Here is a 125,996-nt window from a genome sequence, read left to right as displayed (position 1 = left end):
ATATATGAGAAAGTGACTCAGCATTACTTGTGGTTTTTATAAGAATTAAGTATTTAATTAGTGTTAGACTTTTGTCAAATTCAGTGTATGTCACGGATAATGCACAATCTTCTGATTTCAAACAAAACTAAAAAGGGCAGGTTGTGGGAGTTTGGGGGGTGTTTTGGTTTTTTGACTGGTAAGTCAAATTGAAGTGCAGGGGTTAATAAATTAAATCCAGAGCTGATAATTTAGTTTCTATAATTTGCATTTAGTGGTGCATTTCTGAGGAGAGTTCACAAAACTATACTAATTAGTCTTTGCTGTATAAGAATTAATATTCAGTATTTTTATATTACTGGTTCCCAAACAGTTTAGCTTACTGTCACGGATCACAACGCACTCACGTATCAGAATGGAAAAACTTTAGTCTGTAGGGTTATGTCATCACCAACCATCACTTAGGAACACCAAGCTATGTAATGAGATTTGATAGGAAACGGACGTAATTACGTGGATGGGAAAAAAATAATTATCCATTTTATTCCTTTAACTCTAGGTTGGGGAATATGTGCATATATAACAACATACACAATGAGATCTGACTAAACTATATTTGAGAATATTTATCCCAGCTGAAGATGTACAGCGTGCAACAGAGGATAAATGTCATGCATGCAGAATAATGGGAAAAGAAAGGGAGGGCAGAGGACAGAGTATCCTCTGGGCTCTGTTCACAAAATCAACTTCTTCGGCATGAGTTGTCAAAATGATACAGTATTCACAAGGTAAAATGCTAACAGTATTCACAAGACATTTCAGGCTTTCTGATTACATCCATACAGCTTCTGACTTCCCTGGGGTCTTTTGAGCTTTATAGTATACCGGCATAGATCTGTAAAGCCTGTTACAGTCCAGGTTCTGACTCCTCCAATCTACCAACCCATAGCACAGACTGCTCCTCCTGGTAGATTGTGCTGGTCTGGAACTGCATATCTGAATAGTTAACTGCTTGACCTTGAAGGCTGACTGTTTGTCAGATACTTCAATTAACACCCTGTTCTAATGTGGTGGTGGTCAGACTCCTGAATAATTTTGGCCTTGGTAAACTTGCATAGACATCTGTATGTTAGTAATATTAGTAAAGAAAACTCACATTTCTGAGATCGTGGTTGTGAAGATTGTATCCAGAAGGCTTTAATGTATTTGGAACAGATTGCCCAGAGAGGTTCTGGAGTTTCCGTCCTTGGAGATGTTCAAAACCCAATTAGACACGTACCTGAGCAACCTGCTTTAACTGACTGTGCTATGAGCAGGGGAGCAGCTGGACTAGATGATCTCCAGATTCTGTGATTTGTTTTTCAGAAAATGAAGATTTTGGAGAAGAGAGACATCGGTGTCAAAAAAGCTATGCTATTCTGCCCCTAGTAAATTTTGTCTCTCAATTGGAGGCAAGTCCTACTGTTAATGTGTGAATATCTTAAGTATCATAGAATGACTCTCATTTTAATCTTCAGCAGTGCACCTGAACACTTTGCCCTGACACAATTATTAAAATACAAATACTTTCCATGAAGAAAGGCTTCAGCATAAGTAATAGGTATTAGCATTGTGTTAGGTGAGGGGAAGAGCTACTCCAACTGTTAGTAAGCTTTAACATATGCATTGGTGTTTGCATAAATTCTGAACAGCTGTTTCACATGCTCTTTCAGTAAAGAAAAGGTTTTCCCAGAATTTCTAACTAACTTTAAGATAGTTTAATAACAGAATTCAAGCCCTCCAAACCTTTTCCAGATTTCTAATCTAGCTTAAAAGCACTTTTAAAAACTGACTGGAATCTGAGGCAAGTTTCCTGAGTGTAGCCAGGTGAAAATGCCTGGGCAGAACATTCTCAGAAGGCATGCACATGTGCTGAGATTGAAGTGTCAGCACAGGATGAGACAGGACGCTGGCGTCCCAACGCATGCAGAGCTGGGAGCTAGTAACGGCTGTGGCTCTGGGATCCTGCACCTACTGCAAAACTTACATTGTGCCAGGGTCAAAAGATGAATATTGAAAAGATTGAGTCATTCCACTTCTTGTCTCTCTCAAAAAGTCCAAATAATGTTACTGCACACAAAATAATGTTACTGCCCTCCTGTTTTTAGGAAAACATTTATCTCAAATTATTGCTAGAATAGTAGACTTTAACTATCTGAAATGGCCAGTTCATGTTTCTTAGCCATTTTTCTCACTTACAAGCTTTGTAAATGTTCTAAAAACTTTGGCCCTTTCCGTGTTTTTAGAAAACTTTTAGAAAGTACCTGAACTGTACTGTTTTTGTCGGGTATCTGGCTGATGTGTGCTAGCTTACCTCCATCCAATTTTGAAATGTTAACTCTGGCTTTTCAGCTTACTTAAGAATACGCTGATCAAAAGTCTTTCCTGCACTGTCCTTCATCATTTTACATTCTACACCGCTTTTCTCTCCAGTAATCTACTGGTCTTCCCAAAAGGTGCTTGACTATATGCTCAAGTCTCTCATCCTTCTGGACCTTTTGTCTCTTTGTTTTCTTCTCTGCTCTCATCATATGTTTAGCTTGATATTTCTGATCTGACTCAAACTTCTATGAGCATGACACCAGTTCTGACCACTGGCAATATGGTCTTCCTATATTTATTAATTCTAGATCTCTTATTTCTAAGCTAAGCCTTGAGGCTAACAGTAGTGTTAGTAAAGTAGAATGTAATAGAATTTTTAGTAGAATTTTTTCCTCCAAGGCAAACAAAAAAACCTTAAAGCAATGTTGTACTCGGTCTCTCCTTCCAGCAGGGTGGGAAGCAGGCTGAGGGAAGGTGGAAGAGGATACATTGGTTGTAGTTCTCCACACTATCGCTCCCCAACTTTGCAGCAGTATCTTTTGGGCAGGAGCAAAGGTCACATAGGCAGCAGAGTTATGATTGTCAGTCATTGGAGCTGTTAGACTTGCTCTAACTTCACACCTGTAGCCACCTGGGGAGGCTGGTAGCTGATGAATGTGCTATCCATGTGTACTTTGCCTTCTTAAATGACTGCCTGCCTTATCATTGCCTAAAGCTAGCCCTGTCTGGACATGTGGCATGTATGTATCTGCTGAAACTCCTTCACCCCAACAGTTATCTCAATTCTCTCTTCAACTTCTCTTACTTTAAAATACTTATTTACATTTAGAGGCAAAAGCAAGATGAGAATGTTTGTGGATTTGTATTGTAACAGTATGTTAAGGACAGTTACTACTAAGAAAAATTTTGAAAGTAGGCTCAACCATTGGGCTTTATATTTCTAGATCATTTGAGCTGATTTTGGATCTTTCAAACTAACTTTTACAATGCAGACTGTCCAGTGCATGTATTTGTAATTGATTATATCTGCTGAAGCAATGTCTAGAAGCCACCTTTAATATACTCCCAAGCTTTAGGTTTCAATTGTCTTCTATCACCTCAAGTGCAAAGCTATCTGCACTTGGTAACTGATTTTTACGAGGCCCTGAAATCTCGATTTGCATTTTTTCATTCGCTTCCTAAACACCTGCACTTGCCAATCTACTTTAAATCCTTTAAGAATCCCACAGAAGCCTTACTCTTCATGGCACAGACAACCACTAGGTAGCACAGCTGAGTCTTTTGCAGGCCTCCTGGACAGCACATCATACATGCTTGCTCTTGAATTCCAAGTGGCATGCTATAAATCAGTAATGGTACGTATTACTATCATTTATCCACAAATGAACCTTTAACAAATGCAAGCTTTCTTACCACACTGTAGGTCAACTGACTGCTCTGTGCGAGATGTCAAAGTGATATCGGACTGTAAACAGTTAAACTGCAGCCTGCTATGTGTATGGATCTCTTCTTGGGTTATGTGCCTTGTTAAAATGGGCTTTGTGTGATTAATGATTATATTGTAGAAAAGATCTTTAAGCACGGCCAGTTCAAAATAGTGTGTGTGGCAACTGAACATAAAAGTATTTAAGTGAAACTGCTCCCATGTGTTGCCAAGGTCATTTAGGAAAGGTTGACATCATGAGTGATTCATGTCTGCAAAAGCAGAGCAACTGACATGCCATCAGACAACATCACTTGAGATGAAAGTCTTGGCAGTCAGACCATTTAGTGAGCCCACTTCCAGGACGTGGTGAAGCTTTGACATCTATTATGCAGCCTAAGGAGAATTCCAGTTTGTATATTTACATGGATGATCAGATGGCCCCTCATCATCAGTAATCCATCTTGCAAATAATTTTTTTTTGTCCATTTCTGCTATGTGGTGTAGCTGGGGCCTAACTACAGTACCTCTGATTTGGAAGAGCAGCTCTCCATGCAGTATCTGACTAGTTGCTGACGTGTTTGGTTAGTCACCTACCAGACTTTAATAAAGTTCTGAAACGTGGCTGGTAACAACATACTAATATTACTATTCAGTGAGTTCTGTTTCCTTTTTTGGACAGTGGCTTCTCAATAACCTATAACAACAGGTTAGAGAAGATCGTGAAAGATTGTCACTTGAATCTTCATTTGTTACAGAAGTGGAGAAAGCTAGTCAAGAGGAGGTGGGTATCACCAGGTGCTGCTCGGTTTCAGTGGACATAACTAGAATACAGAGGTATTTAAAGGCCCAAGTGATTGCTAGAGGTCTTTCCTTCCTGTCATTGCTACCTTCACAATACCTGAAATACAAGTCTTACATTTTTCTGTTTCTGATGCTGACTATTAGATTACAGTTAACAGTGACTTGTTTGCGATGTTAAATGGACAAATCCAAACTGAAGCAAAGATTTTTCTCAAATGTTTTCTTTGGTGTCGTTCTCTAAATTTACTATATATTGGAATATTGTAATTTGTAGTAGTCATAGATATTAAACATTCAAGAAAATTGCTTAAAAATTTAACTGTGCTTGCACATGATGTGATGAATCCAAACAATTGCTGAGCGGACAATCTTGGTTTCTTCCAAAACCTTCAGCTTGCTGAAGACTTGCATCTTGTAGCTCTGTCAATGAGCAAGTAGCAGTTTATTGGTCAGCTTGATAACACTGTGGAACCTGTCTTAAAATGGCTTATTCACAGTCTTCAGGTGAAATAGCTCCTGGTGAGGTATTTATTGAATGGCTGAGGCTGAACATCTCTGTTGAGATGAGTTGTGTGAGATCGGGTCAGTTTTTCCGAGCCTTTGATGGACTAGAATGAGAAAGGGGACAGAGCTTAGTGAACCAGCACATCACTCCAGGAATGGCTAAAATATCAGCTCCCCTATTGATGCTAAAGCAGAATATTGTGTTCAAGCAAAATTTCCATTCAGATGATTCTGCTCCTCTCCTATCACCAAATACATCCCAGAAAGTCGATCTTTTTCTTATTCTCAGTCACTTGTTTGCTTATATAGAGTGGTTTCCTGAGCAGCAAATGTACACGCTGGGGATCGTTCTTACGCTATTTGCCACCTGTAGCTTTAGAAAGATACTAACTTTGTGGGTGTTTATACAAGTGTCTCCTCCATATGCGTACTGCTTTAGACTCTTATTGACAGAGTCATGACCAGCTCTTTAGGAGGCCTGTTATAAGCTTGAATCTTTGTCAACAAACAGCAGCCAGCAACATGATCGATACCACTTGTAGTCTTATAGGTTCCTGCAGTGAGACTTGAAGCCTCCTGATGCTTTTAGTTTGTCTAGCTGCTATAACAGCAGTGACAGTGTTACATTTCATCAGGAATCCCAACAATGAAATTGCACTCTTGTGCCAAGATGTACAGACTATGACAGAGTTTTCTACCAATCATCCCTTTAGGAACTAGGAGAAAAAACTTGCCAAAAACCTCTCCTAAACAATGTTTCAAGAAAGAGAAAAATGTTTATCAAGTTTCCAGACAATCATATCACATAATTCTTTAGTTACCGGGTTAGAGGGCAATATATCTTCAGCTTGAGGTTCCAGCAGAGAAAATTGATCCATTCCCTTGGAAATGTTAAGGTCTGATAAGACGGGGCCCTGAGCTCATGTTCTTTCTTTACACTAGTTTCTTTTTTTCTTTTCTCAGAACTTCCATCGTAATCCCATTCTGTTACCATTTAATATTTTCGTTATTTAAGTGCATTACTAAGCACTACCTAAACAGCTTTAGATGCTGCAAGACCAATCTAGCCCAGAAAGCTGAAACATAACACAAGGCCAGGTGAGAAACCCTCACCTGCTTTGTATGCTGCCAAAGCTCCTAAATATCTTGTTTATTCTTCATAAATTGGATTACTACATAACCACCTGATAAGAGTCACAGTAAATGTGTGACCCTCCTGCGTGTCATGTTCCTATGGCCTTATTGTGCTCTATTTTTAGCTCATTTTCAGACTTTAGTTGTCCCAATTCTGCTTTTCCTCTTTGTTCTGTCCAGTACACCCATTCCAGCTGCTATCTTATACCTCTTCCAGGTCATATCAGGCCTCCGAGTTTGTCATTGCTCAATTAATAAACCATATGATAATATTTTTGTAATTTGCATGGAGAAGCCCTGCTGGGCTTTCCCCCTACATTACTCCCTCTGCTGTAAGAGACGCACACGATTTAGCATCACTTAGTCACACATGAATAAGACTCTTCCAATGCAGTGAAAAAAGAATGTCATTGAAAAGCCAGTTATAAAAACAGCCTTAATTTTCCTTAAGTGCAGTAGGAGCTGTATATCTTTAATTTATCTCTGGTTCAGATCTCTAGCCAGTAGAACTTGTTATTTAGCTGCTGTTATTGTGCAATACATTTCAAGTGAATATTTTTTTCAAGTAAAATTGTGTAACTGGATAATGCTTTTAGATATAGAAGTGTAGATTTCAATGTATGAATTGGAGAAATATCAAACACACTGAAGATTTCCAAAATTATGTTTTAACCCGTAAGTGGTTATCGTTAACATTTGCCTAGTATGAATAAAGTTATTTATGTGGCATGTAATTTAGGAAATTGAGTAGGCAGAAAGCTGGTGGATACCTTCTTAGATTAAAAAAAAAAATTTTTCCATTAAAAGCTCACACACATTTGTCATAGCAACCTTGAAGGTGGCCATGTTAAGGAAAATAAATAGCGCTTGCATGATGTTCACTGTAATAACATGTCTCATGAGCTAGTTCAGTGCTCCTTTTTATTACCTTATTTTCATTGCTCATTCACTGTGTTGGAGCTCTGTTTTGTGGTTTAATCATTATTACATCACTTTCCCTTCTTCATTTAAAGCTGCTGCCCTTTTCCTGTCATTCCATGCCATCTCCTTCCTATGCGCACGTATCTCTCCTAATTTACTTCATTTCTTAATAGTTCTCTACTCACTAGTTCCCAATAAAGACTAATGATTGGATAATTTTTGTTTCAATCTAACTGGGAGGTTAGAAACGTAGAGAACACTTTAGCATTAGAAAAAAAACCCATGCAGGATTAATAGAAGAAGGGCAATACAGTTAACAAAGTATGACAACATGGAATGCACAGGAAGGTTAATCAAGGTGCAGCAGTCACATCTGTGTGAAGCAAAACAACAGAAATTCTGAATTTTATAGCTAATGCTGACTGAATTTCATAAGTCCTGGTCAGACAGCACAACACTTTGGCCAAATCTTGGGTTTGAAGTAGCAAAAAAGGTCCTCTGTTCCACTCTTTCCTTTATGGCTGAAGAAACATAGGTAAAAAGGTGCACGACAGCATGCTTGCAGAATGCTGCACCAGAGATTTCCAGAGGACAAAAAATTGTTATTCTGTGGATCTTCCCAGTCAGTCTCAATGCACGTGGGGCTAAAATTCCCTGGGAGAGGCCTCCTGCCAAATCAGGACTGAAAAAGAACAATGTTATAGGACTGGCATCCTATTTTCCTCCTTTTACCCTTTAATAACTGAGATAATGAGACCTGCCATATTACTCTTCAGCAACGTATGTGAACTGTATGAACAGAAAAAATGAAGATTGTCTGTTGTTCCTTTTCTCTAGGAAAAAAATTGAAGTTCATCCTGTGGGTAGCTATTTTTATCTGCTAATGGCATATGTGTTATCCTCATCTGAGAGAAGAAACTCAAACGACTCAGAGAAAAATAAAAATGTTACTATTCAAAAACCTGTCTGGGCTCCATTCACTACATTTCCATGTAGCTTGATAAAAAGGGCATGTTCAAAAAGGTTTCATACTGTCCATCCTCTGATGTTCTGTCATATGCTCTCCAATACACTGTTTGTAAATATATGAAGAAACTATCCTTGTCGTGTCCAAAATACATTTCGTAATCTCTATCCATAGTGCATAGTAGTGTATTCATGCAAAGACTATATTCAGGTAATGTAGAGTCTTCCAAATTTTAATGAACAGAATGTAGCACAGCAGACAGGCTAAGAAGACACCAAATTTAATGATACATTAAGTATATTTGCTTCATATTTTCTTAAGAAAACCCAGAACAAACAAAAAAACTCACAAAGCAAGCCCTCTCCCCCCAAAAAAACAAAAAAGAAAATATGCACAGAAAATATGCTTATTTTCAGAAGCCTTTCCCAGCTAGTGATACTTCACTTTCAATGATTACTGAAGACATGGGTGAAGTATACCTAAGGCAGCAAAACTGTTCTCATTTAACTGTCGGTACAGAAATGTTTTATCTTTATTATTGTAATGGGTTGTGAGACCCTTCTCTCTGTTTTCACTAATCTTTTCACAGCTGCTATTCACACCAACATGGTCCCGTCCTGCTGCACAATGCTCATCCAACAGAAAAATGAGGAGGAAATGCCATTAGTCAAACTCATTTCCAAAGGTCTATTTGCATGAGGAAGGACTTGCTTGCAAGAGTACAGATTGAAGGACTGGGTCAAATTCTGGTATAGCATGACAGTTTCATTAAAAATACTTGATTTCTTATTTCAAATGAAAAGGAAACCAAAATAAGTTACTTGCTGAGTTCCAGTCCAAAAACAAACTGGAAATGGAGCAAAAAAAATCTTTGTTCACACTTTTCCAACAGTACAATGGGACAATTCATTTTTACAGCTGGGTTTATTTGAGTATATTTACCCCAACCTTCTCATACAATGGTATTCTGAAGAAAATAATAGATTAGTCAAGAATTGGTGGGCTAATGCAGTTTTGTCTTTGTTTTATTACATTAATTATGTTTACTTGATTGTCTGCCATATTTACCTCAGACCACAGGATTAACTGAATGTCCTTCATATTAATTCCCTCATCAAATAATTACTATTGCTTTTTCCATGCAGAATTGCTACATACAACATTTACTTTAATTTCCTCTGAATATTGAATAAAAAGTGTATTCATTATAGAACGTATTTACTCTCAGAGTCATGAAGTCGTGAACTCATTTTAAGGACGGAGGAAAAGAAGCAAACATAAAATGACTATGGGCAAGACATGCTGTCTGCCTCAACCGTCAGTTTAATGTCTATCACAGAGAAATGTATTTTCCAAGGCCAGTTGTGGCATAAGTATTTTTAACTTGCCACTGCTTGTACTGGTTTAAAGCTGGAGTAACTCAGTAAAGTTAGAGAGTAGAAACCTGGAAGAATTCCACTAAGTGAGAAAAGAATCTGGCTACTAGCACATAAAGCTAACGCTGTTAATCTTCCTCTTGGTTCCAGAGTTGGTCATTGCTTTATAAATGTTTACCACAGTTGTAGGGTCTAGGAAGACACTTTAATCTTCTTAATTGAAAACATATATTTTCTCCTCCTGAAAAGTGTCTGATTGTATCAAATGTATTAACCGCCTTCCCTTTCCTCAACTGTAATATCTCTGTACTTCCTAATCTTTCCAAGTGTTTCTTTCCGCAATACTTCCAGCAAGTAAGGATGTGATTTTATGGACAGTGAACCTGAATCTCACAGAGACTGTGGGCTAATTTCAGAGCAGGGATTTTTTCCTAAACCAAAGTCTGTCTGTAGGCACTTACATACGCGTTCAGCTCCCATATTTACTCAACACTGAAGGCACATAACGTCATTCAATAACTAATATTTCATTTGTGAAGTTAGATTATCATCTGTTGGACAGACATGCTGTTGCACTAAGTTGCAACCATACCGAATAGCTAGCTGCTATGCAACTCTTGGGTTCTGCCAGGAGTCACAAAACACATTCCTCCTTTTCTTTTTTTTTTAATCCGTGAGTTTTGATCTACTACATCAATTTGGAGTATAAATTCTCCAATAAAACAGACATAGAAAGTGCTCCCAACTGTTCAGCATGTCTGAGTCCTCCCTTGGCTGTGAGACTCAGGCTCGGACCCTAACTGAGATAATGTGAACCTGCACCCTCAACATCTTGGTGATTGCTCCACCTGCCAGCTGTTGTGAGGATTTCATTTTCTACAAAATAAATATTTGCTGAACCAAAAAGGCAAATTTTTGAAGCATGCACATAGGCAGTAGAGGACTAGTTTCTAGAAACTTCTTTGTGTTAGGTGTCTAACCAATTTATTCACAATGAACAGTCTTCAAGAAGAGGGCTTCTTTGAGAAAACCTTAGCCTGTTGGCTACACAGTAGAGATTTGAATTTGGATTTCCCACAATGCAAATGAATGTACAAAACAATGGAATAGTGAGTTGAAGTATGCCATCTCCAACTCTCTTTTCTCAGCTTTTGAAAAAAAGGACTTGAAAGGTACTTGATTCCCAAGAATAGTGAGACAGAGATCCTTGCCTGCTCTTTGATATATCTCACTGGACAAATGTGGTGTCTTCCTATTAGATCACTCATTCTTATGAATTCCCCCACAGGCATCTAATTCCTTGCATGTTTTAGAGAGTGATGTCTGGCCACTTGCATTAGGGTTTGCATTGCAGATGGTGTCTAGAAAGATAAAACCTAGACGTGCCAAACCTAGCTGAAGGCTCAAGCACCACCACTAACTTGTATGCAAGACGCCTGGCAGAGCTGGAGATTGAACTCTGCTCTGCCATGATATCCTAATTTTCCCCTATTGTCCACCCTATATTTATTCTTGAAAGACAGGAGTTTCTCTATGGAATTGCCAACTAAAAAGGAAGAGATTTTTTTCTTCTATTAGTATTTTTTCACCAACTTTATTTTATCTTTATCTTTAGAAAGACAGCAAAGATCACCAATATGTTAACCGTGTGTGAGAAAGGAGTGCTGAGAAGATCCAGTGATACACACTGCTCTGTATCACTTCCAGTAAAGTAAGGAGGAGCTTTCCATTGACAGCATGGGATTTCCAGTGGGACATTGTCAACCTGTATACCTTGCACATGCTGTGATTTTTAACTGTTTCCAGAGAGCTCCATGTCTTGCAAGATACTGAACTCTTTATCTTAGTAAAGCCAGTACGAAAAAGAATACTTAAAGGTTCAGGCATGTCTCAACACTATTTTTGTGTTCATATTTATGGTTAGAATTTTTCTAGGTAGTCTGGTGTCTGAAGGGATGTCTATATTCTAAACAATAAAACAAAGATAAGCAAAAACTCCTATGAGGGAACTCTTAAATAAATGTCCTTAATTCCAAAAAGTTTATAGGCATCTCCTAATGATGGAAACAAATAAAGAGGAAAGATAGTCTGTGAGGATCAGCATCTGGGTCTCAAGTTCTCACATAAAAGGAAAAAAAGTAAGTTTATTGCTAAAATGGGTTTTTTTGAAAGACTATCAAGGAACATCATTCTTAAATAAGGATCTAAATGGGTTAATGCATATGGCTGCAGGTATGGGGGTTTCAAAGAAAACTAGTTAAGCTGTGAAGCAAGCGTGTTTCTAGTTTATTACTGCTTGCCAGTTTATAAACTGGCACAGAAGCCAGAAAATTTACTGAAGCAAAAACCTTCTAAGAACACCTCCTCCTAAGAAGGAGGAGACTGAAAGAAATTAAGGGGCAAAAAAGTGTATTTTAACTCAATATAACTGAAATTAAATTTAAATTTCTATATTTTTTCTCCCTAAAAGTTGAAGAATTCCATTCCATTCAAGGGAATGATACGTAATCATCATTTTGTATAAAAACACTCTGTGCACGTACGTTGGATATGTAGATAGTATACAGAGCACCATCTACTGACATACAAGAGTACGAAACGTTCTTGCTTCCCGAATCTTTTTTTTTTGTCTCTTACTGCCTGTGTTTTCAGCTTTGTTATGTTCCTCAGTCTGTCCTTCATTTAGCTGTGCTTCAACTGTAATTCACACTATAGCATGTAAAAGGGCTAGGAGGCAAATAAAATATGTTGGGAAATAATCAGGCTAAGGAACTGCTCCTCCTGTGTCTCCAGCCAGCATATGCTTTATTCTGAATGTGATGATTTCTATGAGTAATCACTTCATGCACATAGTATAAAAATGCCTACTTCAAAGAAAAATCTTCTTGCATTGGCAGAGAGTAAAACATCCATCTGTGGAGGCCATAATATCTCATTCCTTTTCTTGTTCTGCATGATTTACACCAAAACCCAACTTGGCTGCATTAATCTCGTATAACAGTAGTCTTAACTTTGCTTACTTGTGGGAAGAAACAATAGTAAGTAATATATTAGAGGGATCACTGTATCTGCGTCTCCTGTCAAGCTCAGTTTTAAGGTTTTAGAATAACATTTGAGAACTGTTGATTAAGTACTGCTGTCTTTACTTCCCTCAGAAAAGAGGAAGTGGTATAGCCCCCGGTTCCTATTCCTCTGGCTTCATCCAGAGGAAACTGAGGTTGAAACTTCGAGGTTGTTCTCAGCAGTTTTGCTGCGGTCATTCTCCAGACATGAGCGTGTATCCCTGAAGTGGCTCAGATAACAATAGTTTGCTGATGTGAGACAGTGAGTGGTATGGGAGCTGCACAGAGCTCTGTGGGCTAAAGGGCTAAATACTTCTAATGTGGATTTTTCTTCAGTTTTAGAGAAATTAGAAACCACTCCCCAGAATGTAGATATGAATGATAAAAACACTTTGGAAGTAAACATGCAGTTTGAGTCTTCCTTATTTCTCTGTTCATGAGTATATTAAATAAAAAAATATCAAAAAGCCAATAGAGAAAGATATCTAGATAATTTTCTTTATCTGTATAGTTTCGCCACTAGTTACCTTGTCTATGAATTAGAAGCAGCAAAGAGTGAACAGGAGAAGAGTATTTACAGAGTAGCTGAAGGATTTGTGGGAGTAGTCACGCATGGATTATGTCAGTGTCTTAGTTTCATCTTCATAACACCCTCTTCGCAGTTACAGAGCCCCCAACTCTTTAAGGAGCAACCATATGGTTAGGCAGAGGGGAACTGTTGCTGTACAGATTATTTGTTTTTTTCTATGCTCTCAGACAGCGATCTCCCTGGGGATAAGCCAGGCTTAGGCTGTTGCATAACTTTGTTATATTTCCTAAGCAATTTTTGCAAGACCTTTTTCAAGGGCTTGCACAATTGTACTTTTCTTAGTTTATAATCTTATCTTTTTGCTTCTGTCTTAACAACTGCTGTGAAGGTACGCTATTGGCAAACATCTATCACTTAAAAAGGCACTTCTTGATAGCACATCTGATATTTTAAAGGGCTATATTAACATTAAGAGGACACATGCAAATCTTGCCAGAGTCTTTCTGAAAGAATTGAAACAATTCTGAGTTTCCTGCATATTCCCAAAAGATATCTAAAAAAAAATCCTTTGCGGATAGTCCTTCTGAGGTCATCCCAGCAAGACTGTGTTGAGGTCATCTGAACTTCACGCAATGCAGAGATTTGGGGGAAGGGAGAGGGGACTATTCTTAATGAAGGTACTAACAGCTATTTTTATATGTTACTACTGAGCTCAGAAAAATATCATAAGCCTTCTAAGAGCATCAGCCATGATGTTACCATTTGGAATCAGATCCCAGAAAAAGGAAAGAGTAAGCAATAAATATGCTGGAAGGTCAGAGGAAGAATTTGGCACTATTAGAATGGAATGGGTCTAAGCATTTTTCCTGATGGGGAAAAATAGCTATTAGAAAAATGATTGTTGCTATTTATGAACATCAGGTTGCTAAGTGACATCATGTGATATTCACTGCTTCATCGGCCACCCACAGTTCTCAAGGAACAGCAATAGAATGGGTGAAAGCGGGTGAAAGAAAATCAAAAGGCTGAATTACTTTTTAAAAAAGGCCTATAGTTTAAAACCAAACAAAATAAGCTTTCTAAAAATAGGTTATGTCTTTTTCTAGCAGACTCCATTAGAAATAGGTTAAGAGCTTTTCACAAAAGCAATACAAAGGTGAATCATCTGAAAGAGAAAGCCTAAGAACTAAAATATATCTGCAACCCCAAATATAAAGGTTAGTCATTTGCTTTTGCATGTATGTATATATGTGTGTGTGTGCGCGTGTGTGTGCGTGTGTGTGTGTGTGTATTAACTTTTTTGACATATAAAAGAGAGGAAGACTATGCACCAAAGCCCACATCATACAATTCTGAGCTGCTTCTAATGTTGTCAAACTTCAATCATTTAAGCGCAAATATTTCATCCTCCTTTCATTTACTTGATTTTGTATTACTTCAGCCATGTCAGCTCAGCTGCTTCATGCAGCTTAGATTATTTAAGCAGCCACCTTTAGCATTTTCTGAGTTTCCCAGTAAGCACTTGAAATTTGTCAGGGAAACAAGGATGGGGACAAGATTGAGGTGGAGAGGAGAAAGACTCTGCATTAAAAACCCAAGGAAAGCATGCACGAGGAACTGATGGGCTTGAATAAAGAAACAGAGAAGCTGGAAAAGAGACAACAGACTGAATAATTCATTTTTCTTCTGTTCTTTCAACAGAACACTTCTAATGACATAGGTTGGAGGCCAGAATCAAAATCATCACCACGTTGTGTTTTGGATATTCCTTTCACACAGGACTTGACATTTTTTTCATTGGGGCGTTCCATCTCTTCCAGCATGTGCCTGCCCTTCTGAGGCTGTTCCTAAGGTCTGGGGCATTAAGAAAGCATGCTAAGTCTTTCTAGTATTGTTCTAGCCGTGAATATTTATTAATTTTCTTAATCCATTCTTTATCAGCTCTCTCATTATGACTTCTCTTTGATATCTTCTGGAATGCTTTACTCTGGACCACAAGCATTCATCTTAATTTTATTGATTCTTTGCTTTAACCTTTAATACTAAGATTTAATATGACAAAAACAAATCAATATATTTTAGATGTCCCTTCTCCCACCCTCTCAGCATCTCCTGTTGCCCCTTTCATCTCCAGAGTCATTCAGTCACAACAGAAAAAAACCAAATTGTTTTCTCTCAGCAGTATTAGCTATGGCAATTTTTTTTAATTTTTAATAAGTATAAGTACAAAAGGTTATTCATTTGATTTCTCTTGTCCAGAGAAAATCTTGTAGGGTACTGAATTAATTTTCTCTGTTCTCACATACAACAATTAGAAAGGAGAGGTAATTTGGCAATTGTGAGTTCTGAGATAAACATGTTAGCCAGGTAGTTGGGGAAATGCTGTTTGGGTTTGGTTTTTTTTCTCCTAACACAATCATCAGTAAATCACCATTATTGATATAGCTTTATTAACTTTCACGGTTAGTATGCACAGAGGTGTAGTAGTAGCCTATTTAAACTCCCAGAATCACAGGATTACGCTGATTTACATTCAGGTCACACTTTGATTTGGAGCATAATTCCCTCCCCGGAAGTAAATTCTGTTACAGAATGCAAAATGTAGGGCTCTAATCCTGCCTATTTCAGCCTTGGCATGACCAGCCTCACTGAAAACTGTGTGTGTAGAACTACTGAGATCTTTAAATTTAAAATGTGTCTGCAGTAGGCTTTAGAAGGGAAAAAGCTAGAATTTTATTTTATGTACATTTATTTGTTTGCATTTTCATTTGTGCTGTTTAAAAAAAAAAAAACACAACAAGAAGACAAATATGCCCTCAGTTCATGTTCCCATGCTAACAGAGTAGCTTTTTTGTCCATGGCAAACACACCTTCCAGACAGGGAGTTGCTTTCGGACTTTAGTGGTTCACTCCCTTCCTGTTTGAGACCAATTACGTCTCATTTGCAATACCATTAGTCAAGGAAGTGGCTATCCTGAGGTCACTTCTTAGCCCACCCTTCCTAAATGGCACTGGGATGCCTTTCTTCCATGTCACTGGGCCTTGAGGTTGGCCCTCTTTGTGGTGTAGTCTCTTCCAAACGTACGAGCAATGTAAACCTTTCAGGACTGGCCACAACTGGTACAAGTTAAAAGCCTCCAAAATAATTTGAAGCTGTGGTTTGAAAAATGATGCTGGCTATTTATTAAAACAGCAGGCATGATCATACCCAGCCAACTTGCTGGTTTAACAGATGGAAGCTTGTTAAAAATCTTTATTCCAATATGTTAAGAACCCAGTTTTGCTACAATTTGTGAAATATGACTTGTGAGTCAAGCCCCAGTGGAACGGATGTCTCATACTTTGAAACTCTCAGCTTTACATTCAGGACCTGACATTTGCCATTTTATAGTGTTTTGATTTTTTTTTTTTTAGAAGGAAACAATTCCCACCATTAATATCTATCTCACGTTTCTTGTCTTTTATTTTGACTAGGATAGAAATTTTGCTACTTAATGTTTTATCAGTTGAGGAGCGTATGATGACTATTACTATTTCTCAATTTCATTAAGTCTTAGTCTACCATCTTTAGTATCCAGATAACAGTTTGTTTTCCACACCTGATGCACAGAGAGTTTTGAGTGATTTCCCAAGGTTACACCATGTATGTGAATAGCAGAGCAGCCATTTTGTCTTACTACATCCAAAAGGATCCTCCTCTTTGATTTCTGTTCTGCTCATCAGAAAGAAGCTAATAGGAAAAAAGTACAGAAAATTCACTCTAATGTGGCAAACCTATGGAATAAAGAAACAGGTAGTGAGACAAAGTGACAGTCACGAGCTGAAAGAGTGAACTTTCACAAATCTATAGGCTTAGTTTCTCTATGCAGGCAACGTAAAGACTGTGTTGCCCTAGCGCGTGTGCTTTCCTGGAAAACTCTGTAATCTCCTAGCGCTACTGACGTCGGTTGTGGCGACTTGGTAGCAGGTTTCTGACCTCAGAGAATCCCTCTCAGGTGACTCATGCATCCAGTCACATACCTTCTTCATTTAAATCTTCAGCATATTTTAATTAAATGTGTGCTTGCATAAGAGCTGTCATAAGACTTCTATGCTCTTGCTTTCTTCCAAAGAAAACAGGATAAGCATCAAACAAGTACCAATGAATATGTCATATATATATGAGCATAAAAGCTTCAAATAAAATTTTTTTTGTGCATTTATGAAGCGATTAATTTTCAGCCAGAAAATCTAAAAGCAAAAACACTTTGGGCTTGGTTTTTCATTCATTATTCTAGTTTTCTGCTAAGATGAATAAAGTTACTTTTCAGTGAAACCAATGAAACAGAACAGAGAAAGACTGCAATACATGCAGCTCCTCACAGTGAAGCTCCACCACTTAACTTCTACGAAATAATGTCAGTGTAAATCATAATGTGATGAATGCTTCACTGAAATGATTCATGCCATATGGTCTGAAGAGCAAAATGGGCATAGTTTATTTTTAAAAGAATGAGAAATATGAACTTGGAATATTCATTGCTTTGTCCTGCCAGGCTGAGCGTTTGCTACAGCAGGGGCTAGACGTACTGCAGGTCTGGTTTTTTTTTTTTTTTGCTCACTTTTAGTAGCATATGTTGCAGTAGTTGGAGGCTTTAGTCTCATTCATAATGGAATAACAGCCACAAAATTATGACCGCTACTCAGCCTTCTCCTCTCTGCAAACAAAGATTCAATGTACACCTAGAGACTAAATCATCTTCACACCTCCTCTTAAAAAAAAAGTATGAGAAATTTCAGAAGTAAATGCTCCTCACAATGTAACGACTATCCTGGCAGTGGAGAGAAAATAAAATTCAGTCCAGTGACATAGAGGGGAAGGGTGCTGTCAACTTCCTGAGCTACTCAGCTTTCCCCTTTGTACGGTTGCACCTTAGCAAGAAGGAGCAACACCTTTCTTGCTATGTTGTAATATATAAATACATTCAGTGTAAGAGTCCACTTAAAGAAAAAAAATCTAGGAATATATGTTAGGTTCTTTCAGTAGTCCTCAGTTTTCTCTTGTAATGCAGCACTAGAAAAAACAGAAGCTAAGGGACAAACATGGATGCCAGGGCTGCAAGTAATTATACTTTTTTGTAGCAGTCATGCCAAAAGGTAAAAACACATCTTGCTGTATTATTTAAGCCCCACTCCTACTCCTCTTAAAATAAATGACAAAAATCTCAGTAACTTCAACTACGCGCTGTTAAGTTAATAGCATTACAGAGCTAGACTCTGCTTTACTGATTTTATTCCAACTTGTGGATAATGAAGAACCACTGCTTCCTCAGACAACTACTGGAGAAGGACGAATAGTCAAGACTGCAATCGGTGGACAACGTGTTTGCCAGGCTTGTGCTGCTCTCACTAGAGGGGTATGTGGAGTTGATGACTGCCTACTTCTGACCTTTCCTCCACTGTCTTTGCAGAGACATGTGCCTCAAGGAAACAGTTTGAGAGCAGTTCTTTTACTCCTTCCATTTTCAAAAAATTGAAACTTTTGTTCTGCAGAATTTATCATTCTGCATAATTTCAAGAAAGAATTCATTGTGGATTGAGAACTTGCATGCCATTACTTCATGTGACTTGGTTTGGTCTGGGTGAAGTTAGAAAGGTGATGTCTAACTCAGATGTTTATAACAGGAGGCCAGTTTCAAGCTAAATAGGGTCGTTCTAGTTACGGAAGAGGCAAAATTGTTGTAGCTAGTATAAATCTGGACAGTTTCAGTGAAGTTAGTAGACTATCATTCACAGCTACTTCACTTGCAACATTGACGTAATTTATTTATAGACCAATTTTAACTAGCAGTCTGGTTCCAAAATGATCTAACGAAGTTGATATAGCCCAGGGTGGGTACCTTCAAATCATCCTTAGAGAGAATAAAGAGTTCATGGAAGGGTTAACATCAATTTTAAAAATCATTTTTAAATTGACAAGTTACACTTGTTCAAATGTCAGCAAGTTTAAAGAACAGTATCTCGGGTCTTTTTAGCAGGTCAGAAGAATGGCTAGTACTTGTTTACAGATAGAAGCTGGAAGCCGAACAGGTTTACCCTATATCACTTTAGATGCAAAAATTCTGTGTAAAGAAGTTATTTTATTTTAGCATTTAAACTTGCTATTGATCCATTTGAAACAAGCTACTTGCATTGACTTAAACATGCATAAAATGCTGTCTTTTCTCAATCATTTTTAAACTGTGCATGTACAGTAAGTATAGCACTGCATGTAGGCAAGCTTGTGTTAGAGGAAAACATTTATAAGCACTTTAGGTAGTTTATTCAACTTCTCTACTCCTATGGTCCCCTCTAGTGGTCAGTAATTGTCTGCTAAACCTTTCTTTACACTATGAATTATTTGTACATGTTTTGTATTTAAATAGAGACTGTCTCCTCCGTATTTGAATACAAGAAATCTGATTTTTATCCTGAGATGCATATTAAAAGAAGAAAACAACTGAATCTTTGGAAATGTGCAGTTATTATACCTGTAGACAGTTTTACCTTCTTTATTAGGAACAGATACATTGTACATACAAAGTACAACCAAAAGCGTGCTTTGTTGGCACTGCAGACAAGGAGGTGACTTCTCTTACTTTCAGCTTAAGCAGGACCCTTTCCCCCGCTCCCCATTGGGCAATATGAGATTGCCTGATGCCTCCTTGCAAGCTTGCAAGTGGGAACACGTCAACAATTTCGAATCACGTAACAATGGTTGGTCACATTCTTATCAGTAGATTGGTAAGTGGTTGAGATTAGCCTTAGATTAACTTTAGCAGAGAACTGAGTCATGTATTTTGTTTTTCAGTAAAGATTACATGAACTTGTAGTTGTAGAGATTTCATATGAATTGGCAGAAGACCTAAATCCAAAATTCCTTTCTCCTTGCTTCCAACTTTTTTTTCAACTCATACTTTCCGATGTATTTAAAAGAGGTGTAGATAGCTACAGCTGCTTGCTCTTTTAGGATGCCATTTTGTAACAGCTTGAACCGATCTAAGTCAGTCCTGATCCAGTCCTGCCTTCATTTTCTAACCGTGTCTGTGCATTTCTATTTCTTCCTTATGCCAACACTGGGACTTAGACCTGAGTCCTCAGTGAGATGGCTACCTGGCAGACTGAGGCAGAAAAGAGAGCCTGACAAAAACCTCGTTCTTGTTCTGAAGCTCAGTCACAGACAGTGAGATGCAGGTGAGTTTCGGAAAGAGACTGCTGAGCAACTGGCACTGATGTACATCATATGGTTGACATAAGCCTATCAGACATTAAGACGCTCCTCTGCTAGTGATGGCCATAAATAGTCTTTCTAACTTAGATATCTGTCTGCATTTGTGGGAGGGTCTCATGGCTGTCTTGATTCCCATTTTTTATAGAGTTCAGTCCTTAAACACATTCAGTAAAGCCATGCCTTTTGCTGATTAGAAATAATTCAAAATAGTTGGGAGTCATGGAGATTTCATTCACTGGAAATATCTGTGCCGTAAATACTTCCATCTGATTGCATTTCTTTGTAGGTCTTCATCACAGATTCATCTGCTGGATTTTCTGAAGGCCCATGTGAGGCCACTGGTAAAAAAACAAATTTTCCCTTCTGGCTGATGGGAAAGATAGGAGCCTATTGCTGTAGTGTTTTAGAGGAATTTGGGGGATGTTTCACCAGACGTGGCTGTGAGCAAGCCTGTAATGGGGACAGTTTTTGAGCAAATGGAAAATATCTGGCTTTTAGTTTAAATTTAGGTCTCTCTCTAAATTTATGTCAGTACAACACAGCCCACCTATTCCAGATGCCTTCCATAACGTAATAACATAATCATGGATTTTAAGAATATTGAAAGCTGCTCTATTGTAAGGCCGATACTGTAGGCCAATCTGCCACCAAGAGAGAAGTTCAGGGGTGAAGGAAAGCCTTGTTGGCTACCTCTCTGCCCCCCTGCAGCTGTGCAGGACAGGTTAAGGCTTTTAGAAAGGGATTTTAAGAAGCAAGTGAACTGCGCAAGGTGATCCCTGAACTAGCTGAAGCCTAACGTGTCAGTCTGGAAGCAGCGTGAGTACGGACAGCGGGCTCCACCAACCGAACGCGTCTTGCTTAGCTCCAAAGAACGGCTATCAACACGCCGTTCCTCATCCCCAGCAGACCCACGCACTTGATGGAGAAACCGTGCTGCTAGCAACGAGACGGCAGGAGCGTCCGTACAGGGTGGCCTGAGGCACGTTATCAGCTACTTGTGGTAAGCAGCAGGCCGGCGGTCTTGCTTAGCAATGCAGCAATGACCTGCCGCGCCTCCAGCAGAATTTCACAGGCCAGGAAACGCACAGACACGTCCCAGAATCGCTGCAAAGGTCCGAACTGGAAAAACTCCTTTTCCCAATCCAGTTCCAGAGAAGGCGCCGGTTTGGGTGGAGGGAGGCTGCGAGCGGCAGCACTGCCTCTCCGGACACGAGTCCCCCCCAGAGACACCGGCCACGACCGCAGCGCGCCCAACCCAACCCAGAGGCCGTGGTCGGTGGCGCGGTGGTGTCTCTCCAGAGGACTCGTTATGGATGGGGGATAGATAGGGGACGGGTGAGGCAGCATGCGTCTCTCTGAAGCTGCTGCAACTGGCGGTGCTGTAGGGCCGAATCCAGAAAACGGCAACACAAGTTGCTGCAGCGCCAGGAAACAGCGGAGGGAGAGCGTGGAAGGGTTTGGGAATCCTCTAGCCATGGAGGCAGGCGAGGGCGGGGGCACAGAGCAGGTTACAGGCCAGTGGCGCGGGCGGCCCTGCCGCCTCCCAGGCCCGGCCGGGCTGGGGGGGCGCCGCTGGCTCGGTGCGGGGCCGGCGGGGCGGGAACGCAGCGGCGGGGAGCGGGTTGCGGGGGGCCGCTTTGAGGCGGACACAGCGCGGCGCTGCGGGCGGCACTGTGCCGCGGCGGCGGCGGCATGAAGGAGCTGGCGCCGGGCCCGAAAATGGAGTGCGACATCTTGGACGCGCTGGAGGCCGTGGGGTGAGCGGGGCCGCGGCGGGGCCGTGCCGCGGCGGGCGAGGGGAGGCCGAGGCCGCCGCTGGCCCGGCCCGGCCCGGCCCGGCCGCCGCGGCGCTCGGGGGCCTGCGCGGCGCTGGGGAGAGCGGGCCGGGGGGGCGGCGGGGGCCGGTGCTAGGCCTCTCCCCGCGGGTAGGGTGGGCCCTGCCTCCGGCTTCCTCTGCCTCAGTGGTGTTTTTATAGGCGTCGGAGTAGCTGCATGCGCATTTCTGGCGTTAGAGAGAACTGAAAAGGGCTTGTTGTTAATGCCGCTGGAGCGGCCCCTGGCAGGCTGGGGCCGTCCGGGGGGGCTGGGAGAACGGCGGCCGCTCAGCGCCCGGCGGCCCTGGTCCGGCCGGGTCGCCTGGGCCGCCGCGCAGAGGCGGCTCCCGGAGAGCCCTGCCCGAGGCCGGGCGAGCAGGCCCCGAGCCGGCCGGGCGTGCCTGGCTTCGGGCTGCGTCTAGCTGTCCGCGCTCGCCCAAGGCCGCGGAGGTAACAGCTGCTGCAGCGGATGGCATTGCCTTGGGTTTTGTACAGGTGAAACCTGTGTTCAGGGTTGAGAATAACAGAAGCAATAGAGCAGAAATAGTGTGAGGTCTAGTTAAATTTTCAGTTATCTTTTATTGCCAAGATTCTAGGGCAAAATGTTGCAAAGAAAACTGTCTGACTGTATACTTGAATTAATACTTGATTTCTGATCAGTTTAGCATGGGCTGAAACCTAAGCTGTGTATTTACTGTTTTCACATACCTGTGATCTGTGAAAATGCCATCTCCCGTTCTCTGACAGCCCGCTTGGTTTGTTTATAAATCATCTCTAATTTTCTAGTATGTTTTTAAAAAAATCCAAATTACGTATTCATTGACAAAAGTAGCTTGCAAAGATCTATTTGTCTCAGTGTAGTTACTAATCAGCTTACATTAAAATGATTAGAAAATGTACATGTTAGGCTTGTTTCTTATTGCTAATGTTTATCTCTGCATATAGATACAGAGGTCCCTTGCTGGAGGAGGAAGCCCTGAACAAAGCAGCAGAAAATGGATTGTCTTCACCGGAATTTTTTGAGCTCTGTGTTTGGTTAGGTTCCCAAATAAAGCCACTTTGTAATATGGAAGAGAGCATCACTTCAACAGATGGTATATGAATGTTAATGTATTGAAACTATTTAGTGTGTGCTCAGTGGATTCAGACTCCTACCGGTCAGCTCATATTAAAGAATAGCGTTGAAGTTTGGAAGTAGGATAGCTGAAAGAAAGCCAACCTGAGACTGATGCTATCATGTCTATGGTTCTTGCATCATGGTTTTGTTTTGTGAAGGTTCTTTCCAAAAAAACACTTGCTTTTCATTTTTCTAGAACTGTTTAAATATATAGAAAGTACTTGCATGCATCCTATAAGTGGCTGTAGTATGTGACCGTGTATTGATGGTCTACATTTCAGTAAAGTATCTCTGCCTAGTATTTGGTGCTAGTTAATCCAATGCAGTGTTCCATTCAGACAGGTGACTTGCTCATTAGTGCTACCTGTGAAGTGCAGGAACTTGGATGAGATTTTATATGATTTGAATATATTTCACTTATTTTTTCCATTTATTTGTTCACAATGAAGTAGTAAAACAAAAAACAGCCATTGAAAGTAAAGATGGATGTGTGCATGGGGTTTGATTATTTTGACCCCTCTAACTTGTTCATCTGAAAATTAATTATATCGATCCACTCTTTTGTGACATAGAACTGTTCTCTTGACAGTGGTATTCTGAAGAAGGATGTGGTTCCTCTTGTGCTACGTGTGAACTTCTGGTTCATTCCAGATATTTGCATTCATTTTTTCAGTGGTTGCTGTAGTATCCCCTTCTTGTTTAAAGCATGAGTACATTGTTGCCTCAGCTATTACAATAAATGTCGGTATGTAGAACTTGATCTTTAAGTCAAAGGAAAATGTTATGAGGGTGATAGGTGGTAAATGTGTGCCTGGGCAACTTAAATGCTTGCAACTTAAATGTATAAATGAAGAAGAATTAGGCCACAGTTTGATCTTTGTAAAAAAGCCATTAATTTGCATTTATTTATTTCCATAGGTGACAGAGATGTAGAGAGCTTCCAGCTTGAGATTAGTGGCTTTTTGAAAGAAATGGCTTGTCCATATTCATCACTTATATCTGGAGACATTAAGGACAGATTAAGAGAGAAGGAAGATTGTCTTAAACTCCTCTGTAAGTTATGACCGTTTTTCCCGTTTGTGTTATTAGAAATTACATGCATGCTCTATCCTTATTTTGTAATTTACGTTAAGTAATTATTTATGCTTATTTAAGTAAGCATCTCTAGTGTGCTATCACTGCAGCCTAGCTGAGCATTCCTCAGATCAGTTGGGGAGAAATGGAAGAGGCAAAACTAAAATTCCTTTCTGATGGATGCTTCAATCTGCTGAGCCTCCTGATTTCCCTCTGCATCCAATTCCAGCTCCGTTGAAGTTAAGACCGTGCTTCCCTTGTTTCTGAGAAGTTTCCTGTGAACTTAAAACAAAATGGTACATGTCTTGAAGATGTTGAAAGCAGGACTGGGAGAAGTGAAGTATAGGTTTAAGCTGGACCTGGACGAAGGAGCACCAGTTGAGACTGAGTATGGAGAGAGAAAGAGAGAGATAGTGAGTGTATTCAGGGGTGGTGGTGAGAAGCACTTGAGATTAGACAACAAATGCCTGGGCTAGCAGCAGGAACCTCTGTGATAATGTGGAACTAGATCTGTCAAGGAACTAAGGGGCTGGAGAAGCACTAGGTAAGGGAGTAGGTTAAGTGGATGGGCACAAGGTGTGGACTGAAGATAGGAAGGTAGACGAGAGTCAGTTCAGACAAAGAATGGGGAACTGAAACTGACCTATCGAGGAGAGGACTGAGAAAGCGTTTCCCTTTTATTATGGTCTTACTGTTTGTATTATGAGCATATGAGCACAAAAATGTTCAAATTTCAGTAGATCTGCCATTATGGCACTTTTCTCTCTAGTGTTTCTAAGTACAGAACTTCAAGCTTTGAAGATATTGCACAGCAAGCAAATTAAAGGCTCTCACTTGGAAAAGCACAATGAAATTTATCAGGAAGTACAAGCTATTTGTGATGCGCTGGGCCTTCCAAAGTCGTCATCTTCTGATATTCCTCCCTTGTTAACCAATGTGGAACTGAAGGTACAGATTTTTGTGTTCTTTCTGTACTTAACCTGATATCTCTATAAGCATTAGTCTTAGAGTTAAGGACCCAGCAGACTTAGTTTCATCCCATGTTAAAGGAATAGGACTAGTTGTGCCATTGCAGGACAAGAAGAAAAGACCTGACATCCAAAGTACATCAAAGTTGCTTGGTTACAGACTGACAGGGATTCACTGTCCTTTTAACTTTTATTGTTGAATTCTTTAGGAGCAAATGATATTTTACACTATTTAGATACAGATTTTGCAGACTGGTGTGCAGGTAACTGTTTACTACAGGAAAAAATACAAAATAAGTCTGTTCAAAGTTCTCTCCCTTATAATCTTCATCCATCAGTTACTCATTTGTTAAGGCTCATGAGTACTAGTTGTATTCCTTCGCTTATTGCCATTAAGATGGGATTCTCCAATATCTGCTGGCATGTTCAGGGCTAGTAGCCCAAAGATATTGTCTGCTCCTTTGTGCTGCGCAGCGCTCGGGGGCCTGTTCCCAGAAGTCCTTTCTAATATCTTGGGTTTTATTTTCTCTTTTCTATTTCTGTTCTATTAAGTAGTTTCCAGTGCTTCTCCTTGCGAACATTTGGGTAAAACCGTTCTTTGCTCGGGGCTGCAGCTAGTTCCTAGTTTGGGAAATTAATTTCAACTCTGAAAACGAAGCCTGCTCATTATGGAAGTGCTCACCTCTCTGCATAGTCTGTATAGTATTCCTGTGTTGAATCCAGTGCATTTAAATCCTCAAATGCTAATGTGTTCCTGCATATTTCCCTGCTTCAGGGGTCTGATGGACCTGTCAGATGGGTGAAGTAAGCAAATCCAAGTATACGTAGATGCACAAAAGTAATCAGGGCTAGCTAGTAGTTTTGCTTATTCGTTGTGTCTTTTTTTGTTCTCCTTTCTGCTTCTCAAAATGAAGAAGATGCAAGGGCTCCATGGTCAACCAGCAGACCTCAGTTACTTAAAAAAAAAATCACTGTGAAAGTGTTTAAGCAGGTAGATACTATATGTTTCTAACTTTGTCCAAATATATAGATTACACAAGTAATCTACACTAGGTGTTAAAATGGAAAGTAAGAACCGAAAAGAAAAAGCATTAAAAGATCTCCTCTTTACTAGGAATAGACAAGTAGAGGTCACCTAGAAGTGAGAACTACATCGCAACTGTTGTTTTTACTAGAGAATTGGAGTATATGTAAATTAAGGGGTAGAATTTGAAAATGCCTTTCGTTAAACTAATAGTTAATTTTGTTGGGAATGCTATGGGAAGATAAAGGTTGGATTATCCCTGTTTTACAATTGTGTAGCTTTGTGGAGTATATGTTGATCTAGTCCTTATCGTTTGAATGTATCATTTCCTTATTGGTCAATATAGCTCTTAGACCTATTTTTAATGCCTTTTGAATCAATGTGAAACAAAAGGTTTCAAAATTTAATTATCACCAATAGTAAATTTTAAGATATAACAGTTAGCAGGATACTGGAATTAGAGTACATACGAAAAATGTGCAGTGTAATAATGGAAAAAAAAATCAGAACAGTTCTTACCATTACTAAAAACTGTGACATGGTAATTCGTAATGCAAGAAGCTATTTTCAGGGCCGGTTTGGGTTATTTGTTTGGTTTTTGGCTGAAACAGTATCTACAGCTTCCTGATGACAGCTTAAAACTTGGTATTGCTTTGAGTCCAAGTTATACCATAAAAGGAAGGTCATTTAAAATAGTTATTGGAGAGATGGTAGATAAGCAGGGTTCTTTTTATAGTTCAGCTTACTATTACAGGTGGGTCTGCAAATAACATGAAAAAAATGTATGAAATGAGCTATCGTCGCTGAAGTTTTACGCAGAAGGAAGTTAAGAGTTCAAAGGGATTGCTTTCCTGTAGTGAAGAGGGCTTTGCTTTTAAGTTGAACGGGGTGGTACCTTCTCCAAACACGCATTGAGTCTATGAAGTTTTCTGTGAATTATTATATTCCTTATATCTGCTGCCTTTTGTAAAGTTCAAGATTTTCTTTCAAACAAGCTCACGTGCCTGCATTGGTACGTAGGATCTTACTGTTATGGTTTACCATACTTTGCTTTCATAAAGTGCTGAAGTCAGCAGAGCAGAATCTCTAAAGCATGTTCTTTTTTGTGAATGTGAGAGAGCTGTTTTGCAATGTTTTCAAGATCTGTCAATTCTGCAGTGAGTGTACTCACTTCGGACTGTGGAAAAGTGGCAAAACTAGTTCATTCATCTCTGTGCCACTGAGAGTTAATGCAGTTTGTTGTCTGCATGTTCAGTGCTTACAAACTGAGGATTTTCTTCCTACCTCTCAAGAGATTTTGTAGAATTTCTTCTGTATGTTCCGTTGTCCTTTATCCATTACTTTCATATGGAACAGGTTCAGAGTTCATTTTGACATATTACAAAGTTATTCAGGTACATTTACAGCTATAGCCGCATTAGAGTGGTGATGCCACCAGCTGAAAAAATGTTCAAGAAACCAATGAAATAGTGCATGTTACTTTTTTAGATTCTTAGAAGAATTCACTTAAAATGATTGATTTCATTTCCCAAATATCTTGTTGCTTCTAACTGATTAGGTTCTATGTAAAGTTGCGCTGTTGACTTTTAGTATTATACTATATCATTTGTAATAGAAACTTACGTACTAATCTAGCATTTTTATTGAGTTTGCAAAAGTATCTGTGTTTCAACATGTCTACTCTTTGTCTCTGTCTAGCATCTTCAACATTGTCAGTAGCTGTGGGAATAGTTCTGAGAATAGTTTGGCTATGCAGCAGCAGTCTACCAAAGGGACAGATCACACATTGTATCTTGGTATGGCACATTAGAACGTTGATTGTGTTTTTAATAATTTGTCAGATTTTATTTAAAAGACTAGTATAAAATCAAGATTACTTTCTTAATTCAACTAAAACTATAAGTTTTACAGTAGGTCAGACTTTGAATATGCATCATAGTAACTACCTGTTAAATTTTTATCTCCTCTGATGAACTGGAGTAGTGGTTATCAACTATATAAGAAAGTGGGAGGGATGAACTGATACCATTACAGCCTCCTACCGCTAAATATAATTTATTTTATATTGTAGCACTGAAAAAGTAATAGTCATTTTTGAGTTGTTTTGAAGATACTGTTCTCCTCTAAACTGTGCTTATGAAGTGTAACTTTGGGAAGCAAACAGAAATTTAGTACCAAAAAATCTGTAACTTGCAAATGAACACTGATGAAAGATTCGGAAAAATCCATACCGGTGTTGTGCTTTGTAGCTCTTACTCGCATGTAGCTTTTTGCAGTCAAGATAGTGTGAATTTCACACTTGGTTACAGAGAAAGTAGCTTTCAAATACTATTAATATTATTTGAAAGACTTCTTAGGAATTTTTGCCCAAGTATTGCTTTGCATTCTCTTTTCTACAATGCAAACAGTAGTCCCATAATAGTAGACAATGAAAGGAAACTGTACACCTAAAAAATTAAGTTAAAATTAAGCTAAAATAGGGTTGAACTAAACTATGAGAAGGCTACTATTAAAACAAATATTTGGGGCTATTTTCTAGGATTTGTTCAAATTTAAATTAGCATGTTGTCTTTAACTGTTGGTGTTCAGTAGTTTTACAGCCTTAACGGTACCTGTACATGAGGTAAGTGTGAATGTGGCTGTCTGTGGGGAACAAGACAAAAGAGCTGTCCTGTTCACAGTCTGTGTGCCTAAGTATCTAAGGGCATAACAGAATTAAAGGTCATGCAAAAATGTCTTTTAAAGTTGGATAAATATTCAAATTAAAATCCGCTTCAGGTGAATGGAGGAGAGGCAGAGAATGGATTAAGATATTTTGCCTTCAGGATTTCAAAAGATCTTTCTGCAAATGTGCATCGCACCTTATGACTAAGGACAATGTTCCTTCCTTAAAGCATTGACAGTTTAATTAATATAATGACTCCTCTTGCAGGGTCAGTTTTTTTTTCAAAATCCGAGAAACCCTGAAGATGCATGCATGTATTATATTTCTCTGAGCAAATGGCTAAACATAAAAATCACTATTCTATTTCGAGAGAGGGTAAAGATATATGGAATGTGAAACTGAATTATGAGTTAAAGATTAAAGGATTTTTTTAAGGAGTGTGGACTTATAAAACAGATGAGAAATGACATATGCAATAAGTAAATATATGTTTTATTTGGTAAAAATAGATTAAGTCTGTATTTTCATGCAGCTTATTTTGGAGCTAAATGCAAATATTTTTGTCTTAAAGAAAAAAACCCAATAACTAATTTGTTTTCTAAACTGTTTGTAGAAAGTGTATGAACTTCCAAAGCAGTCATGTAAGTGTTTAATATTATCAGCATAACTGATAACACAAACGTTTGCTTTTCCACTTAGCTTTTAATTAGTTAGCTTGTTTTTTACAACTGGCCGTGTAAGGACTTTAGAGCGACTTTGCTGTTACATATTTTTTTAACCTATATTTCTTTTTTTTCTTTAAATATCCATATATTTTCACTTACCTAGGCATTACTTTTACTGTTTTTCCCACCTTCACATACAACTTCTTCCTAATTTTTGGGAGGAAACTCTGTTTTATCTCCTTAATCTAGCACAATTGTCATGGCTAGAAATGTGAGTTATAGTGTCAGTTCTTGTATCAGTGGTACTCTTGTTTCCTGGCAGACAGGATGTACACCAAAGCTCTTGTGCTCATAGCCCTGTCAGTCAAGAAGGCCGGACATTGTATTCTGCAGTGGTATTCTGCTGTAAGTTCTCAGCTTATTGTACCATTATACTTGCAGGATATGCCCCCAGAGTCCTACTGATGCAAAAGAGGGAGTAAAGCGTTAATGGAGATGCAATTATCTGGATATGACTTTGCAGTCATATCCAGACTTCACAAGCGTGAACCTGGGCCAGTTCATCAGTGAAAGGATTCTTCCTTAAATGTTGCTTGATTAATAAAGATTTTAATCCAGAGATAAGTTTAACTTAAGGAAAAATAGTTTGCAGAAATTTGGGGCAGTCAGCCAGCCAGTAGAGCATTCTCTCATTTAGTTCTTCCTGTTTCCTCTGACTGTGGGCCAATGTTTTTTTGTTTTGTTTTGTCAAGTGTCATATAAAGCATAGTGTTTTCTAGGCATCAAAGTTACTATCCTGTTATTTAGCTTCTCCTAAATGTAACATATATGATATATGATAATATATGATATCTTTGCCTTTTCATTGGAGAAACTTCATTTCTTTCTCTGATGATGTTAGATTTATTTTTTTTCCAACTGAGTAAGTCTCTGCTTCTCTTCCTTTATCATTCTCTCTAAAATTGCTTTCATTTTCATTTTACGGTAGTAAGGAGTACACGGTGCAGACCTAGCTATCTTAATTGTGATCAAATTGTGCCTGCAAAATGTTTTGTTTTTATATGTGGAGCCCAGTGTTGTATCTCTTAGCTGCTCTTGCTCCAGCAAACCTGCAGTAATTCTGATCTCTAGATCACATTCAGCAAGATTGCTTTCCAAGTTTCCTCTTTCATTATGTAGCTATAAATCAAATTGCAAGGTGCATGGGTTTTTTTGTTTTGTTTTTATTTGTTTGTTTTCTTCCAGAAATCAGGCTCGTTTTGTTAGATTTTCTTCCTTCCAGCTCATTAGATCCTTCGAGGTTGTATTTTTAACCTTAGTTTGGTATGTGGGTGGACACTTTCTGCCCAATATAATTTTTAGCTCATCTGCTGTTTATTCCTTCTTCTGCACTAACTATTTACTGAATTCCTCATCTCTAGTGCTGATCTTCTTACATTGTTGATTAACTTTAGTTTATGACTCTTCAGGCATTTTTTTAAAATTCAGACATAGTGTGTGCTTAAATACATTTGAATTTTGAGGTAACTATGAGAAGCATCATGAACGTGCTTTACTAAAATCAAAGAAAGTTGACTAGATTAGAAGTTAAACAAATCAGATTGTGTTATGCTCTACTAATCTGACTATGTAAGGATTATATGTGGGCAACTTTTGTCGTAGGCAACGCTGGAGGGCTTTTTGTAAGCAAAAGAAAGGTTGCAAAGAAATAAGAATAATCAGAGAAAGAAGAATGTAGGGATCAGTAGGGGACATAGAAGGGTCTAAACTTCTACCCTTATTGTAGCCCCTTTTTCATGTGGATGGAGTGTAATAGCACAGGGAGTATTACAGTACTAGATGGTCACTTTTGACAAGTTACTAGACGGTCTTTCAGGTGGAGTAAAAACCACTGTATTTTGACATAATGTGTTCAAGATACGGTTGGCTTCAAATGGTTTTGCTGTGGTAACTGTGTTTTTAATTTGCCACATGCTTCCCAGAGGTGATCCACCTTGTTTTTCACACAAAATTAGAGACCGGGTTCTCTTCTTGGCATATGCAAAAAAGGAAAAGGAAATAATTAAAAAAATGAAATATGAGAGTCCATTTATCAAATACTCCTATTCAAGTACCTTTTTTAATGGACTAAGTAGGTGCTGTAGAATTTGATTTCGGTGTCCAGGGTTTTCACAGAGATCACTGCAGACTATTTACAAAATACATAATGCTGTGACAACTCTGACAGGATGAGCTAAGATAATACTGGAAGAGTGACCTTTGGACCACGTCTTTATGGTAAATCCTAAAGTAAATGCCTGTGTGCTTACATGAAGTCTTATCCCTTGTGAATGTAACTAATGGCTCTCTAGCTACAGGTTTTACTGTAGCTCATGCACTACCTTAATCCTTTCTCGTGACATGTAAATGAAAATTAACTGCAGTTTTAATCTTGTTTGACTTGATGCCCTGTGATTCTGTGCAAAAGCAAATGAAGATATAGTTCTTCTCCCAATCAGACTTTGTTCATAACTTGCAGGAACAGTAATATACATGTACCACCTAAAAAATCAGTGGGCCTGAAAGTCGCATAGGAATGCTATGGACATTCATAGTAATGTTTGTAGAAGAGCTGAACTGAACAAGAGTGATGAAGGAAGTTCCTTCAAGCACAGGAGGTAGAAGCTTGTTGTAATGAAAGAGAAGGATGCAGTGGAGTTTGGAAGGCAGAAAGAGCGAGCCTACTTCATCCACAAATAGTGAGGGGGAGAAACTAATGGAAGAAGTATAAGCAAGGCTGATTTGGAGTGAGTACACAAGTCTTGAACATGATGTTAAAAGAAACCTGCTATAGGGTTAAAAGGAAACTGGTGGGAAAGAATGACCTCATACCTATAATATCTCCTGCCTTCCTTACTATCACCCATCATTAGTTTTCTGTAGCCAAGTCTGTCTATCTTTTTTTTGGCAGTGAAACTCCTAGCTTTCAATCCAGTTACGATTGCAGCAAATTGTGCTGAAATAAGTGTAAATATCATTTGTTTTCTGAGAAGTAGTATGTGGTTTTTTTCTTTTTTTCTCTTTTTTTTTTTTTTTGTTTTTCAGATAAGGGACATTCTCAAAGTTCAAAATTACCATGTGGGGAAATCGCTGCTAACAAAACCTCTGAATTCTGATCAAGTGGTAAGAAAACGTCTCTCCATTTTATTGATTTTTTTTTTTTTTTTATTGGCCCCTATTTTATATAGTTTTAGTGGTTGCCTAGGGACAGCCATCTTAGTTGCTGAACAGGGTTAACTTTCACTTGACTAGTATGTCTTTACAGAACTGAATATTTATGCTTTTTATTTTAATGCTGCAGGAAAGATTGGAAAAAATCAATGATGCTCTTCGAAGTGAGTATGAATGTCGCCGTCGTATGTTAATGAAGAGGCTAGATGTAACAGTGCAGTCTTTTGGCTGGTCTGATAGAGCAAAGGTAAGCTTGCTGTATTTTTTGCTTCCTGTAGGTGGGAGCCTGTCACAATTCTCCAGGTCGTCTTACCGAACATACATAGCATGTAAAAATATTTCCATTACAGCTATCTTCTTTCCAGCCAGTTTTTTTTATCCTGGGTTCTAACATCCACGTCCTAGGTATTGAGGAAAAGGAAGGATTTGACTAGTTGGCACAGTCATCAATCTTTCAAGTTGTCAAGCTTCACAAGTATAAATGTTAAGCCTTCTCTGTTTGGGTTTTTCATTTGATAGTTTAAGTTTACCCCTCTCCCTCTTTCTTTGTGCCTTACTCACCTGCCTCCAATCAAGGAAAGTAGAAAGAAACTTTAGCGTTTTTCTTGCAGATGAAAGAAGACGACAAACACTAGGCCATAACATAGACTGAGTGCAACGAATGACTGCCAACAAAGTCAGTGAAACTATTAACAGTGACTACTACTTATCTTAGGTTCAAAGCTACTGAGTAAACAAACGGTCAGTTGAACAGGCCACTTGAATAGCAGCTTTTGTGAGGAAAAAACACATAATTATTTGTAATGCTTCAGATACTAAAACTTTAAAAATGCTAAAACTTTTAAATCACTATTGTGAATTTGTTTACTGGTGTCATTTTAAATGTAATTTCTTTTGTACTGTTTTGTGGCACTCTCTATATTTTTTTAAGAAGTGTCTGATTAACCAGTCTGATGTATATGAGCTAGAAATGTATATTGTTTCTATCTTACCAAGTGGGGAAATACAGTACTAAAAGTTGATAATTTGATAAATACATATGTGGAAAGCTGAAGGCAGATATTTTTGCTGCATAAACTGCAAGATCAACTGTCCTTCCAACAGAAGGCTTGTGTAGAAAGCTTAAGATATGCAAGTCTTAAAGCTTTGAAAACTTACTGAAAGTACGGGTTGTTAAAAGTCTTTCTAGTGTCACAACTGGTATTGACAATCTGTTTCACGAGGCTCACTAAAAGTCACTAGAAGATGCGAGTCTAGACTCTGCTGCACAGCTTTTAAAGTATATTCGGATACAAACCAAAAATGGTTCAATATTTAATCTTTGCTGCTACTCTGAAAGCTTTTATATTGTAAGACGGGAAAAGAGAGGGAAGTTAACTTGCAGATGCCAGGAGATTTCCCTCCATGTATTATTTTCTTACAACTGTATCAATACAACTATGAATTTTCAAATTTAAAGCGTGCTTTGAAGATGTATTTGATGTTAATTCATGATTCTAGCTTAAATGAACTAAAATCTTGAGTTACTTGATATTATTCCATTCAAAAGAAATTAAAAATTATGAATACGCTTGCACAATAGAACAATGGTTTAAACAGGTTTTTATGATGCTAAAGTGGTAAGATAATTTATTTTCTGTCTTAAAAAGATTTCTGCGAAACAGTGTACTGTTACTAAAATATCTGTTATGTATGAATTTAAAATTATGTATTTTTTACTCCTTTTTGCTTATTTTTATTGTAACATATTTGTTTGTAACTTCTCCAAGCAGGATTTTGGGATTGAAATGATTTTGAGGCGGAAATAATTTTACTTTTTTAAGCCAAGAGGCATATTGTCCCTTTATAAGTTTATTTGCTTTTTTTGTTTGTTTTTCATTAAATAGGTATTGGTCACTGACTCTTTAGTTTGGATAGTGGGTTTTTTACTTGTTCAGTCCCGCAAAGGGGTAGGCTTTGCAGGTTTAAATGGATATGCAAATAGTGTAGCAACTGCCTAGCAAAACAGTGATGGCAAGAGACAGCACCTATTATCTTATCCATGCAAGGTCAAATACTTATTTACTCTGACGATCATTCTAGATGTTCCTAGAAAGTGGGGGTTTTTTGTCTTTTATTAAACAAACAATGCATCAAAGTGAGTTCAGAAAAATATATTATTTTCCCCTTTTCAGTCTCACATTTTCATGGCTTGCGTAAGTATTTTGCTGCATTGATTCCTCCCCCTCCTCCCACCCCACCAATTGACCTTTCTTTGAAGCTGTTCTATTTTCTTCATGCTTTGTAGTGATCTATTAACTATTGCTATTTAGAGTTCTTGAGAGAACAGCTCAGACTCAAGTTGTTAGTCCTGAGACTCCTTGGAAAGCATCAAAGAATCTGTTTGATTACAGTGAATATGTGAGTTTCTGTTATAATAGTGCTAGGCTGCAGCATCAATTCAACATCAGCAGCAGCCTTTTTTGTGCAGTAGCTCAGGTGGTATGACAAGAATTGGTAACAACTTGCAGCATATTTTGTAAGGTAACTTAGATTTTCAGACATTACCCTGTGTTCAAATTGCAACTTACTGAGACCAATGCATGACTTCTAGTGTGTTTGTATGTGGTATGCCTAGCAAGTAGGTTATGTTTGGTTTTTTTTGTTTGCTTGTTTGTTTTATCATTTAGGTAAAAACAGATGACATAGCACGAATCTATCAACCCAAACGTTATGCGTTGTCTCCAAAGTCAACTATTACATTAGCTCACCTTCTTGCTGCTCGAGAAGATTTATCAAAGATCATAAGAACAAGTAGTGGATCAACGCGGAAAAATACAGTCTGTGCTATCAACAAGGTATGTTTTTTACTTTCTGTAATGTGATAAAGGAATATGGGAGTTTGCAGACCTATCAAAAGTAATTCTTGAATTACACTTCTCTCTTTGCTTAGTATTTTCATTCCTTTTTGCGAGATGGTTCTACCTGATATTTAAAGAAAGGTAAATTTGCAGCATTCTGGTAGACATTGCAACAACTTTTGTTTTTATCTTGTTAAACAGTCTGCCGTGCAACAGGATAAAACAGTAGTTCTAGATGAGAAGAGCAGTGGAAGAAGGCAGAGTTCAGAGGACTTTTTTTTCTCTTTCTACAGAGCTATTCTGTTCAAACAGCAGTTTCAGAAAGCAGGACTAACCTAGCCAACCCCCAGGAATAATAAATGCTTAATCTCTTGGCAGCTTGGTGTCCCCCTCTGCTTTTTCATAGCAGAATCTGATGACCTCTAATCCTTCCTCCAGATGGGTCAAATATACCATTCACAGATAAGATGAAGATAAGAATGACCCTATTGTTTTGTGATCCTTACTATCATAGCAAAGGGATTCCATTCAGCATAAAATTAAGTGGAAGTAGTTCTTCCCTTTGCTTAGTCAACATAAAAACAGAAGAACCTGAGGCCTCTTCTCTTTCCTTAGAGCTGCTAGATGTCAATGAGAGTATACTCTGCAAAAATAGAGGAAATGAGAAAGAAGTTGTGCTTCACGGTCACCTCACAAGTTGGTTTATACTCCATGGTAGGACTAGTGGACAATTACAGTACTTAGCACATTTGATTCATTGTTAATTTTTTCTGTTTATGTTACAAACTTGGGCCCTAAACTGACAAAAACCTTCATGAATATTTATTTGTGTTTGTGTGTATGACCTCTTGAGTTCAGTGTAACTACACACGGCTGAGGCTGAGGATACGTGTAAGCCTTTCTGGTATCAGTGCCTCAGCTTCCAGTTGCTAGGATTATGTTGTTCATAAAAACATCATAGCTGTTATTGTTATGCTGAGCATACGAATGATTAAGTAAATCATAAGTATTTTTGTTGTAAACCAGAATCTTTGCTTTATCAATATGTTATAAATCACAAAAGTTTCTGCGGAAGTGACATTCTTGCTGCAAAATAAAATTATTTGGATTGGCTACAGTAATAAATCAACATTGTACTCCTTTCTTATGCATGATAAAAGCTGAAGCTTGTGAGTAATGATGAGTTTCATCATTCAGATGGTGACTAAGTCTGCTGTTATTAAGCCTTTATTTACAGACTTTCTAAGTTTTTTGTGCCCCCTTTCAGATGTCCTTTTAATATGTTTTGTTCCCAAAGTTACTGAAATTTCTTAATTACTGTAGAATCTCGGAGAATGTTTTTTCTTGGGAGGACTTTAAGTGCAGTGCCTGGGAATGAGCTAAGTTACATTCGTCATACAGAAAATTTAAGAAACCTGAAAGCAACCACAAAAAACCCTACTTGGATACTTCTTTGTTCTTCAGTTTTAAGTTTTGTTTAACTTTGTCCAGTACAGTAATGTCTACTGAACTCAAAGATACTTTTTTACTTGAAAGCGTTGCTGCGTATTATATGTTTTGTCTGTTCCAGCTCAGTATCCAGCTCTGCTCAGTATCAGTCATTTCTAATGTAAGGCAAACTGGCATTCATCCTAGAGATACACATCAGTTTGCTGGTTTATGTTTTCTGCTACCTGATTAGGTTTGAACTTCCTTCTGAAATTTAGGTAGAATCATGATGGATTATATATATATTGTTTTATTATAATACTAATTATACTTTGTATGCATGTAGTTTTCTTCAAAAAGATTTCAGAAAAGTGTATGAGGTATCTAGCTGCAGTTATTTCAGTTTTACAGATGGAAAATGGGATCGGTTTTAGTTCTCCTGTCATGTAACATGTTACTAGGAATCCTTCTGTCAAAGTCAACATCGATAGGAGTACATTTCCTGTAAAGAGTAGGTAGTGTGTCTTTGTCTGCAGAAGAATGCTGTCCCCTCAAGTTGTTGGTGTTGTTTTTTTTTTTTTTTAATTACACATTACATATTTTCCTGTGCAGGTTCTGATGGGGAGAGTACCTGACCGTGGAGGCAGACCTACAGAGATAGAACCACCTCCTCCTGAAATGCCTCCTTGGCAAAAAAGACAAGAAGGTGGTGGAAGAGGTGGCTGGGGAGGTGGTGGTGGCGGCGGGAGGGGTGGCTGGGGGGGTGGAGGGGGTAGAGGGGGAGGAGGAGGTGGAGGAGGTGGTGGTGGTTTCAGAGGTGGTGGAAGAGGTGGAGGTAGCTTCCAAGGTGGTGGAGGGGGTTATGGTGGCAGAGGTGGTTATGGTGGCAGAGGGGGTTATGGTGATCCATATAGTGGAAGAGGAGGGGGAGGATACCGAAGATACTAAAAAATACTGTAAATACTGACGCAGTAACTGGCAAAACATAGTGGTGGTGTTTACTGGTATCAGGAATTTAGGTTTGTTAAATTTGGTTTAGATTACAATTAAGTATGACCATATAAATCATTGCATTAGACCAACTGGTGTTGTCACTGAATTCTTGTAGTTAACTGAACAAAACTTTTATACTAAAATACGATGACTGAAGTCCTTGTTTTTCACACTGCTCGTGGTTTTTTTTAATGTCATTTTATTTAAAATAAGCCTCAGAAAACTGAATAAAACCATTTTTTAAAAAAAAACCCCTACTGTTTAATGCTCAGGCCTCTCTAATTATTGCATATAGCACCACTCTGCCCCAGTTCCCCTCAAAAGCTATTTTGGGGCGGGGGGGGGGGGGGAAGCCCAAGAACCTGATGAAAACATTTTTAAAGGACTCTAGAATGCTGCTTTGGGCTTTTCTCTTTGTTTAATGTTCCATGTGGGACATGTAAAAGAATTATGATATCAAATGTTAAAATACTGAAAGCTTTGATCAGAATAATTCAATTAGGTTCCATGTTCTTCCAGAATTTCACATACAAGTAACATACTGAATTCACACTCTGCAGAAACTAACAAAATCAGTTTTGTTTGTGTGTTCATAAATCTACCAGGCACTATTTGAAGGTCAGAGTATGTACCATAAAATCAGATTCATGGTGAGATTTGATGGTATTTATTTCATTTTACCTGTTTTCCATTTTCTTGGTGTTTCAAAAACATTATTTTAAGATAATTTTAAGCAGAAAACTTTTGCAGCTATTGCATGTGATAGATAAGTTACATATTTTTTAATGTGTTTAGGCTGATGCAGAAGTTAAAGAATAAGCTGCCTTTACTGAGCTTCTTGAGGATTTTTTTTTTCCTGCTGTTTAGGGAATTGCCATCTGATAAAGCAGCTTATGCAACAGTTGCCTTTGCCCCTTGACTTCTCTGGAAAAAGTGCAAATGCAACTTTGAGAGTCTTCTCTTTTATTCTGCCAACCAGTCTGATAACCTAAAACTCGTTCCTGATATGGTATGGTTGCCTCCACTTTTATAGACAGTGCTCCTCTAGAAGAAGAGGACCTAGGTGAGGACTTAGATTTCATATACTTATAGCTGTAAATATTCATAGGCAAGATTTAGATTCAGAGCTGTCAGCTATAAAAGACCCTTTCTATTGTCGAGCCTCTTCAGAGCTCCTCCCTGGCTGTCAGGCTGCTGCTGAAGGCAGAGGCAGCTGTGAGCAGGGAGATGATGACCACATATGTACTCCTGATGGCATTCCTCAGGGTCAGGCTACTGCAAAGAGATTCAGGAAGCCATCTGATAGACCTAGGAGTGTCTGTTGATTACAGTGCGCAGCAGCCTTGAAGGCTTAATTGTAGGTTGAACTCCAGGATTTGTCTGCTTTTTGTTTTTGTGTTTTCACAGTTAGGAGTTCTTTCTTCACTAATTTCCCATTAGTGTCCGTATTGATATGCTTTAACAATCTTATTTCACGTTTAGGGACATGTGAATCATCATGTGAATTTATGCATAAATTTGAAGCTCTTTTGAAAATCAAATGGTGATCATCTCCTTCAAAAGCCTGTGACACACTTTATTAATTACTTATAATCGCCTTTTCATTTGAACTTTCAATCTAGAAATTCAAAAGTTTCTCTCCTGTTTTATTTCCCTTCTGATCATAGTGCACTTGAGAATGCTGCTTAGGAGGGGATAGATATGGCCATAACCATAATTTAGGATCCGAAAGTCATGACAGGCTCAGTGAGACTACTGGCCTTGGAGCTAAAACAAGTTGGTGGGCAAGGGAATGACAAGAACAGTTTTCAGTCATAGCTGTAATAGTAAATTAGTTATTAATTTAAGATAGTCCTATTAGTTATTAATTTAAAATGCTCCAGTGTTTCAATTATATTTCTGTATCTTATGTAGAAGATGGAAGTTTAAACAGGTTGGAGTTTTGTGGAAGATTTCCTTTTTTAATTTTTAGGATTTTTTTTTAGTATTAATTTTTCAGATTTTCTTAAATAATTCCAAAATGTGAAGCCAGTAGCAGAAAGGCAGAGTAAGCACTACCACATTTCAGAGAAGTATCCTCTTCTCAGTTTTCTGTTGTCGCAATGTATGTTATTAATTTATCAAAAGATGCAATAATAGTATGAAAATAATTGATTTAACCTGTTCTCAAATGTTTGTATTTTTCAGTCTTGAAAAAGTATTTTCAAAATTGTTGTAAGTAAAAAATTTTCATGTATATGTTTGTGAGCATTTTTGTGTTTATTCACATTTAGCCAACATCTGTCTGAATATTGTCTTGTTTGATCAAAATTGGAAAAAAGATTTTTTCAGGATTTAAGAGAGAGACTTTTACTAACAGATGTAAACACTGAGGAATAAAGTACTGTATTTGAAGTTATTTTCATCACATGTGTAGTGTGATTCAGATCCACTATAATGTATTGCTCCTGTGCTTTTAAGGAAGAATTCCTGCTGGTGATTGATTTGCAAAAGTGATAAAACTTAATTTCATGATAATGAAAATAATAACAGATATATTTTGACTAAAATGGAGAAGGCAAAGGCATTAGATAACAATACAGGAAAACGTCACCAGAGAGCGCATGTCACAAACGTACCCTGATTCCTTTGTCTGGGATTACAAAGGAACGTGTCTCATTTGAAGAACATTCAATTAAATTTTATCTCAGTAAAAAAACTTAGGTGTCTACATGATGATTTCTTTTGTCTTTATGAAAACTAAACAAATATTGTCCAACTACTTCTGAAGTTCTCCTTTTTAAATTTCTGTAATTCTGAAGCAAAACAATTTACATGTTCTGTATGTGCAAGATTCCAGGGAAGATTTGCCCATATACATAGGATTATGTTTTCAGTAGGTATTCTGCAGTCCTTTTCTTCTTCCCTTCCCCACCCTCCCCTCCATATTGTAAAACAATTGAATGCTCATTTTCTCTATATGAAAACATCTTTGAGATAGAGTATTTTGAGTAAGAAAGCCCAGTTTTTGGGGTGATACAGTACTGGCTGTGCATAGCCAGCAGGTAGTAGACGTTACAGATGCCCTGTCTACGCTTAGCTATCCTGCTGAAATCCTTGCAGAATTAGTGTTCTTAACAAAAAGGAGAAATTGGGCTAATGAAGAACTGTGCTTTCTAATACCTGGAATAGTAAGTGGCAAAAACATGCTTATGCTTTCTGGACCCACTGCAATATTGAAAGAATAATCTGCCAACACCTAGCTTCCTCAGTTTCCTCGGACAATGTCCTAAGGCTCATAGGCGGTAAAGGTAGACTACAGACTCTCATGTTAGATTAGCCCTGCAGAAATGTCTCGGAGGATAGAATCAAGGACAATGAATGTAGGTTGTTTTAGATTTTTTTTGAGATACAAACTTGAGAGGCATGAAGTGCAATTTTAATATTTTTTCTATTATAAATATTAAACCAAAAACTTACACTATATATAAAATCTTTACAATCTGTACACTTTTTCAATCTTCTTTAACAGCCTTAAAACAAAAATTCTACAGGTTGCCATTAACATAGATCAATTGCAACAAAATAACAGATTGCTTCTAGAACAGAGACAAGGGTAACTTTCTGATAGTTCCAAAAACATATGTAAGCTACTTTTAAAGGTAGCTTTTTAATCTATTAACAGTAGTCCTGCCTTGTTAATTCTGGTATCACTCAGTCAACTTATATCTTCAAAGGATCAGAATGCAAACTCAGAAAAAGACAGTAATTTGGTTTGTGGGGGAGGGCAAGAGGGCACACTGGGGTTTTTCTTCCTGTATGCACAGCTGGGTCAGGGAAGGAAAAAAGGTAGATGCTTTTCATTTTTACTAGCCATGACAAGATACATTTTAAAGGGTGCTAAATATCAGCAATGTATGCTAAGGTGATTTTTAAATAGCACTTGGTACTTTATCTTTTTTCTGAGTATAAACATCACGTCACGATGATTACAGATGCAGGTGACTTTTTCAGGAACTCTGTGAGTGTGTGTGTGTGTGTCAGTTTCAGTGCTATGCCTGTGCAGTCAGTTTCTGTTATTAACTTGGGCCTTTCATGCAGCAAAAAGGGAAATTCCGAAAGTAATGAGGGAGTATCACCACTAAATTTGGCAGGGCTCTGGGCAAATGAAGAACCTGAAGAGAGCTCTGACATTTTCTATTTTCAATTTTACAGACTTCTTTGAAGTAGGAAGTTTTCAGCATACGTGAAGCACCCACAGGCTTGTTGTGTGAGAGGCTCCTGCAAACAGATCCCTTTCAAATCAGTCAGATGATTGCAGATTCCCTTGTGGCCTCTTGCTGTTTCTAAGTTAGCATTTAAGACTGTACAAATCTGTAGTCAAAACTGAATTTTGAGTATTAAGTTAAAAGGGCCAGTCTTACTTCTGCTTCTTATCAATTTTGTCAGTATTGTAGGGTTTCCGACCCTAACACAGTAGCCTGTAGGCCAGCTGCTGACGTTAGGGGATTTTCTTTGCAAGTATGGGTTTGTTCATGATTGATTGATTTTCACAATAGCACTGCTGAAGTATTTTCCAAATACATGAAAATATATTCAACATCTATCTTGTTCATTTTAATTGCTGTAAAAATATACCTTTATTTGCTAAATACCTACTAGAAATACTCCTTGGTATATAGCTCCTTTCATAGAGAACAAAAATAAGTGCTTACAGAGTATGGGCAAAGCAAGTTTGCAAACGTGACCCAAGAGCCATTTTGATTACTTCATTGATCACAAAGTACAATTTTACATTAACTGTTAAAAATTCAGGTTTAGTGTATGAGGAACAAAAGCTGCTGTTCTATCGCGTGCCTCTCAATTCTTTACATACCATACATATTTACAGTAAGGTAACAGAAAAGCAGACAGTACTACTGTCTCTCTCCATTTGGTTTTACTTAATCACGGAGATGCAAGCATGACTGAAGTTCAGATCAAGAATTTGAAATCACCAAATTTGGTATGGATGGAATATTCATCTGTACCACTTTAAACCCAAGTACACATGCTATTATAATAGGTCAACTAAAAATCAACTTTATTGTGGACTTTGTTCTTGTAAAGTAACTTCAGAGTTTTAAAGAAAGAGCATTAGTATACTTTATGAATAAATTTCTCCAAGTCATAAGTCTGTGATGTTTAAATATCTGTGATGACAAATCCTTATTTGATAAATGCAGGCAAATTTTATACAACTGTAAGTAAGTTTAAGAATTTTCTTGGAATACAAGTGGAATTTTCAAGTTGGCTATGTCATCTCCTAACAGTATGTACGTTTTGTAGCTTTAAGAAAACTAAGTTACCTCACTAGCACCATTTACTGTACAAAATTTACACATGTAAAAGGATACTTAGCTTGACTATTTACCTAAAGTGCATGCAAGTTCTAAAAGAGAGAGAGGAAATGGAGAAAACCTGGTCAGCACTGGAAGATGTTAGAAGTTCTAGGATACAGTCACTGTTGCATTGGGATTACTGTACACTTTCCTTCATAACATGGCCTTTAAGGTTCTACTCAGAAGATGCTATAACAGTGATGTCATTTTTACGTAAGACAAAATAGGTGGCCTTGTTCCACATCTAAAGTACATGGTCAACAAGCGATCCCTTAAGCCCAATAAGTAAGGGTAAGTAAGTGGCCCAAGCTATAGCAAGGAACACAAAAATAGAAGCAGTATTCAATGTAAACTCTCTGTACTCTTATGTATTTTACTTTCACAAAGGTAAACATTTGAGCAGCAGTACTTCTAAGCTCTGAAAGAGTTTAAAAAAATTGTCAGTTTATCCTAAAAAAAAAAAAAAAAACACCCCTATGAATCAAATAATCAAGTAGCATTAGGTTAACTGCTCATTTTAGTATTCCTCTTAAACTGTGGCAGTAGTATACTTCATGATTCTAATTGATTTCAACTAAAAGGAAAAGTAATTGTATCTCTCTTAATGGAATATTTCTGCAGTTTTATTTAAATGCTTAGCTTTATCAAAAGTTTGTTTCTACAAACCTGAAATTGGGCCAAATTTGAGTTGACAAGGCCCTTATGAATAGCTGCTCTGTCAGAATACTTGCAGAGTAAGATGTGCTGCTTGCAGTCAAGTCACTGGCAAATCCATGTCATCCTCATTATGAACTTCAGGAACAGTGTAACTCCTTCTTAAAAGCAGTTCCAGAAGATACCGCTTTCACTGCTCAGAAGACACTCCTTTGACTTTTTAAGGTAATCAATCAAATGCATTTATACATTGGGGAGCATATTTTTTTAATAGGGAAATAAAAGCAGCTTTATCACATCCCCTCCTTCAGTCTTACATTCTTCCATAGCAAACTTCCCGTTGTGTCTGCTAGGTACAGTCTCGTATGTTGTCCACGACATGATTTCTTCTCTGGATTTTGAGAGATTCAATTGTTTTATGTGCCTGTTCAAGCTGGATCTTTAAAGCGTTATTGTCTGCCTTTAGACTATTTAGTTCCTAAAGAAAAAAATAGACAATGGTATTGGATTTTTAAATTAGTTTCAGGACTGTCTGCTTCTGTGTTTCAGCTGACTGGCATAAATCACATGTTTTGAGGGGTTTTTTTGGGGGGGTGGGTGAGACAATATGTAACTTCATTAAGTAGTTACTGAGCACAGAAACAATAAACGGCATGCTAAATGCAACTGTATACATGTATACCAGTTAGTTTTCTCTTTTCATCTGTCAGGAATGTATTTGACTATTTATTTGATTTATTAACCATTTTCTCCCTACAGAAGTTGTGTTTTTTTTTTTTTTCAGTGTGATGTGCAGGTAATACAAATATACAGGTAGGTAGAAATAAATAATTTTTTTTCCCCACAAATGACAGCCTCTCAAGGCAGACAGATTTTTCTTCTTAGTCCCAACAGTATAGTAGCTGAGCTCTTTCCTCCATTTTTTCACTGCAGGCATTGCCATTAGCCAAAATTCACTTTATGTTAACTCTTCTGATGTCTGTAGCACTGAGCTGTTCATCATGTCTAGGGTTTTAATCATTCTTTTTGAACACACCCCCTCATACCTGGGACAGGAGGCAGCTGATTTCTACTAAAGCATTAGATAGTGACTTGAATCTAGTTTTAACTCCAAGAGTTATCACAGGCCTGTCGCATCATTTTGTCAGGGTTTTTTTTTTTTTTTTTGCGCTCAGTAGGGACACTTGCATTTGTTTTCCTACACCTTTAATCTATATTTAGGGCTTGAGTTACCTCAGAGAGTTGGAGGGGTTTGTTTTGTGTTGTTTTTTAATTTCATTGTAATATAAATTGGTGTGGTGCTTAACAGTGGAAAAAACCAGTTATTTATTTTAGTGTCTTCACTGTAACTGACCTGTCGCCTTTGTGTATGTCCTTAAAACTTTCTAGCAGCTGGTATGTGAAAGTCATCTCCACAACCTGCATGTGTTCACCCTCCACTGTTCCCACAACAGCCAGTAACTTAGGGCAACAAGACTTTACTGCTCTATTAATGCAGAAATTACTGTACAGTAATCTAGGACATGAATTTATAACATCAGCTGCTGTGCAGAAATTGAGGTCAGAATCTGGTGAGGGAGAAAGGACAACAGGCAAATCATGGGACTCATGTGGAAGGACATTCCAAAGAACCAGTTCTTACAGGTACTTCCTCACTTCAGGCCCTTGTTTATATGGATTGTACTACTGACTGAAAGAGGAGTGATCTGTGCTGGAGGATTCTTGCTAATTGTGTTAAAGAACCTCTCTCTGTCTTATTTAACCAGTTGTCTTCCATATATGTCACTTTTTGCATGTGTTGCTGTTTTGCACTGTCTTGACTCGGGGGCATTGACAGAGAAGTTGGCCTATACAGTAGAATAGGATCACAGTCGTGGTTTTAATTCAGGGATCTCCTCTGGTCTGTTAGGTAATGCTGCCTGAATTGATTTGCTGAGAAAGCAATTCATATATGGCAGGTTATTACTAGTAGATTGAGGGAGTGGATGCTGTAGTTGACAAGTTTCAGCATTTTATTTCTTCCTTTCACGGCACCTTTTTCTGCTAGCATACTGCACTGAAGATACAGCACCTGGTGGAATTCAAGTTAAAGAGCTCGCTTCATTAACAGCAAGGACACTTTGAAAGTGATGTTCATTCAAAGATCAGGATGTTTATACAAGAACAGGTTTTCAGACTGTTTTCATGTTAGGGACATCTCAGACTGAGTACAGTTTTGAAAAAAAATTCACCTCTGTTTATCTGATAACCACATCTGGATTTACCCACCAGTTGCAGGACTTACGTAAGCTCTTGATATTGTGATACTAGCCTGGAAAGGTGCTTTCAGCCACAGCTGGACTGATGCAGGTGAGCTCTAGCAAGAAGCATCATGTCTATGCACAAAGCAAAATTGCTTGGTGACTTAGTTATCCAAAACAAAAAAGGAAGGGGGAGGGGATTACCAGTTGATCAATGAGAGCAGTGCCCCTATTCACCCAACCCAGCATATTCTGTCATACAGGGGAGCAGAGGACAACAAAAGCATCAATTCCTGAAGTTGAAACTAATTCAGAACTATGAAAATGACAGCAGGAAATTTTTCTTCTGGGTAACTGGTAGGTTCTGTGAGACACATTTTCAAGACCAAGACCCTGAAGGACAATGACAAAAACGTGGAGACCGTACACAAAACAATCTGATTTTAGTGAAGCATCATTTTTATTCCTCCTTCTCCTATCTGTCCCTATCCTATGATGTCGTATATATCCAATAAGCTCATTGGAATGTGACCATCATTTTGTCTGCTTACAAAATGGCACAGTCACACGCTTTAGTGCTGCGGGACACAGTCTACTAAGTGCTATGGCAGTAATATATATATATATATATATATATGCAAAATACATAAATTTTTATATAAATTCCTCTGTGCTCTGTTGATAGAGATTTGAAAGCTGTAGATTGAATTTCAAGTGCAAATACACTAAAGAGACTATTCTGAACACGAGCTACTGAAGTAATATAACCTTAATATCCTTTCAAAGCTCTTCCTTTTAATGGCTTTGTTAGATTCAAGGTGTTTGTCTGGCTGGAAATTATGCTGCCATAGACTGGTTCAGTACTTATGAATTGCTGAAGATGATGTCTTGGCCATTGACTGACCTTAATGTTAATTTAACTTCATTTGCATTCTTTTCTCTCTCGGTACTGATGATAACTTATTCAAGAATAGAATATTATATTTGAGAATCAGTGGCTGAACGCTTGTCTGGCTGCAAGAATTCTAAGGAATAAGATTTTTACGAGTGTTTCAAATCTTCTTCATTACAGTAGATGTAGGCCACTTTGGCTGTCTGGAATACAAGCGAGATTGCAGGCAGTCTGCAATGGGGTGAGCTCAGAAAAATTCTTACCTATTTGTAGACCATGAGTATCTCGTCTCAGCTACAGTATAAGGAATATATTTCAAGGTCCGTATTGATTAGCATGACCAGCAGGAAGTGTTAAAGAACTTCTGTACCTGATCTTGAACTATTACAGCTTCGCTCTCCAGAGCCTTGTTCTGTCAAACTTGTTTCAGAGACCACCATAGAATAATCTTCAGGTAGTAAAGGTAGAGGGGGGAGTATCTCATCAAGAGAAAGAACGAGCTGCATTTTCTGCTATTAATGCACTTTGTAGAATTCTAGGGAGTTATTTCACTCATATTGGGAGTGATTTCTAGACATTATTTCTGAGAGGTTGATCACTGCTCTAAGAGTAACCAGATTATTTTAAAATGGAAGATTGAGGCAAACTGGACCCATGCACACAAATAAATGCCAGAGAAAGTAGAAAATGTGATAGTCCGCTTCCCTAAGGGAGGCTGAGATTACATTCATAGCTAAGAATATAGGAAGTAATAGTGGTGGGATAGCTGCCAGAGGGTTCAGGATGGATACCAACTGAGTAGGTGTGCCAATGCAAGTGTCCACAGTGAATGCTGTTGACACTAAGATGACTGTTGTTAGTTTCTGTGCCAGAGATGTGCCAAGAGGAGGTAATCAGATTTACACGTGCATTAAATCTGACTTAGCTTTGGATTTGCTATAGATAGGACTCCAGCTCTACCTCAGCCTGACTAATGCCTTGAAGAGCACAGGAAGAATTGTTCACCAGGACATTACAGAGGGAGAGCCAATGGCTTGGGAACCTTGTTTTTCATGATGGCAAGCTTGTTACATGTAATTTTTAAAATGAGAATCCTACTAGATTATTTGATGGGATTTCTTCCACCAGAGAACATAAGCAGATGACGGCATGAGCTGCTTGTAAAAAGGGAAAGTTAGAACCCTAGGTCTTTGATACCAGTGTACTGCCAGTAAACTGCAAGGAAGCAAGGTATGTCTTTTAGCCAATAGGTAGGTAATGCATTTGGAATACTAATCGTTTCTATAAAATTGCCTATATAATTAACTGTGAAACCTGTCTAATCAGTCATTAATATCCGTTCCCTCTTACAATCTAAAGCAGAGTCCAAAGCAAGACATTTCATAGAACTCTGTATGGTGTTTGATTACATCGGGAACACGAAGACATGCAAGGCATAAAGGAGGACACTATATTCTAGAAAAATTCAGACTTGTCCACAGAGCTGGTTCACCAGCACTGGAATCCACAGAGAAAAGGACACAGAAAACTCTATTGTATCAAGTGTCTTCAACAGTCAAGTTGAAGGTATTTGAAAGTATCCCAATCTAGGTTGGGATACTTAGGTAAATATTGTTTATTTTTAAATTCAAAAATTGTTAATCCTGTGAACAGGTTTCTTATTCCTTATTCAGTAATGGCTGATGTGCTTTTTATTTCTACAAGGTTCTATTCTTTAATTTACTGTTCTGTCTCAAGGTCTTAGCTTCTTATCATCTCCCTTATCATGACATTCAGGGATGAAGAGGTGTTCTCACATACTTGTTTCTTTGCGGTATCATTTTCTTATTTATCTTAGCATCTTCTCATCTCTTGCCAGGTTCATTTTTTATTAGTCTACGGAGATTCCATTGTCTTTATGACTGACTGAATACAAGTCAACACTTGAAGGGGGCATATTTATTTTCATTAGTTTCAGTTTCTTAAACTGATGACATTTCTCTCTCTTTCCATGGCTAAAAACTGTTAATATATTCAAGCCCAGAAAAAAAGAAATTAGTCAAGTTAAAATTTCAATAGCTAGGTCAGTATATCTGGATTTGAGATCTCTGTTATGGTGTATACCTAATAGCAATCTGTAGTGCATCTGGCTGTCCTAAGGAGTAAAATGAGAGAAGATTTCCAAATCTAAACACCCTGTGTTCTCTTTACCGTTGAGAACTTTATTTTTTGCCTAACATCGTCGTCTTCAATTTGTATCAGAGGTTTGGGGAACTTACGTCCAATTCCCACAACAAAAGTATGCCTAAATAAAAATGTGAACCTGGTTTCAACACACTGCCTTATGGTAAAAACATCCTGTCAAAAGGCATGTCAAAGAACAAATTCAAATTTCCCACTTATGGAAAAGTATTTCTTAAAATAACTGGTTTTATGGTCACATTCTTGCCTATCACTTTCAAGACTGATCAGTAACAATAAAAAAGGACCAAATTTATTCCCTAATCCCGATACCAGTCCTAAAACTTATGCTTGAAGTAAACCATCTCAGGACTTACACTGAGAAAGAATATGATACCCCTCATGCATTCTTCCAGCAATCAGTTACCCTGGAATACACTGATAATGTGAGGTAACACTTTCCCTCCCCCACAACCTCTTTACAGTACTGTTAAGTAAAGCAGAATTTATTTCATCATGTATGTACCTGCTCAAGTTCTTGGTATGAGGGTTTACAGCTGTGATGCTCTTTCATTTTCCAGCTGGAGTCTTTGTTTTCCCATTTAACATATGCCTTTCTGCGACTTATAAGTGGGCTTGGACAAGGAGATTGCGGAGCAGGCTGGAGATAAGTATTTTCTGGCATTCTATGCTCTTTCTTCTCTCCTTGCCTGTAAGATGCATCACTAGCCAGCAGTACAGAATCAGTCTGAGTACCCTTATGAACTACAGCTGGTTTCAGTCTCACTGAGATTTTCTGAGCTGAGGAACCCATGAGCATAATGGTTCGGTCCTTGCTGTCTTCACTGTGTTCCACTTCTCCGTTAGGAAATGTGAAGGGTCCTTCTTCTTGTCCTAGAGAATATACATGGTAAATTGGGTTAAAATCTTATCCCAGGAAGGGAGAAAGAAATAGGAAGTACAGTAATTAAACACAATTTTGAAAAATAAATAGGACAACATTTAACCGTGACTGATTTTACGTTCATTGCTCTCCAAAATTGGTGTCACAGGAGGTTTTTCAATGTAGTATCTCCTGGAACACCTCTTTGCCCATTCACAATAACATAAATACAGGTTAATAGGAGGAAAACAGGAGTTAACCATCACGATTATTACATACCATCAAGGTCAGCCAGAGAAAAGCCTCTAGATAGCTAAGAAGTTTTCTACAGACCATTGATCTAGTGATCTGGGTGGAAGATTACACCTGTGTGTTATTTCAGCCTATCACAACTTGTACCCTTGCAGGTACAAACATAGAGATGCACATGCTCAGCTATCAAGAGAAACTGGCTGCATTGTCCTTCCTGCATATAAGTGCTAATGGGAAGCATGAAGTGGAACCCCACAGCATGAATCCTGCACTGAACACAAAACGCTGATATCAAATTGGCATTTAGAATTGTGAAAATTAGATACAGGTAAAGAGAAAGAGAGAAATTTAAAGAAAATGACAATGGATGCTTACATGATAATACCCAACGTAAAAAGTTTATATAGCTTGCTGGAAATAAGTGGAAAAGAAGAGAGGATGCATATTTTTCATTTCTAGTCAAACAAAAGGTACAGGGACCAAGAGGAGTTGTAGATTCAGCTAAAAAAGTGGAAAAAAGAAATACAACCAGCCCTTCATTTTCCTAGTGCACAGATATGTAACTTTATCTTATAAACGCCACAATGAAATCTGAGTAGGAGTTGTAACAGTACAACACTTGCTTAATGTGACAATGGCCCCCTCCAAGAGGTTAAAAAAAACCCAGAATATACTGAGACCTGCTTGTCACAAGGCGGGAGAGAGAATAAGGGAACCTGTCTGCTCTTTAGTTCATGGCATCTAGTTCTCATAAGAATCTGGCAGAAGCTTTACTCAGCCCTTGTGGAATTTGTGCACCTCACATCAGGTAGTGTGAGGAGAATTCTCCCAGAAAGGGGGTGTTATTTACTTCTGTTCAAACCAGAACTCGGATGGGGGTACTCAGAACTGACTCACTTATGCTTGATTCTAGTTAGCCTGTTGATAAAACACCGCAGTTAACTAACAAAACCCAAAACAATGCTGCTGTTTAAAGCTGAACTCAGTTAGCTTTAAAAACAAAATGCAGCAAACACAAGTCTATTACTCTTAAAACTGCTGCTTTGATCTTTTTCATGTGATCTTTCCTCACCATGAAACTGCTCTTTGACCCCTACTGGGCAGAGGCTTGAAGCAAGAGCTGATGTGGGGCTGCTATCTGCAATTGAAGTTTTGGATCTTCTCTTGCACTCTATCACAACCAGGTCTTTGCATTGCTTGTGACAGTTCATTCCACAGTCTGTAAACAAAACAAAATTTACATGATTTAGTGGCTTTGTTGTAACATCTAAGATCAGCTCTCACACTGTGCTGTCTCCTTAGGAAGCAGTAAAGCTTCTTCCATGTCCTCTATATGCATTATTTGAAACAATTTACAGTTGGTGAATAGACTAACCACATTCCTTTGCTGTATGCTCTTCAAACCACTTTTCATTATGAAAATACCAAATTGCAACATTCATTTGCTACAGAGTTCTGACTGTAGGAGTTGAAGAGAAAGCAGATACCTATACAAGGAAGAAAACTCTGCAAAATGCCTGTTATGAATCTCTTGCACTGTTTTCATAGATAGTTGGAGTTTGCCTCCCCATCTGGATAGGAGGGTCTGTTCCCAGACCCTCTGGATTCAATGAAGATTTGCAAAGGGATGCAGCTATCAGTTCCGAGTTCCTCTGCATTAGTTCTGGAACGCGTGTCTGTCACTTTATTCTTCCATGACAGCTTTCTCCTCTGAGAGGTCTGATTAAATAGCTACGTAGACAAAGCAATGCATCTCAGGGGTTGATCCTTTTTTTCCTTTTGCCATTCGCCATCAATTATAGATTAAAATTAACAAAGGATAAAGTATTTTACCTTTGCATCTATATCCTTGTTTAATGACTCCCCATAGCTGAAATTCAAACAAACAGAAAGAGTATGTATTAAGATATTTTCGTGTACCTCCAACTCCTCCAAATATAAAAATGTCATAAAAGCTCCACCCACTTCTGCAATCTAAGCACCTTCAAGAGAACCTTGGTTTTCTTTCTAATGGAAAAGTAGAAATATGAAATATATACTTCTTTAGCATGAAGTAAATAGAATATTTGTATGCATATTTCTTGATCACAAATAAAATAGCTTGATCTAGTCTCTAACAGATACCATCAGTAGGTCTGACAGCCTCCAAAGAAGCTGCAGAGAGGTTGCACAGGGAACTGCGAATCACAGAGTAGCGCTCGTGTTTGATCCTAGCTCAATTAGGGAGTGGTAGGGCAGTCAGTTTTACTACAACTTTCTGCGCTAGGCAGGAGGCACATCATAATCTTCACCAGGACAAGAGTTCTGGCAGCCTCATGGAAGCCTCTGAACTGGGAAGTCTTGCCAAGGAGTCACACTGCCAAAAACCAATGGGAGTAGGAGCCGTGTTAAAACAGAGGAAAGTACGGTCAAAGAGGAGCGTACGTGGTGCATCAAGTAGCTACACAGGCAACAAGCTGACATTCTATATGGTTTCACCGGTGTTCTGTGTAAGCACGTTTCTGTACGATAAAGGCGGATTATTTAGGCAGGAGAAAAAAGGATTTTGCTAAAAGATGTTGACGTAATTTACTAAAAAGTGAGCTTACAAATCCAGCACAGTTGTCGCAGAAAGTAGGCTTTAAGTAAGTGGTCTCTTGGAAGTTGTGAGCAAAGCCAAGTCCTAATTTGGAGTAGATTGAGCTAGCCCTCATAAAGTATGCTGTTATTTCATCCCTGCTAATCAGCCCTTCCCTGTAAATAAACAAGAAAAGTTATGAGGTATTCGTTCTTTAAAGCATAAGGAAAGTTAAACATACTTTTCTTTCACAATTTATAATGGCCACACTTTCATTGGCCAAAAACTACAGTGATGTCAGTAATCCTGTCAACTGCTCCCACAGTGTACAGCAGTTTATCTACGAATTAAAATGCAGCTTGGAAGGATAAACAAAACATTTGCATATGAGATGCAACCTCAAAACTACTTCATAGCGCTGAGTCAAATTGTTGCTTTGCCTGAATTCTGAAGCTAGCTCTCTGAGGGCAAGGAAACTTCTAAATAATCACTGTTATATTTTTCCATAATTTAATGTGTTAACAGAAGTATTCTTAATCTGGCCAAAATATATATATTTGACAATTTTCTGTATATATTTTGGAGGAACAGGTTCATCTTAGGAAAGTTTTTCAGTAGCATATACTGAATATTGTTCAAAAAAATATTTCTTTTCCTATTAACTCTGCTGTTCCTCATATGCCTGCCTGATAAACAGTGCTGTAAGCACATGAAGATGTCATTCACAACATGCTTAGAAGATGCCTTTGGCAGTTATATTTCCATTTCCATTCCTGGAAGAACAGAGGATGATTTTACCACCCTGATGATAGAAATGATAATAATAATAATAATTATAAAAAGCCCACACCCCCATGCACAGATGCTACAAAGTTCATATGCAGAATTGGGTTTAAAAGGTTTGTAAGCACTCACCAGTCTTTAGCCATTACACAAAATGAGAATGGAAAGCTGGCTGCAATCTTTTCAAATTCTTCCTGGGATATGTATCCATCTTGATCATGGTCATAATTTTTGAAGACAGACTGCATAAGAAGATACAATAGAATAGTTTAGAATGAGGGTGGAAGCTAGGGAGTAACTTTAGACGTTCTCCACAATATTTAGAGGTTCCCTCTCCCACTTTCCCTCAGTATCTATTAAACAGAGCAGCAATCTTTCTAACTGCTTTCTTTGCTTGAACCTAAGGAAGCATTATGATTTCTTGATTTGTAGCAAAACGCAGGTAAGTCAACACAGGCCAGTCTGAATGCTTCACTGCACAATTTAGCTTCTCTCCAAGATCATCATGGCCAGCCTTGATTTATACTAATTATGCTAATGTTCTCAATTAATGCTCTCAGTGGTGATCTCTATAACCCAATCAGTGTAGCTTCCTGGCTTATTTCATCAGATCAATGTTTCATTAGAAGTAGTTAAATGACAGAGTGGCTGTGCTGACACTTATTTCTACGTGTGGAGTGACATTACTGATTGTCGTAGGCCCTAAGGCAAGAAGCGTACACAGGCCTAATTTAGAGATACACTCCAAAGCACTATCAAAGGACAACCAGCAATATCAGAAGTTTTTAGAAAGAAAAGAGATGAAGCAGGGGTGTAAAGACAAACTCTCTACTCTCTCTTCTTCTGTTGTAAAATCAATCAATCACCTGAACTTACCTAATGGTTCCCAGTAAAGCCAACAACCCAAAAGAGAGAGAAAAAGCAATGGCTGCTAGTAACAAAACCACTGAGAAGCCTACTTTCAGCCTTCACCAGGACCAATGCCAGAGTCCCAGAGAGAGATGGACTCCCTGGCTCCTTGGAAGAATGACTCTGGAAGTATACAAATCAGCATTCACACTACTGTCCGTTGAAGCTAGGCAGAAATATGTGTGAGGAAACAAGCGCTTACAAACTCAGCACAACTCTGAACGTGTCCGATACACTTTCCCTGCTCCGTATTTTTCATACTTAGAGATCAAGGCTACAACTGACGTGTGAGGTAACTGGGCCAACCATACTTACATCCACCATTCTCTGAACATGCTTGCTGATGGTTTTTGGATCAGGTTTTGGGGATACCCCTGAGGCCCAGTCTGCAACTACTGGTGGTTTAGAAGGTGTCAAAGGCTAAAATAAATAATGTGGAACTTTATTAGTACCGCATGCAAATATTTTCAGTCTTATGCTTCTTTCATTTGTGACAACAGACACTGTGACACGACTGCAGCAATTACCTGTCTCGTCCAACATCATACCTTTGGTAAATACCATACGTAGTACTTCAGAGGAAGCTCTTCCTTAAAGGTGTCCAAAACTGATCTTTTCTTAAATCATTACAGTTTACCGACAGCCCTGTAAATTCCCTTTTTTGTTGTTGTTTTTCTCCCCCCTGCTTTTTTTAAACACTAAATATCCTCTGCCATCATGTGTTCATCTGCTTTTTTTTCTGGATTGCCTCTGGCACCATGCCATATTGTTTTTATCATGGACTAACCGGATAATTTCCGCCCCTTTTCTATCCAATTTTGTTTTCAATGTCAGTATATTTCAGAAATATTTCAGATACTTAAATCTACTTAGCCTCTTAATAGATTCTTTGAATTGTCATTGATTAGGGAGGTACATATTTCACTCCAAAAGATTAATGACCATAAATCATGATCTTTTTGCTGGTTTATAATTTCCTTCTGAACCTTTTCGGTCACTTTACCAGGAACAGCATAATCACTTTTCCACTGTTACTGTGCTTCATTCCATATTTTTGATTAACAGTAAGTTCTTTGCAAAATAAGCCACTATCTTTTCTATATTTATTAAAAAGGGGGGGGGGGGAAAGCAATATAACACTCGTGGGTTTGATTATATGAATCACATAAGAATTCGTAATTTAAAAGAATCAATATTGATTACTAAGAATGAGCTTGATGTCTGGCTTGTGTAACTGCATATGGATTTATGTTCATATTATAAAAGCTGACATGATGTCAACTCTCACATATACGCTAGCTTAGACCTCATCATCAACCAAATAATTTATGCTTTAATAGAGTTTGGACAGTCTGTAAAACTTAAATATTTTCAGTTTAGTATAGATTAAATAAAAAGAATGCAAGGGATACAAGTTACGTTACTCGTTAAAAATCTTTCTGTTAAGAATCTTAAAAGGCCCTTACTGCAGCTCTGTGACTTCTTGGCTCTCGCGCATATGAAAGCTTATAGATTTCGTCTTCTGTATAATAAAGATCAAGGGACAGCTGAAAACAAACACAACATTAGTTTAATCCCAAAGCAGTCACTGACTTATTTGTTCTGGCACATACTAATATTTTTTGGTGGATTAATTATTAATTTAGGCTACAATACAGGAAAAAAAGCACCTGAGCTGCCAAGGTATCGATAAAGACTTGAAATGGGTGTACTTCTAAATTCTAGTCTCTTGTGGCCATTATCTGGAAATCTGTAACATTACACAGCTACAATCATTAACACAGCAACTAACTGTAGGCATTTAACTAGCAGTCTGTTAATAAGTAACCTGAGACAAACATTGCTACCATGATATTAGTGTTCCATTGCGCAGCTAAGCACAGAAACACAGTTTCAATGAAACTGTCCATCAACTTTAATTCTCAGAAAACTTCTGTTTAACCATCTCATATTTATCCAATGCAGCTGTGGCTATATTGAACCAAGAGGTATATGATGAGGATAAAAGACGGGCTTATATTTAGTGAAAACCTTAAGCTGCCAACAAGAGTTGTATTAAGAGAGAATCACCACACCTGGATAAATAAAGGAATTTGAGAAAATTAGCAAGTTTGCCCATTACATCTTTGCTTGTGCATATGTCTTGGTAAATAGTAGAGCAAATAATTTATTGACTGGAAACAAATTTCAAGTGAAGACTGAAGAATGGTAACATGTTACCTGTTGAATATTTTTATGAAAATATTCGCACTGGAAACTTGATTGAATAAAGTTTAGAAAAGCCACAGGTCAATATGTTACAAGTGTCATTCTCTGGCAAGTCTGAAGACTACATAAACTTGTTACAGAGAGAAAATTTTAGAATTAGTTCTGAGATATCCCAGTGCATCAGTAAAGGTGGTGACAGTCATAGAAATAAATGAAAGAAATAAATGAAAATGTTATTTAATCCAAATGGCACAATCAAATAACATGACTGTAATTTCAGATACGCAACAAACTTCTTGTGAATAACTGAAAGAATTATTGTTGTAGTCGTAATAATGAATGATCTTAGATTCTTGGGGAAATCTTAAAAGTAGTTCCTGATACTCAAAAACCCAAAGAGCCCAAGTGCTAAAATAAGACATTTCTATGAATAACTCAGTCCTGTATGTAATTACTTAATATCTCTTCAAACTCATTTGCCTGCTGATGTGAAAGCATGTAACTAAAAGAAACAGAAGGAGGAGAAAGGCTATTGGAAAATCAGGGAAGGGAACAGGGAAGTTCTGTGCCATGGAATGTTAGCAAATGAAAAGCTATTTTGAAACTGAGTATTTATTTTAATCTATATCCTGTATATATACCTACATGAAATTGTGACCAAAGTTCTACATATTTGTAAAGAGGCACTTTTATAAGACATTATTGAAAAAAAATTTAGGGACTCATAAAAATTTGGGAGAAAGCATTTAAAATATTTTGCAGGAAGAAATTCACCAATTTACATAGCTCTACTGGAAGCTCTGAATAGCCCATTTCAGGCCTTGGGCTTGCGTGCTTGAATTCATACATGCGTGCTCTCAGAAAGAGCAAATAAAAATAGTCGTGTGCTTCAAGTTATTCATTAGTTCTTTACTGAAACAGAGCCTGTAATCAGAAAGTGAAACGGGCCTATCTAGCTTTTCCAGTCTGAGGTACTTGTAAAAGCCAAACAAAACAGTGAGAAATAAGATAGGTACATTTACTATTTTAATAAAACGTAGCATTTTAACTTACTAGGAGCGGCTAACACTACTGTTGTGACTTATATGCTAGGTAGTGTTAATTTTATGTTAATAAGATAGCACTAGCTAGATATTACTGGAAACATAAAAATTAGTTAACTATAGTGTATTTGTTATGTCAGATAGCTAGAAATGGAGTATGTTTAACCCAATACATCCTGAGAGACTGAAGTCTTCCATGAAGCTTTTTATGTTCAACATGAGGCAGCTTTTTATGCGGTCTCCTGTCTTCAAGGTATACTTCACCTAAGCAAGTGTTCTACCTTTCTCCCTATTTAGCCTTAAACAGCAGATAATTCTTTCTTATGATAAATACAGAAAGAACGTTTGCTACTGTAGTGAAGCAGGAATAAATGTCTCCCTCACTCTTTACAGAAATAATTGGAAGTATACTCCTGAACAGACACCTCTACCCTTGTTGCCAAGTAAATCAGTATAACTAACTTTTTCTCCTACTGTTGTCCATTTCCTTTTAAAAACTCTTAAGACATTATGCATTTATAATTAATGGCATCCTCTACTTGAGAGGTACATGAAAATCATTTTGAAAATTGAGGTTATTTCTCTTATCTATCAGACTTACTGTAAGCAAATGAACAAGGTCCATATTAGCCTCTAGAGGAAGAGGCATTTCCTGGAGTTGTATCAGCTCATTTATGTGGTTATATAGAGAGTAAAGTTTGTGTATGTTAATTTTTTTGTCCTCTAAGTAGTCTGGCATGGCCTCATAAAGCGATATCAGGTCTTTCAGGTGGACACCAAGGATTGGAATCTTAAAGCTAGTACACTCGTTATAGGCACGTCGATAACTGTCATAGTTTCTGTAAGATGAAAGCAGTTCTGTCATTTCATTAAATACCTAAAAATAAAAAGGGAAAAAATTAGTTACACTTTCTGGTCTTACGGTATAAGAACTTCTCATGTTATTGCTAAGAAGTTTACTCCCAATGATTCTCAAAACAGATTAAAAATTTTTGTTTTATTTAAATCTTTAGGCTTCAGGTGAAATCTTGGTTCTCATATCACTTAATTTAACTATCTAGCTTAGGTGCCTAATCTGAAATGCCAGTTTTCCTAGGTTCCCTGTTGAGTCAATGAAAAGAAATGGTACCCTCTCAAATAAGGGGATTGTGTTGGCTGATGTGTTTGAGAGAGAATTACAAGTTACCAGTCATATCCTAACCTTCATAAAAGCAATTATCTTCAAATTAAAATGTGAATTGTGCTTCTCTGGCTTCTTGACCATCAGCTGGACTTGCCGCCTAAAAGTCCTCCTTGCAGAAAAGCCTTCTGCTGTGCCATGGGCCCATGACAGCATGACCAGAACTGGTGGCACATCTGTGCTTTTAAGGTAACATTTTTTTCCCCTTGGAAAAGAAGGACTAGTTATAAAGGCCAAATGGATCTTCAGTCTAGCAATAAAGATATTTCCTTTTTTAAAAAACTATATAGACACAAAGCTTTCTTTTAATACTGAAGTCAGTCCACCAATGTCTTCAAGTGGAAGTACCTGTCTAACCTCTTCCTTTCTTAGGCTTCACAAACTAGAATTTTTAGTTAAACTTTAAAGTATGTTCTCAAGTAATTCCCAGCCTTCTACCTGCTTTCTATTAAGCCTCGTTTACAATTTCTTGATGCAGAAAGTTATTCAAATGATGGACATATGCGTAGTCCATTCCTTGTAAGGATAAAATTTGAAAGTTAAGCTGCTTCTAAAATAAGCTTGCTAAACTGATTTTATAGATCTTGACAGCTGCAACTGTAGCAGTGGTAAGCTAGGGAATCAGAACACGGTTTTGAGAAAAACACTTTACACAAGAAAAATGTATATTTCTAATTGTCATTAGGAGCAAGTTAAATGATTCAAAAGAACTGAGTAATAAAGGGAGGTCATAATTCCAGTTCATACTCCAAGTCTGCACTGTCCATTAAAGCTGTTTAAATGTACTGGGATCCAAAGAGGTTCTTCAGACACCTATAGGAAATAGGCTCCCAATAATACCAATTCCTGGCCCCAAATACGATTCACTAACAAAGCATATTAGTTTCTTAGGAAGGAGCGATCAAAGTCATTTTATCGCTAAAAATATGCTTTTTGTCACGGTTTTAATAGCTGGAATCTCAGCAAAAATACATGCATTCTGTATCTCACAAGAATTAAAATGGAAATTACAACTGATCCCTAACATTCCACCGTATTACACTGCATGTGTATTAGGGGTAAGTTTGTTCAAGTCTGAACTAAATAAAATTCATATCAAAGAGAATGGGACCAGATGAACAAAAGAGGTTTTTTCAGTTTTAAACTCTGAAAGTGCAGATGTCTGTGCTAGCGTTTCATACATGCAAGGTGGTCAATGCTCTTATAGATGGCGTGAGTTTTGTTCTCAAATTCTCTAGGATCCAGTTATCTGCTTTAGTGTTTGAATGCTATCATGTACTGTTTCATGTAAATGAAAATGTAGCTTGTCATATCTGAATATTAAAAAGGTAACTTTAAGGAAGCTATATAAATCTTGAAGAAAGGAGAGTGTGTATGTGTAAGAGCATCTGGGGTTGCAGACATGAAATGACAAAAAGAATCCAAAACCAAGAGATGAGGAAGGCTCCCTTTCTCTGTCTGACCTAATGAAATAAGTTTGTTTTTTTACATGCAACTGAAAAAAGGAAAAGAAATTAAATGTCATATTATTTGTAAAACTCTGAGAAGCAATACCAACCTTAATTACATCATGAGGAACATAAGAGCTTGTTTCCTTGAGTCTGGAAATGGAACTGTGACAGAGACCTCCTATCACTGCCATTAACGTATTGAAATTCTGCAATTGGTGGAGTTTCTGTGTTGACATACAAACAACCAATATTTGTTATTTAAAAGTTCAAGTTGTTCAATGGGTACATCCAAATTCTACATTTTTTGTTATTATTCAGGATCAAAGTCTTAAAAGTTTGATTCCACAATGCATTTCATTTCACTAATTTTGATAACAAAATTACCAAGTCTTCAAAGGACTCCTCTGTACTTCCTCTTCTCGTCGTCTACTACAATATGGAAATATTGCCTATTATCTTGGTTATTACTGCAGTTGAACTAGTATGCGGACAAAAAATAGTGTTAGGAACACAGTTTGGCTTCTGTCCAGTAAGGGATATCTGGTGGAAATACTTCGACTTATGGCCAAACACATTTTAGCGATTCATGCTTTAGAAAAGAGGTAGGCAATTACAGCTGTGGAAATCTCAGCAGCTGATTCAAAAGCAAGTCTAGTTTTTTGGTGAAAATGGGTTTTTAGAATGGATATCATGAGAAAGTCATGGTGCCATTTAAGATATTGCCATATGCGGATATGAAATGTAATACGTGTGCCATGAAATCACAGCATACACAAATACATGCGCTATATGTATGAAACCAGGAGACGACTGCCAATTCCCCTTTCATAGCTGGCATAACAGTAATTGTGAGGGAAGGGCAACTAGACAGCTGTTTCAGATAAAGACAAAATAAACACCAAGTGAGTCAAAATTAAACCGACCTGTGCAACATGAATGAATTTGATGAATACTTCAGCCCGGAGCTGTGGTGTTGGTCTGCTGAGAACCATTAGCTGTACCCACTGGGAGATACCATTGCAGAGAGCGATTGACCTTTCCATTGTTGGATTCTCCTTCACACAACTATTCACAATGTAGTTCTGATAATCTGAGAACTTAAAAAAAAAAAAAAAAAAAGTATAAATGAAAATTCATCTTCAGTCTCATATACCTCATGATCTGCATGCAGATACAAGTCTAGTTTTCAAATGAAATACTTTGGCATAAGATATATTTCATACCTTGACTATCCATCAGATTGTAATCTCTCCTTTGTCAAAGCTTTGCTCAACTCAGAGCAGCTCTAATGGAATTAGCTGAAAGCATCTTTTCTCCATAATTTGTATCACATCATCTGCATCAAGTACATTACATTTATGAACAAATATTTGGCATTTCTCTGCTTATAGTGTCTCCAATTGCTTTGACAGTTCTCTGAAGACAGAAAAACTTACAGGTATATTATGTTTGTTTTGCTTTACTAAGAGAGTTCTAAATTTAGAAAGGGTAAACACCTTTCAAATAGAGTACCTCCCATAGCGAAAGGCTTTCAGAAGTGGCATAACTAAAGAGTTTCTTTAGAACCATGAGTATGCCCTGTGTATTCAAAGGGTGAAGTTCTAGACAGAAATCTACCGATAACAAAGGAGCTCGCTTAGGAAGGACATGCTTCAGCTTCCCTGACTGTAGACATGAAACTGTCTGTCCTGGTCACCTTGACTCTGTCTACAGTCCTTGGACAGCAAGCACCTCTAGAGGATGAATTAATGCAGTCTTAACATCAACAGCACTGATTTCATTCTGGAGATGCTCATCCCCTTCATCAAATATAAAAGCAGACTAGACAACTAATCAACTAGAAACCTAGTGTTTAGAAGATGACAGATTTGGGTGAATTCTATCCCAAGCAAAAAAATATGCACTGATAATATCCAGCAGCTATCACAGCAGCTAAAGGTAAGCTACTAAGCCCTTTAATTCAAAGGGGCAAAAAGAACAGTGGATGGCCAATACCACCTTTATTCATGTTACAGAAGAGAAAGCAAAATAATGATTTGGAGGAATGATATTTTGCAGATGCTTTTCATGCTAACCCTTCCAAGAAAACGGGTCACAAGAATACGCTGGATTGCATGGATCCTCAAGGAAAGGTCATAAATTGTAAAGTTGTTGTATGTTTCTTGCTCGCTCATTCTATCTCCAACTTTTTTCCCCATCCATTTAATAGGAATTATTAACGCTTTAAAAAACAAAGATGACAGCAGACATCTCTGCATTCTTCCTCTTACTAAATTAAGATGAAAGAAATATTAACAGTAATAAGTAGTGCTGTCCCTCAGATTATGCAGCACTTACAGCTATTGTTCGAATTTTGAACCAAAGCCAGATTTGGCTAGATCTTGAAATTTAAGCAACTACTCTATACAGATAGATAATTTTTCAGTATCTAACTATATAATTACTGTCTTCATAGTAGCTTCAGTATAATTATGAATCAGTTTGATTAGTCTGTATTTTGCTCCCAGCAGCTTTCTCCTTGAGAAAGGATATTCCTTTTTTCAAATGTGAACAAAATTATTTCTAACATACTACTCAAAGTTGCAAAATAATTTTGGTGCAAGAATTTATTTAAAAGGTTAGCTGTTACACGACTATTAGCAGCAGATACAGTAAAGAAGTCCAGGTACTCGAAGGATGCAAGAGTGGTGTTAACGGTGACTAACTCAAGAGCCTCAAAAGGAAAGCAGAATCCAGATTCTTAGGAGATGTCTAGGCTCCCAACATTTTGTAGTTATATATTAAAAAGGGTTTCCAAACGCCAGCATACCTACAGTCATTATTCTGTGAACCACTCCCTGAATTTCTTTGCTGCATGATACATGGTGTCTTGTAGAAGATTTTGGTATATGCTATATATGGTTAGAGAATTAAACATTCCTTTCTGACTTTGTAATGACTGAACTTATGAGTAGTTATCCCAATGACTGATAATACTGTCTCTCATTTGCACTCTCTCTCCCAGGATATGCTGCCATATTAGAATAATACAAATAATAATAGGATTCAATGGCTCAGCATTTCATGAATACCCTCTGCAAAGTTAATGAATAGAAAGAGTTAATGCATAGAACTATTTAGTAATAAAAACATTTTCTGATCCAAGCTTTCAGTAAACTAATGTTTTAATTTAAATTTATAAACAAAATTTATGCAGGGACCCATGTTCCACAGGTGTCTAACTGGTGGAATTCTATGACAAAACAGACTGTGACTATGCATCATACCTGTTATGCTCATTAATCATTAATGACTTCATGCCTGCACAGAGCTTTGAAAATGTTAAGAGTTATATAAGCTTTAAGTATTATTGCTGCCTACAGGTAGCAGTCTATGCTTGACTTTGGTCCCACAGCTTTTTGAATTTAACACAACACATGTACCTTCAGCTCAAAATAAAGTACAAGTGTACAACTAAATGTAGAACTCTGAAATCTGAGAGTCCCTTTCCTGCAAGGCTTCATCTTCAGATTCTAGATTGCTATCTTTTATTTGCTCTCACTGTTACTATCACACTAACTTTGCCATCGTCTTAAATTTTGGTCTCTAGAGTTCACTCTTTTGTTTCACATGCAAACTGTACCAAGCTTGAATAGTAGTAATGCTGCAGCATATACGGATGTAAATGAGGCCAAGGTGTGTAGGGAAGTTAGTGTTTTATCAGATAAGCAATAAAGCTAAGGAAACAAATCAAATGAAACAACAAAAATAAGGCAACCCCGGAGAACAGTTTCTGTGCCTGAAAGCTTGTCTAACAAAATATTTACTTTCCACTGCAAGCAAAATCTCAATGGCATTTTCAAATGGCATTTTTCATATCCCAAATCTTTACTTTGTTAAGCACAACAAAAAATGGCAAGCAGACTCCAGTGGACCTCTTACATGTAGAGCATCCCTTAGACACTGCAAAGGAATGCTGCATTGTTTTCTACTGCCGCGGGAAATTAGTATTATAGGAGATACCCCAAGTTTCCTTCATCTCATTTTACCCTGATTACCGATTTGAGTCAAAGGAGGCTGCTTATTCCACTGCACAATTACACCACTTGTTAAAATAAAAACAGATTATTTGGAAGAGGATCAAACTGTTTGCTCCTCTTCTTTCCAACTGACCCTGCTCCAATTCTGTTCCATAACTGCTTAAAAGGTTCACTGCCTGAGTATCTCCCTCTCATGAATGACTGCAGCAAAAAGGTACGTACCAAGAGTAAGTATTATTGGCTATTTCAACACTAGTAAAACAAAAAGAGCCTGGACACAGAATCGTGTAGCAGCATGTATCTGTCCATACACTTAGTGGTCAGCCTACTCCCTGGTAAAATTTTAGCTCATGCCAGCTAACACTCTCAATAGCAGCTGGTTATGGTGCGGGGGACAGCACAGACCATGGAGTGTTCCCAATACACAGAACAGGTCAGCCCACTCAGTTCTAGCAGACGTGATAATTTAGCCATTCGGGCATGAGGTGAGCAGTGATTGCTCTGCTTAATCTCAGGGCCACGTGATAGGCCTTCACACACTTCATCTACCTACACCAATTGATACACAGATAACTGGTTTTCCAGTGGATTTTGTAACCAGCCTTAATCTTTCCAAGTTTCCTCCCCCACAATCATTTTGACAGTTTGTTCAGTCACTTGCACTGCAGGGTTAATATGGTAATACCAGCCGTCTTCCATCTTTTCTACCAGCTTCCCACCTTTGTTTAAAAAAAAAAAAAAAAATTCACTTACCGATATTCTTCTGAAAGACTTAAATTCAAGATAAGTAAGGTGGTCCGAGAGCTCCTCTGGCTCAAGGTGATCAAAAAGAAGAGAGACTTTCCGTTTCTTACTGGTGTTGGCCTTTACACGCTGTGTCAGCTTTCTAGACCAATCCCTGGAATTTCTTTTAGACAAATTTTAAAACAACCCTGAGTTATCTTCTGCAGAGCAAACTTTTCCCCGTAACAGAAAACACAGTTACATTTTTTCATGCTTTACAGCAAAAAAAAGTGAATTCTTGAATTTCTAAAGAGCAAGCTCTTTTCACTCATTAAGCATTTTATGACAAAAATGATTTTGTCGGTCTTCAAGTATTATTTTAATGTAGCATGAAAATACAGTACAACTATGTTACTAAATAACATGAGAACATGTACTGCACTTTCTCAAATCTGCTGTCCCTAATTTTCTGTCTCCATTAAATATATCCCAGTGCTCTTCCATTTAATAATTCTCAACAGATTTCATTGACAAGCCTCTGAATATGAGATGTTACCCTACACTATTTGTCTATGGAGTAACAAGATTTAACTGGTTTTGAAAAATCTAAATATCCTCCTTCATAGCCAGATATGGAATGTATGTCAAATTCTGCTCTGTTCTACCTGTGCATTTCCAATCCAAGTGTGAATTTACGCTGCTAGACAGTTCCACAGAGCTATCTTATTCTTATATAAAAAGGACGGCTCACTTCCCAAGGCAGAACTCTGTGAAGTATAGCTGCAGGATGTAATTGTGCAGGATATGCCATTTTATAACTAAATTCAGAGAAATATCAAAAATTGAAACATCAAGAGCTGGTCAATGAAATAAACTACCCTCTCACTGAGCTGTGCCTTTAAAAATGCTTGTGTATTATCTGATTAAAATATATTCTCCTTTCTCATTGACTTCAAGTAATCTTTCAAAATCTTTCGTTCTCTACACATTTTCTGAATTTCCTGCCTAAAGTAAAATTTATCTAGCACAGAGAATCAGCACAAGGCCTACATGACAGTCAAATTCAACCTAAGCCATTCTTAAAAGCCATTCTACTTCTTTACATAATATATATTTCATCTATACGGATGAATAAACTCTTGTGAGGATAGATAACATAGGACTGTTACCCTGCAATAGACTAAAACTATCCTTTTATAAGACTATTATCCTGCCATGCTGAAGACATAGTATATTTGAATAAAAGAAATTTGAAACTAAAAGTTTGTTTCCCAAGCATATTGAAACTCTGACACTCACATTTGAGTTGTGTCAATTAGATGACAGTGTAACTCCTCACCATTAGCTTTTACCAGTTCTTGAAATTCCTCCATAGTTTTGGTTAGTTTGGAATCCATTTTGAACATAACCCAGAATTCTGTAATCCAATACCTATTGTAAATTGAAAATATATGGGGGGTTGGGGGGGGGGGGGAAGAGAGAGAGATTGCACTGTAACATCAGTAAGACTGAGATGTAGATAGTTTTTCCTGTTTATGGTTTGCATTTCTTCTTGATGAACTTCAGGGAATAAATCTTGCTTTTAAATGCTTTTACTAGAGTATTTTGTTTTATCAGAAATCTAAAATTCAAGATTAAAAACAGAAAAACTAATGAGAAACAATCTGGTTTAATGCTGTGTAAAACTGCTGACCATATACGTTTGCAACAAATTCATTGTTAGTATTTCCAGTTTCATATCATATCTAGATAACGCACATACTTCTTTCTTCTTTATGAGCTTGTAGAATTTGACCAAATTCTACAAGCTTTATATATTCACATAAAGCTTGAAATTATTTGATCTGAACATTAAAAAAGTGCACTATGATAGTAAGAATTTAATCTATTAACTGGAGAAAAACGTTACCCATTAAATACATAAATATATTTAATAATGTACAGGTGATTCAGTTTCATTTAAACACACAAAATATTTTCTGAGACTACACTTCTGTATGCTAGGCATTCAAATTGTTTCAGTCGTATAAATTTCAATTCCTTAGTGTGCCTTGTGACCCATGCATGTGAAAATTTGTGCTTGTTCCAAAAATGGAGATATACATTCCTAAGGACACAATCATGCATGAATTCTGCCTGCAAGCAAAAACGTTCCCAGATCACACAAAATATCAAAGCATTCTGACCTAGCCAATAACCTTGAGAAAACAGAATCCTTACCATAAAAAAAAAAAAATTCTTATTTTTGTTAACTGCTACCACTTATTCCTCATTTTAAGTAAAGGAGATATAATATATGCCAATCTGTTAGCACAGTCAAATCCACATTTTCTCTCTCCTGTTTTCTCTAAACTAAAACATGGAACTTTGTATTGCACTTAATTGAAAAGAAAAAGTATGACCCATGATCACTGCAAGTGACAAAGGATAATGACCTATTGAAGACAATAGTTTTACCTAATATAAAAATAGCTGCAATATCTCACTTTTACTTTTTTTTTTTTTTAAATAGACCTACAATATAACATTAGACACAATGTTACCTATTCCTGAGCACTGTCAGTTTTCACTGATGCACACAGATTCAAAGAGAATCAGTTCAAAATTATGATCCAATCAATTCTTGTACTCACCTTAATGGATCCGCACAAGGCCATTCGAGCATTTTTGTGTCAAGCTGGTTAAGCAAATCTTGAAAAGCTGAAGGAGTACAACTGTTTCTCTTTCTAATGTCAGCTTAAAATAGGCAAAAGCATTCTTATGTATGGCACATGGACAGCTACAGTTTAAAAACTACCAAACGAAAAATATTCTTACCTCACAAAATAGCATATCTTTACACACAGCATGGAAGATTTATTTTCTAAAGCATTAAGATAGGTAGAAAACTGTTAAGGAAAACCATAGCCATTCGTACACAGCATGAAACATAATAAGCCTGATATTTCCCTACTTATAATCAGTAGGAATCACTCCACTGATGTCATTTAATATCAGATTAAGGTTTTCGACAAAACACACACAATGTGCACACCAAGATTATTAGCAGACGTGTGTGGTAGATGCAATAGCTGTAAGTACTGCTGACATACCCGCCCAAGCACTGCATAGTGTTAGGTAGTGAAATGAGGGTTTTTTATATGTGCTCCTTTGAAACCTGCTTCACAATTTATTATAAGACTCCTGCACTCACGCATCTCACTAAATTATGAAATAATAATACCAAATTCATCAAGGATTATTTTTATGAAGAAATACTCTTTAGTTAATTATGATTCACTAGAGCTTTTTCTCCAAAATAGATGCCATTCCTATTTAAATATAACGAGTTATATACAACAGTGGAGAAAAATCTGAAACACCTTTTCTTACTAACCTAATCTCTCTAGCTGTTCCATAGTTTTCATCTGACATACTGAGATAGCTGGGAAAAAAAACCCACATTTTTTAGTTTGTTAGGCCTTTGGTGCAAAATATCATGTTTTTATAGAGTAATTAATTTCTTTTGAAGATATGGAAAATCTACTTGGAAAAACGTTATGCATATCTTGATTCTTCTGCTGTAGATTACACATACATTTTCAGTATTGCACAAAATAATTTCATGAAAATATCTGGCAGACCCTCTCGCAATCTGACTGAATTTGACTGCAGCCTGAATCTACTGCAACTTAGGGAATATACCATCCATCCAAGATTCAAGTGCCAAGATTAGGTGCTTAGATTACACTGACTGTAGAGCTAAAGAGGTTTGAATAGGTACCAAAGTATTTTGAATGGCTCTGAAATGAACAGCTGAAGTTGGTTTTTGATGATGTGAACGCCATCTATCTAAATACACTCAAATACTTTCAGGATGGAAAATGGTGAAACTGGGATATTTCCAAGTTTTTTTTAAGTACAAACCCCCAGATTATATAATCCAATCAAATCTGTCTTAATTTTTCACTGATTTTGCAGGGAGCTATACGCAGAGTCAAAATCCAAGCATGCAAAGCACGCAAGTCCGGTAAAAGTTTGCATCGCTTCTCTGATCACAGAAAGTGTTACTTCCCAGAAACAAGTAAGCAATTAGCAAGTACTTTCTTCCATTTTCAAAATAGTGCAAAAGCCTAAATTTAACAAGACACTACACCACACTGGTAGTGTGGTACATTTGATGTAACGTTTACTCCATATGAGAGAAGCAACAGGATGGTCAGAATCTAAGGTTATAGAAAATCTCTCTTGTAAAAGATGCTGCCTTTAACCCTATGAGATACAGAGCTTGGGGGAAGAAAGGATCATCTAAAACAAATCATACCAAGATTGACTAGAGATTCTCGTCATGTAAAGCCTGCTTCCTAATTGCATTGTGCTCAACTATTTAGGAGTAAACATTCTGTAAAGCCAATAAGTCAGGTAATATATTCCACAATTAAAGATTCCTAAATAAGACGGACTGATACTGCCAATATAATTTTAATAGCTTTACTGTGAAAATCTAATGAGCCACAAACACACTTACGAATCCAGTCAATGACTTCAAAACAGCAAAAAAATCAATAAGAAGATATATTTTATAATTAAAAAATATAATATAATTTTCTTCAGTGCACACTGTAATTTTGAGTGTGTGTGTGAGAAATAGTATCTGTGGAAATGTTTCATCTCCAAATGATACAATCGGACTTAGGATATTTTCAAAAATTATAGCTTTTGGTCCTTGTCCTTCTACTTGTATGGAGAGAAGAGATCTGAAATTTAGACCCAGGTTCAGAGTAACTAACTGAGGTGCCTAAATTAATCTAACAGCTGTTAGACGTTTCCTTTATAGCCAAGGGAGGGTGAATTATCCTAATTAAAATCTGATTTGGAGTTTCACCTTGTCTCTGTGGATCGTAAGCAAAGTAGTTAAAGATTGGTATATTGCTTCATTAATAGAACTGTAATAGACCCATAGATTAAACATCCTCTATTCACGCACTTCAGTGTATAACTGATTTTACCTTAACAGAAGGTGAATATTACAAAGGATATAGATCAATGAGTTTCTGGAGCATGTCCGCAGAGGAGATGATAAACTGATGCATAGTCAGAATTATCTTTAGCAGGTGGTTGTTCTGATATGCATTTCCTTCTAAATCTGAAAAAAGAAGGTGGAGTATTCTTATTGGAATCTTACCAAGATTTGGTAAACAGCATGCAAGAGGCTTTTTCAGCATCCTAATTTTAATCAGACCTGTTCACTTGCGCTATCTTAAGGATAGCGGTTACTTACTAAGTTAGGAAGCGCATCATTTTTCTGATGAGAGCTATATAATACCAATTCATTTTTTACACTGTATTACCATTACAAGGATCTAGAAGCAGAAAAAAAGTTGTCTCTCAAAAGCACTCAAAATATTCAGAGATAAATATGCATACTGATCTCAGCCTAGCAAATCAGTAAAACAAACGCTTGACTTCAGGAAGATCAGTATATCCTTTGAAACAAAGTAATAAATTAAAGCACAAAAGAATTAGGTTACTGATCCTGATCAGTCAATCAGTGGTATGACTGAGCTTAAACAGAATGGAGATATTCTTATAAGTGCATGTGAAGTTTTTTGCTCAGCTGACATACATATTGCCAAAAAATACACACAAATTAGGTTCTATACATAAACATGAATGCAGCAAGATATCACCTAGGCAGAAGTCCTGGGACAGTAACTCATGCATACTCTCAGGGTGGACCCAAATGTCCCAACACACATTTTCTTAAGCTTTTCATTATATGGACTTCACTTGAAATAGGTTTTTAAACTACTCTATCTTCTGTTTTTCTCCTCTGTATTTGGAAAAGATCAAGATCAAGGGCATCAAACATGCCCGACTCTTTAAAGTTTGCATTTCTGTAACGAACACTGTAGTGCAAGTGTTTTGCAAATATTAAGAGAGGTTGTTTTTGTATAGACTGATGAGAGAACCTAGCTGGTTTGCACCAGTATTGGACACCCTTCCAAGCATAAAAGAAAATTTATTTTTTGAGTAGTTTTAAATATATTGTCCTATATAAGGATACTTGTAATGATTACTCAAAACATCAGTAACAATAGCTATATGTAGAAACAATGCACAATAAGGCAAAACAAGCAGCAGGTAACAGCAGGTTCGCAGCATACAAAGCAGTATCTATTACCGTAGGAAAAACACATTTTTAAATTCTACAACACTGAAAAAGAGCATTAAACTTAGTCCACTAACAGAACAATATAATTTAAGTTAGTCACTGAGCAACAATTTCCATGCTCTTAAACAGCAAGGTACCAAATGTGAAGAGCAGATCCCAGTGCCAAGGCCTTCTCTTTTGCACAATAAATTGCATCTTTAGTAGAACTAATAAAGCCTGATTTCCTCTAGATCTGTCCTCTCCATTCTTCACTCCACAACAGTCCTGCTCATGTCCTTTATCACCTTACTCTTCCATGAAAGTCCTCTCCTCCCCTTCCTCCACATCAATGCTGTACTACCCACCCATACTACTCAAAGCTATCAGCTACACAAAAGGCAACACACGCTGTGATTGACTCTAAGCTGACTGGCCAGACAGCAATCAAACTGGACAAACGCTGGGCTCATACAGCAGCCCTTCCACAAACGCAGGCACCAGTATCTCTCTTCTACACAGCCAATTTACACAACATTTATAGGAAATTAATCTTTGAAACTCCTCTCTTTCCATTAAATTTAGTTTAAGCTGGCAGACAGATTGACCCTTTAACTATTTCGTGAAAAGTAGACTAGTTCAGTGGGAGCGTGACTGAGGATGCCCTAAGCCTGAAGTTCACAAATGAAGTTATTGTTTTAGCTGCCTCTTTGTACCCCTGAAAGCAGAGGACATGCCGCATATCACATCTGGTGTGAGTAATTTCATTTTTCTACTAGAAGAGTATTCAGTTTGCCGGAAACGCAATACAATGAGGAGTCTTGAAATCTCTTACTGCAGCAAGCCTGTCAGGGAAGACAGGCAGAAGAACACTGATCAGTGAATCCTGCAGAGCCTCTGTGACCATGCATCAGGCCACTCAGCATTATCGAGCCCAGAACAGGAATATTAGCATCAGGTCATCTTCAAAACTGAAGATACCTTTTACAGTCACAACTGAATTGTTTTTGTGGATCAGGCTCCTAAGGAGCAATGCTATCTTCAGGTTATACACGAGGTGAAAGTCTGTGTGTCCTATAGCCACGTAAATGAGGTATAGTATCGAGTATCCGTGCCAATAAGCTAAAAGAAGGAGGGGAGATTTAAAGCAACCAGCGCTCAGAAAACCATCAACAGCATTATAAATCACAGATTTATAAAAAGTAACAAACCCAAAACATATACTTCCTTCTGACTGTCTGTACATAATAGGAAATAACAGGAAATAAAATTTGTCCTAAAAGTGATATTACTTTGTAATTCTAGAATACTCAATAATGCACAAGAGGCAAAAGTGTCCAATAAATATTTCTGTTCTAGTATTAAACAGAAATGACAGTTAACGTAGTCAGATTATAAAATTAAATATTTTACATTCCAATCACAACCAAGGAAACCATTAACCAGATGCTTAGTGAGCCTAGTTTCTCCTAAATCAGTGACTTATCTTTTTAAGATTTGTTCAAAGAACTGACCAGAGTCATCTTTGGATAGTTACTCCTAGACAGTAAAGCTTAAAATCTTTAGTAAGTTACAAAGAATTAAGAACACTAACCCATCTGGAAAACACAGAACTGGAGTCAGTCGTTTTACATTGTATAATCGTTTTAAGCTTCATTCACTAATCACAAAGTCAGCAATTCTGTCTTTATTTTTGCTTTATTTCAATCAGAAGTAAGTTACGAAAAATGGATCTTATTAAGATAAAAAAAAAAAAACAGGCCTGAAATCCCCTTTAAGAGTTGATGCAGTAGATATTAGCCCAACATTTTAAGGCCGACATCTGTGCTAATATCACCCATTAGGACAGAAGCAAATCGTTGAGAGTTCACATGATCAGCTCATCCAGCAGACCCAGGGGATAACAGTCTCTCTGCAATGGAGCGCAACAACAGCTGAGCCAGTGGGCAGTAGCATCTCTTATCAGCTCCATTAGAAACTCAGAAAAGCTCTAACCAGCTTAGAAAACTAGGCTCTTAGAAAACAGGTCTGTTTATAGCAAAATATTGATGCAGAGAGTGCAGTGGAGAGTTAGGAGAATAAGGTGTACTGTTTGCCTCCAATTTGGGGTCAGCAGAAAATTTCCTATGTGCTGCCATTGCCAATGTGGAGTTTAAAGCTAAGCTTCCAAAAGATAACAAACAAACGCCACTACATCTACACTAAGAATAAGACAGGAAAATTCCTGGAGATAAATCTTTATAGGGTTATTCTGAGCCTCTTCTTTTAATACAGTGACAGGTTTAAACTAAGAGAAGCAGCTGCAGATAGATTTAGAGATTTGTGTACTTTATAAGCAGTCCTTCCAACCTCCTGATTTCACATACTAGCTGAGCTCTAAGAACATGATGGGGCATTCACCACTCTTGAGAAACACCGAGTGTTCTGCTCAGCAAATGATTAAACTAAGACAATATGAAGAGCTTATAAATATTCTATTACAACCATAGGTACATCTTTGAAAGTCAAGGGCTTTTTTGTAGTCATGTGCAAGAATGATAGAAGACATTTTATCTCCTGCTTTAAAACGTCAGTATATAGGTTCAGATTCTGTTCAGGGAATCAGTAGAGTTAAAAACCCACCATCAGTACTCAGTATTTTGGACTGATTCAGTGCATGTTCCCACAAGGCAGCAGTCAGCAGCCAGTTCTTTGGTATAATATTCAATATATTAATTGTATTTAACCATCCACTGTTGTCTGTACAGATAAGAGAGAAATGCACTGTCAGTTGAACTGGAAATTAGATGAAGCAGGGTTCTTAAAAAATGACACAAAAAACTGCAGTTAGACAGAGTGTTGAATGACTGGAAGAGAATACTGACCAACAGTCTCCAAAAGGGGACAGAAGACAAGTATTGACTGTTTTGATACAGAAGTTATTCTAACAGAAGGAAGGTTGGGACAGCAGAGATTATGATACATAGCCATTTAGGATCCGTCATTTTTTACTCTTTCAGTATCTCCAGAAACAGTAGAATTATCCTAGACTTGCACACAGAGCCTGTATCAATTAATGCTCATTTTACAAATTTGGTTGATCTGCTAGAGCCTCCATCTAAGAGCTCTTATTTAACCAGAAAAGCTGTTCAACATATGCTTAACTTGGAGGCCAATATGGCTATGTGCAAACATATTAAGTATATACAACTGTAATTGTATCACCAGCTTTACATAAGCGTGCAATATAGATCATCTAAAGCAGATAAAGAGAGCAAAATCTATCTGAATACCTTGACAGTTTCTCTTCTGATAGGATTCCCAAATTCATTATCATGACATAACACAGGTTACTACTTTGCATGAGGTTCCCTATTGAATTTCTGTCCTTTAGAACTTTTTGATTTTGTTTCCTTTTTCACATGCTACAAAGATGCAGAGAAAAACAGTATGTTCTACCTACTGTTAGTGATTAGGTCAACACATTTACGAAACTTTCTTGTTTGAGAAAAGTAAATTTAGGCTTTACAACATCCAGACCTAATTATCTTACAACAGAGTAGGATTTTGTTATGATAACATGTAATTATTTTGCTCACAATAAAGCATTGCTAAGTTTTATGCTATCGATTCCCCCCCGCAACTAAAAGGCTCCATCTCCATGCACACATAAAAAAGATTGTATTAGTGATGATTTAAAAAGCAAAACCACCACCTTGCAGCCAAAAATCTTAAGTTTCCCAGTACAGTTCAACACTGAATAGCAACCCTGTACAGAATTGTAGCTGCACTCAATTTTATACACACGTTCAGTACTGAATGTTTAATGTCATCTTCCCGACAAATCTATTATGGAAGTACTTTCCATATGAATACACTATGATATGGCAAGTGTTCCTGCGAAGAAAACTATTGGGTCTGATTCTTCTTCCATTTGCTCTTCATAATTTCATAATTGATTCAACAAAATCCACAGAGTTAAACTGGTGAAAATGGGCCTGAGGTGAGCAGAGACTTCAGCTCATAGTTTCAGATTAAGAACTGTCATTCGGTACTTCGCATCTCTGACCACTAGGTCACTTATTTGGAAAGCTCACCTACTAAATGTCGCTGTGTGTAAGGAACGCCAAAAGTTATGGTAAACTACCTCTGTACAAATGGTGCAGCCAATAAGATGACTTTCCTGACTTTTTTGCAAGGGTGCCTCTGTATGCTACAGCATTCACTTGAACCTCCAGCACTTTCTGTTAAAAGTTTCTTGAGACTCATTTTCATTTCCGTTTGTATACCTGTTTCTAACCACGCACCACGCTGAGCAGAAACCACTGAGTGAACACTAAATAAAGTGGAATGGGTGTGTTTCAGCTAGCCGATTTTACGTTAAGAGAACGCTAAAAAATACTGCATAAGTGTCAGCTTTGTTTTATTGCAGCAAAACAAATAACCCACCAATTACATTTTTTTTCCTGTAATTGCCCTTATCCTATTACAATATGTTAATAAATACCCTCTGAAGCAAACAAGAATACACCAGTTGAATTTACTTTTCCAGGACTTAACCACATGTGAGAGCACAAAGACATTTAGGGCTAAGTATTTTACTACCTATATAGTAACAGGATGCCACTAAAAATTACAATTACAAAAGCTCCATTGCATACGTGAGACTCAGAACACACAGGAATAAGAACAACCTAATCTAAGCCTACCGGCTACTCTATTGCATTATCCAACTTGTGATGCCCTGCAACCCATGATTTAGTAGTAACTGAAGAATCATTTGTTCCTAGAACAATTGGGGGAATCAGCGCACTCAAAAGCAAGGCTAAAGAACAAACTGCCTGCTTTTCTCCAGGTCCTGATGGCCACCAAACTTGTGCTAAAAGTACTTACTAGAGAGAGTACGTTCTATAGGCAGGATCATTCTACTGAGACCTTCCCACTCACATGAGCGCAAGCATAAGGTGACAGGAAGAATGCCAAAAGTGTCTTAATCAAACTCAGTTTTGCAGGAAGAAAAAGTTACTTTCCTAAGAGCCCTTTATTTCATAAGCAATGTCTTTACTAGTAGGCTCCAATTGTATAACCTAGTGTACAATCTGAAATACGTCAGAAGCGAATCATAGAGCACTGACGTCATATGATCAGTGACTAAATTGCTATGAACATGAATAACTGATATAAACTATCTGAAGTCTTCAGTCAGCCATCAAAAACTAGCACCAGAAGTAATACAATCCAAGAAAGCATCAGGCAATTGCCAGGTAGTCTTACTAAGCACAAAGCTGAAAGTAACAGGTTACTCTACTGAGGTGCTGTGCAGATTTCCTTAAGATTTCTGCCAAGTGTTTTGTCTGATGGTTTGAAGAAGGTGGCAGAAGGACGGTGTTACAAACATCCATCTGTAAAGACAGTTAAAGGAGCAGGCAATATGAAAACTGGGAGGATTGACACGGTCAAGGACTAGCATCAAGGAGCTTGATAAAACACACAGACATGTATGAAATATGGAGGTATCAGTGGACATATATGCTAGGTTTAGGGACTGAGCTAAAACAGTACAACCGCCATGAGTCAGTATCTCTACCCAACGTGAGAGATGCAGTATTATGAGATAACCTTAGAAATGCTAGAAGGAACCGAAGTTGAATGAAATATTTCACGAATATTTCATGGATACTTTGTGAAGCTTTCCCCAAAGACAAGTAACATGCACTCTGCTCCCCTTCCATTTAAAATATATGCAGCACGTATAATAGTTTTCTTACTGCAGGCTTACTGTTGCAGGATGAGAATTCGGTACCCGCTAAAAGAGGTAGTCATTTAATTGTCCCATTTTTAAATTGATCAAATTTGGTCAGGATCAGATTCTTAAGAAGCCACTGTCTTTTGCTCATCAATTATGACAGACTATCACTGAGATAGAGCAGAGATTCAAGTTAAACTAGGCTATTTACTTTTTGAGTTGGAAATAGCCTTTTATTTTTTAATGACAGCCGAAACCTCAGTTAACGGAGAAACAAGGGCTAGGACCTAATGTACTCTATTCCCCTGCTCCATTGTAGAATCAGTTTTCTCTAAACAAGAATGTTTCAGAAACAGTTTAATTTGCTGTTAAAACTCTACAGTGATAGGAGATTTCTCAGCCTCTGTAGGTGACTTATTCCAGCATTTGAAGATCTGTCATTAGAGAATTCTCCCTATTGTCTAGTTAAGGTCTTGAGGCAACTTTGGTAGCTTAAGCCCGTTATGTCCTGACCCGGCCTCCAGCAGATAGGGAAAAAAAAAACCCAAAAACAAACAAACAAACCCCCTTCCCCTTGCCAATATATCGTCCTTATTTGAAGTTCTCTTCCCTCTTCTTTTGTCTGAACTAAGAAATACCAACTTTCTTAATTTTTTTTCTCAGAGGCCAGGTTTTCTAGATCTCTGGTCATCTTTGATGTCCTTCTTTGAATCCCTTGTACATTGCACCTTTATGAAGCAAAATTAGATAGAGTACTCCAGAAGAGGTCTTAGCTACAGTTAGAAGATTACTTTGAATGCCTTGTACATCTTACTTTAAAAATATATATATATATATTTAGGCACATATATACATCTACCCTTAGAGCACCTGCCTTTTCTGTAGTAGTACAATATCATTAAATCACTTTCACTTTTATAATCCATCTTCACCTTGAGATCCTTTTCTGTAGAAATGCTGCATATCAAGGAATTCACCATACTTTGTTTTAAAACTGGTTACCCTAGGTTTAGAACTTGGCACCTGTCCTCAGTGAATTCTCTCCTATTTCATATCACTATTTCAAATGGTTAAAAACATTCAGAAATAACATAGCTTAACTACAATGTTCTTACAACGATGATGCACTAATGAGGTAAAAGAATGACTTTTATTTTTTAGCTGCAGTGGAAAGAAGGTGGAATCTTGTAGCTCTCCTGCTTACATGTAATTCTAAGAAGGATGGTGGTGTCCCCCCTCATGTGATAATCGTGCTAAAAAGTTTAGTAGACAGGATAAAAGCATCCAGGGAATCACGCTAAAGCACTTTTTTAAAAATTGGCTTGCAACATTAATGTCAAACTGTTCTATTTGATCCAAGGAGCAGTCCACTTCTGTTAGATCAAATTCTATACATACTTAAAACATTAAGTGAGGGCCATACATAAACTTACTTACACAAGAAATTACTATTACAAAAAAAGACTCCAAAACTAAAATAAGAATAATTCAGTACCTTTCAGAGAGGAAAGAATCCTACTACTTTGTGAGCAGTCCCGCGCTAACAGAACCCTAAGCAATAAGCCAAGTAAACAGGGATGCTGGAAGAAACCCGACCAATCCAGCAGCTCTCCAAGTCTGCTTCCCACTTCAAACTCCCTACATCATGGAAAAGAAAAAAGCCAGCATGCCACACAGCTCTCTTGGTGATATGACCTGTCAAAACCAAACGCTGAATTATGACTACACTGGCTCCCCATGCCCTATATCAGTTCCAGGTGACAGCTCTTCCTCCAAGTGCTCATTAACAATGCAAATACACCCCTGATACAATTGAGTCTAATATGCAATCCAGAAGGATAATAAGACTATTCTGTGTAACAGTAGGGAACATTAGGGGAGAAAAACCTCAAGGGAAAGCCATTACCCTCTCTCAGAAACAATTTTTGGAAAGCTACATCTTCGAGAAAGAGCTCCGGGTGGGTAATTCTGTGAAATGAAAACAAAAAGATAAAAGCTTTTGTTGAGGGGAAATGGGATGATTTTGAGAAATTAAAATGTACTTCAAGAGAAACCAAATGAAACGTGGGTGGAAAGCATCACATTAGCCCTGGAAATTCAGATTAAGTACAGAGAACAAGACAAAAAGTTAAAAAACACAAAACTAATATTCATTATTCTAAAGCATGTTTAAAGTATTGAGTTTAGCAAATTTAGATGAGATAGCTTTTTACCAAAAAGTCATTTTCTAGAAAGCCTACAAAACATAACTTGAGTGTTCAAGATTTTTTTAGAGCTATAAATCATGATGCTTGAGCACCAACTCGTAGTTTTGAGCTACAGGTCGCCCTTGAATAGCTCAAGCGTAATGCCTGGCAGCACAGCTCCACCAGCATAAGCACTGATGTATAAAACAAATGAGACTCCCAGAATCAGAAACTTCTGAGGCTTATATCACTAGATCATCACTGAACCCAGCTGTATGACTAGCATTAACTCATTCCGCAACAGCGGTGTTCTATAAAGAGCTTCTGTCTAAATGTGCGAAAGATCTGTGGGCAGCCAGTCATCAGACCCAGGGAAACACGAAGTCATCCCCATTTTAAGGTTAAAACTATAACTGACTAGCAGACACCAAACAGGTGTCCTCTCAGAGATTTGAAGATGTTGCAAATCACAGATCCCAGATCCTGGCCTTCATTTTCAGGGCTGACTCTCATGCTCATTTCTCTACTCCTGCTCTAGTATTTCTGGAACACTATTCAGGTGTCCCCCCCCTTCAGAAACTTCAGCTTCCCAACCTTTGTTCTGGCTTCTGGATGTATTTCTGGAATTGGCGTTCACAGACACTGTGAAAAACTAGCTTCTAGCTCAGCTTCTGATCATACCTTTGCCCCAGCCGTAGACTGGAGCATCTCTTGTTCTCCACAGATCTTCAGTTCCCCCTGCCCTTTACCCCTCCAAAAAAACTCTACAGGTTCACTGCAAACCCAAATCATATCTGATCACTGTGCATCACTATCAAATATCCACAAACAAAAGCTTCCCAATTGCTGTTTCAAGCTAGTTGCAGTATGCTAAATTTTGATCAGTAAAACCTTCACATATGTATTCAAGTGTAAGGTTTATTGTATCAGTTGCTACAGTATAGAACAAGGGGAACATATGCCTCCTAGGTACTGTTGAAGTACATTTCTTTCTATTACTAATAAAGCTATCTGATCATTTTGTATGCTATTCAGCCTAAATAAGTACTTTGTTTTATGCATATTTTTAAAAGAGTAACATTATATAATAATTAAATTTAAATATAGATGATTCTTCTGGAGGAAAGGAGAAGAGAATTTCATCCATATATAAAATGAGTATTTTGAAGGTGAATCACTTTGTGAGGTTAAAAACAATACTATTGCTCTCTGCCAGAGGAGTTCATTATTTCAGAAGAGTTACAATAGTGTCATATGTCTAAATGATCTTTCATCATGATATAAATGGCACCAGGCATTGAATTTTCCTTAGTATAAGCTCTATATACATTTGAGCCTTAAAACTGCAACGTTTGGGGATTCCTGAAGTAATCTCCAATGCAAATGTAACCTTAGTAAGTCTTTGTAGATGCTCTCGTATCTTTGCCTTTTCCCAGCTGCTGCATTTTCAAGTTCTGAACTCAGTAAGGGGGGAGGAGAGGGCAGGGAAGCGGTATCATGTTTAGAAAATTATCTTAAGCTTTTTTTCCTCCAGCCTTACCTCCCTAATAGAAAGATCTATTAAACTATGTAGTAGTTTAAGAGACGCCCCTTCATTTTCAGACTTTTTAAAAAAACCCTGGAAGAACGTCTTAAACGTTAGCATATGCTTGGCAATAAATAGCAAAATACTGAAAGGCTTCACTCTAAAGCATACACAAACTAAACCAAATATTATAGAAAATAAAATGCAAGGGGAAGCCTGAAGAACAAGTGCCTTATTTCTTGCTTTTACTTCATAGATAGGTCGACGAAAAGAAAGCATGGAATTAATGCAACAGTCTCAGCAGACTGAATTCTCTTCTATCAATATCTAAGCTTTCATGCACGGAAGAATAAAAGTTCTATTGTTTTTCTGAAGTTATATGTAGAAGTATGATGATACAATTCTCTCTCATATCCTTGTGGTGAAGATAAGTAAATGAGAGACTGCCTTATATATTAAGAAGTGTAAGTTTCCTTCATTTTCTTTTATTAGCAACGCACCTTGACTTTGGACAATTACACTGGAAAGACTGGAGTCCAATTAGCTTATCAGAACTTTCAAACATACTAAAATATATCTACAGTTTAATTTCTGCGGGACAATTTCTTCCACAGATATCAGGTTACAAAACACCAATTTTCTTTTTTGCTACAACCACAAACAACTGTCATAGTTAGCTAAATAGCGTTTAGCATTCTACAGAGCAGTAACTACTCTTCTGTTCCCACAATACCATTACTTGATCATTAACGTAATTTGTTGCCAAGCAATACTAAAGCTTCTGCACTCTATTTGACAGAATCATGCCCAGATTACTTGAAAAGTAAAAGATCAACACCATTGTAATACAGGATAGTACTGTGAAGAAACTTTAATTACTTTTGTTGGGGGAAAAGACATCTCAACGTTCAGATTAGGCTCTTGGGCAGAGGAAAACCTCTGCAAGTTTGTGAAGAAAATGTTCTAAGCTTTCCTTCGAGAGCAGCATCAACGACCACAGCAGGCTATGAGGATGTTTTGATTTTTAGTATCAATGTGCAACTTCTTTACGAAGAAGTTATCAGATTGATGGGGTATATTTCAGAATGATTAATGACGAAGCAAGGAAGCTTTTGGGGAGAGGAGGTAGAGGGACAGAGGAAGGACCCTAAGACATTTAAACCTCTCAGGTTATTTTGATAGTAGTTTAAATCCCCTGGCTCTGTAGAGAAAACAGAAATTTATCACCATTTCCTCATGAAGAGACACAGGCATGAGGGTTCCACATAGGTCCATGCCAGGAGCCTGCATGTTTCTTTTGCAAAACTGAAACCTGTAGTGACTCCTAAAACTTTTCAGGCTTAATGTAAATTTTATCCCAGTAAAATATTTGCACTGGAGACCAATGTTTTCTTCATGGACAAATGACTGGTCAGCAGAGACTCCTCAATATTTACTATAGAGGAACTGAGGGATTTTCCTTCTATCTTAGCATTATTAGAGATATATATATATATATATTATTAGAGATAGATAGATAGATATCTATGTCAAGATTTGGTTTTCATACCTCCAACACATAAAGAAAGCCTAATGAGCCTATTTTTTCCTTTACATTAAAAACATCAGAAGTACCAACCTCGTTCTCTGCTGCTACGCAAGGTGTGGTATTCTAGAGGATACTAAATCGCCCAAGCAGATCAAATTAACCAAAGACCATCTCTTCCCAACGCCACAGGAAGTTAAAAAGTTTATCATTGTTTTTAACAATGGATAAAAATCCTTTGGTTTTTGAACTGTGATTATTTTACTGGTTATTGTATGTTTCAACTACTCTTTTATTAGAAGAAGAGTGGATTTTTCTGGATAAGATGAGGGGGAGAAACTAGATGAAACTTCAAAGTTTTCTGTATTTTACAGAAGAAGATGGTTAAAGTGCTCCTGATGAGAGAACTGTAACTTGCCTGCTTCATTTTTTGTAAAATGGATGCAATACTTGCCTATCTTTCAAAGAAGTGCTAAGACTCAACATATTTTTGCATGCTATTAATGCAAACATGAACTAAAGAAATATTACCAGTTTACAGAATTAGACAGCTGTGTTGTTTTTTTTTTTTTTAAACTCTGGAAAACATTAACTGTGATTAACTGGCACAATTTTAGGCAGCAAGCACCTTCAAAGACAACTTCACCTTTGCTGGTTTCTCCCCTCTATCACAACAAGTATGTCGGAACTTTCATCCAGGTCAATCCTAAAGTAGTTTCCAAAATTTCTAAAGCTTGTTTAAAAGTATTTCATTTTGTCCCACACAGGGGCAACAAGCTGGTTTCACACTGACCAAACACTGCTGGTTTCACACTGACCAGACACTGCAGAACAATTTACATCATAAGCTGAAGCTGTTATGACCATTAGAAACTGCAAATTGCATTACGTTCACATAAACTCTATTAAGAGTATTGCTCACCCATGAGGTTATTGCTTTTAAATTCTTTGAAAAATAGTAGCCATAGGTTTAAATTTTATTTTAAAGATGTGTCGTTTTCTACTGAAGAGTGACATAACAGTATGAATAATTGACTCCGCTGCAGGTTACTGCAGTTGGCCTTCCACATAGCACTGTACTGCATATAACATGTATTAACATGCATGTACTTTGGGAAATAGTTAAACTCTTTTTCTAAAGCCTTTTACCTAAAAAGTGTGTTAAGAAACCAGACACAGGGGCACAGCACGGTGACTATGCATTTGAAGATGTTTCATGAATTCCTTTTTCATTTCAGCATACTTCAGCTGTTAACCATCTGCCTCACCAAGTTACCTGTCTGGTCTAGTAACAACTGAAGTACCTGAATTGTAGGATAAACACAGTCCTTCTGTGTGCTAGAGTAAATATGCTTGCACTATTCACATGCAAGAGGCACACGTCAAGATCTTGCCCTCAGCAGCTAAGGATAGAAATAACTTTATACAATTCAAACTTCAAGATCTTAAGGAATTCTCAGTTTTTAGAGGACCCACAGACACTTTTAGGAAGATGCAAATGTTTGCATGAATAGACTTTAAAGCGTACTCTTGGGATTGTTTGTTAGGTAATTCTAAGTAGTGTTTTACAACTTTATTGTAGATAAAGTAAGGAGACATCAAAATGTCATCTATGCTGAAAAAAGACATGTTTTGTCCTGATTATAACAGAATCTTTCAAGCACTCGTGAAAACAATTTAAACAAACACTTTGGAGGGACAGGGTGCAAGACCCTCTAACCCTACATGGTCTTTAAGCTTTAATGCATATTAAAGTAGTTGAGTAGAGATTTTGAAGTGTATTCATTACAGTCTTTTAAACAAATAGGCATGTAAATCTTAATCAAGATAAACTTAAAGGCATTCTTATGTGGCAAGATAGAAGCTTACAGTCAAAGGAAAGAAACAGGGACCTCTTACCATCTAATGTCTTTATGCATGTATAGCTGCACAAACACACAGTGAATATACAAATAGAAAAAACATCTGCTAGAATAGAAACGGATCGTCTAATGAATAGTCAAAACACTAAGCTCCTAGTAGCTTGAGAATAGCTTTGGGTAAAGAGTGTTTTGAACTTCTTATTTCATTTCCATATTTAGAACATATACAGTAAACAAATTAAGATAGAATTATACAGTGAAGTGAATACGGGAGAAATATTTCTCCCATCTGATCTATAATACTTTCTGGACTAAATGTATGTTAATATGCATTTATTCAGTCTCACAAAGAGATTATTTTAAGAACTAGCAAAAAGCTGAGCTGTCATACTGAGCGTATGCTTCCTGTGTCTTCTTGAACGGTCAACATCACATCGTCAATATGGCTGAGGAATAGCAAGCTAGACCTTATTCTGCCTTTGGTTTCAACAACAAAGCTGATGAGCAAGTATCTTTACAACTAGCAACGATGTAGGAGACTAAGCTGTATCCACTTTCACAGAACAGTATTGAAGTACATTATTTTGTACTAATTTTATATTGTGCATGGATGCAGGGGGTTTATTCTAAAGTCACTGCTCTACATGTAACTCTACTCCAGAAGCACAGTCACTAATGAGGATTTCCCGCAGAATACATTCTCTCCCTCCTAGATGTCGTATTAATTCTTTGCTTCCTTGAATTCACAGCTCCAGCCATGTTGTTGCCAATTGAACACCCACCTTTAATTCTTCATGACCTTTGTGTTCAAAATTCAATCTCTCTAGCGGAGAGGTTCCACTGAATTGAATCCTTCTATACTCTTTGCACTCTCTAGTCTTTCCAGTCATCTCAGAACCCTAAGCCATGCTCTTCCTACCCATGTGGTCTCCTTCCCTGTTTGATTTCTCTTTTTCTCCACTGCCCTATTATGACTCCTCCTTCTTTCCATAAAATCACTTTTTCATCTTTAAAAAGCCATTGTCAGCTCCACTGATATGTCATACTTACCTTTCTTTTCTAAGGCAATCAAATGTGATGTCTATATTTGCTCTCTGCAGCTCTCCTTGTCAATCCAGACCACAGCAGTAGCAGCATCCTGTAGCTACTTGTAATGGGGTCGGACAAGCCACACAGAACGCATTGTGAATCACTGTCCTATGTTATCTTATCTCTTCTCTTTACCCTGGTGAAAGCTGGTTCAAGTCTCTACGTATCTTTTGCTGGACTAACTGCAGGATCAATAATCCCTTCTAAGACACTTCCCTTCACTTCAAGCATGGGTCATACTCTTTTTCCTGAAAACTTGTCCTAGCTCACGTCTTGATTTTTCTATTGCCTTTGCTTTTAGCATTTCATTTGTAGGATGATTCATCTTACTCATCCCGACCCAATCCTTTATGGGACTTCAAGAAACCTCTACTTTTGGCATCTCCTATCTTTGTTAACAAAGCGTACAATTGAATAAGCACTGGTGTAACATTCATCTCTCAGATATGCCTCACATTACCTTACACTATCTCACATGACGTACTCTGTTTTTATTCTGGCTTTCTAACGCAGATGCCTATCGTTCATCAGTTCAAGCTCAAGATGGCCAAATCTGAGAGATGGAAAAGCACACTCCAATCCTCCTAAAGTAGGTGTCTAAATTAACTACACTGGACGAGCTTTTGGTCTTCCCTGAAGAACCCTCCCCCTCCCCCCCGCCCCCCAAAATGGCCTCCTATCTCTCTGCTTTTAGAATCAGTGGGTACAACAGCACCACTGTAATTCAAGTTACTCTGTCCATGCTCTAGCATCATCTAGCACTGTTGTAGATCCACAGGCATTCACACTAGTCCTAAACTCCAGTCTTTCCTCCCCACCTTCTTATCCCAGGTTTTGGATTACCTCAGCAACCTTGACAGAAGTTGTCTTTCTACACATCCTGGAATTCATTCAGAACATTGTGGTAAAGCTTAGCCTTCTCACTCATTACTTCAGCTTAACACCTTTCTCCTTTTTTTCCTTCCCTTATCCGTACTTCAAGATGAATAACTTACACTTATTTGTGTTCTTCACATTTGTAAATTTGTGTTGATTCTAAGACCTTCCTCTTACAATAATCTCTTCATATATGGCAGGAGGCTGCCAATTTGCCCTTCCACATTGTTGTTAATGATAGCCTTTCTTACACAGAATTTGTTTTCTCCAAACTTGTATAAGCAAGTTCTAAAAAATATATTCAGCTGTGTACTTTATGTACCAATAAATATATGTATTCATAACTGTACAAATAATATTAGCAAGTGCAGTATAGTGTTAACATGAGGCAGTACAAAGTATACATTCTGAAATGTGATGCATCATCATCTGTATCTAGCACATACTGTTTTACTTAATCCTAGACAGCAAATAAATCAAGGGCTTTTTTCAGTAAGTAAACAAAGAATATACCAAGGAGCACTTCACTGTGCTGGGGGGGGGGGGTCCCGCATCTTTAATACTGAAGTAAAACTTGCTCAGGTTACTGAATGGGTTACAGAATAGGAGACTACATACAGATTTTGTATGTAGAATAACATACAAAAGAATACAAGTCAACATGCTTAAAGAGAGACAATCTCAATCTGAACAGAACTATTAGAGTATAGGGTAATAGTTCTATTTCAGTGCCGTGCAAAGGAAAAAACTTGCTTAATCATTCAGTTTACTTGTTATCATTCAGCAACTTTGGGTTCCCCCCCACTTCCTCCCCTCCATTCCGAAAACTCCCATATTAAAGTTTTTTTCCACCTCTTCCTTAATTTGCACACTGAAATATATGTATTTTTCAAAATGTTTTTGCTGGTAGCTACAAGAACCTTCTTTAAGCAACTTTGTTAAGTAGGTTATCTGGTTGTACCAGCTGTACTTTACAATTCATTTAAATACTCTACTGGGAAATTCCAACATATTTTAAGAACGTGCATAACGTCATAGAAGATGTACACATATAAACACTGCTGTGAATTGGCCAGTGAAAGAATCAAACTCTCTACAATATAAATCATAATTCTAGAAAATCTTAATAAGCTTAAATCCATGGTTGCAGATGCACTGCAACTCACCTTGCTAGACTTAACTATCACTTAACAGCATTGGATTATGGTAAATTTTCTAATTTAATTAAGAATCCCATTAGAAAGATTCACACGCATACATAGCTGAACTGGACACGTGCCCTTGCTTTTCTTTGTCACTTTAGTCCTTATAATCCATGGACTCAAAGGAATCTGAGAACACAGCCTGATATGTGCATTTAAGTATCAAAAAAATTATTAAAATAAAATGAAGCCAATAAAACTCCCATCCAAGGAGTATTTTAAGCCAATCACTACAATTATTTACTAGATTTTTATAATGTTGAATTTGTAACCCTTTATTTACATACAAATAGGGATGCAGATTAATATTGGTCAGCTAGTCAGAACACTAAAACCATATAAAAGTCCGGCATGTACTTTAGATCTCGTCTCATACACAGTGAGCCAAAACTTATAAGAATAGTTGGTTAGGAACCAGGGCTTTAGAATAATTCAGTGGATATTTTCTTTGCAATAGTTAAATGGAGGAGAAAAGAAGCTGAAAAGAACCAAAATATCACTGACAATTGTATGTTTTATCATCTCTTCTCAGATATGCATTTCTCTGTACGTTCTACGAGGTTTAAAAGTAAAAAACAGATGCTTTCAGTGAGTATCAAAGATCAGTCATTGGGTCATCAGTCATTACACAGCATTTAAATGCTACTAGCTCTAGATCAGCACTACGCATTAAAATTTAACTCAAAAGATTAATTATTTTAAGGATGAGTTGGAGCTCAAGTACAATTTTTGTCTAAGAACAACTCTGCAAGTAAGACATTACAAGCTATACCCTGGGATTAACCAGCTCATAGCATTGAAGGATACTGCCGTAACAGGCGCATTACTTAAAACCAAAAAGTTCAGAACTTTTGGGTACTCTAGCCTTTATTCCTTCCTTGAAGCCCTTCAGTACTCTCATATTTTAACAACATAAAAAAAAAAAAAACAAGCTTACTAATGAAAGCATCGTTGAAAAAAGAGGCTAGAGACATAGGGTTTAGGTAACAATTACACTTGCCAATATACCGCACTTCTGGTAGAAGATGAATAACTGGTAAGCCCAAAGAGGTATACAGTTGTGAATTTTATTGGGATTCTTTCTCTTTAGCAGAGAGGCAATTTTACATCTGTACTGATAAAGCAAGAAGCGATCCAATGTTATTTCACCTAGCTTGAAAATATCTCTTCTCATTTTGAAACGTGAGACAAATCACATTGTTAACACACATGAAAATATAATGACTACTTGTTAAAGTTTGCTAATTTGGTACTTAGGGCAACAACAAAAAACCCAGCTGAAATAGAGATGATTTGGTTTATGTCTTACTCTCTCTCAAAAAAAAGAGAGTAATTGCTCTAAACTCTTAGCATACGTTACCCACATAAACAGATCCACATCCCCACAAAACATACACTGTCACCTACAGTATACATAACCCTCAGTTAAGCCTTTCTGTTTCACTAGTAAGTGACATAAATGTAGCCAGGACAGAATCATACTCATACAATATCATGCTAAAAACTTCCAGACACTCACCAAAAGACTGAATGCAGGTTTCAAGAAGATCTTCCAAAGTGGCCCCTTTGGCTAAGTGCCCTAATGGCACCATTGTGACCTGAGCAAGGTTTGAAAGGCTGGGACAGTGACTGATTTGCTTCAGCTCAAGCGCTGCTTCAGGGGCAGTGCTGCATCCTTGGGCAGGTTGCCTAAAAAGAAACCACAATAGTGAATTAAGTACAAGAAAAGCAAGTGCCAAATTTTCACTGTATGGGAAAGGAGGAGAAATTTAAAAGGCAATCAGCTCCCTGTAGCTAGGCTGGTGAAAGACATAACCCTCCCACTTAATAAGTACACCAAAGAGACTGCTCAGTAAGTGACATTTCTTCCTGCTAAACGTGGATTGTAAAGCACATAGTTACACAGCTCTTTGAATGACCTGTCGCATTACCAGAAGTCGTTTCTTTACTTGGGAGTTATGTTTACATTAAGATTTCAGCACAGGAATAAAAACCCCCTCAAACTCTGTATGCAGGACGTGTAATGCAGCAGTATTGTCATAAAATAATCTACTACCACATAGAATTAAAAAAGAAAAAAAATGTCTAATTATAATCGAGTGTTATGCAATTGGGAAAAGGCAGACTAGCTTTTTAATAGTAATTTTTCAAATGAAAGTAAATACCCAACATACCAGTGCAACGCTACAGTGGAGTACTTCATTATAAAAACAAAAACCAAAGAAGTAGGAGAATTTGCATCCATTCTATATGTATGCTATTATTTCCTACTAAGTTACTTTAAAAGTGCATACATGATTGAATTAATGCCTTTAACAATAAAGCTGTACACTTTTAAGAGACTAAAATAAAGCAAGTATCCAGTTTTAGGCTTGCATTTTGCCTATATTATAAAATCTTAGATGTCAAAAGTGTCTATGTTTACAGATAACCTTAGAGCCTGTTCACTGCATACATAATCACCATTCTATATAACACTGTAAGTACGCACAGTGTCATATGTATGAAGGGCACTGAAATGTTTTCACCTGCACATTAACAAGAACCACTTCAAAATCTTACTTGAGTGTAATCATAGTTTACACAAGGCAACAACCTTTCAATAAAACTGGGGCCTATTTCAGAGACAAATTTACACTCTGTGGTCTTCCTAAATAAGTTTACTCCAGCCTCTCTAAAAGAAAATATTTAAGAAAAAAAAAAAGATTACAGCATAAGCTGAAATCAGATGCAGCTGAAGTTGTTGGGAATGGAATTTTACAGGAAGGTAAAATGCTCCTTTGAAAGCAATCCCATTTCTTATAAATTGCTAAGGGAACTACTTTTGCATAGATGTTTCAGGTGCAGATATGCAAACCTTCATACAGCTTTTCTTTGACAAAACACTATGCAAGACTCCATTAATAAATAACAGCCCTGGGAAGAACACTTAGAAACTGATCCAGTGCATAACTGTGCATTACAGATAGAGAAGGTAAAGACACAAATGCCTCAGCATAGGCATTTCTGGAGGAAGTTGGAAATATGCATGCCTAAGGAAGACAAACTGCACCCTACCTCATCCCAGTGAATTTCAAGCTGTCTTAAATTTCTATTTCATTTAAATGCTGTGAAAGCCATGATGTCACTTACAACACATTGTCCCCAGGTCTCTAGAATTTCAAAGCCACCAAAACACAGGCCTGATTCTGCAGAGGTACTCAGCATCCCTCATCTCCTCTGCAGTAACTTGACAACAGCTAAGAATTTTCTCTTCCCTTTCTCCACATTTCCCTCTTAGGTTTGTAAGCCAACTTTCTGTTCTCATATAAAGAGAAAAGGGGCCTAATGAGCTTTTGGAGTTCTTTTTTCACAAGCTTAAACACCTCTCTCAACTTCACTCCCCAGCCTCTTCAGTGCAGGGCACAGGATCCCAGCAATGCAGGAGGAATAAAGCAAGAGTTACAGCAGAAGCTGTTTTAGGTCTTGGCAACAAACAGAGTCAGCACTGAACAGCGTACAAAAGTAAAACTGTCCACACCCCACAAAATATTACAACCAAATATTACAATAAATATATTACAATAACGCTGGCCGACTTGGCAACACTGGACAGGGAAAACTCGACCAGTGACACGTTACAAACGAATCGGTCCTTAGAGCAGATCCCTTTGCAGCAGTTATTCGACATGTAAAATGTGAGAAAGTTTAAAAAAAAAAAAGTATGCTGGGGGGGCGGGGGGGGGGGGGGGGGAAGAATGAGGACGAGGTGAGCGCCCTGGATTTCCACTGCACGCTGCTTGGGGGAGGGGAAGAAACCGCAGAGAAACGCCCGTCGGCTCCGGAGCCGACAGCGCGGGGCAGGTGGCGGCTCCCGGCCGGGGGCCGACGGGCTGCGCAGCCCCAGCCGCGCTCCCCGCCCGCCGCCGCCGGTAACCGGAGCCGCGGCGGCCGCCTGGCACGGCCCGAGCCGCCTCTCTCACCCACCCTGCGCGCTTTGACCGTAACCTGAGGCTCTTCTCAGCCCGTACGGGCTAACCCCCACGCCTGCTCGGCACAAACTTGCGCTGAAACGAAAGTCTCCTCCTCCAGCCCCGCTTTCTCGCTCTGTCCCACCTGGAGAAGAAACCGGCCGGCCCCGGCCCCACCGCCTCGCACTCCGGCTCTGCCGCCCCGCGCAGCCTCCCGCACGCCAGCCCGGCCCCGCTCCGGGGCAGCGCAGCGGCAGCGCATCGCGCCTCTCCCCACCGCCCCGCGCACCCCACGCAGCGGCGCTGGTCGGTGAACCGACCGCCGGGGGCCGCCGCGGCCGCGCAGCCGGGGCGCGGGAGCCGGGATGGGGAAAGAGTAAAACGGCAGCACCCAACTCACTGATTTTCCTTCCTTTTCCCTAAAGTTCCCATGCCGGTGCTAGCCTCAGCTCCGCCGCCCGGCCGGCTCTGCGAGGAGCGGGACTACGCGGGCTGCAGGAGGTCGCGGGGAGCACGGCGGCTCCGCGCATCGCCTCCTGCCGCCTCGCCGCTCTCCCGCTCCCCCTCTCTCGTCAGGAGGAGTCTGAAACACATTCAAGCGGGGCAGCGGCGGCGGAGGCAGCGGCAGCCAGCCGTGACGAGCGAGGGCGAAGATCTTATCAGCAGAAGGAAGTACTAAGCTACTGGGCTGCTCTTCTCTTGAAGCCACCGGATTTACCAGGTATTGAAACACGGTCTCTTGCTCGCAATGCCTGGGTCTAAAGCAGCCGCAACAATTTTCCACGGCACAACGCCGGCCCTGCAGCAGAGTCCCCCCACCTGCCACCCCCCTTTCAGGACAAAGCCCCCCACGGGCCTTGGAAGCCTCCAGGGCTGAGGCGCGTCTCACGCCAGCCCGCCACAGCAAGGCCGGCGGCGAGCCTGCCCCGTCCTCTGCCCTCCCCCCCGGCCCGCGCTGAGTTGGCCAAAGAGAGCCGTTTCCGTGGCACCTGGGAAAGATGTGTCAGAGGGGCAAGTGAAGCGTTGCGTTTCGGCATAGCTCAAAGACACCTCAGAAACCGAAAAAAAGGGGGGGGGGGGGGGGGACAGCTCGCTCGCGCATAACAACGCCCGGCCACATAACAGCACGTGCTGCGGGTGGGGTGGGGTGGGGCCAGGCGCGTGCTGATTGGCTGGCTCGCCAACGGCCGGCAGAGGGGAGGGAAGGGCTGTCGTCCGCCGCACCCCCCCCCCCCCCCACCGCGTGCCCCCTTCCTGCCCCGCCACCTGCCGCGGGCTGTGGTGAGGCGGCGGGCCGCGCAGGCGTGCGCCGCACCTCCGCTTTTGTTCAGATCGGTTAAGAGGTGAAGGAGGGCGACGGGCACACGGAAGGATGGGGCAGGCTCCTTTCCGTGTAAACCGAGGCAAATATTCATCAAGAGAATAAAAGAGATCCTAATTTTGTGGAAGGTGCCCTGGTTGTTCAACTCCACCGCTGCTTCATCAGGAACATACTGTCCTCCCTGCTCCTCCGTTCCCTCTCGGTTGTATCGGTACCTAGAAATAAACATATGACCGATAGAGAAGGGAAACAAAACTGAGATACCTACGTTGAAGATTATTGTTTTAAAAACTTAATGCTTAGCTGCTGCCTTACACTGCTTCCAGTGTAATCTTACTATTGCCTAAGCACTTGCGTTTCTGCTTATTAACTGCACCATTCTGAGCAATGTCGCGCCAAGGTGCAGGCCACCCTGGGCTGGAATTCAGGCAGTTGGTGAAAGAGGCCTGTATGTCTCCTGCAGGGCCACACCAAGCAGGGAATCTCAGCTTGTGAGGGACTGACAGGCTCAGTCACGGTTCTGGACACTTTCCTGTAAAACTCAAAAAACAGAAGGGATAGTGATAATGCTATTCACCTATAACATGTATGGGGTTATGTGTAAGGTTAAAATACTTACCCAGGAAGCTGGGGATGTGGGTTCAGTACCCTCCCCATCACCCAGCTCTGAGCTGCCAAGACAAAGGTGAAGCTTGGTTGAGGAAAGTGAGCTATGCAAACCTGACTTTTTGCTTTGCAGAAGACCTCCAGATAAAAGGGGAAAAAAAAACCCTACATACATGTGGAAGTCACATTAGTGATTCATTAGGTGACATTCTTCTGAGTCAGTATTGAGCTCATTCAAGTATAGGGCTGGAAGGTCACTGTGATTTATGAAACACAAGCACGTTGATACAAATCCAAGGCCGTGGCTCGTGTGATCCGTGATATTTTCTGTATGGGCAGAAAATATATTATATATTATATAAAATATACTATATAAAATTAATAATAAAATATAATAAAAAATAATAATTAATAAAATATATTATATAAAATTTCTTTATGGGCAGAAACTGAACCACAGGAGGTTCCATCTGAACCTGAGAAAAAACTTCTTCACTGTGAGGGTGACAGAGCATTGGAACAGGTTGCCCAGAGAGGTGGTGGAGTCTCCTTCGCTGGAGATATTCAAAACCCATCTGGATGTGATCCTGGGCAATATGCTCTAGGTGACCCTGCTTGAGCAGGGGGGTTGGACTAGATGATCTCCAGAGGTCCCTTCCAACCTAAACGATTCTGTGATTCTGTGATTCTGTAGAAATTACGTTGTTAAGCCAATATGCGGATGTAATTCTAATTCAGACAAGTACATTCCATCTGTTTGCTTTTTCTTTAGCTATGTTTTCCTCAAGAAGTTCATAAGCGTGCATACACACACGCATGTACACACACATACATGAACACACACACAAATAAATGATTTTGACAGAAAGAATGCTCTCTAGCTTTGTAGTCAAAAATTAGTCTACATGCAAATCTTATAATACATGATCTCTCTTACAAAAATACAACTGTAATTTATATCTCCAGGCAGCACTCTGACATACTGATCTCTGAATATAATGTTCTTCAAATGAAGTGGTCACTACTGTAAAGTAGATTCACACATGTTTTCTGTCCTCAGATGATGGGAGATTGTGCCCTGCGTCTCATTGCATCAGAGACTGGCTCTGTGGAAAAGCAAGATACTTGTCTTTTCTCAGAGCTTCTATCAGTAGATGACTACTTTAAAATATAACTTAACGATCCAAAGTAGCCATGCTAACAGTTACCAGGAAGATGATGGCTGGGGTGGGCCATATTTCCCCTGAGAGCCATGACAGACTAGATATTTTTATATTGTTGTGCTAAGACCCCTGGAAGATCTCATAGCAATAGACAGTCACAAATTGGATATACCATCGGAACTGACTGAATGGACCTAGCATACTTCCTCAGAGCAGCCTGGATCTTTGAAGTTCTGTTATACTCCAAGATATGCCTCTCTCCCTGCGTATTAGTGGGAGTCCACAAAACCTAGCTTGGCCTTGAAGTGGAATAAAAATAATTTTCTTAAGCTCTTGTTTCATATCAACATTAAGCTGATTTAAAAAGCCCTCTTCTCTTTCCTGGCTCCACATCCCTGCTCTTTGCAAGGCTAGTCGGCCTTGCACATCGGCCCGCTAGTAGAGCTTGTACAGTCATGCAGTCAGTTGTATATGAGAATTAATCCAGGTTAAAAAAACAAACCAACTAAAAGTGATACGTTTTCAGCCACACCATATCAATTCATTCATTCATTTCACCGCCCACTCATATTAGCTCAAGTGCTGCCACAACCAAAGGAGCATGACCACACGTTTTGCCAATGGTTTTCACTTTGATCTATTTAAAGCCATTGTGAGATGACTGCCTGACTACGAACGCTCTTAGATATCCTTGTGGGATCACGACTGAGAAGGTTCCTTGGCACGAATGGAGTATATGCTGAGTAAGTAGCAGAGCCAGTAAAGAACGTTTGAAAGACAAGCCAGACAATCTAATATAGGAAGCAATTCCAGGAAAGGGAGACAAGGTAGCTAGCATAATGGGAAAAAAGAAGACAGCGTGTGGAAGCTATGAGGAATCACTGTTGGATCAACATGTTAGGCAAACTGGATTACAGGCAGAATAACTGGGTTTAACAAGTTCCCTTTAGTTAAGGTCTCTTACCAATTGCACATGAAAAAACCTCTTTCCTCTGAGTTGTGATAAACCAAAGGTGTGGCTATCCTGTATGAGTGGCTGCTAGGAACAGCAGCTCTATTTAAGGCATGGTCTGAATGTACTTCCTTGTTACAATGAAAGTTTATAGCTGTTACAAGAGCTTTTCCTGGCTTAAGTGTTGATTTCTGTTATAGCTGGTAGAGTATTTCTAGTGTATTATTCCAAGCCTGGGTCATAACTTTTAATCAAGATGATCTGGGCTTTGGTTGCTTTTACTAATTCACCAGAAATTTCTATTTTTAGAAAATGTGTAGTGTTAATGAAGGTTTTGGACTGATAATCTTGTTGAGGTTATTAGACCAGGGTAATTCTCCTAGTGTTTTTCTCGTGATGCAGCATAGTGCCCAGGGATGGAATATTTCCTTTTCTAAAGCAGTGTGACATACAGCAGTGTTAGTTTTTGTGACTTTATCATAAGTATCAGCGTAGTAGCATCTTCTTTTGATGATGCACGTTCTGGAGTGACTTCTGGACAGCTACAGCTTTCATTTATAAGGGGAAGGCAGTAAAACTCTTCCTCATGATTGAAGAACAGGATCTGAAAGTGTGAAACTGTAGGATTCAGGGAGTGGCTAGCAAATTAAGAGGAATGGGATTCCTTTTTAAAAATTCCTTGGCCTTCAAGTGAGGTTGAAGATGACTGAATTTGTCTTGTTTGAGTGCTTTGGGATGTCAATAGGGTAACTGTGAGATAGCAGCTTCTGCAAAAAAAGGAGGAATTGAGAGCACCTACTAGCCACTGCCCCGTTTTGTTTAAGGTCCCTGTCTTTCTAGAAGTTATATGCAAGATGTCTCACAAAGTTAGTAGCTATGCTACCAATAGATTTATCTATTTAGTCTATCTCTATGCTGACATTTCTTCGGTATAGGCTGCTTCTGTTAAACCTTTCAAAGGACTGACCAGGGCAGTCAGCCCTGAGCCCACCCTAGCTTTGCTGTAAGTCACAGATGTGCAAGAAACATGCAGGACTGTTGCCACTGAAGACCAATTAATAAAAGATAAAATAATTAAGGCTGGGATAATTACTTGTGTCTCTGCTGAGACCCTAATACAAAAGAATGGCCATGCTTTGCTTATAACTTCAAAAGAATACAGCTAAAACATCTGCAGCCAAAGGACAGATGGATAGATGCAATGCTTCCGGCTGAAAGGTGGCGGGAGTTTCTGCTTTGCTTGGATTCTATTTTTAGCCTTCGATGGAGCAGTTTTGTTGGAGCATTAAACCTCTTACCAGCCGAGAAAAAGTGATATATGACTGATAGTAGAGAGAAAAGCTGTGCTCTCGACATCTGCTAACCTCAGTGCCTTATGCATTGAGAACTTTACGCAGAGAAAGTCAACATAAATGAATTAACTGTCCAGGCTGCCTTGGGAGACCTTTAAAATGTATGGATAATTATTACTTTTAGATCTGAAGCTAGAAGATGAATCAAATACGTATCTGATTTTCCTTTATCTGTATGCCTTTAAGCACAATGGAGGACAGCGGTTGTCCATGAAAAACGTGGAGAAAGACACTATGTTTATTAACATAATGATTGTTCATGCAGATTCAAAGAGATGTGATAACTCAGTGTACAGACAATTAAAAATTTTCTGAGGTGAACAACAGAGCAAATACTTTCAAGAGGTGTCATTTCACATGACCTTAATTTGTGTAAAATTTTGTAAAGGGATGCTACACCCCCAGCCTGTGCTTAATGATATATGTTTCATTACAGTTATCATACATGTTCTTGGGTCTTCTAGGTGAAAAAATGCTACATAAAAAATCTGTGGCGATATCAGTTTTGGTGATAAAGTAGCCACTAACATTCTATTAATGAAAATTCCTTCTTCCTGTTATACAGATTCTTTATTTTGAAGCTTTCTGCTGTTGTTAAAGCTTAAAGTCAACTGGCATGACGCTTCACTCATCTGAACGGAAGCAGAACGCTGGAAGAGTAGGTAGTATGTGCGCAGGCAGAAAAAAAATTGATGACAATGTGTAGGAAAAATATTAAGAATTACCATGCCCCAGTAGACAGTACCGACTGTATGTAAGTTCTGTGGTATCTATGCAATATAGTTTGGTATCTTAGAGTCTTTCAAATCTTCTACATGTTCAAGGATGTCTCTTGGGCTCTTTAAAAATAGCAGAAGTAATTATCTAAATTGAGCCTAGCTTCATGTGAAAATGCTGCTGGGGTAATAGTGTAAGCAACTAACTGCAGTGGTTCATAAAGCCCAGTCAGTTTTATTTAAAATGGGATTTGGCTTTATTCAGGCTTGCAAGCACACATTGTTCATAGGAAGTGGCAGATAGATATTCTATTCTATGGTTGAGTTTTTATCCACATCATCTCAGTCTCACCTAGTAAAATTTCATACTGCTTCAGGTTTCTGTATGACATGAAACTGAACATGTCTGTGCACTAATATCCCAGGTAAGTGGACAGGAGTATGTAGCGTTTAGATCGTCTCAAACAGTTTGAAGATCAGAACTGAATTATTTGAAAATACTCTGCATGGCAATGACAAGTAAAAGAGCACTGATTTATATTATGATAGCTGAATGATTTTATTCTTCTTCTTAAATTTGTGTCTCGTTGGTATTTACATTTTATAGCTGCTAAAGGTTCTGTAGAGTTTTTTTTCTGTTAGAACTAATAATTTCAATAATTCTCTGTGACTAGTGCTTTTTAGAATCACCCCTAAACAAAGTGTGTGCCGTGGGTTTGGTTTAAAACTTTTGTCTTTCCTAGGAGTTGGATCTACTGGAACACAAGCTGTCACTAGAATGATGGCAACCTTCCCCAGGGTGTGGTGACTTCAAGGATCCCTGCCCATGAGCTGAGTAGTCCTTTCCAGTTCTCTCAGTCTAGACAGCAACTCTTCATATCCAAGTAACTAATGAAGCACCTGCCTGTGTGTAAGTGGGTGAGTGGCTCCCTTTAACAGGGCCAAGGCTTACTAAAAGGCCCGTTTAAGGTAAACGCAGCCCAGTTGTAAAAGAACTCTTGGGCGTTGTCACTTAAAGCAAACAACATGCAACAAGGTGGAAAAGAGACAAGATTAGAATTTGTGAAAGAGGAAAAGGAAGAGAAAAGCTTAGCAAAATTACCAGATGGATCTAGAACTACAGTCAAACACTTCCCTCCGTAAGCTAGAGTAGAATGCAGAGTATGAGGGTGTTGCTGTTTTTTTATTTTGCCAGGGCACTTCTTAGGTATTTGCAAGCTGTGAGTTCCCCACTGCTGCTAGTGAGCACTCAGGCTGATCATTACTGCCAGGGTGAGACATTTTGTCAGTTCAAGTGGCAAAGATCTGTGGGATGAATTAAAAGATTCCAGTCATAGTAATGATCCATGTAGGTATAAATATGCTGCCACATGATGGAATGTCTGTGGTTTTTAATCTCAAAAATTATAGGCAAGACACAGTTTGTAGGTAAAGGTAATATCCTTTATAAGACCACCTAGTACAGCTGGAAGAAGACATGGTTCTAAGGAAACTTGAAGAGAGTTTTTGCACAGACTCACAGAATAGATCACTTTGGAAGGGACCTTAGGAAATCTCTAGTTCAAAGTCCTGCTCAAAGCGTAGCCAGCTGTGAGATTAGACCTGGTTGCTCAGAGCTTTATCTAGTTGGGTCTTGGAAACTTCAAAGTCTGGAGACTGTACAGCCTCTCTATTCCAATGCTTGACTGCTTTCATGATTTAAAAAAAAAAAAAAAGTTTGTTCCTTATATCCAGTCAGATCTTTTCTTGCGTCAGTTTTTGTCTGTTGCTTCTTATACTCCTGGCATGCACTGCTGGCTCCTTCTTCTCAGTAATCTTCACAGAAGTATTGGCAGTCGGCCATCACGTTCCCCTGAAGCTGTCTCTTCTCCAGGGAGAACGAGCCCAGTTCCATGAGGCTCTTCTCAGAGGGCAAGTGCTTCAGCTCCACACAGTCTTACTGGCCCTCTACTGAGTTTGCTGCAGTTTGTCAATGTCTTTCTTGTGCTGACGAGCCCAGAACTGGATGCAGCATCTCGATTCAGTCTAAAGAGTGCTAAGTACAAGGGGATAATCACTTTGCTTGATGTACTGGCTCTGCTCCTCTGAATACTGCTGTGGATGCTGCTGGCCTTCTCTGCTGCCAGACACACTGCTGGATTGTGTGCAGCTTGCTGCCTGCCAGCATCCCCAGGTCCTTTTCAGTAGAGCTGCTCCCCAGCCAGTTATTGTAAGGGATTCTTCCTTCCCTGGTGTAGGACTCTGCATTCCATAAAGTTCCTTTCAGCCCATTCCTCCAGCCTGCCAAGGTCTCTCTGGATGGCAGCCCTGCCCTCAAGCATATTGACTTGTCCTCCCAATTTGATACCACCTGCACACTTGAGAAGAGTGCACTCTGTCTTTGCCTCCAGATTGTTGATAAAGATGTTAAACAGGATGGGTCTCAGGAGAGACCCTTTGGTACTCATTACCAGCCTCCAGGTAGAGTCAACCACTACCCTCTGAGCACAACCATTCAAACAGGTTTCTGCCCATCTAGTTGTCCACCCATCCAGACCCTAATGTCCCAAATTGAATTCAAGAATATTATGGGAAACAGTGTCAAAAGTTGAGAAATATCAGCATCCGGAAGTCTATCTACTTTTCCTATCGTACTAGTTGGTCTAATAAAAGATATTTTTCCTACCTACAGGTCTTATCTTGCCTGTCTTGCGGTTATGACAGTGCTACCAGTAAGACATGTTATATGTATGGATGCCACTGGAAGACTATTAAAGATTGCTAAGCTGTGCGATTGAAAATTAGGAGATTCATTTGTCTCATTGTATGGATGGCAACACTGCCTTTAATAAGATTTTTAAAGTACCTCTACCTCATTTAGAGTATAATTTGAATGTATAACAGGGGCAAATAAGGAGGCATACTGTTGAAAGTTGTTATTTTGGATTGATTTGGTTACAGAAGTCAGATGGCACATAATGACTAAGGAAGGGGGATTGTAGAAGATTTTACAAGTGTGGTCTGATGGCTAAGATAATTGAAAACTGCTTGTGCAGCTTAGCGGGACCGCCCTATAATCCCTTACCTTTGAAGTAATGATGAGCTTTCTACATATCTCTTGACTGATTTTATTCCTCATGTTTTGCATGTTGATTGTGCATTCTTTTATCTGAATTGCAGAAATCTGAGTATTCACCAGTGCAAATTAAAGGCATATATTGTGACTATGTAAAGCACTAAATAATGCTAATGAGTTTTTTGGAGAGGAGTCCAAGTTGTCTCATTTTGAACACCATACCTTCTATGACTTTTCCTTTGTACCTCTGTTTCCCATTTGAAATAGGAGGAACAATCTCACTGTACTTCACAAAGGTGATGATAAAGTATTTTATTGACTCATAGCTGTGTTGACAATTTGCTGTGATTGCCTAGGAATACTCTAAAAATAAATGTGTTTGTGCTTGTGAAAATACTCATATAGTCCACTATACTCATATAGCACACTCTACATTTTGAGTCCATGCCTTTGCAACCCGGCCTAGACATTCCACATTTAGTCCAGGAGATGTGGCAAAGATATATGGGCATATGCATCAGTGCATCATGGTATGTATTAGTGTATATCATACACCAGTGGTACTGTACACTCAGGATGTGCTGGAACACCAGTATCTGCGTGCATAGGAAGTCATGTGCATCCTACTGTGTTTTTCAAAGCTCCTGAGTCTGTAGTGCCCTCACTGGGATTCTCAGCAGAGACAAATCCCCCTAAAATGACCAAATTCTGCTCCCCTTCTGCTCCCCTTTTTTTCCTATTCAGACAAACCTTACAGGAAGAAAAAATGGGTATGTCCAGGAAAATTTAGATAATTCATAATTCATAATAACTTAATTTCTCACTCTTCTATTTTCACCTTATACTCTCAAAGGGAGTAAAAAGTCATCAAGCGGTCTAAAATTTATTTTGAAGAACTGTGCCTGGGTTTATTATTAGTTTTTTGTACTGCTTTCAAGATAACTTTCATGCAGACTTCTGATGGACAACAGCCTTGCACTCTTGGCTATTCAGTCCTTAGCTAAAAGACTGAACTTGCTAGATTTTGGTTTTTAATCTGGAAGAATTTAAACAACGATGGTCTAAAACTAATTGTTCCAGTAAGAAGAGCAATAAACATATATCTTGAGCGTATATAAAAAGAGTGAGTCTGATATGTTAGAAAATGCCACTAGCTGGTACTCGTTCTTCTGAGCAGAAGCACGTTTTGAGTTGTATGGCTTTGAGGCACAGTCCTACAAGTAGTATCTCAGCCTTTCTATTGATTAAAGATTTTGATGTTTTCCTATTTAGGAGAATGCCAAAACACAGTAAGCATTGATCATCTGCCTAGAAAGAAGACTTACCTACAATGCTTTTAAGGTCCAGCTGTTTCAGAAGTAGCACACCAAAGGGCTGTCTTTGAGATGTTTTATTATGACATTGCAATATGCAGTGAAAGGTAATGATATCACTAATTGAAATCTCTATTCTGTATCAGTGAAACCAAAAGTACATTTCATTCTAGCGTTGGGGAAAGATAAAAAGTATTTATTGTAAATGAGTCAAGAGCGGCGTCATCATAACTCCTAGTCCCCTGCAGTAGTCCATAGCAAAATATTTTTCCTTCCGTTATGGTACTTCAGAATTGACAACATATCTACTCGGTTTTGATTCAGGTCATCAGGATGCTTATATGTAGATAACAATTTACCAAGTGATTTTGATGGGAATTGCACAAAAAATGAACCTCCTTCCCTTCCTCTCCCCACCTCCAAAACCCAACCCTGCTGCAATACCTTCTTTCTTAAAATGCATGTGTATAAAGATTGAAAGATGAGATGAAAAAGATCTGTGTTCTTGAAATAACTACTGTCCAGAGAGGGTGAGACTCAAGATACAGAAAGGAAAAGTGTAACAAAGCTACTAAGAATGATTCTTTTTTATTCACCATCTGCTTTAAAGGAGCAAAACAGCTACTTCCCTTTGTAAATGTTTTTCAAGGAGACAGTAATTAGCTACTTCTCTTACAGGATGTCACTTGGTCAGCAACAAAAGGCAAGACGGAACTCACTAGAAACGTAAAAAGTGTATTGTTTTAAGCTTTTTAAAGTGGTTTCATGGATAAATTGTTGTGGATATGGCAGTACATTTGAAAGAATGACAGGATGAAAAACAGGCTCACAGAAGGGTTTTTTTTTTTTGCCTGATTTAACATAATAGTTACTCAAAAAGTTTAGGAAATAGCAGCTAAAATTACAGTCCATGATCCTTCAAGTTGGAAAGACATATAGATACGTGATTACCCTGTGGTTTGTTTCAGACAGAGGTGCTTCAAAATTTCCCACAAGAGTGGCAAAAATTTAAGTTTGCTGTTGCAGGGATAAAGGCCAGAATTAATGACTTTTCCCTGTTGTTTGCAGTGGCAAAAGTCACTGGCAGGGACATTCTGTGAAGAAGCAAGAGTGACAGCTGAGAGGTGAAGACATGAGGTTTGGCTGGATGTGGCTGTGCTGGGAGCACTGTTTCTCTGCCCTTTGCTGCTTTTCTGATCTTGTTTCAGGGCAGGAACCTTTTCCAAGGTGATTTCACCCTAAAGTGCAGGGTAGTGCTGACTTGAACAGAGCTCTGACTTGGGTGCTCAAGATGCGGATGGACATGATATGCCATACATGCAAGGCAAATCATGTCCCTATCACTCCTTTCCCGAATCTCTCTTTCCTTTTATATCATTTTACTTATAACAATGGAAATGCTCTTTTCCCATCTAACCTGGGTGTGCTTGCCCCTTTCTCTTCTCCGGTTTATATGCTCAGTTCGTGAGTCAGTTGGAGAAGAGAGGAAGTGAGAGGAGAGGGGAGGAAGAACATCTTCCCTTAAACCTATTCCAGCAACCCACTACATTCTTAGTGCTGGGGAATCAGTAGGAAGCAGAAGAAGGCTAAGAACAAAGGCAGGGTGGCTGCAGTTAGCAGCAGGGTGGTTTCTTTTATGTTGCTGTTCTTATGACAATTAACAGTAAGTTGACCATCATTTAAAATAAGAAGACTAATTGTGGGCTGAAAATGGTAAGTTTACCAACTGTATGTATACATGGCAGGAAAGATAAATCTTTCTGGGACTCCATTTGTCTGCCATGTTCTCTCCTATCCTTGATTAGTCTGTATACTTATGGCTTGACCTGGAGGCTATTGACACCACATGTAATGGACAAGGAAGAATGACTGACTGAAGAATTTATCTGATGTGTTTTCAGTTGAACAAAATTTTTCACAATGTATTTGGAGCTAGTTAGAAAAAAATACTTTTTTTTTTACAAAGTTGTTTACAGAATTCTAACCTTTTCCACTTTTTTCCTTCCCTTTAAATTAAAATTTAATTTGAGCAGAAATCCATTCAACCTGTTCTCCTAATTCAAAATATGTAGCAACTCCACTTGTCAATCTTATGCACAACAATTCTCTGCTAAAATTCTACTTTGTCCCTGAAGGGTATCATCAGGATAGGTCAATGCACTGTTCTGTCTGCATAATTCCTAGAGATATTATGGGTGGAAAATATTGCTTGAAGAAGTAAGTGACCAAAATACCAGGAAAACTGTGCTCAGGCTCTTCACAGACTACTTCATATGCCTATGTTGATACTATCACACTTCTTATTTATGTGAAGGGAATGTGAGAAATGACCCTCAGTTTGGTGGATTTAATGGTGACTTTGGAATAAATTGTGCTGGGAATAGAGTCAGGCAGATGAATGCAATTTAAAAAGTCCTGAGTGAACAGTGAGTTGATAATAAACCACCTTCATTTGTAAATGCAAGATGTCAATGCTAGATGTAAATTTTGTGGACATTTTGCTAGATGGAAAATGAATACTGGGAAAATGTCAATTACTTAGACTTAAAAGCATGCAAGTTTTCTTGAAGTCCTGAGATCTTTTCCTTCTCCTCCAAGTTTTATATTGCCTTATCTTACCAGCTGAGTATTGGTTACCGTTTTAAAGAATGGCTCAGGGCAGAAATTTTGTCAAGCGCTCCTGTCAGTTTTCTGGATTAGAAACATTAAGCGTTGCTGGCTTCAGTTTTAATCAAGAAGAGTAGCTGCAGCAGTGTTGAACAGAGTGTAATTGAAAATATAGACCAAAAGTGATTTTCGGTACACACACAAAAATATATATACTGATAGTTATATTGTCTATAAGCTATTGTTATATATATCGATATATATATCTCAATAGATATATATGTTCGTATACAGTATCAATAGTCACATGATTTGGAGGTAAATAAAATTGGTGCCTAAACAGGCACCAGTTCAGCAAACTGCACCCATTCTTATTTTAAACCCCCTCTTCTTTTAAACTGACTGACATGGATAGGCTTAATCATATGCTGAAAATTAATCTATCTGGTTTAAAAGAGCTCCTGAAGGGGTAACGTTAAAGGGTTCTAGTAAAGTCTTTGCCAAAGTACATTGTTACCTTCAGGAACTTAGACTCCAATTGCAGGTGTCTCTGGTTGTGAATATCCAACTTAGGAAACAATGCAAAATGTCAAGCTATACTGAGCACCTTTAGTGCCCACCTTTAGTGATTTCTGTCAAGTCAGTCTACAAGAGGGTTAGGTTAAGTATCCAAAACTTTTTGTAACCTCAACCACAAGGTATTTTTGAAATTGTTAGTTTACAGCTTTTTTTTACTCTCTCAAACATCTGTAAAAAAAGAGTTAATAGTACCTTTCTTTAACACTTTTGAAAGCCTCCAAAATCTTGTGGTATAAACATGAACAGTAACGTCCTATGACAACTTGAAAATAATCTGGTAGACAAAATTACACATTCTGTCTGTAAATGTGATTGGGTGTGTTTTCTCTCTTCCTGTCTCCCTGTCCTGTTTTATCAGTTCTCCGGAATCTTCGGGGGAAGGGCTCAAGATGGCTCACAGATAAAAAAAATTGCTGTGTGCCTTTTTCTTTCTCAAGTACAAGCACATTTTAAAGTTTACATTTAAACGTAGTACTATCTATCCTTAAGAAGTCAAATAACAAAGGGGAGGAGAGAAAAATGTTGTCAGTAAATTGTGTGACTGATGAGTCATATTAACTGAACTAACATTTTTAAAGCAGACTGTTTAAATTGCTTTTAAGAACATGCCAAACATTTATTATTCTGAGGACTAACTGCATCACTTACAGAGTATTTTTTAAGGATATGGACAAAAAAGTTTAATTTGTGTTTCCACAGCAGAGGCAAATGACAATAAAGAAGGAAAGTAAAGTTGTGCTTAAGTGGGCATGTCAGATTCTGCCAATATTCAAACCACTATTTTATCAGGTGCAAACTCTTTGTATTCAGACAGGAGGGTTATTTAAGTGCTTTTGTTCTCACTCTGTGATTATGGCAATGAAAAAACAGTTCAAACTCTAAACCAAAATAGGTTTTCTAGTCTGTAGCTTTTTTGCAGGATAGGTGGCAAACAACAGATGGTAACCCCCATAGGAGTATATTGCGGATTAAGATTCAGAAGTTTGTATCTCCATTACCTCAATTAGAATCGTTTTTCTGATTTGTCTGAGGCACTCTATATTTATACAGTAGTTACTGAGGACTTAGTTTGAGGCACCAGTCGGAAGCATTCAAGTGCCATGGCAGCTCTACACATTATCATCACCATTAGAAGTCAGGCAAGTATGTAGAAATGCTAGACTTCTAGTTTCACGTTCATACAAATTTTCAAGATTGTACTATGCTGATAATTGTGGTGATGATGCTCATATAAAGAGATACAATTTTAGTATGTTTGACATGCTTCAGTAGGAAAGTGTCTCCTTGTAGCTGTGTATATTGCAGACCATATTTAGCTATAACATATTTTGGAATATTTTTAGCTATGCCAGAAGGGACTGAAAGGGAGGTTTCATTGATTTTTTTTTTCTTTTGTTTTCATGCTTTATTTTAACTGCTTGTATTTATTCTTACACATTTCAAGTTAATATGCAGGCACCTTTTCAAACATCACGTGTGTCTCTCAACACTGCTTTTACCATTTGTCTCATTCCTGTTCCCTGCACTTTCGCTTCAGTGTGTTTGAAAACAGTAGGGATAAGAGGAAATCCAGGAGGTCACTCCAGCTCTTTGAAAAGCATTTAACAATCATTTGCCTTTTCTCTTTCATTTTTCTGTCATTTATGTACAGACCAGAACATATTTTCTCTTAATTTCATCTTATCTGCCATGAAGTGCAAATATTGCCTTTTCCTCTCTTTATTTCTTTCAATCTCATCTGTCAGTTTGGTTCTCACAAGCCAATTTGTTTCACAAGACAGTTATTCCAAAGTGCTCTCTGATTAGTTTATGGGATATGCTTTGAAAAACAACAAAAACTTCCCACTAGGCAAAGTCCTTATGCTATTTTTGACTGATTAAGTACTAGGCTTTTTGCAAAGCTTTTTATCTTTTTCATATTTTTAAAAATTGCATATGGGAATCTTATAGTTCAGAGCTTTTTAACTTCATTAAGTCACTGTCAGTTGTGTTTCTATCTTATATAGCCCTAAGGTGGTAATTTCTGATTTTCTCACAGCTTTCATGTGCTTAATCCCACAGCCTGGGGCAGGTAGGAAACTACCAGCGTCTTCATTTTGGTGGAGAACTGTTCAGCAGGATTGAAATCTCTCTCGTTAGAGTATTTGGTATTTCAGATTCTTCAGATCCAAGTTACAGTTCTTGAACACCTGAGATGGCTGCCTCCTCACCCTGGTGAATTCTAAAGCTCTGCTCCTAGGCATGCTTGTAAGAACCCAGCAGTGCTGTTCCATGTAAGCCTCCTCAAAATCCATAGGCTATTTGCTTCTCTGGTTATGTTGCCTAAAACTCTTGATCCAAGGACTACTTTAATACTAAATATATCAGAAAGAGAATCTGTTCATGTTTGTTATGTGCGTTCCCTCTGCTTTAGTGATTCTTTTAATTATTGAATAGGACAGAGTGAGAGCACCCTTCCCTTTTAAATACCCTAGAGCCTGGCATTTAAGACGTTTTTCCACTGAGGCATGGGGAGTAAGATTTGAATTTCCACAGACAGAGGAAAGAATTGAACCTAGGTGTCTCATATCCTAGGAGAGCGCCGTAACATCTGAGCTACTGAATTTAAGTACATTAAAAAAAACAAAGCGTTGCCTTCTCTGGCCTTTGAAAGGAAAGTTTTAAGAACTTATCCTGAGGAAAGATTCCAGAACCTCAAGTAGAAGCAAGTGCCTCCTTTCACCAAAGGCTACTTATGCACCTCATATAGTGTAATTTAAGATACAATCTCTCAGTAGGAATTACTATTGACTAGATTAAGCTGCTTCCAGCTCAGAATACAGCCTGTTATAAATCTGACTAACTTAAGATTCAGGATTGTGCTCTCAGGGCCAAGTGTCTGAGATCGGTTGATACATGACATAACTTCTAGTCAACGCTATACTCCATTGGATTTAAACTGCATGACATGCCCAGCGTCACAGAAGAAAACTGTAGAAGAGTAAGGTACTGAATTTAGTTGTCAAAAGCCTGATGCTGACATCTTAACCAAGAGCCAGCCTTTCTCTCTCAAATACTCCCTCTTAATGAGACGTGTCACAAGCATTCTGTGACTTATACCTCAACCTTTCTCTCGAAATAACAACACTTTCTTGCGTTACAGTTATGTGATGATTACATTATATGACACAGTTATGATTACAGTTATCTGAAAGTACCACTTTCTTTACATTTCTAATTGCAGTGATTATGCAATTAACTTTATCTGTATTCATTACTAGAGAAACCAGAATGATAGCATTCTTTAGCCCATCCTATATAAAAGGATCTTAGAGTTTCAGCTTCTCTCTTTCACTTACGTATATAAGCTGAGTGAACGTGTGTGTCCTGATGGAAGTTGTGTGCTTTGAGTTGATTGAAGGCTGCTCACATTAGTGAGGGTGGAAAGCTCAAGTCTACTGAAACCCTTATTTTAAAAAATGGAATGAAAATTTCTGAAAGGTTCAGAGGGACTCAAATGAAACATGTACCCTCTCTCCAACTTCATTCAGCTACTCTTGCAGGGTTGTCTTATAAACTAGGAAGAGGAGCAATGTTTGTAAAGCAGTAGCAGGACAAGTTCCAGCGTGAGATGTGCTCAAATTGCCTATTTTGACGTTAGAAATTAAATCATTGCCTTTCTTGAGCCTTAATGAGGCCTTGTCTACACTGATATTTGTGATGACAGCCCCAAAACCTTGCCTAAGCGTAACATCTAAGATGATTAACATAAATATTCCCACTCATGAACATAGTTTCACCCACATTTTATCTCTCTGTTTCATCCTTCTTCCTTCAAATACAACAGCTGGAGCTGACAGGTAGTTCAGCCCTCCGATATGTGTGTCTTCTGCTAGCACAATTTTCACCCTCTGAAGTACAGAGGGAATTTGAATTGTCTTTGGGCTATTGATATGAAAGTGAGGCCTGTAGGCTGAAAGGAGAAACTCATATGCAATGCATACGTGTACAGTTATTCTAGTTTATGATTTTATTATGAGTAATATAATATTTGACTTTTCTTCCTTAAGCCCCAGGTCCTAATCTTGTATTATTTCATCAGATTCTTTTTTGTTCTTCAATTTTTAATTAATAAATTCCTTAATATGGAGGAAAACTTGAAAACCTGACTGAACGGGTCAGTGAGTTGTTCTGTCAGTATCAAAACTAAAGAAATAAGATATCTACCATGTGAATTTTCAGGAATCTGATGATACTTGCTTTCAGGGTACAGTCTGGCATCTACAGCTGTCCCCCTGTTTTCACAACAGCTGTAGGAATTACATTATCTTTGAGACCACTATCTTGTGTCATATTTTGCTAAAGTCTGCCAGCAGGTTCAAAAGTTACTACTTGAACACATGTACATGCACCCATACACACCCAATATGATTGCACAAGTTTCATTTCCTTAGGAAACCAAATTGAAAACAACAGGCAAGAACAAAGAACTCAAAATTGCATCTATATTACAATGTGCTATACATATAGTAAGTGCATAAATTGAGTATTTAGTTTCCCCAGTGAGTACTACAAGTGAAAAGTTGCATGATCTTAAGCAGCCCTGCTTACTAGACTTAAATGCAGGAAATCTTGGCTCCATTGTTTGCTATTAGTCTGTTGTGTAATTTTGGTCAAATTCTATTCCATTTCCCCTTTTGCCTGCTTAGAAAAAATTCTGTCAGGCAGGAGCAAGCACTTTCTGCATGTCTTTATAGTTCTTAGCACACTGGTCTTCATGAAAGACTCTGAAAATCAATTCAAATACACAGTGCAGCATTTCACTAGTTGATTATTCAGAACAGAAACAATATCTAAGAACTTTAGTAACCAATACACCATAAAACAGAGCTATTTACAGCTGTCATCTCAGAATCTTCCTACAGATCGGAAGGGATTTGTTTATCATCTCCGTGGACAGTTTTAAATTGGATTTTTTTTACTGGATCATTTAAAAGCAGGGGAAAAAAATTCAAATAAAAATTTCATCTACATTAAGAATTAATCCAAATTATTAGTTTCTTATACACTTAAACACTCATACTTTGACTGTTCAGAAAATGTGAGGATTGTAAGAGTGAATGATGCTCTTATTTATTATTTCTCCTTTTTCTAAATTGCAAATGAAAATTACATTGAAAAATTCTGTATGGTTTTGATGTTGCCAGTGCTGCAAGTAGTGGTATCAGCAGTAAAGGTTTTTATATGAATTTTAAAGACTTTAAAAAGCCTGACTTACTCTCTACCTCACTGTAAACAAACCAAGGGACGGGTTCTGTGATAAGATAGTAAGCATACACTGCACGCTATCTTACGCTATGTAACTGCAGTTACATCAAAAGAAGTGACAGGTTTTCATTCATGCTGCCTCTCTGAGATTCTGTTTAGCTCTGCTTTTCTTTTGGTACAGATTAAAATGATGGATTTGTGCTTCGGGTTTGAACAGCTATAAATAAGGTTTCTGAGTTGTTAAAAAGCCATACTTGGCTTAACCGTAAGGGAGTTGGTCTCATTTTGCGTGAAAATAGTGCGCTCTACTTTGAACCAACAAAACCATGATTCTCCCAAAGCCTGTACAATTTATGAGAACAGTTAGTGACACTTGACCTTAGTCTGGGTTAGATAGTCATCCTTCTCAGTTTGTTAAATTGGTAACAAGTTTGATATTGACAAAGCCATCTTCTTCCTCCGATCACCTGTAGGTCTCCAACTGCTTATGTACAATGTGTTTATAAAGGTTTGTTTCTCTTTCATTCACTATTCTAGAAATTTCCAATATTCAGAAACTTCTAAGTAATTTCCTTACCTGATTGACAGTCAGAATTTTTTCCTGATCTATAAAAAGTATTTTATGAAAAGGACTTTGAGGAAAAGATGTCACTAGTATATGAAGCATTAATTAACAGCCAAATACTAAAAAATCTTTGAGCTGGTTTTAGCTGATGCTCTGTACAAATTAGCATGAAACGCAGTAGCAGTGAGTAGAGTTAAGCCGATGAATAAAGTTTGAAATAATAAGGAAAAGCAAATATGTTGTCTGTGGTAGGAATGTGAGAATTGTCATTCTGGAATACATCAGTGCTCTTTCCTTTTGACCCAGAACCTGGTATTTTCATAATACATTGGGTACTTCAAGCAAGATATTAAAAAAAAAAAACTAAAATAACTTCAGTTTTTCCGTTGTGCTCAAACAAACATTTCCATAATTTGTTGCTGTAGACTTTACAATAAAATATTTTATACTCAAGAGGGAAAAAATCTTCTCTGGAGGAAAAACGTCCCAATTAGTTGCTTCAACCTTGTAATGAATGTAACTCATGAAACAGGATCTTTTCAGATCCTCTAAAGGGAAGGGAATTTTAATTTAGGATTTAGTTCTGATCTCACTTTTTTTTTCAAATGCATTGTGATGAACTGTGAAGCAGCCCACTGTGCAAATTGCGTACACTAACTGTAGAATACTGTTTTATGAGAAGTCGGTAGTGCCCCTGTATATCCAAGATCAGAGCTGAAATGCCAGGAACTTGGTGTCAGGGGAGGTGTATAAAATATACTGCATGGATAGTTTCTGTAACTTAGTTATATGACATTTGTAGCCTTCCAATTGTACATGGTATAAAGAAGACTCTTTTTCAGGTTGTGTGCAGAATAAGATAGATTTAACCTATGTTTTTGGAATAAATCCTGACAATTGAGCTAAATGCAGTTGCTGTGTAAAAAACCTTCAGACAAAAAGTAAGGGAAGTAACTTGATAAAATAGAAAATGTCACTGACTTGAAAAAACTAGCACAAAGATTTATCCTTTCTTCTTGACATTTATGAGAAAAACTTTACCAAACTTTACACATTTATAAAATCTAGTTTGTAGCTTAGTGATTCTGCTATACGTTAAACATTCATTATTAGACTTAATGTATCTCTTAAAATGACTCATGCACTTATATGTAGAATTTCAATAACACCCTGGTTGCTAGGGTACGTACGATCACTCCGACATATGAAGTATGTTAGAAATATATTTTATTTTTAATTATTTCAGGAACAGATCCATTTTTTTTTAATTTAATAAATGCTTTTGTCAGTAGTTAATTCTGCAAAGTAGCATGACATTTTAAGTCTTCAACTAAATATCAGGTTGTATTATGTGCAATCCCAACTGATAAGTATGACAAAATTTTTTCCATTTTAGTAAACAACTTTTTATTTTTGCTAGATGTGTGTGATATAATAGTTTCCTGGCTGATTTTCCTTGACTTATTTTTTGCCTTGCTGGCCCACTCTGTCAACATTGCCTGCCTGTAAGTGTTTCTTATCGTTATTTCTAAGGACCAGTACAAAAGGATTAGCTCAAACGTGCATATGGCTTTTAATATATGCTCCATTTCTTCATCTTAGAACTGCAGCCTTGTTTATACATATAGCACTGTGTTTGTCCCTTCATGAAATACTTTCTTTCAGAGACTCGGGAGATGTGCAGGGGCTATAGATCCTCTAGTAGTCCAGCCTTCCCCAGAATTTTTGCACCTGGATCGTATGATACAATCTACACTTTAAGGCCAGAGCTGCTTCTGCCACACTGCTATTGAATTTTTATTTGTGTCCCAAAAAAACTATATTAAAAGAACACTAAACCTGCAAAGTGATGGGACCAGCATTTGAAGAGACCAGAATTCATGCTGCCTATAAAACTAGAGGTGATATAAATAATTTTTTTTAATTCTGCTGCAGAATCAAGACAATCAGAAAATATGTTTATTTTATGGCAATCCAAAATACTATTTTTTTTACTCTACATATGTTTTTCTTAGTTTGGATTCACTAAAATACTTCTTTTGATTGTGGGTTATTAAGAAGTTTAGTCTTTTATTTCATTTAACATTTGTTATTTAAATTATTTTAATTAAGCTCAGTAATGAAACAAAGCATGATATTTCAAAATGAAATATCAAAAATATTTCATCATTTATAAAATATTTTTTGCCTTAAAGATGGCAAAAGGGTAATGTTTAATGCCTCTTAGCCAAAATTACATACCAGATTCAACTGATGTTTACAAACAGTTTTAGTATAGTAGAACAAGATATTTTTGATTGTTTAAAAAAAAAAATGTAGATCTCTGTAAATCCTCACTTTATCCTCTAGGTACATAAGCAGCATTAGACGATCTTCACCTGAATTAGAACATATTCTTTCTGGAGGACTTCTGCCTAATCACTGTGCATTCAGTGCACATGATAGTTAATACTCACTAATTAGTGAAAGCACTACAATGTGAGGGAGGAAGCTAGCTAAAAGGAAGATAGCATGTGACATTGAAAGGGATAGTGCTGTTTTATGAGAGTGTTAGTAGAGCTCTTGAAGGCATTGGTCTTTAAACAAATTTTACTTAGTAATTTCATTAATAAGCTTAGAATGAGGATACAAGAGTGTGATAATTGAATTTGTCAATAGCAAAAAGTAGGTCTGTCATCAACACAGAAGAAGACTGCAATATCCAGGAAGAGCTAGATGACTGTCAGGACCGGAATAATATATAAAGGATGAAATTTAATTGTATGAAGTGCAATTACCCTTCAGGACTAATAGTGAGAATTTCTGTTAAGGTGTGAGCTCACTGATTGGAAACAGCTGTGGTGGAGACAACTGCAGTGAGTTGGTTGATCACAGAATGGTTATGAATCACCAGTGTGATATGGGCATGGAAAAGGCAAATGTACTAGATGACATTGGTTACAGTAGTTTTGGAAAGCATTTGTGTCATTATATGTGATGGAGGTGTCTCATCTACAATAGTTAGATGAATTCAGAGTGAAACAAATACTAAGAAATGCTATGGTATGAGGTGCTCCATTCCCCTGCTATATTCCAATCCATCATAAAATTCCAATCTATCATAAAATATTTGTTCATTTAGCAGAATATATGAAATTTTCTTCTAAAGGAAGATATTAGCACAAGAACAGATATAAACTGGCAGTGAATAAATTCAGACTGAGCATTAGGAGCTTCTGGTAAAATTGTCAGTGAAATCTAGAGATGGCCTTCTCCTACTATGGGCAAGCAGTCTAATAAGGTTTAAGACAAATGTTGAGCATTTAGGAAAAGGATTAGATTATGTGGTTGGCTGCGATTACAGGAGATTAAACTTAGTGATCCATAGTTTAGGCCTGATAGTTCTTTTCTCCTATGAACAGTTTGTTATCTTCTGCAGCATGTTGCACCGTGCATTATTTACAGCTTACTGCAGTCTGCACTGAATACAGAATAATTGGCTTCCTCTTTACAATTTCTGTTGTTATCACTCAATTCATTTTAGTAAAGATTGATCAAGAAATAGATGTTGTATATATGGAATACCAAAGTACTGAAAGTAAAGCTCAGAAAGTTAGATCAAGTAATGTTTGGTGTCCAGTTTAAGATATAACAGAACTAACAGATGGAGTCTGTTCCTGAGTATTTAGCAATTTATGTTCAAATCAAAATTGTCACTAAACTCAGTCTCAGCTGAGAAAACTCAGTGCTGCTGCAAGTCAGAGCGTAGGTGTCTTGTTTGGTATGACCTGAGTGATACTTAGACTGAGGAACTCTATGGAAGAGGCAATTTAATATAAAGGTCTCCATTATGTATCTAGGAATAACTACCTTAAGCTGCAGCAAAAAGACCCTGTTTATCTCAAGTTTCACCTGAGCTGTTGTCCCTAGCAAGTAGAAGCAATATCCAAGCAGTGTTTTAGCTCGAGGTGATTGTTAATGGTTGGAACTGAAACAGTGCTGATGTGTAACATATGCAAAGGACTTAACTGGACAACATGGCTGAACTTGTATAATTCATTAGCTGCTCTGCCAGTCTCTGTTGATGTCCCACTGAGTTTTGTTTTAGAGGATAGCCTCCACAGGCTGTAATTCCACTATACAGAGCTTTGGTAGTAATGCTAATGTAGGACACTTTTGTCTTTCTCACACCTGGAGATTCATTCTTTACTCCAGTGCTGAAGTTCACATCCCATCCCTTGTGCTCATGCAACGGATTGTGTGGCCATGCTGTGAATTAGGGCTCTCAGCTCATCTCGCTTATTTGTGTATGTTTTGTTTCTTTCTAACCTTAATCAGTTAAGTCATCTTCACAGAATGACTCACAAACTGTTGCAGTAGCTTAACCTAGGGGTACATGCACTGACACATGAGTCCGGGAGTAAGCAGCCGGAGTAGTTCCTTAAGCTGCTATATTATAGAACAATGACTTCTGGGTATGTCTATCAGGCACTAAAGGTGTGACCATTGCTTGTGCAGACAAAAGAGTTTGACTGCGAACTGATGTTTGGTGAAAGTGGCTGTAGTCAATACCAAATTATCAGGTGAAACAAGTTTTAATCAGTGCAGGCAAATCCACATATCATCCTGAATTTAATAAGGCATAAAAAGTTTCTGCTGGTTCTGTGGGTTGATTGATCCTATTGTTTAATCTTGTCAGTCTACAGAAGTCTAGAAAGTCATTTAACACAAACAATACAGTGTCTTTTCTTTTGATTTTATTCTCAAAAACGGTTGCATTAGGGTAGCTGAAATTTATAGAAATATCCAGCCAGAGGCAAATAGTGCCACTGCAAAGAAGTTGAAGTTTGTAGTTATAAAGAAGAAAAAATAAGATCTTATTATGGAAAATTATAAGCATTATAACTAAATGCAGTACTTTAAAAAAATCTGAATGTTGTTTTTAAGCTGTGGTTTTACTCTGTCATTAAATGCTCTACTTTGATTTTGACATAGCCTGTAGAAGCCGTTTTAGAAACTGTGATATGATATGTACTTTTAAGTGCGCTTCTGGGAAATCTTAATGCCTGTCAGGTAGTGATTTTGTTAAACCTGACTACAAAGACAGCATTAGTCTCACCACCAGATAGCAGTTTCTTCTTTAACTTTCATGTGCAAGCGGTTTCTATTTAGTCAGAATTCCTAAGCAGTCAAACCTGAATTCTTCTCACACTGTAAGGTACTACAAGTTGCACAGGTGCATTTTAGAAGTATTTGCTCCTAGATTTTTAATGAAGTCTTGGGTTTAAGCCACAATTTGTATGCTGATGATCTTCATATTGTAGTACTCTGTCAAGCTCACACGCCATTTGGTTTAAGCAAGGAGGGGCATTCTGCTTTTTCTACCATTGCTTTCAAAGAGAAATTTAAAACATACATATTTTAAACTTGAAATATTAACAGATGGGTTAATTACAGCAGTGGATAAAGCTAGCACAACAGTTACCTTTCTTTTTTCATACGCTTCTCATAGGTATCATGGAAGACTTACACGTCCATGTTTGGCTCTGCCTAGTGTTGAGCAGTGAGCAAGAAGCTGAAGAACAGCCCTTCAAGATTTTTTAATTATTGAAACTGGGAATGACATCTTAAAGATAAATCAGGGCTGTAGACTTTAGTAGTAGTAGTAGTATTGTCTATATAAATGTTGCTCAGCAGCTTACTCTATTATAGTCTTATATTGACTCTGAAAAAGGCACATGTGACAGAGCGATTTCAAATGAGTTAGTTAATCTAAATGAATCTAACTGGTTTGTAAATGCTATTTACTATCAACATTGCCACAGCTAAAAATCTTTAGCTCAGTTATAGGTTAGGTTTCTGCTTTAAAAAGCACTTATTTCTGTTTTGAAGATGGGGAAAATTATAAATAAATACAATAGAAGTATGTAAATATTAAGACATGAATTCTAAATGTGCTTTTTCAAGAGACAAGCTCCACTATATGGCTTTCAGCAGCAGTGCAGAGGAGTAATAACTTGAAAGAAGCAATTTCTGGAAATTACTAGAAGCAGGTACATAAAGTTCCAGGTGTCATCAGTGGTGTTTCTGAGCTTCATAACACTGGAGTAAAGAAGAAGCTATGTAGCTCAGCATTGACCCAAACAAGAGTAAATATCCTCAAGTTCTGATCTTCATTAGATATTGCCTTGACCGCCTGAATATGTGTTGGAACAAAAATGGAAAAGGGGAAAAAGAGCAAAAAGTTGTGTAAAGAAGCATCAAAGGCCATTAAAGACAGAACTTTTTAAAAGGAGGCAGTGTTGTACAGCAATACGGCCAGGCACTGCCATAGAGAAGAGTAATATTAAACTGTTAAATGGAAATGACTGACTATATCTTAAAAGCTGTAGAACATTTAAAATGCTTGGGAAACTTGCCTATGTGGTGTTTTCTCTTTTGTTAAAAGCTATTGTTTATAAGGTTTACCAAAGCATTAGAATTTATTCCTTCTCTGCATTCAGCTATTATTTTTAATAGAAAAAAATATTAATTGTTCATATATTGCATATGTGTAATGTCAGGTTGTTCTAGGCAGACAAAGATACATATAAGCAGAGTTCAGTAGGTCTACCATTTTAATGCATCTAAGCATGCAAACTAGAAAATCCACATGTAGGTTAGTAAAAAATTAATAGAGAACATTTTTGTTAAAAGGAAACAATGACCAAAGAATGACCAAAGAATGACCAAAGTAAGACGCCACTTTTACTAACAATTAGAAAGCCACTATTAAGATACTTATGCAGTATTTTAGTATGGTAAGGCAGAATTTGACATGTCAGATCCTCTTAAGTGAAATAATTTTAGCATAGTGCAAAGGGTAAACAACAGCGTAAGCTTCAACAGAGTGTGAAGGGTCCATAAAGTACATACTTTCTGTAGGGTCTTCTGAAACTCCAGTTAAAAAGAATGTCTAATAATGCATATGGTGTGTTATGTGTAGCACACTGTAATCTCTTGATGTTTGATTTGGTTCTTAATCTTCCATATATGAGTCTGATGTGTTAAAAATAGGCTAATGTGTAGCTACAATTAATTGCATTAAGTTCTAGAAAAAAATGGGTTTACTGTTTTTAAGGCTACTAAGTATATTTGCCAGGGAACCAGCAACTCATAATTTGAGTTATATTGTATATTGAAATATACAAGTTATTTACACTACAGTAACATGAGTGCGTTATGGTGCATGTTATACTGGACAGCATATGCACCTCACTGGATGGATGACCACTAGTATTTTACACAGTACCTGAGTTGCACAGAGAAAAGAATTTCATTTTGTCAAAATTTTCGTGTTGTTAGTCCAGGTGGCATGTGACTGGTGAGGTACAAAACTCCTTTGTTCTTCATGAGACTCATCCAAGCCATTGGATAAAATATCAGGTCCTGCTGGAAGATCTTTTCTTCATCTCACTAAAATGGTAAGGAATAAAGTTCAACAAGCAACATAGGAACTAGAAACCAGAACTGTGTTGGCCATGCCACATTGAGCAAAACTGACAAAATCCTGTTTGACTTGGAAGAAAAGGCTAGGAGTCAGAGAGACAGGCATACCAATATGTCAGCCGGGGATGAGTTCAACAACACCAAGGAGCCAGAGAGACTTGGTGCTTTTTGTTTACTTGCTCTGAGTGCATGTTTTCCTGGGAAATCACCTGTCTGAATCATTACAGTTTTTCACTCATATTTCAAAATAAATTTCTGTTTATATTGCCTTATCCTAAGTCTATGGTGCATATCCCTGGCACAATATATCTTATGTCAGTATTTGTTTTCAACACTTGGCTGGTTCATGACATGTAAGATAATTTTGCTTTACTCTTTTTGTTTAAAACAAAAATAGCAACAGTGTTTTCTGTCACCACCTATATTAACTGTCTCAATTTGTGCTACAAAAGGAGTATGAAGATCATGCTAGTCACCCTAGGATCTAAAATATGCATATATGCCCCTACTGAGAGCTCAGCCTGCAGGATATCCATGTGCACTCTGTCACCCAACAATGTGGCATCATCAGGGTGATTCTGTTGTCCCCTTTTTGAGCCATCACTGAACAGAGATGAGGAAAGGAAGTAGGTGCTAAGGAAAAGAACTAGGTGCTGAGGGGATCTTGCCTTTTTAACTCTAATGTCAAAGGGAAGCTCTGTGAGGGGAACCTGCACAGACAAGTTCTGCGCTGACGTATGCAGAGAGATAATGTGCTGTTACATGCAAGACCTGCAGATTTATCCAGGAAGTGTATGCGCAGCTTTGCACCCCTTGAGAACATGCAAAGTGAAAGATTTGCAGAGAACGTTTCCAGTGATGTAGAAGTCTCTCAGGCAGTCAAGGCATTTAGAATGTCTGCCGTTCACTGTATGGTGCTGCACACCATATGATGAATCTAGGCAGCCTAAAAACCTAAGGAATACTTTTTAGTACATGAGAGGGAAAATCAGTTGCGGGGGAGGGGGAAGGAAAGGATGTCTTTGTTAGCCTATCAAGCTAAAAAATCAAAGTATCGTAACATGAATTAAGAGTCTACAATAGCCAAAACTGAATCTCAGTAGCAGCAACCCGTTTATCCTTGGTGCAATGCATGAAGAATCAAGAGGTGCTTGAAAATTTTTCCAAGCTCATGCACATGAGGAATGGCACACCCACAGTAGAATGTACCCTGGGCAGAACTTGTGTTGCACTGCATTACCAGAGAATGATTAACTTAAAAAACAGGTAGACTTTCTTGTTGGTTAAATGTTTGCACAATAAGAGTTCTCATTCTGTAATTTCTCTGAATTTTTGAATTTCTCAAAATTTTTCTGAAATGAAGCAGTTTCTGAGAGCAGTCTTTTATACTCGGACAACACTGGGTGGCATCGTGCAATACATGACATGAAAAAGCAATAGGACATGTATCTAGGTTTTTACAGTGTATCATCATCTTCCCTTTTTGCCATCACAGTGCAAAGATAATTGGGAGCAAATCACTGCTAGCTTGTATACGCATACTTGTGCTGGAGTTGCAGCTCCTGGGCACACAGACAGGCTTGATTTTTTTATGCTGCCTCTCAAAGGAAGTGTTCATGTCTTTGTGTATAATTAGCTCCACTGTGAAGAAGTCCTGAGAAGAAAAAGGCTTAGTTATCTTTTTGGCTTGTGGTTCCGCAGGATGGGGGGTAGTGAGGGAGAAGAGAGGGTTTGCACTTAGTCATAAGTAATGCTGGAGGCAACTAAAATCATTAGTGTTGACTGTCTACATGTGGGATTCCATTACCAGCAGAAAAGGGGAGATTCAAAACCTGATAGTCGTTTCAGAGAAATGTTGCTGGGTGGAAATTCCATTCCCTCCTGAACGTTGGCCCTAGAGGCACATTTCCCATTAGGGAACAAGAACGAGGAAAAAAAATGAATTCCTGTGCAGAGAGACAACACCCATACATCAAATGACACAGCTACATGCAGATTTGAAATTCCTAGTGATAAAAGTGAAATTTGTTTTCCTTTCACTTCATTATCTTATAGTTTTTAGCAAGTAAACTTTGGCATGAAATGTCAATTAAGAGGCACATAAGCAAGGGCAGCATAAACATTTATCTATGCTAAAGGAAACCATTTGACTTAATTTCTAGCTAATGTAAAAAAAGATTTAGAAATAAAATTAGAGGACTCATCTTTTACTGTCCCTGTTATCTCCGTGGTTTTACTGCATGTAATTTCAATGTAAGTTTCTTCTTCATTGTTGTATAACACATAACAGAATTGGTAAGAACTGCCTGTCTAACGCGTATCTGGCAGAACTTGATGTAACTTAATTTTCAGCAAGGGAACACTTAAAAAAAAGTAAATCTTGTTCATCTCACTCTTTCAGTGCTGGTTAGCTAAAAATAAAGACAAGCAGATTTTTAAGATGCAAGCACTCTTTTAAAAGAATATTATTTCTTAGGAAACAGGCCTTTTAAATATTTTTTAATTAATGAAGGAAGAAAGAATACCTGTAAACTAGAGCTCTGATTCTGCAAACAGTAACATACCTTAGTTGTTTTATTTGCATTATTTGACTACATTCAAAAATGGTAATTGTAGCAGCGTGTTAAAAAAAAACCCACCTCCAAGTATGCATGTAGTGATGTTGGTATGAAGATAGTTGCAGAAGATCTAGTTTTAATGTAGTATTGTACACGTTTAACTGCTTTTATAAAGAGTAATTGGAGCCATCCTGGAAATGGCTAATCTTGTGTAAAGTCTGTTTTATAGACTAAGCTAAATGTTTGAAAGGCAGTGCCTTGTCCTTATAAGATCCTCAGAGCAGGGACTTTCCTTATTCTGTACTTCTGTGAACTATAGACTTCATTTAGCACAATGAAGCAGGATTATTCTCACTCTTAATATTAGGCACCCAAATTGGAAGGCTACGTGAGTGTTCTGCAGTCAGTGACAGAAGGAAGGCACTTCTAAGGGGCTACTCAGAAAATCTGCTAGGAGTCAAATTGCTATCCAGTTGTAGGTGGTCTGAATAGCCACTTGCAAGTTTTCCACCTCTGCCCACTAGGAAGCCTACTCACCTATATAGAAACTAATGTAGATACATACGAATCACAGAATCCTTTAGGTTGGAAGGGACCTCTGGAGATCATCTAGTCCAACCTCCCTGCTCAAGCAGGGACCTCTAGAGCATATTGCCCGGGATCACATCCAGACGGGATGAAGTGGACAGAAGTGTTAAAACTCCTTCCTACAATAAAAAAGTATAGCTATATACTTTACAGTCGTGAAATAATAAAAGCCACTGCCTTGTTATTATAGTGTATTATAGTATATTATACTGTATATTATAGTGTATTTATTTGCAGTTGAAACGTAACCTGTACATTCTCTTACTCCTCTCATTCTGCATATTTATGCTTAGGTGGCTGAGAATATAAACATATTACCTTCCCAGAATTGCAGAATCACAGAAACACAAGAGTAGTGGAAGTTGGAAGAGACCTCTGGAGGGAGATCATCTGGTTCAACCCCTGTGCTCAAGCAGGGTCACCTAGAGCAGGTTGCCCAGGGCTATGTTGAGTCAGGTTTTGAATATCTCCAAGGCTGGAGACTCCACAGCCTCTCTGGGCTACTTGTCCCTGTTCAAACACCCTCACTGTGAAGAAGTGTTTTCTTATGTTCAGATGGAATTTCCTGTATTTAAATGTGTGCCATTATCTCTCCCCTGTCCCTGGGCACCACTGAGAAGAGTCTGGCCCCATCCTCTTTACACCCACCCATCCGATATTTATACGTATTGATAAGACCTCTCTGAGCCTTCTCCTTTCCAGGCTAAACAGTCCTCACTCTCAGCCTGTTCTTGTATAAGAGATACTGCAGTCCCTTAGTCGTCTTTGTGGCCCCAAATTCCTTGTTTCTCCTTTACTTTATTTCTCCTTCTAAAATCTGACATGAAATTAATGATTCAGTTTTCTATATAAGCTCTTCTCTCCTCCCAACCCCAACAAAGAAGTGGAATTTTGGAAACACAGGTTTAGAAATTACTTTCTGAGTCACTCAGTCTAGTTCCCTTTTACAGGCAATCATGCAATGTCTTTTTTTTATAGGCAATCATGCAACGCAAAGTTGTAAGATGCTATCCTAAAACCAGTGAGGTTTTTTGCCTCTTTACTCCTATTGTAAGGCTATTTTGGAACCTTAGTTTCTTGATGGATGGAAAATTTCTTCCAATTTACAACCTAAATGTATTCATAGCCACACATACCTTCCAGTTTTTTGACTATCATTAGCCTTAACCTAAATAATCTCTCACTTTACCTCTTAAGTTTTTCTCTAACTGATGTGTTGCTAAATGTTTGTTCTTTTTTATAAAAAAGCAAAATTATTTTAGTTTCCTCTTGCAGTGCATGCTCTTCCTCTGATCATCCTAGGAACTCTTGGGTTGTCCTGTCAGCAAACTATAAACAGTTGTCTAGGGTAACAAGATTCGAAAGACAGCACTTCTGCCAGGATAAGAAGAGAAGCCAGCATGTTTTAATCTGGCTGAGAAAAAGAAAAAGATTTATACCAGTCTTGCTGCCATTCCTTAGTTCTGAAGAAGGGTGCATTTACACAAGAATGGCACACATGTTTGTGCAACGCTTTGAACTCTTAGCAGGAAGGTTGCCATGCAGAAAGCATAAAGGAATTTGCTTGCTGTAGTGAAACCTCCATCGTAAGAAAATATTTGCAATAGAATTGAATGAAGATCCTAACTGATCTCTGCTTATTGTACAATATACAGATTTAAATCATTTGAGAGAGAACCTCATCTTAAAGTTATATTTCTCAGGGCCAATAAGGACTATATTGAAGTTCTGCTCCTGCCTGGTATAAATTAACTTGTTTGACTTTACTAACATCAGGTGTCTAATGTTGCTGCAAAAAGTTTGGTTAAAAATTACATAAAATCATGGCTTTACAATATTAAAGTCCACCATTATTTCATCAAGTTTTTATGATTATTGTTTACTTTAAAATGAAGTATTTCTATATATATGTGTGTGTGTGTGTTCACATACAAATATATATTTAAAGAAAGTCGTTTAGGCTTTATTTTTTAGGTTTATTTTACTTCCTTTTACCCCCCTCAGAATATTAGAGATCTACAAGGATTTTAATGAAGTTGTACTTGACTTTAGGCCAATAATCGATAAGAAAGAAAAAACAATGAGAAGGAGTGCTAACAATAATAGATGTGAGGTATGTTTGCGTATCCACCCCCAAAAGCTTTGCAAGTCCTTAAATGGATGAAGTCAGAGCCTTTAAAAACTTAAATCTACATCTGGCCTTTGTTTTCAAAAGTGACAGTGGCTCTGGATATTTCAATTTTCTGTGTACATGATTTGCAAATCTGCATCGCCGGGGTGCCTCTCAGTGAGTACACTGATTGTGCTTAGTGCTGAGTATTGCTGTGCATCAGGTCCTCGATATTTTGAGTTGAATGCCTAATTAGTTAAAATGGCATTTAAATTCAAAGAGCTCCTAAGAACATACAGCCTCCTTTTTTAATTATTAAGTACTATTCCAGTCAACTTAGGAAACTAATTTAACTTAGGAGCCCAAGTCTTAGTGCTAGAAACTAAAGTAACTTAAGGTTCTGACCTTGCTAATGTTTGGGTTGTCCTTAAGATCGTTTTGAGCACCTGAAGCCGTGTAACCCCTATTCTCTCCCGTTTGCATCCTATTTGTGTACCTGTCCCTCAGCTGGCCACATGATGCTTCTTGGTTTTCTGACAGAGCTTTCCTATGAAGCAATCTTCTTTTCTCCTTCGTGAGAGAGAAGGCACAGGCACAGCAGATGAAGTACAGAAGGATAGAAAGTCAGGAACAGCAAGCTGGGGAGTTACTTCTACTTGGCTTCCTGTGCTCAAGCCTTTAACACGCAGACAAGTTTCAAACACCCATTGGGGAGGGGACAGGAGCGGCTGGCAGAGCAACAGGACCGACTTCAGGCCTCTGGCATTCAGCGCAGTTCCTGGGGGTTAGAATAACAAAGCTTTAGTGTGGCTGGTTGGAAGCTCTGGGCTTGAAAATGAAGCTAGCATCAACATCACATAGACGTCGCAGCACTGAACACAACATTGCCTAGCTTCTTTTGAAAGTCAGTACCTAAGGCACTGAAACAGTTTTCTGAAAATGTAGTTGTAGGCCTTATAGGCTAAGCTATTTGTATTAATTAGTCCTCCTCCTTCTAATTAGGAAAAAAAATCAGTTTAATGTAGGCCTTAAATATACTGAACATTAGACTTTGAAAAATGAATAAATAACAAGGAGTCATCATCACCAGTTAATAAATAAATAAGGAGGAGCAATGAATATATTTTAATTAAAAATAAATAAATCTGCTAAATACCATAAGTTACCCATTGCTCTCTTCATACTGTTCTTTTCAGTATCAGTCAGGTAAAATACATTGTCCTCGCACCACGTGTTTGAACCTTGGTAACTGACTTGGAGAGAGTGGGAAGCATTTTAATTTTTCCAATAAGCAGCAGGTGGAAAGTGACTTGGTAAAGATGACAGTTGACTGAAAAAGCAGCTGCCTACTCTGTACCCAAATACATGCTCTTTGGAGCAGCTGAAACTGAAAATGTTGACATGAAAGGATGGAGCTTGCTTTGCTTCATGCTGTATCATCACATACAGCAGTGTTAACAGCATGCAGCTACCAGAATGTCTTCTTCACAGAACAGGCAAAAGATTTACAAGCTGTTCTGCATCAGATACGCTTTAACTCAGTAACTGCTGAAGGTGGAGAACCTCTCAAATTGTAGCTTTTGTTCTGCAATTAGCTTATGGTTTTTCAGGCAGGAAATCAGCTTCAGGGGTGGTGGTTTTTCTGCAGCTAACATAACTAACGCAGGAATTGTTTGATCTTTGCAGGTTTTTAAACGGATATTTTTGTGCACAGTCAATGCAGAGAGTTCAGTATCTCTAGCTATGTGAAAATCTCTCATAAAACTATAAGTAAATGGATATAGAAATTAATGAAACAATTTCTTCACATTCTAATAATCATTCTTTGTTCTTCATTTAGCCATCCTGAGAGCTTGTGTATGTATGAAATATTGAAACCAAATGGAAGAACTAATGCGCTTATGCAATAATATGCAAATAACTTTGTTTCCTCTAAAATGTGAACAAGGGAAGTTGTACTTGTTCGAGGATTACAGGATTTAGGCCATTTAAAGAAGTATCTGACTGACATAGGGAAAACTGTTTACTCTAAAAAGGGAAGAGTAGTCCTGCAGCTGTGCCACTGGAACTTCTGGACCCTGTTCTTCTCTTCCGGGCCCTGGGAAAATTTCCTCTAGTAGTATGTGCAGTTCACAATCTATTTGACATTTCTCATTTTCACTTTTCCTTTCTTCCCAAAATAGTAACAAATATCACAGTCTTGAAGTGCAGCATTTATTTATCTTGATGTATTCCTTTATCTTTTATTTTTGAAGGAAAAATGGATTATAAACGTTTACTTTGTAGAATTCAGTATTCATAAGAGA

General features: G+C 38.0%; 2 protein-coding genes and 1 long non-coding RNA gene across 11 annotated transcripts; 2 read left to right on the top strand and 1 right to left on the bottom strand.

Moving 5' to 3' along the window:
• The first annotated feature begins 21,116 nt into the window (after nucleotides 1-21,116).
• On the top strand, nucleotides 21,117-40,793 carry FAM98B (family with sequence similarity 98 member B). Of its 3 annotated transcripts, none has more exons than XM_009689945.2 (8): nucleotides 21,117-21,309; nucleotides 23,069-23,217; nucleotides 24,159-24,293; nucleotides 25,084-25,262; nucleotides 32,721-32,798; nucleotides 32,977-33,093; nucleotides 35,516-35,683; nucleotides 37,727-40,793. In XM_009689945.2, exons 2-8 carry the CDS (start codon nucleotides 23,190-23,192, stop codon nucleotides 38,060-38,062), a joined length of 1,041 nt encoding a protein of 346 aa, XP_009688240.2. In that variant the 5' UTR covers nucleotides 21,117-21,309; nucleotides 23,069-23,189; the 3' UTR covers nucleotides 38,063-40,793. The 3 variants fall into 3 exon arrangements, with proteins under 3 accessions (XP_009688240.2, XP_068802412.1, XP_009688239.2); XM_068946311.1 differs by lacking the exon at nucleotides 21,117-21,309 and adding an exon at nucleotides 21,875-22,066; XM_009689944.2 differs by lacking the exon at nucleotides 21,117-21,309 and adding an exon at nucleotides 22,578-22,618.
• Nucleotides 40,794-41,107: 314 nt separating this feature from the next.
• RASGRP1 (RAS guanyl releasing protein 1) lies at nucleotides 41,108-92,569 on the bottom strand. 6 transcript variants are annotated; one of them, XM_068946307.1, is made up of 17 exons: nucleotides 92,481-92,569; nucleotides 89,061-89,230; nucleotides 70,441-70,546; nucleotides 68,239-68,301; nucleotides 66,721-66,852; nucleotides 65,452-65,605; nucleotides 61,603-61,776; nucleotides 60,787-60,903; nucleotides 58,650-58,925; nucleotides 56,264-56,344; nucleotides 55,113-55,217; nucleotides 54,021-54,130; nucleotides 53,137-53,281; nucleotides 52,382-52,418; nucleotides 51,621-51,767; nucleotides 49,940-50,307; nucleotides 41,110-44,599 (listed from the first exon to the last, which is right to left on the bottom strand). In XM_068946307.1, exons 2-17 carry the CDS (start codon nucleotides 89,131-89,133, stop codon nucleotides 44,471-44,473), a joined length of 2,217 nt encoding a protein of 738 aa, XP_068802408.1. In that variant the 5' UTR covers nucleotides 89,134-89,230; nucleotides 92,481-92,569; the 3' UTR covers nucleotides 41,110-44,470. The 6 variants fall into 6 exon arrangements, with proteins under 6 accessions (XP_068802409.1, XP_068802411.1, XP_068802410.1 ...); XM_068946305.1 differs by lacking the exon at nucleotides 92,481-92,569 and adding an exon at nucleotides 91,892-92,093; XM_068946306.1 differs by lacking the exons at nucleotides 41,110-44,599; nucleotides 92,481-92,569 and adding exons at nucleotides 44,611-46,192; nucleotides 91,892-92,098.
• LOC138067489 (uncharacterized) lies at nucleotides 92,087-100,932 on the top strand. Of its 2 annotated transcripts, XR_011141545.1 has the most exons (4): nucleotides 92,087-92,212; nucleotides 95,229-95,324; nucleotides 97,451-97,543; nucleotides 98,345-100,932. It is a non-coding gene; the product is annotated as an uncharacterized lncRNA (long non-coding RNA). The 2 variants fall into 2 exon arrangements; XR_011141544.1 differs by lacking the exon at nucleotides 92,087-92,212 and having other exon boundaries at nucleotides 95,199-95,324.
• Nucleotides 100,933-125,996: the final 25,064 nt, after the last annotated feature.

This window comes from Struthio camelus, chromosome 5, assembly GCF_040807025.1.
Source record: "Struthio camelus isolate bStrCam1 chromosome 5, bStrCam1.hap1, whole genome shotgun sequence".
NCBI classification, from domain to species: domain Eukaryota; kingdom Metazoa; phylum Chordata; class Aves; order Struthioniformes; family Struthionidae; genus Struthio; species Struthio camelus.
The sequence above is the reverse complement of the archived record's forward strand: the minus strand, read 5'-3'. Positions and strand labels throughout refer to the sequence as shown.

Coding starts and splice junctions, on each gene's coding strand:
- FAM98B (XM_068946311.1), top strand. CDS start 22,002: ATGAAGGAGCTGGCGCCGGGCCCGAAAATGGAGTGCGACATCTTGGAC. Junction 22,067..23,068: donor GACGCGCTGGAGGCCGTGGG/GTGAGCGGGGCC, acceptor CTCTGCATATAG/ATACAGAGGTCCCTTGCTGG. Junction 33,094..35,515: donor GCTGGTCTGATAGAGCAAAG/GTAAGCTTGCTG, acceptor TTTATCATTTAG/GTAAAAACAGATGACATAGC.
- RASGRP1 (XM_068946305.1), bottom strand. CDS start 91,923: ATGGGAACTTTAGGGAAAAGGAAGGAAAATCA. Junction 56,345..58,649: donor ACCTTGTTCATTTGCTTACA/GTAAGTCTGATA, acceptor GTTTGTTTTCAG/CTGTCCCTTGATCTTTATTA. Junction 44,600..49,939: donor CATACCAAGAACTTGAGCAG/GTACATACATGA, acceptor TTTTTTCTTTAG/GAACTAAATAGTCTAAAGGC.